This window comes from Hibiscus syriacus, unplaced genomic scaffold (genome assembly GCF_006381635.1).
Source record: "Hibiscus syriacus cultivar Baekdansim isolate YM2019G1 unplaced genomic scaffold, ASM638163v2 tig00010865_pilon, whole genome shotgun sequence".
In the NCBI taxonomy this organism is placed as follows: domain Eukaryota; kingdom Viridiplantae; phylum Streptophyta; class Magnoliopsida; order Malvales; family Malvaceae; genus Hibiscus; species Hibiscus syriacus.
In genome coordinates this window covers 90097-215233 of record NW_024062233.1, presented here as the reverse complement: position 1 = coordinate 215233, position 125137 = coordinate 90097, and the positions used below count along the sequence as shown (strand labels likewise).

The 125137-nt window shown below is 33.8% G+C and overlaps 11 protein-coding genes, 3 non-coding genes and 4 pseudogenes across 16 annotated transcripts; 9 read left to right on the top strand and 9 right to left on the bottom strand.

Annotated features, from left to right (window-relative positions):
• Positions 1 to 21710: 21710 nt before the first annotated feature.
• Positions 21711 to 22816, top strand: LOC120204336 (AT-hook motif nuclear-localized protein 23-like). Its single transcript, XM_039204433.1, has one exon. The coding sequence runs from the start codon at positions 21857 to 21859 to the stop codon at positions 22706 to 22708; it is 852 nt and encodes a 283-aa protein (XP_039060364.1). The 5' UTR covers positions 21711 to 21856; the 3' UTR covers positions 22709 to 22816.
• Positions 22817 to 24588: 1772 nt separating this feature from the next.
• On the bottom strand, positions 24589 to 25186 carry LOC120204351. The gene is made up of 3 exons (XM_039204443.1): positions 25077 to 25186; positions 24845 to 25014; positions 24589 to 24662 (listed from the first exon to the last, which is right to left on the bottom strand). Exons 1-3 carry the CDS (start codon positions 25184 to 25186, stop codon positions 24589 to 24591), a joined length of 354 nt encoding a protein of 117 aa, XP_039060374.1.
• Positions 25187 to 26602: 1416 nt separating this feature from the next.
• LOC120204350 lies at positions 26603 to 29753 on the bottom strand (annotated as a pseudogene).
• Positions 29754 to 31049: 1296 nt separating this feature from the next.
• TRNAC-GCA lies at positions 31050 to 31121 on the bottom strand. Its single transcript has one exon. It is a non-coding gene; the product is annotated as a tRNA-Cys (tRNA).
• Positions 31122 to 31892: 771 nt separating this feature from the next.
• LOC120204367 (NAC domain-containing protein 71-like) lies at positions 31893 to 33378 on the bottom strand. The gene is made up of 4 exons (XM_039204462.1): positions 33221 to 33378; positions 32672 to 32943; positions 32261 to 32581; positions 31893 to 32168 (listed from the first exon to the last, which is right to left on the bottom strand). The coding sequence occupies exons 1-4, from the start codon at positions 33375 to 33377 to the stop codon at positions 31926 to 31928; spliced, it is 993 nt and encodes a 330-aa protein (XP_039060393.1). The 5' UTR covers position 33378; the 3' UTR covers positions 31893 to 31925.
• A 391-nt stretch (positions 33379 to 33769) lies between these two features.
• LOC120204349 (protein ABCI7, chloroplastic-like) lies at positions 33770 to 37250 on the top strand. The gene is made up of 3 exons (XM_039204442.1): positions 33770 to 33775; positions 36615 to 36874; positions 36968 to 37250. Exons 1-3 carry the CDS (start codon positions 33770 to 33772, stop codon positions 37248 to 37250), a joined length of 549 nt encoding a protein of 182 aa, XP_039060373.1.
• Positions 37251 to 37580: 330 nt separating this feature from the next.
• Positions 37581 to 37708, top strand: LOC120204391. The gene has a single exon (XR_005523932.1). It is a non-coding gene; the product is annotated as a U6atac minor spliceosomal RNA (small nuclear RNA).
• Positions 37709 to 38829: 1121 nt separating this feature from the next.
• On the bottom strand, positions 38830 to 42150 carry LOC120204335 (annotated as a pseudogene).
• On the bottom strand, positions 40493 to 40565 carry TRNAQ-CUG. Its single transcript has one exon. It is a non-coding gene; the product is annotated as a tRNA-Gln (tRNA).
• A 645-nt stretch (positions 42151 to 42795) lies between the features above and the next one.
• LOC120204334 (glycine cleavage system H protein, mitochondrial-like) lies at positions 42796 to 43740 on the top strand. Its single transcript, XM_039204432.1, has 4 exons — positions 42796 to 42974; positions 43059 to 43147; positions 43311 to 43481; positions 43571 to 43740. The coding sequence occupies exons 1-4, from the start codon at positions 42866 to 42868 to the stop codon at positions 43697 to 43699; spliced, it is 498 nt and encodes a 165-aa protein (XP_039060363.1). The 5' UTR covers positions 42796 to 42865; the 3' UTR covers positions 43700 to 43740.
• Positions 43741 to 47696: 3956 nt separating this feature from the next.
• On the bottom strand, positions 47697 to 58171 carry LOC120204366 (regulator of nonsense transcripts 1 homolog). The gene is made up of 29 exons (XM_039204461.1): positions 57549 to 58171; positions 56031 to 56282; positions 55788 to 55958; positions 55630 to 55680; positions 55414 to 55506; positions 55193 to 55288; positions 54966 to 55016; positions 54767 to 54885; positions 54152 to 54260; positions 53926 to 54048; positions 53782 to 53853; positions 53007 to 53078; positions 52860 to 52926; positions 52501 to 52643; positions 52348 to 52419; positions 52129 to 52257; positions 51870 to 52025; positions 51585 to 51698; positions 51390 to 51488; positions 51216 to 51293; positions 50795 to 50929; positions 50646 to 50720; positions 50382 to 50499; positions 49449 to 49810; positions 49292 to 49348; positions 49135 to 49206; positions 48616 to 48747; positions 48425 to 48541; positions 47697 to 48212 (listed from the first exon to the last, which is right to left on the bottom strand). The coding sequence occupies exons 1-29, from the start codon at positions 58050 to 58052 to the stop codon at positions 48081 to 48083; spliced, it is 3771 nt and encodes a 1256-aa protein (XP_039060392.1). The 5' UTR covers positions 58053 to 58171; the 3' UTR covers positions 47697 to 48080.
• Positions 58172 to 70876: 12705 nt separating this feature from the next.
• On the top strand, positions 70877 to 71450 carry LOC120204365 (putative invertase inhibitor). The gene has a single exon (XM_039204460.1). The coding sequence runs from the start codon at positions 70906 to 70908 to the stop codon at positions 71440 to 71442; it is 537 nt and encodes a 178-aa protein (XP_039060391.1). The 5' UTR covers positions 70877 to 70905; the 3' UTR covers positions 71443 to 71450.
• A 1977-nt stretch (positions 71451 to 73427) lies between these two features.
• On the top strand, positions 73428 to 75867 carry LOC120204364. The gene is made up of 10 exons (XM_039204459.1): positions 73428 to 73794; positions 74078 to 74205; positions 74331 to 74402; positions 74491 to 74636; positions 74714 to 74828; positions 74911 to 74991; positions 75114 to 75251; positions 75433 to 75520; positions 75684 to 75794; positions 75845 to 75867. Exons 1-10 carry the CDS (start codon positions 73533 to 73535, stop codon positions 75865 to 75867), a joined length of 1164 nt encoding a protein of 387 aa, XP_039060390.1. The 5' UTR covers positions 73428 to 73532.
• A 1400-nt stretch (positions 75868 to 77267) lies between these two features.
• Positions 77268 to 77343, bottom strand: LOC120204392 (annotated as a pseudogene).
• Positions 77344 to 91931: 14588 nt separating this feature from the next.
• On the top strand, positions 91932 to 93176 carry LOC120204348 (E3 ubiquitin-protein ligase BOI-like). The gene is made up of 3 exons (XM_039204441.1): positions 91932 to 92072; positions 92158 to 92542; positions 92634 to 93176. Exons 1-3 carry the CDS (start codon positions 92026 to 92028, stop codon positions 93174 to 93176), a joined length of 975 nt encoding a protein of 324 aa, XP_039060372.1. The 5' UTR covers positions 91932 to 92025.
• A 9251-nt stretch (positions 93177 to 102427) lies between these two features.
• LOC120204363 (FCS-Like Zinc finger 2-like) lies at positions 102428 to 103198 on the top strand. Its single transcript, XM_039204458.1, has 2 exons — positions 102428 to 102729; positions 102829 to 103198. The coding sequence occupies exons 1-2, from the start codon at positions 102461 to 102463 to the stop codon at positions 102995 to 102997; spliced, it is 438 nt and encodes a 145-aa protein (XP_039060389.1). The 5' UTR covers positions 102428 to 102460; the 3' UTR covers positions 102998 to 103198.
• A 2503-nt stretch (positions 103199 to 105701) lies between these two features.
• LOC120204362 (calcineurin B-like protein 1) lies at positions 105702 to 107833 on the bottom strand. 3 transcript variants are annotated; one of them, XM_039204455.1, is made up of 8 exons: positions 107670 to 107830; positions 107482 to 107564; positions 106865 to 106924; positions 106613 to 106721; positions 106480 to 106532; positions 106262 to 106342; positions 105969 to 106081; positions 105702 to 105883 (listed from the first exon to the last, which is right to left on the bottom strand). In XM_039204455.1, exons 1-8 carry the CDS (start codon positions 107746 to 107748, stop codon positions 105820 to 105822), a joined length of 642 nt encoding a protein of 213 aa, XP_039060386.1. In that variant the 5' UTR covers positions 107749 to 107830; the 3' UTR covers positions 105702 to 105819. The 3 variants fall into 3 exon arrangements, with proteins under 3 accessions (XP_039060386.1, XP_039060387.1, XP_039060388.1); XM_039204457.1 differs by lacking the exon at positions 105702 to 105883 and adding an exon at positions 106165 to 106169 and having other exon boundaries at positions 105984 to 106117; positions 107670 to 107833; XM_039204456.1 differs by lacking the exon at positions 106865 to 106924 and having other exon boundaries at positions 107670 to 107832.
• Positions 107834 to 120701: 12868 nt separating this feature from the next.
• LOC120204343 lies at positions 120702 to 123846 on the top strand (annotated as a pseudogene).
• The last annotated feature ends 1291 nt before the right edge of the window (positions 123847 to 125137 follow it).

Below are 125137 nucleotides of genomic sequence, written 5' to 3'. Positions count from 1 at the left end.
GTTCTATTTCAACACCTTGCTGTAAAAGCAGAATTGCCTCTTTACAATCAGATTCCATAATAACATTTGTAATACCTGACTCCCACGCCATCATTAAGCTCTCATAAATTTCCCATGGTTCCGCATCGAGCACCAAGCATCATCCTAGGGACTTTGTGAACTCCGCCACCTAGTTTCCATGTGAATTGCATATAACACTACCATAAGTTGATAGGGTTTACAACTATCATCGTAAACTAAATACTATGTCATTTTGCATCTTGACAGGGTGGGTTCTGATCACTGCCCACTCATGTTCCAATGTCAAAATGAGATTAGAAGACAACAGGGCAGACCTTTCAGATTTATTGTCGTTTGACAGGATCATCCTTATTTTAAAAATTTTGTTGCGGGGAATCGGAGCACTAATCTGGATGTGAAAACTAATGTAAAGTTGTTTCAGGACTGGAACAAGGATTTTTTGGGCATATTGGTCAGAGGAAGAAGAAGCTTTTGGCTCGAGTTCGACTAAGGGGCATAGAGAAAGTTCTCTTCAAGTCTCATTCAAGTCGTCTAGTGGAATTGCAGGGGGGAGATAAAAAAGGAACTAGATGTTGTTCTTCGACAAGAGGAAAGCCTGTGGTTTCAAAAATCGCGAAATCAATGGGTGCAGATAGAAACACAATATTTCCATGCTAATACAATACAAAGGAGACGGGCCAACCGAGTGATCGCGCTTAAATCTACAGAAGGTGATTGGATTTTGGATCAATCAGTTTTACAATCGATGGCGGTGCAGTTTTTCTGTAATTTATTCACTACTTCCGGTGGGGATGGTTATGGTTACTCTGTTCGAGGAAGATTCCCGAGTTCCCCTGATGCTTTGGTTCGGGGGCTCATTCGTCCGGTGACAGATGATAAATCCATGATGTGCTCTATAACATGAATCCTCTGAAAGCTCCCGGTGTTGACGGAATTCATGCTTTCTTCTATCAACGGAACTGGGAAATAGTGGGTTCAAGTGTGTGCCGTTTGGTGAAGGAGGTGTTTTCTAGGGGTATACTAGATGAGGATCTGAATAAAACCTTGTTGGTGCTTATTCCGAAGATTAAGAATCCTGATTCTCTAAGTCAATTTCGTCCAATTAGTTTGTGTTCTGTCCTATACAAACTCATTACGAAGTTGATCGAGAATCGGCTGAAACCTTTGCTTGTTAATTGGATATCCGGAAATCATACGAGTTTTGTTCTGGAGCGGGCGATTACAGAAAACATAATAATTGCGCAAGAGGTGATTCATTCAATGCGACAGAAAAAAGGTCGGGTCGGATGGATGACAATTAAAATAGATTTTGAGAAGGCGTATGATCATCTAGAATGACCTTTCATTGATGATACACTCCGAGATCTTCAGCTACCCAGTAATTTTCGCGATTTTATTATGCGTCGTGTCACCTCAGTCTCGACACAAATTTTATGGAATGGATCAGTATCTCGGGGCTTTAACCCATCTCGAGGGATTTGTCAGGGAGATCCGCTCTCCTCATATTTGTTTGTGTTATGTATGGAGCGGTTGGCCAAAGCAATAAACAGTAAAGTAGGGAGTGGAAACCGATCCGGTTGGATCGTAATGGTCCACCTCTTTCTCTCTCTTTTTTTGCGGATGATATGGTACTGTTTGCGGAAGCCTCTATTGAGCAATGCAATGTTATTGGGGAAGTTCGGGAGGAATTTTGCAGTGTTTCGGGACATAAGGTGAGTTTACAAAAGACCGCTCTCTTCTCTAAGAATGTACCGGGGGATATTCGGAATGCTATTAGTTCGGGGTTTGGTTTCCAGGAAGTTCAGGATCATGGCAAATATTTGGGTGTCCCGATCCTACATTCTCAAGTAACTAAAGCTTCTTACAATTATGTGTTATCGTGGGTTAGAGATAAATTATCTGGATGGAAGGCGAAAGTTCTTTGGCGGGAAGGATCACCCTTGCTAAATCAGTGATTTCGATCAACCCCTTTTATGCCATGCAGTCCACCTTGCTACCTAAAGGGACTTGTGAGGAGATTGAGAAACTAATCCACTATTTTAACTGGGGGCATACGGAGATAAGGCGGGGAGTTTATCTGGCAAATTGGGAGACTACGGGGCAAGGTGGTTTAAGTTTTAAAAAACTTGAACATCAGAGCGCTGCTTTTTTAATGAAAGTAGCTTACAACTTGGTTATGAATAAGGATCAATTGTGGGCGCAAATGCTTCGTGCAAAGTATAGATGGCTAGGTGATCTTCCAACCACAATAGAACGGAGAAATAGCTCCTGCCTTTGGAAGGGTATTTCGATGGTTTGGAAGGAGGTTCGACAAAGTATAGTTTGGAATGTGGGAAATGGCACTAGTGTGGATTTTTGGAAGGATGAATGGCCAAGTGAGGCGGGTCCTTTGATTGATCATGTCCGAGATCCTTTGATAAGCAATTCCATTCCAAGTTGCAATGTCGCATCGATGGTGGATGATACTGGTCAGTGGCGATGATCAGTTCTGTTCAACCTACTGCCCGCAGAAATCTTGCTACGTTTACAGGCTACGATGCCACCCAAGGTTGCCACTCGATCCGATACTCCTGGTTGGAAGTGGCGAGCAGACCGAAAGTTCTCGGTTCGTTCGGCTTACAATTTACGGCTGGGGATCTCGAATGACTCGAATCTTCGCGTATGGAACATGATTGCTAAGTATCGAGTTTTTCAAAGAAATAAAATTTTCCTTTGGCTTCTGGGAAGTTATTTACTAATGTGGAACGTTTTAGGCGGCATATGAGTTCCGATAAGCGTTGCGGGGTATGCGGATATGAAGACGAATCGCTTGATCATTTGTTCAGGGCGTGTCCTTCGGCTTTAACTTTATGGACTGGTCTGATTATAGCGGACAAACTCGCGGATTTCTTGACAAGAGATATTAAGGATTGGATTGGTATTTATCTCTCCAAGCTTGATTTTTATGCTCGGGTTGATAATGATTGGGACCTTCTTTTCGGAGCTGTCGTGTGGTCGTTGTGGACTCACCGTAATAAACGGATTTTTTTATCATGATTGGAGAGAGATGAAATCTTTAATGGAGAGGAGCAGAAGACTACAAAGCGAAGCGCGGATGCTCTTGAATCGGCCATGGTTTTTTCAAGACAATCCGCTTCAGTGAGTCGAGCTTCCACGAGGTGGTCTCCTCCTCCTCAAGGCGGGTGTAAAATTAACACAGATGGTGCTCGGGAGGGTGCGACAGGTTTCGCTTCGTGTGGTGGTGTTCTTCATTCTTGGCGGGGTGATTGGCTTTTTGGTTTTTCGAGATCCATCGGCATTTGGTCGGTGATGGAGGCTGAACTTTGGGGTGTCCATGAGGGCTTGGTGCACGCTTGGAATTCTGGAGAGCGGAGAGTTATCTTGGAAATTGATAGCCTAGAAACATCTGGAGTTCTAGATCGGAAGCGGGGTGCAGGGGTTTCTTTCACGCTTTATGATCGGATTGCTGCTCTATTGGAAAGAGATTGGATCATGGAAATTCGTCATATAGGAAGAGTTGCGAACCAGGCAGCTGATAATCTGGAGAAGATGGTTGACGTTGGTGGTGCTGAAGCATACGAGTTTCATGACCCCCCCTGCATGTATTCTGCCAATTCTTCAGTTGGACTCCTCTGGGGTCGATGTAGCTACTGTTTGATGTTTTTAACCCCTTTGTTCACCAAAAAAAAAAAAATACTTTTAAAGTAATACATGTCTCACATTCTTTTTTTCATTTCGAGAAATATAAATATTTTTTAATTTTAACTATTTTTTTAAATTTTATTACATGTTTACAAATAATGTTTTTTCGCAACTAAATTGATATCACTTGATATATAATGTTAAATTCAATTAGAAAAAAAATGAAATAAGTAGTTAAAATAAGATTGGTCCTGCGCTCAACTAAAGGCCCAAAATATACGTGACATGCCTAAATATACAAATGAGGCCCATCATCTGCAAGACCTATATGTGATGACTTCTTTATGCTTTTCTCAGCATGTTTTGATTTTATTAATAATCCGCTAACAAAGAATGCCTCGCTAATTTTTTTCCATGTCCTTCTATAATTCTTAATTTTCTCGGTAAGTTTTTTTGAATAATTACAAGATAGTAAATGTTTAGTATTTTCTTAACCTATCAACAAGTACATATGCCATATAGATATAGTTGTTCAAACCTAGTACATCTAGAGATAATAACAATCTCTTAACCTATCAACAAGTACATAGGTCTATATTCGATCGATTTTTATTTGTAACATTATATACCTCTTTTGCTTTAAATCTCGATGAACAATTATCTCCTTCGATATTACCGTTAATTGTCATGGATCAATGGTGTAAGTATTCAATGTTAAGATGTTGAGAGTAATCTTTAAACAAATATTGTCTTGTACTTACCCTATATTAATAAAAAAAAATAGAATTCAATATTATTATAGGCTGACCTCTCTTCATCCTAGACATCCTAGTAAGTTTTGTCCTCCAATTTTTGTTGTTGTTAAATAAACTCCTATTCTTTAATTTTTTTTATTCTTGAAATCCCTTAATAATTCTTGAAAATATAATAACAAAATAATTATGTTTTGTTAGTAGAATGACATAATCCAAAATAGAAAATAATCACATGACCAAATATTTTTAATTATTATTATTTTAGGATGGAAAAAGCACTTAATTTAAGCAAAGTTGTCATTTGTCTTCAAGTCTAACCTTAAATTTAGGAAACCAAATCATGTTACTATACACTTCATTTGTACTTGATTAGTCCACCATTATGATTATTTCAACCCTAATCATTGTTAATTATGTTAATTTATTGAGTTTGATTATCCAATTTTCATCTGATTATCTTGCAATCTTTATTCTATATTCATATTTATATTTGGATTAACACATAGTTAGGCGAAGATTTTATTCTAAAGCTGATCTAAAATCAAAGTCAGACTAAAAATATATATTTTAAGATCATGACCAAAAACTAAAAAAAATGAGCTCCTATAGAAGGAAAGAGTATTTTATTACTTTAAAAAATTAATTTAATATTTTAGGAAGAGTCAGTCATGCTCGATGAGTATCGCTGAGTTCCACTAACGATGAGCGACGTTGAACATCATTAATTTAATTTATAAAAAAAATTAAATTTTAAATGACTCAACGCATAATCATAAATTAGTTAAAAATTTAAAGATAAATTATTTAAAATAAAATATTAAATACATAATTTTTCATAATTTTTAACAATAATTAGATCAAATATCAACCACTAAATTAAAAAAACCCTATATATATTTTTTCTTGTTTAAATAATTTACCTTATATTTTAATTAATTTATAATTATACGTTGAGTATTTTAGAATTTTAAATTTTTATAAACTAAATTAATGATGCTCACCTTTAGAAACATAATTAAACTTTATCAAATATATTGTTTTTATTATTTTATTAAAAAAATACCTTAAATACAACTAAATTACAATAAACAATAGTAACTAACTTGCTTTTATTAAGCTAAGATGATTGCAACTATTCTAAATACTTTCAACCATTTGACAATAAACGTGCAATCACTCTACTACAGTCGATGATGATCGAATTTGTGAACTCTAAAATAATTTGCATTCGAGGGAATGCATGCCTTGAATCAAACATTGCTTTGTTTAGTACAGAAAGGCAAAAGCTGCTGCTTCCGTGAAGAGATAAACACTAACAGCATCATCATGTGAAGGCCAATGCACTAATTTTTCTATCCTAACTCTCTTAACTGCAACATCATCTGCTATGTCTCGGATAAATTATGTCCTCTTAACAAGCTGACAGCCCGTTTATATATTTATATATGCGTTAGTATTTTAATTATCTGTATTAAACATGTGTTTTTAAAGTAATGCAAGTTGATAAAAATGATAATAAAACGACAATGAAATCCTAATCATCCACGTGGTTCCCTCATGATCATATTGTTGCAGCCATGGTTTTTTTTCTTATGAATGTTATTTGAACTTTTCCCTTTTCATTTTAAATTGGTAGCATTTTAAACACTACGGAATCTATGCGTTAATGGATTTGTATAGTGTAGGGTAGGGGTGAAAACAATGTAATATATGTTTAAAAACTCTAATTTATTTGGCAATAAATGTTTATAGTTTTACCTACGTAGTGCTCGAATCCAAAACTTTAAGCGATAACAATAATTGATTGAACGTAAGTGCTTGGTTCGTCTTCAAATAGAGGAATATTAAAAGAAGTATCATTGATTGAACCATGTAGGTAAGTGCTGTCTTTACAAGTTGGCTTTTGTGAAGAAATTTTTTTTTTATAAAAAAGGACGTGTCTGCCAAAATGATGGGCTATGAGTTTTCAAGTCATTCAAAAGCAATACATCTAATATGATAATTTGCAATTTAATATAAGGTTAAAGCTATATATATAATGCTAATTACTTTTCCCTTTTAATTGATCTTTGCTGGCTCTGCAATCTTGGAATCATATGGTTTCCCTATCCCAAAACATAATCAGTTTCTGGAAATCCATATTTCTGAATATTAATCTGCTTTCATTGAATATAAAACAGTAATTAATCAAGCAAACGTTTTACATTTTATTTGTATAATGATAGAAAACAGTATCATACACCCTCCATGATGATTAAGGCTTCCATCTTATTGACCCAAAGAGGAGGTTGTTATGAATCAAGTGACCTCCGTGGTAAAGGAATTGTTGTTATTTTTGAGGACCCGAATTCGAGTACTATAGATATCAGGGGTACAAGTGTTTATGTGAAAGGGTTGAGAGTTATATTTGAATAGATATTGTCTTGCACTTACCCCAGATTAATCAAAAAAGAATATTTACTTTAGAATTATCTAATCCATCCTAAATGTCTTTCACTTCCTTGCTGGTCAAGCATTTGGAAAACAGGAAAAAAATCAAAAGGAAAAAGTAGCATCATGGATTGATGAAACAACAAGCTTGATATATGATATAATCAGAAACGAATGAATGATTTTATGTTTGAAGACGAACCTATAGTAATATAAAATTTTTAAAGACGATTACCTTCAATTGGACCGTCGACTCCCTCGGTCTAGGTAACATGTGAAGAAATGGAACACATAAATTGACATTGAAGGATATTCCAATGACAGCTTGTCTTCTTGATGGTGGATTAATGTCCTAAACTCTTAAATTAATATTACTATGAACAATGGATCAGCTGTTCTTTGTATGGTCCTCTCTTTATTCATTTGTTTCATTTTTATAATAATGTTCTTTTTTTCTTACATATGATATTTGATTAAAAAAAAGGTTGTGTGGTCACAAGTTTATTAAATTGATCAAGTTGATTTGACCAACCAATAACTGGTGGGGTCTAAAAACATTGGGGCAAAGATTAGGGGAAATTAATTACCAGTTTTACGTCCGTAGACGCTGTTTAATTGGTCGATATCGATGCTTTCATTGAGGTTATCGAAAAGTCGTCGTTTTTTTAATGCGGGAAGACGACAGATTAACCATGCAATTAAAGCACTTACTCGGAAAATTCATTATGTAGTCCAGTGCTCAACATGGACGAACATAACTATGATTCATCTTTTCCTGGTCAAATTTCACGTCTCTATGATGCGTCTATATATGGATGAGAAATTTTATATTAATAGATAAATTTATAAAATTTTAGTAACGGAAATAAGTTATAAATAAAAAAAATAAGGTAAAGTACACAAATTATTTCCTGAAAATAAGATTTCGTTTTATTAAATCTCTCTACTATTAAAAGTTATAAAATGATCATTCGGCTATAGAGTGTTACTTTGTTGAGTCATTCGACTATTAAAAGTTATAAAATGGTCACCTGAATATTCATTATGTTTCAAACTCGTCATTATCTAGTAAAAAATTGATGATATTCTAAGCTGAACATTAACTTGTTGACCGTGATATAATAAAATTTGATCTAAGAATCTCAAACGACTATCATATCTCAATCATCATGTTAACGTACGGCTTAGACAAATGTAAATTCTTTAATGAAAAAAGATGAGTTTGGAACATAATAAATAGTTGGATGACTTAATAAAGTAACATTCTATAGTCGAATGACTATTTTATAACTTTTAATAATTAATGGACTAAATACATTACTATTCTGTAGTGAAAATCATCTATGTATTTTATCCTAAAAAATATTTAAATTATATGATAATTTAAAGATTTTTAAAGAAAAACCGCTGGCTCCTGAAAAAATAGTAGCAAGGATGATAGGGAACTGCGCATGCAAAGGAATACCCTATATTTTCAATGTGATTAATTATTCACACTTATATAGTTATTTTTATCACGTCTGTCTTAATATAAATCACTTGAAAAAAAGAATATAAAATTATTAGGAGTATTTTGGTAAACTCGCCTTCTCAATTTTAGAAATTTGAATAACTCAATTTAGATTTTATAAACTTCACTTAAAATAATTTTAAATAAAATTGAAGTCATAAAATAAACAAATATTTTTGAAATCAATGCAACACTTAAACTTATAAGATATATCAAATTGTCTCAAATTGGTCTCTATCTATAATATGAAAGTTTCAAACGTTAATATTTATCTAACACCCAATGTATATGTACAATTTTAACCATTTTCAATCTCAATAAATCAATGTATATTAAATAAGAAAAGATCTAAACTTCAATTTTAGTTCCTTTGAGATGTAACAGTAGCAACACTTAATCTTACAGATATTTTTCGATGATCCCCAAGATTATTTTTGTAAAATATCGGGGATCTCTATGATTATTTTTCGGGGATCCCCACGGTTATTTTCACGGGTATGGTTTGATTATCCCCACAATTTGGATATAGCAATCCTTGTCCCCATCCCCATCTTCGTGGGTGAAAATTTCGGTTATTCTTCATTCCCATCGGTTCGGATTCCCATGGTTTTTTACAAAAATATTCCAGTGCAACATAGCATATTTCCAGAGACATTTCAGAGTACGACTTGAGTCGTCTTTAGAGGGTATGTACTGTTATGGACCTTGTTATGTATTCAGTCACAACTCTTTTGAAACTCAGTATTTTGTAATATTTTGCGGATGTATTTTGGGAGCTCCTCGTTATTTGTAAACCCAGTTTATTATTATGTTTTTATATTACATTATGAATGTCTAAATTTCAGAAATTTACAAGCAGTTTTAAAAGAATTTTTTTTGTCATTATTTCGGTAGTCCCGTATAATATTATAATTCATGGATGTTAATAGAATCACCATTACCTACTCTCCAACAGAGACATTGCTGAAGTAAACCTCTAGTACTCCAAATATTGCGCCATAAGTATGAGTGATAAAAACCCAAGTCAATTTCCATGAAAGACTTATTTGGAAAATATCGGCCCTTAAGAACCTTTGTAAGTAAGTTGTTAGGATTCGATAGAATCTTCCAACCTTGTTTTGCTAAAATAGCAATATTGAACTTGGCTAGGTCACGAAAGCCTAAACTCCCATCGATTTAGGGGAACACAATTTCTTCTAACGAGCTCAATGAATGTTTTATTTGGAGCTGTTGTTTCGCCACCAGAATTTACACATAATAGACTCTAGATCACGACACAAAGCTAGAGGAAAAAGAAAGCATTGCTTGGATAAATAGTAATAGCTTGGAGAAATGACTTAACCATCACTTCCTCACCCCCCCCCAAAATAAATAAACCTTGTGCTCCAACCCTCAGCACGACTGTTATTTTTGTCACATAGGTTAGCAAAATCATCCCTTTTGTGTCTATCATGTTAAAAGTTAGTTCAAAGTTTGACAACCAACTTTGAAAAATATTTTTCAAAGTTTGGTAAATGTTTCTTTGAAAAAATATTTTTTCAAAGTTTGGTAAAGTTTGGTAGATGTTTGTTGAAAATATGAATGGGTAAATTCACTTTAGTCATTGCACTTTAGGGTATTTTCAAAGATTAGTCCCTAAGTTTCAACTATAAAATACCCTAGCTCATTTAGCTTCAAAATCATCTCAAATCCCAAATCATTTCTTTCTCCTAATACTAGAGAGTTTCTTGTGAGTAGTGAGTGTTTTGTAAACACCTGTAAATTTTCTCTCTTAGTAAAAGATATGCAGCAGTCCGGAGACGTAAGCACAATTGGCTGAACTCCGTTATCAATTTTCGGGTATTATTTTTCCGCTTTTATTTCACATTCTTACTAATCTGGTTATAGGGAAATTACTTGTACTCGGTTTATTTCCCAACAACTGGTATCAGAGCTTTTGGTTGTGAATTTTGTCAATTTTTTGTGAGGTTACTATTCACATGAATAGTGAATTTCGTGAATAGTAAAATTTTGTCAGCGATACGAATTTGTCGACGGAGATGTTCTAATACACGGTGGTTCGCAAGAATTTTCAGAAACGATCCAAACGAAACCAGATTCGAGTGGGAGCGATGGCTGCAGACGAAGGGAATGTGAAAATTGAAAAGTTCGATGGTGCAGACTTTGGCTTTTGGAATATGCAGATTGAAGATTTTCTGTACCAGAAAAATCTATATCAACCTCTCTCAGGAAAGCAACCAGAGGGCATGAAGAATGAAGATTGGGCTCTTCTCGACAGACAAGCCATCGGAGTTATCCGACTGATGTTATCTCGTAATGTTGCTTTCAACATAGCAAAGGAAAAGACCACGAAGGTTCTTATGGCGGCTCTCTCCAGTATGTATGAGAAAGCATCAGCCTCAAACAAAGTGCACTTGATGAGGCGATTATTCAATTTGCGGATGACGGAAGGGGTATCGATGGTACAACACCTAAATGAACTCAACACAATCATAACTCAGTTGAGTTCAGTGGAAATTGAATTCGATGATGAAGTTCGAGCTTTAATTCTCTTATCATCTCTACCAGACAGTTGGAATGTTACTGTTACAGCAGTTAGCAGCTCGTCGGGAAATAGTAAATTGAAATTCGACGATGTTCGGGATCTGGTACTGAGCGAAGAAATTCGACGGAGAGAATCGGGTGAAGCATCAACCTCCTCAGCCTTGCACACGGAGTCCAGAGGGAGAACTTCAGAAAGAAATTCAAATCATGGCAGATCGAAATCCAGACGGGAAAAATCCAGAACGGGAAAGAAAGATTTTACCTGTTATAATTGTGGCAAGAAATGTCACTTTAAAATAGATTGCCGAGCACTGAAGAAAAATACCGGCGCACAGGAATCTGCCAACGTGACAGAGGAGACAGGTGATGCCATGATTCTAAGCGTCAACAGTCCGATTGAATCATGGATCTTGGATTCAGGGGCATCTTTCCACTCCACCCCATGCCGAGAAATCATGGAAAATTATGTCTGTGGTGATTTTCAGAAGGTTCATCTAGCTGATGATGAAACCTTGAAGATCGTCGGAAAAGGAGACATCCGACTAAAGTTGCCAAACCAGACCACCTGGACGCTGAAAGGAGTGAGACATATTCCTGGCCTCAAAAGAAATTTGATTTCTGTAGGACAGCTTGATGGTAAAGGATTTAGCACAACCTTTTCAAGCTGTGAATGGAAGATTACCAAAGGAGCACTCGTCATTGCTCGTGGTAAGAAAACTGGTACTCTCTATATAACCTCAATTTTAGAGAATATCATTGCAGTAGCAGATGCTAATGGAAAATCAAACCTATGGCACCAAAGGCTTGGCCATATGAGCGAGAAAGGGATGAAGACACTTTTGTCAAAGGGGAATCTGCCGGATCTAAAGAATGTAGATGTCGGACTATGCGAGAATTGCATCTTTGGCAAACAAAAGAAAGTCAGCTTTGCAAAGATTGGTAAGACACCCAAGGCTGAAAAGTTAGAGTTGGTTCATCCTGATGTATGGGGACCATCTCCAGTTCCATCTCTTGTAGGCTCATTATATTATGTCACCTTAATCGATGATTCTACAAGGAATGTGTGGGTTTATTTTCTGAAGAAGAAATCAGAAGTCTTTGATACCTTCAGAAAATGGAAGGCCATGGTGGAAAATGAGACTGGTCTGAAAGTCAAGCGGTTGAGGTCTGACAATGGAGGAGAGTACAAAAATCGTAGATTCAGAGATTTCTGCGCAAATAATGGGATCAAGATGGAGACAATAATTCCCATGACACCGCAGCAGAATGGCGTAGCAGAGCGCATGAACAGAACTCTGAATGAACGCGCCAGAAGAATGAGGATACATGCCGGATTACCCAAATTTCTATGGGCTGAAGCTATCAACACTGCAGCTTACCTGATCAATCGTGGGCCCTCAGTTCCTTTGGATGACAGAATACCAGAGGAAGTTTGGAGCAAGAAAGAAATAAACCTTTCACACTTAAGAGTGTTTGGTTGTATTTCTTATGTACACATAGATTCTGCTAAAAGAAGTAAACTTGATGCCAAGTCCAACAAATACGTCTTTGTTGGTTATGGTGGTGATGAGTTCGGTTACCGGTTTTGGGACTATGAAAATCGGAAGATCATCAGAAGCAGAGATGTCATTTTCAATGAGAATGTGATGTACAAAGACAGGTCAACAATGGAATCAAGTAGCTCCAACACCGAAGCTGAAACAAAGGAATTTGTTTGAGTTTGAGGAGATTTCTGGAAATGATGTTCAGATCACTCCTGAAGCAATTCAAGAAGAACCAGTCACACCAGAACTGAGACGCTCCTCCAGAATTCCTAAACCAACCCAACGATATTCTCTTTCTTTGCACTACTTGTTGCTGACTGAAAATGGTGAACCAGAGTGCTATGATGAAGCAATGCAAGTGGAGGATTCAGTAAAGTTGGAGTCTTCCATGAAAGATGAGATGGACTCGCTTATGTCAAATCAGACGTGGGAATTAGCTGAATTACCACCAGGCAAGAAAACACTCCATAACAAGTGGATTTACAGGATCAAAGAAGAGAATGATGGGAGCAAACGCTACAAAGCAAGATTGGTTGTCAAAGGTTTTTCAGCAAAAAGAAGGTATTGACTACAATGAAATTTTCTCTCCAGTCATGAAGCTATCTACAATTAGATTGGTGTTAAAAATTGTAGCTGCAGAGAATTTATATCTTGAGCAGTTAGATGTGAAAACAACTTTCCTTCATGGTGATTTGTGAAAACAACTTTCCTTCATGGTGATTTGGAGGAAGAAATCTATATGAGGCAGTCAGAAGGCTTCATAGAGACAGGCAAGAAAAACCTGGTATGCAGGTTGAAGAAGAGCTTGTATGGTTTAAAACAAGCTCCTAGGCAGTGGTACAAGAAGTTCGATAGCTTCATGGGTAACAGTGGTTTTACCATATGTCAAGCAGATCATTGTTGCTACATCAAAAGGTTCGACAATAGCTTCATTATTTTATTGTTGTACGTTGATGACATGCTCGTTGCAGGCTCAAACATGCAAGAGATTATACACTTGAAGCAAAAATTGTCGAAGCAGTTTGCTACGAAAGATTTGGGTGCTGCAAAGCAGATTCTTGGGATGAGGATCAAGACAGACACAAAGTTGGAGACTTTGATGTTATCACAGGCTGAGTACATCAACAAAGTACTCTCCAGATTCAACATGCAAGATGTTAAACCAGTAAGTACACCTTTAGGTGTTCATTTTAGATTCTCCAAAGAACAGTCACCAAAGACGGAGAAAGAACGTGCACACATGGTGAAGGTGTCGTATGCCTCAGCAATTGGAAGTCTAATGTATGCTATGGTTTGTACCAGACCAGATATTGCTCAAGCAGTGGGAGCTGTTAGCAGGTACATGAATAATCCGGGCAAGGTACACTGGGAAGCAGTCAAATGGATCCTCAGATATCTGTGGGGTACTACAAACAAAGCACTTTGTTTCAAAGGTGGAGATACGATACTGACAGGCTATGTAGATGCTGACTTAGCTGGAAATATTGACATCAGAAGGAGCACTACAGGGTATGTCTATAATCTAGGAGAAACTGCAATGAGTTGGGTTTCTCAACTACAGAAGATAGTTGCTCTCTCCACAACTGAAGTAGAATATGTCGCTATTATAGAAGCTATCAAGGAGATGGTTTGGCTCCAAAGTTTCTTGGAAGAGTTAGGCAAGAAATAAGAAAACAATGTCTTGTATTGCGACAGTCAAAGTGTTATACATCTAGCAAAGAATCCGTCTTTTCATTCCAGGACGAAGCACATATAATTGAGATATCATTTTATCCGATCTCTTCTGGAAGATGGGATTTTAAAAGTTGAAAAGATTAGTGGAGCTCAAAATCTGGCATACATGTTGACAAAGACGGTGACTACGGACAAACTGAAGTTGTGTTCAGCTTCAGTTGGCATGCTAGAATAACAAGACCATAAATACTGCTGCATTGATCGAGGTGTGATGACAGATTAAAATCAGTCTTCAAGTGAGAGATTGTTAAAAGTTAGTTCAAAGTTTGGCAACCAACTTTGAAAAATGTTTTTCAAAGTTTGGTAAATGTTTATTTGAAAAAATATTTTTCAAAGTTTGGTAAAGTTTGGTAGATGTTTGTTGAAAATAGGAATGGGTAAATTCATTTTAGTCATTGTACTTTAGGGTATTTTCAAAGATTAGTCCCTAAGTTTCAACTATAAATACCCTAGCTCATTTAGCTTCAAAATCATCTCAAATCCCAAATCATTTCTTTCTCTCAATACTAGAGAGTTTCTTGTGAGTAGTGAGTGTTTTGTAAACACCTGTAAATTTTCTCTCTTAGTAAAAGATATGCAGCAGTCCGGAGACGTACGCACAATTGGCTGAACTCCGTTATCAATTTTCAGGTATTATTTTTCCGCTTTTATTTCGCATTCTTATTAATCTGATTATAAGAAAATTACTTATACTCGATTTATTTCCCAACATATCAATCATTGTTGGGAGACCAAGATACTTCTCTGGGCTTATAAAGATTCAAACACCGAGGTGATACCCACAAGTGAATGAGTTTCCCTATCAACATTGGCACTGAAATAGATGAGATGCTTTTCAAAACTTATATGTTGACCCAAAGCTTCCTCATAAATCGAAAGGATTTCTTTAATAGTTGTAACTCTCGAATGAGACGCCTCTCCAAACATGATACTATCATCGGCAAAAAAATAGATGGGAAAGAGAAATTCCGCTTCTACTAAACTTACAGCCCTTTAACCGCCTATTAGCCTTAGCTGCATAAAGAAGAGAGGAAAACCCTTCCGAGCAGAATAAAAAGAGATAGGGACTAGGAGGATCTCCATGGCGTAAACCTCGGGTACGAGAAAAAGCTTCTCCAGGTACTCCATTGAAGACCATCGAATAAGAAACACTGGAGATACATCGCATAATGAGGTTCATCCAATCAAGAGAGAAACCTATTTTCAATATCACAGCAGAGAAGAAGGACTACTCCACCCTATCGTAAGCCTTACTCATGTCCAACTTAAGTGCGAAATAACCCTTACGACCATATTTCTTAAACTTGATGGAATGAAGAACTTCGTAAGCAATGAGGATATTATCTGTTATATGTCTCCCAGTGATAAACGCCCTTTGGGTCTGATTAATGCACTTATCAGGTAACAGAGAAATTATGTTCACCACGGCTTTAACAATTATTTTATAAAGCACACTACACAAACTGATGAGACAAAAATGGCTCATAGAAGAAGGATAATCAACATTCGGAATGAGGACTATATTGGCACGATTGATGCAGGCCAATTCAACGGTGCAATCCAGAAATAACCGTCCAAATGTCAGAAGCTTGGAATGGACATAAAAGGGTTCTGTTATCATGATCAGTTATTTTGGAATCAATATGAGTAACAATATCCTCGGCATTACCAGGGTTGTAAGTAGTAAAAAGATTTTGGAAAAAAAATCAAAGGCAATATTTGCCATAACTGACTCCTCGAAACACCACATTCCCTCATCATCTTGGAGCTGAGAGATTTTATTTTTTCCTCTTTCGATAAGAAGCCCATTTATGAAAGAAATTAGTATTGAGATCACCATGCTTAAGCCAATTGACCTAGGCACGTTGCTCCCAATAGAGTTGATCCTTATCTGCCTCCAAATTAAGTGCCAACTTAATATTGTCAATTTCGGCCAAGGAATCTTCAACCGGAGTGAGAATAGACAACTTCATCCAATTTATGCAAAAGCTTTCTTTTCCTTTTTAACATGTTTGGTTTTGTTTTGAGAGCTCCACTGCTGAAGAGTAATACCAAGCAGATTCAGTTTAATAAGGAGATGATCATAATTATTAGCCCAAAAGCTGGAAATTATCTCTCTACATTCTTCTTCGAGAACCCAGTCTGCATTATACCGAAAACACTTGATTTTTTAGGTTAGTCTCCTAGCATGGATGCTGTTCTTTTTTTTAAAAAATATTAAGTTCAAACAATTATATTTGTAAAGTGTATATATTTATTAATGGTTCAAAAATATAAATATAAATATATATATATATTTTTATTAATTTATAATATGTATATTTTCTAATTTAATTAATTATATATCTTATCAAGTCAAATTATTAGTTTTTGAATTGGCAAAACCCCCACCACTAGTTCACCTACTTTAGAGAAATACCTTTTGAATATAAAGATTTATGGTCAATGTTGGCGTTCTTAATCCCCCATAATTAATATTAATTAAATCCCATTAAGATAACGCGAATCCCATTAAACCGACCGTTATGTTATTAGTATATATTATTCTACAAGATTAGAAAGTTCCCCACCGTTAATATGGGTATATATATACATGCTAGTGTACGTGTATAAAATATGCGTATACTAGTCACCCATATTATGTTTTTTTTAATATGTTAATGTTTTTATATTATATTAAACCTTATGTACCTAATTAATAATATTGGAATAACTCATCAAATGACCTCTATAATTAATGAGGATGTTTTTCTTTTTTGAAGACTTACGTAGTTGCGTTTAGTTGAGAAAGTTATGTAATAATTCTGACTATTCAAAAACGATTTCAATGGTTAAGGGATAATTGTTTTTTTTAGAAGTCTCAAATACAAACACGATATCTACATGAGTATTTAAACATTTGTTGTCAAATAATTAAAATTTTCTGAACATATATTATCTTTTATTCGTCTCTTATAAATAAGAAAAAAAGATAAACTACACATTTAATATCTAAACTATCAATTTTGGTCCGTTTTACTACCTAAACTTTCCATTTTTTTTAAAAAGATATTTAACGTTTAGCTTTTATTTCAATTTAATACCCTGACATTGAAAACATAACGTGTTTAGTACATAAACTATCATTTTTGGTCCATTTTAGTACCTAAAATTTTAACTTTTTTCAAAACTCAACTTAAATTTTGAACATAGTATTGAAATGAAACAAAAACTAAAGTTTTTAAAGGCAACAGCGAGGTACTGAAATGAAACAAAAAATTATAAAGGGTCAACTATGTAGATAGTCCCCTATGTTTTGGGTTTGACCGATTTTGATCACCAATTTAAAAATTAAGGGGAAATGATCCCTAACGTTATCGACTCGTTTGATTTTATCCCTCAATCATTAATTTTTGTTAACCCCTTTTGTTTGAGTCCCTAACAAGACTGGAGGACTAAAATTAAATGGATTGATAATGTTAAGGACTCTAATTGAACGAATCAGTAACGTTAGGACTATTCCCCTTTAATTTTTAGATTGATGACCAAAGTCGGTTAGACCGAAAACATAAGGAACTATTTGCATAGTTTATCAAAAACTAAAATTTAATTATAATTTTAAAAAACAAAAATTGATAGTATAATATTAAATACGTAATTTGTATTAATAAAAATAATACGTCAAAGGCATATAAAACCCTAGACTATATGCTCTGCGTTGAGGTTACGTGGATCAAAGAATTGATTTGACATTAGTGATTCGTGAGCCGAAAATCTTGTTTCTTTTTTTCTCTAGGCCAATTTGAAGTACCAATGGGACAATTGTGACCAGCAAGAAACTCTCGTATCACCCTCACTCTCCATTAATCGCAACGTGCTCTTCACGCGCCTTTATTATAAAGGCACTTCCTAATAACATATATTTTCGTTTCTTTCTCAATTGGGTAAAATATAAAATATAAAAAAGATTTGATTATGTTATGACAAATAAAGAAGCTTATCCACCAGCTTTATGCTACAACCGTCTTAATTATATTATTATTATTATTATTATTTCAATTTCCCATTCTGCATAAAATTTTATAATGCTACTTTATAAATAAAAATAACAATTAGGACATTTTTATTGGAAGTGAGTATATATATATATGTGTGTGTGTGTACTATGAAACTTTTGAAGACTAAGAGATCCACAATGATTGTTTTCATGTATAAATTGCTGCTAACTTAATAAACTATTCACAAAAATGAAGACAGTATATTTATATGCACATTTATATTTTTTTTCTAAAATTATTTTATAATTTTTCATGATGAGCATAGTTAGGGATGATAATTTTACCTGCGTCCAACGGGTTTTGACTCGATTCGACTTGATTGGATCAGTTTTTTTTTAAATATCGGGTTGGGTCAGATTTGTTAAGAGGTGAAGTCAGGTCAAATTGGATTCGAGTAGAATGTGAAAAAACTTTGACTCGACCCGACTCGATGATCATAATGTAATTTTCTTAAAAATTTAATTATTTTTAATTAAATCCTTAATTTATACTGGGTCGGGTCGGAGCCGGATCGAATTTATGCACATTTATATTTTTCTAAAATTATTTTATAATTTTTCATGATGAGCATAGTGTACGGACTTGTGTATATTCACCATTCTCATGCTTCCTCCTTTTTAATATTACAAAAGACACCCATGCTATTATTTCTTTGATCAAACCCTCCAACTTAGGGATGGAACTAGAATCAAACATTGAGGGGAGTCTATTATTAAAAAAAAAAGATCTATTAAATTTTAAATCTAAAAATTAAGAGGTACAAAGATCTTATTTAACTAATAATTAAAGTAAAAGGACCTATATTGTCTTTATACCAAGCAGTTTCGACCTTGCTCCAACCCAAACATTAAAGGTTATCAATAGGATGAAATAGGGATGGATTTAGGCCGGACGTGTCGGGTGAGGATGGTTATTTCCCCCTGAAATTATAAAATTATCATATTTTTAAATTTTTTCTATGTATTTTCTGTTGAAAATATTTTATTTTTCTTTTAAAATTTTATGAGTTCAAATTCATCCCTTAAAATTTTATAAATTCATGTTTACCCAATATAAAATTTTGCTCTGCCCTTGAACAAAAGGTTAATGGAGACTACAATCTCTCTAAGTTTTTTAAAATTTTATATAATTTAAATGTATTGTACTTTTGATTAATAATTTATCTCATTCATTTACTTTATACCTTTGATTGACTTATATATTGGAGTTTGTTTAAGAGTCTTTTAGAATTTTCTTTTTTTTGAAAAATTATATAATATACACATTATTTAAAGTTTAAAGTATAACTTTAAATAAAATCCTTGACGTTATATAACTCTATTTATAAAATGATTTTCACTGTTAATTTATGAAATAATATATATATATATATATATATATTTATAATTTTAAGATTTAAACTTTAACTTTTACACGCTTGTAAATGCCGTCTTCTTTTTTCTTTATAGCTTCAAGGCCAGAAGAAAGATTTAAAATTAAATAAGTAAAATTGTTGTCACTTTACATGCTAATTACACCCGATAAAATTGATACATATTTTTTCTATTTCATGACTTTTCTTTTGTGAAAATAGCATATGGTCCGATTCTTTTGTTACGCCATAGTTTTGTTTTTCTATTTTTTATTTATTTATTAATACATGTAAGTACTAGTGGCGGATCTAGAAATATTTCTTAAGGGGGACATATGTTAACAACATAAAATTTCTAAATTGGATGAGTACAAATAAAATTTCAGGGTGAGCACGCGCCCACCCTGACTAAGATATGACTCCGCCACTAGTAAGTATAAGGTAGTATTTGTTCAAGACAACTCTCAAACCAACAATAAGTATGTCTAGTAAGCTGAAACACTAGGTTCCTTAAGCAAAAATCGAGAGTTTGAATCATGATATTTGTGAATAAAGCAAACTTGATTGGGAGGAATGTTATCCTCGCCTTGTAATATTCAAACCAAATAAATCGATTAATAAATAAGTTTACCATTTATGTATGAATGTATGTCATACATTTATACATAGTAAGAGGCTTCATTGACCAAGGTATAATGATATATTATACCAATTTAATGAAAATGGGACCTGTAATTTCAAATAAAATAAGACGAAATAGTTAGTTTTGCCCATAATAATTGCACCCATGATTTCCTAGAAACAACATAATTAAAATCAATTGGTTAGGCTTTCATTTTCGGTTATTTAACCTACAAACATATTTAATAGAGTAATATATGTAACCTCTTAATCAACTAGGTATATTAAATAAGAGTCAATCTTTAGTTTATTAGTCATATTACATGGCTTCGAACGAAATATTAAATTATTGTTAAAAATTAATTAAATAGGGGCTCTAACTCCTTAACTTTTTTCCTCATACTGAAATTGAAATCAAAACATGTAATGTATAGCATTCAGTTTTTAGAGAATACATGTCTTAAAAGGAACATAACTGATGTTTCCCTTTAAGGAGGAACAAATTAACTATACAATAGATTATATATATATACACTGTAGTACTTCATAAAATATACACTGAAAGGAGGGGGAGAGAAAGGGCCATCCAGGATGCTATCGGAGACGGCAAGAGTGGGACCCCACGCGCCGCTGCTGTTTTGGCCACTTGCTCCTCCGGTTCTCCCATTTGTCGGTCTCTTTGTTTATAAACCAAACTTGGTCAACTTGTGGAGAAGGTAACCATGGTTAAGTCCAAACTACAATGAACGTTAACATCTAATCACCTAACATCTCAATCTAATCCAATCCTTCACCACCGTCTAATTCCGGATACAAGTGAATAAGATTTAGGGTAAACTACACGGTAATCTTAAACTATCAGTTTTAATATATAAATTTTTATTTTTTTTTTAAAATTATACCTAAATTTTAAATTTTTTTTATTTTAGTATCTCACCGTTAAAAGTTTTAGATTTTGTTTCATTCTAGTACTCGGTTCAACATTTAACGTTAAGTTTTGAAAAAATAAAAAATTTAAATACTAAAACAAACCAAAATGATAGTTTAAGTACTAAATGTATTAAGTCCAAGCGGTAAACAATATCTTGAGTTCGAGTCATTATATATGTAGAAAAACTTTATTGAAAGACTCATCTACTAAAACTAAATATACGACACTAATCACCTACTAAAAAATAATATAGCACCACTGTTTATGCTCCACGGTCGACAAAATGAGAGTGGGGTTGGCATACGCCAACTTGACATCTAAAAGAACAGAACTAATAAAAGATTTTCTCAACCAATTCATAGTACATGGAGTATTTATTAGAAATAAGAAAGAAAAAAGGACTGCGTTTTTATAAATAAATTTGCTTTTGTCCCATCTTCTCCTTCCTTTCTTCTTCTTCTTCTGCTGCTTCTACCCTTTCCTTTGCCTGCACTCCTTCCTTTAAAAAAAATGGAAAACCCTTCCTTTTCTTAGCTATCCAAATCATTTTCTTCCATAAGTCCCCTACTTTATAATTTTTTTCCACCTTAGACAAACCCCATCTTAGACAGCTTTTAATCTAAAATCTAAATTAATCCATAAATTATATACTATTAACCCCATATTTTTTAATTACTAATTTTTAATTTCAATCCTTTGTTGTTTCCTTGTTTTGTGTTGTCTTTTTGATGCTGCCATGGCCGGTCTTGATTTAGGAACTGCTTCTCGCTATGTCCATCAGCTCCACAGACCCGACCTGCATCTCCAGCACCAACCCGAACCCCAAGATCATGAAGCTTCCCAAAACCGTGTTGGTGGTGGTGCTCAGTATGGCTCGGTCGATCATCACCAAGACGATGAGTCGACTCACCAGGGCCTGGACTTGGTCAATTCGGGTCCAGGGGGTGACCTTGTTTCTCGTAGGCCGAGGGGTCGTCCTCCGGGTTCCAAGAACAAGCCGAAGCCACCGGTTATCATAACAAGGGAGAGTGCCAACACGCTCCGAGCTCACATTCTTGAGATCGGGAACGGCTGCGATGTGTTCGACTGTATTTCCAACTACGCCAGAAGAAGGCAAAGGGGTATCTGCATATTGAGTGGAACTGGTACGGTGACCAACGTGACCATTAGGCAACCATCGGCAGCTGGAGCTGTACTTACCCTCCACGGCAGATTCGAAATTCTATCACTTTCCGGTTCTTTCCTGCCGCCGCCAGCTCCGCCAAGCGCCACCAGTTTGACAATCTTCTTGGCGGGCGGGCAAGGTCAGGTCGTAGGAGGGAGTGTGGTTGGTGAACTGATGACCGCGGGACCTGTTATCGTCATAGCTTCGTCGTTCACAAATGTGGCCTACGAGAGACTACCTTTGGAAGAGGATGACCACCTGCAGATGCAAAGCGGCGGCAGCGGAAATAACATGTTTTCTGATGCCGGAGCCGCCCCAGGTGGGTTGCCTTTCTTGAATTTGCCCTTCAATATGCTGCCTAATGTCCAGGTACCAGTTGAAGGATGGCCTGGAAACTCAGGTGGTAACAGGCCTCCGTTTTGAGAGCTTTCCAACGGTGGAAACGGGGAGCCTTGGATCATTAAGGTCAGCAAATTTCATGGACTAGTTATCATCATCATCATCATCATCTTCTTCTTCTTCTTACACTCGCTCTTATGTTGAAGTTAATTTTAGGTTTTGTTTTCTTAATCCTTGGGATTTTTGGAATCTATGGTTTCCTTGTTCATGGTTTGATATGATGTATTAAGTATTAACTTGTGTCGGCCACTATGATCAGCCACTGAAGTTTCAGTGTCCATCAATTAGGGTTTCCCCTTCATCTTCTCCAAAACTGCATATCACTTCTTCCATTTCCTATATACAGTAGTACCCAACAGACATAACAAAGTGCTTCAAACTCGCAAACAAAAATCTTGAACATGGGATTGTGTTAATTCATTTGCATTGTTTTCAGGACAGAATATTATAATTAGGATTTCATAACCCATTGTATTCGAAATCTTTCTTAATTATTGATATCACATCCTACGCATACAATACAACTACTGAAATTCGAATTTTCTAACCTATGAGTTGTGGATAATATATATCTTAAAAGCTGCTATCTTTATATTCAAATATTATATGTTGTTGTTGGTTAAGGGATCACTACAGTGGGTGAAAGGCTTAAACAGTACTCTTACTTTGATAAACCTAAGCTTTGTTTATCAACAAGATTTTCGGGTTTAGTAACACAATCGAATCTCCTTTTCGTAATGATAATCAATACCAGATTTAACAAATATTATATTGAACATCTTAGAAGCTTTTTTCTTTTTATATTTGAGAATTTTGTTGAGATAAATGGTTTTGTTTATTCATGTTGATGCGGATACCTTGCTTGCCTACGATGATTAAAGCCTTCGACTCACTTTATTAGTACAATTGAATAATGAGCTTCATTACTTGGTTTTATATCAGTTAGGTACTCCATCAGTAGTGGAATATATATATATTAAAAATTAAATGTTGCGAATGACTGAATTTATTCCATAAAACCTAGCTATATAGATTCTTTTGGAGCACGTATCTAAAATTTTATGTTAAGGGTACGATGGCATATCCACATCTATATGAGGTTGGGCACGTGGTCACCTTCAAATCCGAATTTTATTGTGATATTTAAGAATGATTTTTGACAAGTTAAAAGGTAAAAAATGAATCTAGTCGAGTGGTAAAAAATATTTATGCTATTTCATTTTGACAAGTTAAAGATTAAAAATGAATCCAAATCCACATGTATCTGAGGGTGGACACGTGGTGGATTACCCTTGGTTCGAATTTTACAAAGTGGTTCATTTAACTAATTAAAATCCACTACAGAAGATTTAACCTACAAAATGGACTAAGCTAATGGAGTAACACTTTAATGGGTTTTATGATGAAATCTTTTTTTTCAGCTTAAGGGTGAAAAAAGCCCATCAACCTTTTTTATTTATTTATAGAAAATCCATTCAATATCTAGTTTTTTTTTATTCGATTAAATATTTGTATTAAAAAATTGAAGCAACTAAGATCATTAATTTAAAAAAATATCAATTAAATTGTTTAATCAATTCTAATCACGAAATTTTAATGGTTTTATCGTATAGGGTTATCATTACTACGTCACATATTATGATGTTGTCATGTGGTATTTCTAAGATTTTTAAAAATTATTTAAATTTTTAAAAATTGAAATCATTTTAAAATAATAAAATGATAAAAATTTTGTATAACTAGAACAATAATTTCATCAATCCTATCAACTCAACTCAACACAAAGCCATGTAGTTGGTAAATTGGAATCCAATGAGCAAACTTCAGCCGATTCTAAAAATACAGAGAAATTGAGTAAATATATTTGGTCGTTTAGTCAATCTGTTAATTTTTGTTCTCTTATATTACTTTAACTCGGGTTCTAGACTCACTAGGAACACTCTTGTTTCTTCTCTAAGAGTCTTTTCTTCTCCTCCCTCTAGATAAGATTATGATCAGATTCAGAATTTATAAAAAAATACAGAAAAAATTTACAAGTCGGCAAAATATAATACATCGAAATAAAATATTCGAATATATGTAACAATATCTTATTTTTAAAAAATAATTAGAGTAATTAATATGTGGTTAATTTCCAGCTCTCTTCTCCATTCTAATTACCTTGAGAATAAAAGTCAAGAATCTCCTCCACATTAAGCTGAAACAGTGAGGAACAATCATTATTCATCAACCAAAGCATGTGCTCAAACAAGATAGCATCCACATCAACCAGCATCACCCTCCTTTTACCATCACTTAGCTCACCTCCATTATCTTTCTTCATCAAAACCCTAAACGGTCTCTCCAACAACACAAAAGACTCAACCAAAAACTCCCTCCTCTCTTTGCCTACCTCACCGCCACTCGTCGGTCCAACTCACCGTATGCATCCTCCTTCGTTAGAGGCCGGTATCCCATGCTACGACGTCGCAGTAACGAGGCCGGCAACACCAAGCAACCCATCATCAAGCTATTTATAACTCGAAATTCCGAAGGGAAAGTGTATATAGTAAAATGTGAGATGTTAATGGCTTAGTATGGTGTGTTATGACTAGATAAATGAACCATTTATATAATTGGGAAAGCGAGGTAGAAGTGTTAGGCAAGTTCCGGTTGAATGGGCCAAGCAACGGCTAAAGAGAGGGGAAAAAGAGGGAATATCTATATGCAAAGCAAGGATAAAGTAGATTAGATTACTATGTATTTTATTGGGTTTTTTAGGTATTAAATGTGAATAACATGGGAAATCGGGATATTACCCGTCGTTTTGAGAAAACGTCACATTCAATTATCGGTTCTTGGATATGAAGTTGGATTATAATTTTTGGAATAATAGAATTTATCAAAAAATCTCATTGAGAAAACATATGTTTTTTTAAAGAATATAAATTGCAACTGCATCTGATTGTAAAATAAATTATGAAATTTTTGGATACTAAAATATATGTATACTTATCAAATTTGTAAACTTGGTTAGGTTTTAATTGGTTAGATTGGCGTAGAAGGTTGAAAACTGAAAATCATATCTGAAATGCGCAGTGCGGTAGGACTTGGGAGCCGACCAACTAGACTTGGTGGCTCGAGACCGAACTTGTGTGGTGTGTTTTGGATGTGGCAATGGCTGGTAGCTTCGATAATGATACATGTCAGTTAACTTTCACATTAACTTTGGATTAGGGATGGCAAACGTAGGGAGCAGGTGTGATACCTCTTTCTTTATTCTCATACCCACCTAATATTTTTATATTGATCAAATCATCACTTACCTATAACTATTAACGGGTAAAATTTTTAAATCCACACTCACTCGCGAGGGTACATTATCAAATCCACTCCACACCCACTACTCAACACTAGATAGTCACTATCAATTCCATACTCGCCTAACAACAACCTCATATATTACATAGACAACAAAATATAAAACAAATACATCCATTAAGAAGCACTTGGTTAAATTACAAGTCATGTCCTATAAAATCTTAAGATTTATAGAATAGTCTCTGAAATTATACCTAAATTTTTAATTGTCTAAAATTTTTATTGTGAGTAATTAGTGGGCGGGCGGATGCGGAGCGGGTAAGGTCTTAAACTCATCACCTACCCACGACGGGTATGACTTTTTACATCCACACCCGCTCAATACCCACTAAACTTGTATCTATCACTGCCTCAATTAGAGCAGGTGCAATACTAAATCCACGAAACTATACTCGTCTACTATTCCTACTTCCATCATTTTCACATTCTTTTTTGAATTTCACGTTGATAATATTATTGAAAAGTGAGGTGTTAACATTAAGAGGACAATTGAAGTGAGGTTTTCACTTCAATCATGTAATTAACAAAACTCTTTCGAGGGGGGAAATGCCAAATGAATCAAGAAACTGAAGCAAAAAGGCTGGCTGCATCCTTTAGGTGGAATGGAGGCTTATTCACCTTATCACCTTCAATACATGAAAGAGAGGCCCATGTTTTCTGGCACCTGACCTCGTATGAGCCGGCCTTGGTATCCACTCTTTTCCCATACCTTCAAAACAAAGTATGACTTCAACATAAACGAACCGCACAGACATTCAGAATACGTGAGAACGTTTTACCTTAAGAAACCGGAGGACATAAATATTGGAACCTGAAATTCCATCTGAATCGGTGGCTTCGTCCAACTCTTATTTTCTGTCATGGTGGAAATCATCTCAACTTCTGCACTCAAGGTGGGCTCCGTTTCTCCAGGGAATTTTCTTGTCCTAAAATGTGACATTCAACCATGACCAAATTCAGTGTAAAGATAAAACCGTATATGCACACATGGTAGCAGACGAAAACACTTTCTTCCGAACCAAGCAATCAATACCAGAATTGTACTTTGCTCGACCTGATGTCACTTGGAAACTGGTCTTAGCCGTCTGTTTTGGCATAGGAATTTTGACGATTACTCCGAGAGCAAACATTTTTTTCCGAAGACACTTTTAACCTGAAATATTCAAATAAACACGGGGACAGCAGAATCATGAGCTTCCAATTTCAAAAATCATTGATTAGTATTACAAACCTTAACATTTACTTCCATCCGTGTTCGACCAAGTTCCTTGATGGTCGGCAATACCCGGGAAGGAAGATTAACTCCCTCAGTGATCCGGTATCTACAAAGATGGATGTAAGATTTTATATTAACGGAATGAACTTATAAAATTTTAAGGGATCAAACAGATTTTTCAATCTAAAATTTAAAATTTTATGGGGTCGCCTCCATATCTGGCCTATGCAAAATTTGGTGGCACAAAACTAACAGTCTTTTCAGAGTTGAATTTTGTAAGATTTAGACAATGATGGAAAGTAACATCGTCCAGCTCAATAGTCTTGCCACTAGAACATGTAGCATTTGTAAGAGAGAGAAAAGACCGAACTTAATAGCTAAAATAACCAGATAAATTATTTTAAAAACCATCCTCATTCGTAGTTCCAATACTAAAAATTACCCACCTCATCATGTCATGAATATTTTTTTTAAAAGTAAATATAGAAGTGGGTGGTTACTTGAAAATGGATTAATGACGTGAAAAAGAAAGAAAAAAAGTGAAATTAGGGGTTTTTACTGATTGAGACCATATAAATTGTAATCTAATATGTAATCTTTTAGAAACTTAAATCACTTGAAAGGATAAAAAATGAACAGGAAAAAAGAACCCAGAGGATTATATTGTATATTAACAAAATAAGGAAGCATAGGATGAAAGGTAGAATCCACCTTTTAGTAGGACGGGATTTCATTTGTGATTCTTTTTCAAGATCAATCTTATCATTCAAGCCCAATTTCAGGTCAGGCATTCGAGAGGAAGCACTTCATAAGGATCTTTCCAGTAACATCACAACGCAGAACACAGCCTGGAATCACCAAATGTTTCATTTTCACCAAAACATATATAAACCAACAAACAAAGCCACTTCCAATACCATTACCAACCTTTTGAAGACATAAGTAAGTTTACACTTTCCACAATGTCTAGAAACACCTGAAGCAAATAGATGTTAAACCATAGGAACCAAGAGGAAACTGACAAAATACAGAAGAACGATTACCTCATTCTTTTTATAAACAAGTCCCTCTCTTCTCCAGCCAACAGCACCTGTAACTTGCAATGTTGCCTTTGGAATAGGCTTATCTGCCTATTCATTTTTTATACATAGTCAAAGCACAATAACCCTACAGCTTCAGTATGAGTATTTCTTACAAAATACAACGTACCTTGGATGAGAATGGGGACCGCACATCCTTCTTGAGTAATGTAATGCTTTAAGATTTCGGGAGAGAGATTTTGTGGGTGGCCAAAGTCCATGATTTCTGCAATGAAAAATTGCAGAACTGAAACATTTTAATCATTTAAATAACATTTGAACTCAAATTTAATTATTATTTTTTCATCCTTCCTTTCTGTAGAAGAAACACCTAAAAATGAATGCCATGCATAGAAGTTAAGATGCAACCTAAAAGAAACAAACTGCATCACTTAGTTGCCAGTAAAAGAATTAGTTGATTCTGCAAATAATACTCGTATGTTTCAGTTGCTTATCATGTCAATATAATTAATCCGTGTAACAACAAGAACGTTAACTGAACACATAAGAAAACAAGCCAGAAGATGCATGTGGAAGGAGAAATATTCAGCTGTGGTTGAATATACATACCATCCAACAATTCATAAATCAGAACGAAATTATTACGAATTGGATATTCATCAAAACCACCGCCAAAATAAGATTTAAACATAGCAACAGCCTACAAAAGGACCAAAATACCAGCATCAACTACTAGAGGAAGAAACAAAAAATGGATTGCACCTTATGATAGCGAAATACCAGCATCAACTACTAAATTACGGCCGCAACACAGTGTGACTGTTGCATAACGTTTTTTAAGATCACCTCGACCGCATCCATAATTTAAGGACTAATTGCTTTTAAGAAATAAATCATGTTATAATGTCAACAGTATCCGCAACAATGACACCGCAGTCGCATCTACAACCGAAACCAGTGTTATTAGTTAAAAGAAGACTAGTCTTTGATTGCCTCAACAACAAACTTGAAAGCAAAAGCCACATTAGCATTACTGCTGACAACAATTACGATGTATACATTGCTGATTCTCATGTAAAAGAACGAGCAACATCCAATCTGTCGTGCCGGACACGTACCCAGTTCTTTCGTTTGCATAATGTGCTTTCGGAAAGCGTCCACCATATTTCTCCTAATCGATAAATTATACGAATCAAATCATTAAAGGAAACAAAAGAAGCAGCAGCATTCACGCTAAATTCAAACACAGCTAAATAATTCGAGATACCCGACATCATCACGATAGAGACGATTGATGAGGACATCACCCCGGAGATTCAAGAAGTAGATGGCGGAAGCGGCCACCGGCATCTTGGATCCATTGGATCGGGTCGCATGTTGAATGAAATGGATCGATGGTGGTGGCAGAAGCAGGTGACGGAGACGGCTCTGGATAAATAAAGAACGTCAGCATTCAATAGTATTTTTTGTTTAATATTTCGTAGCATAATGAATCAGAGTTGCGGAGGAAATGGAATTTTAGATAGCGCCAATGGTAATGATGGGCCCCTGAACTTTAGAGTTTGTTCTAATATGGCCACTATATTTTCAAAATATCCATGTGATACCTGAAGATTGAACTCCGTTGCCAATCTGGTCCCTGGCCCTAGCGGTGTTAAAATCTGACATCAATTGAGACGCGCAGTAATAGGATATTACCACACGTCAATTTTGTATTTTGACATGCCAACTAGTCCATCATTTATGTTTATAGGACTAAAACACAATAAACATTAAAACAATTTACTTTTAACGGAAAAATAAAAGGGTCAACCAGACCTTTAGTATCTAAATTGTTTTAGCATCTAAACTTTTAATATTTTTAAAATTATGTCTAATGTTTACTTTTCATTTCATTTTAGTATCTTTCATTAAAAATTTAACACGTTTAGCATCTAAACTATTAGTTTTGGTCCGTTTTAGTACCTAAACTTTCAAATTTTTTAAAACTTGACGTTAAATTTTGAACCATGGTACTAAAATGAGACAAAAACTAAAGCTTTTAATGGCGGGTAATAAATGAAACAAAAACTAAACTTTAGGTATGATTTTGAAAAAAATAAAAGTTTAGGTACTAAAACGGATCAAAAATGATAATTTAGGTACCGAAACGGACAAAAATGATAGTTTAGATACTAAAACGACCAAATCCGATAGTTTAAATACTAAACGCATAATTTTTCCAAATAAAAGTTATAAGATATGAGTAAATTACATAAATGATTCTTGATATATTTGAGTAAATTTTTTTCTCCACTTAAGTTTATGAAACATAAGTCATAATAAATTAAGTACCTATCATCACCATCCATCCACCCTCGTCCTCCAAAAGCACCACCGTATAACCATCGTTCACCCAGCTGGAAACTGGCTTCCTTGAGGTTATAGTCGTACAGGTGAAGAAAGTTTCCTGGGTGTTTGCTTATGAGTGATCTTCATGTAGGTAAGGTTAGCACTATGGACATTCCGTCACTTCCTTCACCCTCCAGTGGGCTAGGTCCGGTGTGGAACAACCTAGATTGCATTGGTAATAAAGGCCAGCACTATGTGAGTTCCATGGTGACTGGGGATTTGGTAATGGAGCAATAGAGTTCCTGGTAAATGAGTTCTTTCTCAATGGCGCAGCTTGCTTTCGACTAAACATACCCTTGTTAATTTCCATGGAGAGTTTTATTATCAAGAAAGCAAAAGGAATTTTTTTTTGAAAACTAGGGCCCAACCGGGTTCGAACCGGTGACCTCTTGATCTGCAGTCAAATGCTCTACCACTGAGCTATAGACCCTGTTGATTGCAGTGTGAAGAATTAAATTTATTTATTTATTTAAAAAGAAAAAGGAAAAAAACTAAAAAAGGGGCAACCTGGTCAGACCCGATGACCCCTTGATCCGTAGTCAAATGATCTACGACTGAGCTCTGGACTCTTCTTCTAAGAAATCCTTAATAAAGTATTTATTTTCAGGTTTTGTATACCATTAAGAAATATCCATAGTCCATGCATGTGTTAGTGTACGATCAAACTCTTAAAAGCAACTTTCAATGTAGGTGACCTGTCCTGGTAATACAACAGGGGAAAGTGACGAATGGTATTGAAAAGAATACATCATTACTTCCAAATTCTGATGTGCTCCAGCATGGCTGGATACATCATTTTGTTTGGAACATAAGAGAGAACAATGCTTGGAATGGGTACACTTGACGATATGAATCGTTCGAAAAATAAACATATTCGTTCTGTAACAGATCTATTACACGACCAATTTAAATTGGCTATCAAGATTCAACCTCCAGGTTCAATCTTCAAAAGTGATTTAGCACCATGGGTTCATTAAAGTAAAACAGTTCTGTTACCATATACCCACAATCTAGTTAAAACAAAGACACACCAATCTTAATGGAACCTAACCAGTGAAGGGGTTGCTGCAACTTTATTATTTATCACTCCAAGAACCAACATTAAAAGGCGCCGTCTCAGAGTCCCCTTCTAAGCTTCAAAATGTCCCAAATTGTCTTCTTCCAAAACCAATTTCCCACCTGCAAATTGGAGCTTGGCTTAAAGTTTCATGCCTTACATCTTTTGCTTCCTTTTTCAAAAATGTTTCATGTAGTTGAATGAACCAGGTTGGTCATAGCCTTCACTGCCATAGAAGTTCATGTCATTTGCATGACCAATGAGACCAAGAACATCAACTTGTTCGGTTTCCCCGAAATTCGAGTACAATGAACTAGGGGAGAAATTGGTATGTTCATATTGCTGCCATGGGGTCAATGAGCTTGGAAGCTCATATTGTGGGAAGTATTGAGTGGCTGCTTCACATATTTGTGGGTAATCCTGCCATAAGCCAACAGAGAATTGTTAGAATAACCTAAAGAAACCGGTTTGAATGACATTGTTTTTTTCTTATTTTAAAATAAGTTTTCTACCTTTGAAGAATCGAGAATTAGATCAGGTGAGAGCCAAACGCTGGCCGGATCGATATCGAGAGAAGCTGGCTGAAATGGTGGGAGGTGTGTGGTTTCATGAGCAGGAGAAGTAATAGGGCTTGAATAATGGCTCTCGCTGTTGGGGTAACTTGTTTGACAAGAAATGTCACCAGAAGTACTCGAGGGCTCATTGCAGACCCTTGTTGATGCATGTTCGATATTAGTTGACCTGGTTCCGACCATAATGGGTTTCGGTTCTCCATGCCCATCACGCTTCTTCGGTTCGTTTCTTTTCACGATACGGCACAAGGCAAAAGCACCCTGAAGAGTACCAAGATGATTGGCTATATGCATAATTGTTGTAATAAATCAAAATGTAAAGACAAAAAATCATATACATTTTGTTTTTACCTGATTAATCGATGCCCGAGGCTCACTGGAGAGCCGGTACTCGTGCATAACCCAATCTGTTCGATCGCCTAAAGGGGCACGTCCCCGGTGGAAAACAAGGGTCTTACGGTAGCCAGCCACCACAGATTGACTCACAACCTTCCTATCTTTCCCCGTTGCTTTCCAATAGCCAGCCTTGGTGGCACGGTTCGTTCTCGAGCCGTTCGGGTACTTCCTATCCCTCGGGCTGAAAAAAAACCACTCCGAGTCTCGTTCAGGAAGGAACGACTTCTCTGCAAAGCAAATTCAGGGCTTCAGAAATTCCAAGCAGTGAAAAAAAAAAAGAAATCTGATTAACTTGCTAAAGGCTTTGGCTTTTACAACATTATAAAGAAATCCGTGTTCACTTTAACATAAACATGAAACTTTCTGAAATCATACCAATTCTATCACCTTGTAGACATTAATTGAACAATTCCCAGAATTTTCGACCCTCAACCTGATCAATCTAAACTCAAACTCAACATGACTGGATCAAACAATAAAGAAGAAAGTGCAGATAAGTAGTACCAGGCAACTCCCAAGGTTCAAACTTGTACAAATCGATAACAGGGATGACTTCAAGCTCGATTTCATGCCCTTGAGTTTTTCTTTCCAGGTAATATCGGATCAGTTCTTCATCTGTGGGATGAAACCGAAAACCCGGAGGAAGTGATGCCCCTCCCATTATCTCAAAATACTTATACTCTTATCTATTAGACACAATAACTTGGATAATTCAAGGAAATGGAACAAGAAAAAAAACAGAGTTAAAAAGGAGATCTCAAAGAAGTCATGGAAGTTGGGCACTAAGTTTGAAGGCTATAACTATTAAAAATCTGGAAAATCCAAAAGTAAAAACTTTTATAACTGTCAACAATGCCTTGTTTGTCAATAAACGAGTACAGTTTCAGCAAAATAGCTAATGGCAGAATCATCGTCTTTGAAATATCAACTTCTTCTTCTTCTAATGACTACTAGTTCACCCCATCAAAAATTCTATTAGTTCAAAAAAGAAATTATGGTTTTATTATAAATGAAGGGAAAACGAGAAGAAGAAGTGGAGTAGAGAGAGTAGAAATGGAGGTCCAAGGGAAGTACAATATATAGGGGTTAAAAGAAGTACTGCTGAGTCGGCGGTCTAAAAAACACACCGAAAGTTGAGGAGCTTGCTTGTGTGAAGCTTGCCACGAAATTCCACAGGCTTTGGATCCACCTACTTGAGTTGAACTCGTTCACACTTAAGTTCCATGGAACAAAAAGTAGAGAAGAAATATATTTACAATTGCAGTTGCATTTTCGATTATACTTGCGACGATTATATTTACGATAATAATGAGTGTTATTTTATTTATTACGATATTATAGTTGTATAATAATAATTTCAGATGATGTTTTTACCATTATAATTAACAAATCAATATTTAAATTCATATATTTTCAATTAACTTTTCATTTGAACCTCGATTAGAAATCAAATCTCATATTTACTCTTTACAAGGTATACGACGAAACTATAATCGACTCTTTGGCAAAGCTTCACATGGTTGAATTTTAGTTTGGGTCAGTTTAAATTTAGATTAATTTTAAATTTTTATATTTTAATCATTCCAACTTTTAAAATTTTGATCAGTTCAAATCCTAGTTATTTCTTTAAATCATTTCAAATTTATATTATTTTAGATTTAAGTCAATTATAAACATGAATCATAAGTGGTGGATATATGTTTCTACTTACCCTAAAATTTGAATTTTTTATGATAATTATATATATATATATATATATATATATATATTAATTATGTCTATTATGAAATTGTATTTATGCCCATCTTACTTATAAAAAAATTGTGTTGTTAATATATGTATGTTCAACTTTAAAAAAAAATTATAAATCCACTTTTATAAATTAAATCGTTCAAATAGGTGAAGTTTTCATTATTTCTATACCGTCATATTTAAGTTCAAATGATTTAATTTAAGTTTGAACTTACGTTTAAAATTCATGTTAATGATTGCAAGAATCAAATTATCTCAGAGAAATGATTATTATTTCTAGAGGTTTCAGATTTAAACACCAACAATTACAACATAAATGATTGGACACAGTAGGACAAGACACTAAATCCCCTAAGCAAAGTTAGAGATTCGAATCTGACCATTACAAATGGAGTAAACTAGGTTGAGAAAACCGTCCTTATCTCTACAATATTTGATCCAGATTAATCGATCAATAGATATAAAAAAATTGTAGTTAAAAACTAGAGAATTCTGATGGAGAGTAATCAAAGGAGAATTGGGTGGGGAATTTTAGTTTTCTTGGTCTAAAAGCTCCTTCCACGTCATCTTGAGTCGGAATAAACACTTTTTTGCTTTCTTTTATGTGCTTGATTATGTCATCTACACATTTTCATGGCCCACTCCTTTTACAGAAAACCAAATAATAAAATAAAAAGAAAATAACTCTCAAAAGTGTTTGCCATCCTTTTCAATTGGGTTAATGAATTATTTCTCTTTTTAAATTATATATTTTATGAAATAAACTTTAAAGTATTTTTAATTTTTAATCTCTAATATTAAATTTTATTATTATTTTGCTTTAAATAGTTAATATTCTTTAAAAATATTAGCCAATTAAAACATATTACATACTAACATTTTTGACTAAAAATAATACACGATTTTAATAAAACTTTTTTAGGACATTCAAGTTTTATTTTTTATTCAATTTATTTCATATAATTTTAAATTAATCTTAATCTATTTTAAAATTTATAATTTAGTTAATTATTTATTATTATTATTATTATTAATCTAGTCACTTGAGATCATACAAAGATCATATAAGGAAAAAGGTGAAAACTTTATCCAAAAAACTCAAACAAAAGATAGATACGAACATATTTGACTACATCGGCAAACAAACCACAATAGAGATCAAATTAATGAAAGATCACTGACAAACGTAAATCAGAGCCAAACATATTGAGATAAAGCACTATTTGGTTTTTTAATTTAACAATTTTTCTAATTTGGTACCTTAACGTTTTTGGATTTATATTAGTCTTCGAATTTGATGATTTTTCTCAACTTGGTCTCATCATGAGCTTTAGACCTTAATGAAATCCACGTCCAAGTATCAAGTTGGAAAAAACTGCAGAGTTCTAGGATTAAAGTGAACAAAAAGTAAATTAGGAATCAAGTTAAAGAAAGTTCCAAGTTTAGGGACTAAATGGTATTTCCTTTTCAATTTTTATATTGGTTTTTCTTTGGCTAAAACAAATTAAAAAGGCTACTTTGTCACTTGCAATCACCATTTATCTCAAGCTATTCAGGGTTTATATGCGCGGCCCAGCGATTGGTATATGCAAAGATTATGCAATCTTTCATTGATATGTAATTGCATCATCATGGATACATCCCACAATATATATTTACGTCTTTGACAATGCACATTCATTGTATAGATGTAGTACTCTCTCTCTCAGGATTTATTATCATTCAATTTAGTTTGTTATCAATTTTTTTAATAGAAAAAAAAGTTTGAAACATAATGAATTGTCAAGTGATCATCTTATATCTTTTAATGATCGAAAGATTCAACAAAGTAATACTATGAAATTGGAGTACGTTATATCAAATACAAATTCATAATATAGTGCGGAGATCGTGATATATGAATGGGGTTTAAGGCTTTAAGCAGCCCAAGATGATATCTTTTACAAAAATGTGAAAGAACTTTTTCTTTATATCTTTCGGGTCAAATAAGGAAATACCTTGAGTTAAAATAATTACCATGTTTTATTAAGTAATAAAGATGAACAATATGACCAACTAATCAAATATACTTATCAGTTCGTAAAACCTCGTTTGCTGTTATGTAAATTGAATTTGAATATATATAAAACATACTAGTTACATGTAGGAATCAACTAGTGCCTATGAGCTTGTCGAGATAAGCACTGGTGGAAAACTGAGCAGGCATAATGTCCATGTTCAACAATTGGGCCCCGATACAGTAACTGAATTAACAACGTTTCATTTGTGTGTTGGTGACCAAACACAAGATCTACACAGTAAAATAGTTTTGGACCATCCACGAGGTTATTGTCAACAGCTTCGCAAATGCATTGTGGCTCATTCGTCAGGGCAAGCGGTTTTTGATGGGAAAGTAATGGTCAACAGGTAACTCCTGTAGATTGCTTATCTTGCTGTCCTCTGGAACCTGGATAGTGCCTAAAATAACAGAGTTGCTGTTTTTGATCTCATCTTTTGCAGATATGCGCGACAGACGGATGCAGGGCAACTAACGAGGAGCCTACTCCTCGAGCCTCGAGCAGCTGTAAATGTGAAACCCAATCTCCAAATAATTGCTGATGATGTGAAGTGCTCTCATGGAGATGCTATAAGTGATCTAGAGGACAGCCAACTCTTCGACTTGGAGACTGCTAGGAAGGCTCTTGTAATTTCATTTGGTGCTGAGGTTGTTGACAGGCTGCCGCATTCTTTTCTCCAGAAACAAGTAAAAGATAATGTTAAAGAGTTGCTTAGCGAAGTGTGAGAATTATCTGTTTTTCGAAAAATCATTCCTTCTTTCGTACAAATTTTGTTCTTGTTCGAAATATATAGGAATAGCTGTTCTTACCGTATAAAACATTGTTGATGGATGCTTGATTGCTTTTTGAGAAAAGTTACATTTTTTTATTATTTTATTCAATCAAATCTTTTGGTTTACATATGCCAATCAAACCTTTTTTCCCAAGAGGATAAGACCAAAGTCTAAGGAGGCTAAACGATGACGTTCTCATGAAAAATAATTTATGTAATCCCACATCGGTCGTTGTATAAGACAAGTAACAATTTATAAAGAACCATGCTGCGATTATGAAGTGTGTTCGTAGAAAGGAGAGATGGTTGGCATCTCCCCTGACAGGAACGGGAACGGCCTTCGGGCTTTCCTGTTAACACATCCGGTTAAGGCTACCCACCTTCTAGGTGGATCTATAACCCATTTTTTTTTCAAATTATTATGAAAATATTCCTTAAAATAATCTCCCTCCCTATATTAAATATAGGCACAGTGAAAATAATCTAAAGTTCAACTAAATTATCATTTCGTCCCTATTCCTTTTTTTCCGAAACGTTTTTTATTTACGTTTTATTTTGGGCAAAAAGATCTCTTAGTAGATGAAAATCGTTAGTTAATTAACGATTAATCTATGAAGCCGAAACGTTTCGAATTACGTTTTATTTTGGGCAAAAAGATCTCTTAGTAGATGAAAATCGTTAGTTAATTAACAGTTAATCTATGAAGCCGAAACGTTTCGACTTACGTTTTATTTTGGGCAAAAAGATCTCTTAGTAGATGAAAATCGTTAGTTAATTAACGATTAATCTAAGAAGCTAACTTAGCATGCACGCCTTGACAAAAATACTTACGTGACTATTCACACCATCATGACATATCATTAAAAACTCATACACATAATATGCGATATTCCCTCCTTAAAAAATAAGAGAGGAAAAGTGTCTAATATTTGACTAGATAGTCACGTTGTCCCTATCTTCTTTTTTTTAAGTATTTTAAACCTCAACATTTTATTTTGAGACATAGACTCATAATGAATAAAAATCATTAGTCAACAAATGGTTAACTCATGAAGTTGTCTCAGCATGTTAAGCATGTATTATTGAATAAATGGTCAACTCATGAAAATCGTCAACAAAAATTTCATCCACTTCTCGGAGGATGAAAATCGCTAGTCAAGAAATGGTCAAAACTCATGAAGTTGACTCATATGTTATATCTCATTTAACGTATTATTACATTTATCATTTGACATAGTATTACTATGATTAATATATTAAATAGAATTAAAAAAAAACAATGGCATGTATTATTGAATAAAATTTTGACACAAACACAAGATTTTGAGCTGACATTGTTTTATTAGGGTATAAGTAGGGTTGATTGTAGGTCAGACTTGACGTTTGAGCTAACAAAGGAATTAAAAAACAATGGATGAAAGATATGAGAGGTAATTTCAAAATAGGGTTTACTATTGACAATCTTGATCATCTCAGAAATAAGAGGTAATGACATTATGCCCTGTGTCACCAAATACCAACCCCAGATAATGTGTTTCATTGCACAAGGTTTATAGTTTGTTCAAGGTACATTGTTCGCCCCACATCAAAGGAAATTTTGCAGGAAAAGAAGCATCCCGACTCAAATCCAACCTATCCTTATGTCTCTGTCTATAGCATCTGCATTGAGGGTCCCTGGAAGCTCTCTAAAAATCTTCATTGAAGATGGAATATGCACTGTAAATATCACAAGGGAAAACATAAGTTACCGTGCGAAAGAAGCATGCAGTTCGTGTTTTAGAAAAGAAATACGTTGAATTCTATGACGGTTTAGAAACTAAACAAAATCGATCACCCATGCTTAAGATACTCTCCACGAAACCCTTTGCAGAAGTGTTCAAAAAGAAGTTTATTTAATTATTCATCCTAAATTGTTGGCAGAGCCAACCACCATGGGTCATGTGACAGTTTATTTGCTAGTAATCTTCTGCTTCACATTATAAACTTGCTACTTAGTTGATAGAATCGAGAGGGTTACCTGACATCACCAGGGTTGCCGCCGTCCTAGATTCAGGAAAATTAGACAAAAGCCGGTACCGAGTATCTGACCAAATGAGAGGTAGAAGAAAATACATGAACATCTTTTGCTTATGTGTGCGTTGATACAAGCATCATAAGTTATGAGCAAATTATAACATCAGAAGTGATTCGAGCATTGCTGGCAAGTTATAACATAAGTGATACGAGCATCATAAGTTATTCTCTAAATCCTTTTAAAAATATTACGAAGATATATCGAAAACAATTACTTTCATTTACTTCCAACACGTTGATACCCATTTCAATACACTGAAAATAATATAATATTCTAATATAAGAATAATAAGATAACCAAATGATAACAACGAAACGCTTTATTTTTGTGCCAGCATTCCTCAACTGTGTAGGAGATAAAAAGAAACCGGATAAGAGAATTTGCACATACAACCCCAATTCCACAAGAAAAGGAGGATACTTTCAACATTCATAAACAGTCGTATCGAAGTGACAAAAGGCAACTTACATATAACGGTCCAAGATCCCATTTATGAACAATAGGTGCCAGTATAAACCACAAAATGACAAGAGCCCACGCCTTAAGACTAAGGGAAAATATTGCCATCAAAATGATATCTATAAAAGGACATATAAGAGAAGGTCAAGAAGTGAAAATGGTAAATATAAAAACAACTCGATTCAAGTTGATTCTCACCAGGAAGCTTCGATCTATTGCGTAAAAATGTGTAAAGCTTCTTCTTCCATCGGCTTGTTGACTGTGGAAGCTGAAATTTCTGTTCAAGCATGGAGGAAAAAAGTAAACTATCAATAAAAATTATTGGTTCATCAACCTGCCATCCAAGCTCAGGTTAAAGACGGTATTAATTCAACCATACCAAATCTTTATCATCGTCATCATTATTGAGTCCAACTGGTGCCTTCGGCTTGACAGCAACAATAAGGGAATCTAGAAAATTAGTACATAGCACCTATATATCAATAGCAGAACACTAACATGGACCATCAAAAAGAAATTTACAGAGCCGTTGGACATTAGGAACAACAATAAAGGTGATCCTATTCCCATATGTAATGGGGTAAGGGGGAGGTAGGGTAGTAAGCTGCCCCCAACACTAGGTAAAGAGCAACTTCCGAGGAAAACCTCCAGCAATTATAAATTGTCCACCGTGGGACTCGATCCCACGACCACAAGATTCAGAACCTTGCGCTCTACCAACTGAGCTGGACAGGCAATCCACATTAGGAACAACAATAAAGAGTTGAAATAGGCATGAAGGGAGTTGCATCATTCACCAACACTGGACAATAAAACTGGTTTTTTAATATAAAAATAAGGGGACTTACGATGAGTCTAATTCCTTCGTTATTTCATCCACACTACTAATGATAAATGTAAGCAGCGAAAGCAAACTACTGCATAATTATTTTTTCAACTAAAGGCAAGATCTATACCACCATCATTGAGTCGAGTGTAAACATCATCTTCATCTTCAAGATCATGCAATACCTTCCCTTGCAAGATAAGCTTCAAATTCTCTACTGGTAAATGATTCTTTCGAGCTACCAATTTTCTCAAATCAATACCTTCGTTATTTCATCCACACTACTAATGATAAATGTAAGCAGCGAAAGCAAACTACTGCATAATTATTTTTTCAACTAAAGGCAAGATCTATACCACCATCATTGAGTCGAGTGTAAACATCATCTTCATCTTCAAGATCATGCAATACCTTCCCTTGCAAGATAAGCTTCAAATTCTCTACTGGTAAATGATTCTTTCGAGCTACCAATTTTCTCAAATCAATAACCTACTTGATAGAAATACAAAATCATAATGATTTATATACATACAAGGATACTTCATATTTAATCAAGTTTATTTTCTTAACACAATGGCACTTAAAAATAATCAAGGAGTGGTACCTAAAAGCCACCAAAGAAGCAAATTGACACTTCATTATAGATTGAAGCAAAGAAATCACATTGGAACATACGATACACAAAGTAACAAATACAACCAAATACTGTTTAGGCTCCATGAACCTTAGAGTAGAGGTCCACTATCGGAATAGGGGCCGTTATATAGTGGCAAAGGTGCCGTCCGAAACAGTTATTACACAACCATACCCACAATGACTGCAAAGCAACCGAAAACATGGCTGCAACCGTAATTTAAATTTAAATCCCCGAGTCTAAGGTGCATCAGAGGCACAGCCACAGTAACCCAAAATACATGGGGAAACTTGAAAAGTTGTTTTCCATTCTATAAGTATACATTGTAGGATTATAATTATATAAACAAACTTCAAGAATTATGAGCAAAGATCAAAGGCTTCAATGGTTCAACCATAGAAATTGCTCAATTTGACTTAAAAGTAAAGATCTGTAAACAAAAGGTCATATTTTTAAGTCATAAGATTGAAACCAAAACAACATGCAAAGAGATAACCGTGAAAACAGAAGGTAGATCATAGATGAAGGTAATTTGATGAAAGAAGGGGCATGAAGGCGAGAAGGACGAGCAGGGCCGATGGTTTTGACTGTAATTTCTACAATATTTTCATGATTTCCATTGGTTTGATCCACAATGTCATCTTCCATTCTCGTATGATTAGCTGATCTGATGGGTATGAATGAGTTTAACAGGTTTCGTTAATTTGTTGGAAGAAAAGGTTAAAGACCCAAGTTTTTGGCTGAGGCGCCAAGCTTTGGCCTTTTTTCCCAATAGCTTTTTTCAAAGAGCTTCCCGATTGGGAATTTTCTCGCCTCTGAGGTGGAAGACGAAAGCTTGAAACTTTCCCAAACACTGGATCAGCCCATGAACTACACCCACCCTACCGCTTCATAATCACGGGTTTGCGGACCCAACTCGTTGAAGTGTGTGGTTGGACAAGAAATTTTATTTTTTTCATCAAGGATTTTAAAAGTTTTAAAATGAAAATTAAACTCATATAACTTTAATATATATTATTTTTTAAAAAATAAATATTTATATAAACAATATAATTATAAATATTAATATTTAAGATTTAATTTTTTTTCAATCACACCTAAAAGGAAGGGGTGAAAAACCTCTAATGTTATATAAATAATTATTATGTCTTTTATTTTTTTGAGTATTATAGTATTTAATGTTTCAATTTTTTAGTATTATTATGTTTTTTAACTGTCGATAATATATATGAATTTTGCAGATATAAATAATTAAATTTAGAACACTAAGAATAATAATATTTCTTTTTAATCATTAGGATCATTTAACGACGGCTTAGATGCAAGGTGAATTGTGCTTAAATAATTGGTCTTCACTTGACATGAAACAGGAAAAACATGCATGTATGGATGATATTATATTTGTAAGAAAAGGGTATTGGGATGAGGCTTTCGTTTCCCACCATTCATTCAAGATTTAAAAAAAAAAAAAAAAACCTGCAGCGTAGCCATAAACCATACAACAAAAACACCCACCACCTTCTCTTTATTTCATAAACAAAGTAACCAAAGATCGATCGATCGAAAGCCATTGAAATGGCGCTCAGAATGTGGGCTTCTTCCACTGCCAATGCACTCAGAATCTCCTGTACCTCCAAACCTCACCTTTCCCTTGTATTTTCCTTCTCCAGATGCTTTTCCACTGGTACAGCATCTGTTTTTTTTTTCGGTCACTATTTTAATGTGATTAATAATGATTTTGATGTGGATAACATGTTGGCATCTGCAGTTTTGGATGGGTTGAAATACTCCAGTTCACATGAATGGGTGAAGCATGATGGTTCTGTGGCTACCATTGGCATCACTGACCATGCTCAGGTACATGTATTAAATACGATGTCTTCATATATGATTCCCTAGAGTGTCCGTCTTAGAAATTAGATTCTTATATTAAGCGGCGGATCCAAGAATTTAAGAATGGGGCCTAAAACTTTAACGCCGAGTATACAAATTTCATTACATTATCGTTTATGCTTTAAAGGACCATCTTGGAGAAGTAGTGTTTGTGGAGCTGCCTGAGCCAGGTGGTTCAGCGAGCCAAGGAAAAGGGTTCGGTGCCGTGGAAAGTGTTAAAGCAACCAGTGATGTCAATTCTCCGATCTCCGGCGAAATCGTCGAGGTTAACTCCAAGCTCACTGAAGCTCCTGGCTTGGTAAGTATGAAACTCCCTCATTCAACCATAGAGTTAAAAAGTGTTTACCTTAATGGCTTAATGCATTCAATTTAATTAACATGGTGAAGATCAATTCGAGCCCCTATGAAGAAGGATGGATGATCAAGGTGAAACCCAGCAGTCCATCGGAATTAGAACCATTGATGGGATCAAAGGAATACACCAAATTCTGCGAGGAAGAAGACGCTTCCCACTAAAAATCCCTTTGTATCATGTTTTCATGCCAACAAATATGATTCTACAAACTTTTATGTTTATCGAACATAACATTTTCCCTTTCTAGTAATAAAATCTTTATTCCACTTTAATAATACAATGTTTTCATCTTTGGGTTTATAGTTCTGCATCCCAGTAATAACTTCTTAGATACAATTTCCTGTGTGGATCATGTAAACAATCATATTTAGCGGGAAAAATTGCTAGCATGGGGCGTTGGAAAATATAATTGGCTGGTATGGGATCTGGTTGAATTTATTTTCTGATCTGATGTGATTGTTACAGTGTTGGAGAAACATCAGGAACAATGTGTCTTTCTCATTCTTTCCCATTTTTCACACAGTTGGAATGTCAAGATTACCATAGAAACAAATACCGTTAAAGCTTAATTAAGTTAAACTAAAGTGTTTGGTTTTCGCTCTCCACGTAATTTTGTAAAATGTACTATAGGCTTACCCAATGATTTGTGTTCAATAATCAATCTTAATTGCTTTTTAGTTTTTACCTTTGGTTAGTCGGCTATCCTAAAGAATCGGCAAAAAAAGTGTATCGTCTCTCTTTCTTTATTTTCTAAATTTTCTTCCTAAATTTGGTGTGCTCCTATTTTGTCGGTTCTTTATCCAATCCATTACTTATTTAGCCTATCAAAATCTATATTATAGGGAATGGGATTGAGAAATAAGTAGCTTAGGGACGGTGGTAATGAATATTTTGGGAGCTTGATGTAAAGAAACGATTTAGCATCATGTCATTTCTTTTACATGCCATGCAATTATCTTATTTCTATTAACAACGAAAGCGCACCCTGCATATACAGCTGCTCGAATCGTGATCCTCTAGGTACTTTTCCGGTTAACCTCTCGCTAGGACCAAGTCAAGCAACACATAGCAAGTTGTTTGCTTGTGCTTTCTTAGGTCCTAATTCCAATTGTAATGATAATGGTGGATGATTCTTCAGCTGTGCTGCAATTTTCTTTTCTGGTGTTGCAGGAGGAAACTGATATCATCATATGGATAGTGAAGCACCTTCCAACGTGATTTCTATGGAGCAAGCTCGCGAGTTACTTATTGCTATATCGTACACCGTACCGGATACGTATCCGCATACTGATCATCATGCATCTCAACAAGTAGATACTTACACCGATGGACCAGAAAAATATAGGTCTGAACTGATTTCCATATCCTTTTACACTCCTCCTGATGCTCAGGTGCCTCCGGTCTAGCTTGGCACCCATGTGGATAAAACTCGCATTGTAATGAGAGTTGCTGTTTTGTGTAACTTACTGATTCTTTCGATGAAAGTGTACATTAAGAAAAACGTATTTTGTTCATGTTGTGTTGTGATTATGGAGTGAAATATATATCTTTCTTTATTTGACAGAGGTTATGTACTTTCACTTGCATGCAACTTCTTCTTCAAATAGCAAGATTGCAGCTTCATCTTCCTTCGCAACTACGATGGTTTTGCTTTTCTCCTTTTTCTTAGGATCAATTTGGTCGAACTTAATGGTAAGCTTACCTTTTGGGGCAGAGTTGCTCTAAGTAACAATGAGAGTGACCCAACCCTCTAGAAAAGAACTTGGTAATAATAAGGCCTGCAACTCATCATCAATCTTCATGTTTATCTTGGTTAGTTTATTCACAATCCATTATTATTAAACAACCTTGCAAGCAGAGTTTTGAACAGATTCGGGTAAGGAACATTGGGATCGAAATAGGCACACCCGAGAGATCAGGATTTGGGTTTAACTTGAAAATCTCAAGTTCCAGAGATGGCATCAGCTCATTAGGATGGTGCTTCAGCAAAGGGACTTCGTTATCATCGGTTGTGGCACGGCCATAAAGGATTCGTAATCGAGGGGATGATAGCCTCGAGCCATGTGGTGCCTGTCTTCATAGAAGAAGCCAAAAGTACATCAGAATCGTTTGCTTGGAAGCTTGATCTTGCAGCCATGGCAGCAGAAAGGTGATCAACTATATACCAGAAGTCTTCCCAGTTGTAAAGATCGTAACCAAACCGTGTTTCTTTAGGGGGAGCAAAGTCTAAAATGAACCCGGAAAAGACTCCATTAGTACCTGAAAGATCTTTTTGAACACCACCGTGCTTGCTTGCTGCGAAATAAGAGCTCAAGCAAATATTAAATATACTTGGAAAACAAAAATGTCTTGTTATCATCTGTAACTATATACTGTATCGACCAGGAGCCAGGAGCTGTGATATTTCACTGAGTGAGGAAACTATGAGCGGTGATCCACTGTATCGACCAGGAGCGGTGATATTTCCCAGTTGTTAAGAAGGTGGTCTTGTCTTAACGTTTCCCTATCCCCCTTGGGGTAACCCATGTTGGTGGTCTTGTCTTAACGTTTCCCACGTGTCCTTAAAAAAGGAAACGAGGAAGCGTTAATTCCCTACGAGTGCCTTTTTTTTTTGTTGATAGAGTTGAAGGTCCGGACTAGGTGGCGACTTGAAACCTCTTAAACGAAGTTCGATTCGATTTAAAAATTCGCGAGTTTAAAATTTTTAAGTTCGAATCGAACTCGAAATCTTGAACCGAAGTTCGTGAGCAGCTCGAAAAGGCTCAAAATAAAAAAAAAAATCTTAAACTTAACTCGATTGAAGCCTCAAACTCGAACCTGAACCTTAAATACATAAAATCTTACCGTATTTAAAAAAAAAATCAATACATAAATGTTAATATTATTAATAATTTATTTAAAAAAATAAAATCTGAATATATTATATTTGTGAACATCTCACGAGATTTTTTAGTAGAATATCAAGTAGCTCGTTTGACTCGTTAAGAACTTGAGTCAAGATTAAACTCGAGATCGAGTCCATTCGATTTGAGTATTTATCAAACTTTGATTGAGTCAATCTCGAGTAATTTACGATCTATCACGTTTTATTTACAGCCCTAATCTTGACCGTGTGCGTATAGGGTGTCAATAGTTATTAGGTCCTCGTCTCTTACATCTCCCCCATCCACTTTTTATTTTGGAATTTTTATCGAACCACTACACCCTCTTGTTATTTTTAAATTTATATAGAATTTGAATATTTTTTTAATATTTCCACTACGTGATTTACTGGATGTATAAGAAAAAGCAACTTAAAATAAAGCTAAGGAAAGATATTATCGGACATGTTAATATTTTTTAATATTTTTGGTAGTGTGTTATTTAAAATATTTTGTTTTACTGAAAATTTTAATATCGAGCTCTACTCAAAATGTTATTTTTTCTACAAGAAATGTTAAGATAAAAAATATTCATTTTAGATAGCGAAATTAACATTTTCGGTAAAAAAAATAATTTAAGTAGCACTCTACCGGAAATGTTTAAAAAAATATTAACATTTTGATAACGTCTTTCCTTAGCATTATATTAGGCTGCCGTACAACAGAACTACCCATAATTTACTAGAATATATCTTTCGCTATCTTTTAAGAAATAAAAATTAAAATTTTAAATATAATATTTATCGTTATTATATAATGAATTTAGAGTAAAATCAAATCATTATAATAAATTATTCAAAACTTATGAGAAATTAAAATTATAATATCAATGTCAAATCAAATATTCAAAACTTACGATAAATTAATGTGCGACAGACGCATCATGCTTTCTTGATACAAAATCATAACCATATACAAACATAATGTTTATAACGGTATTTGATAACACTTTTAAATCTATAAAACCTTAATTTCTCCGACACCTATAACAGAATTGATAATTTAATTTTGTGATAAATTTTGTAATAGCATCACACATGAGTCCAGCCGATTCTAATCCAACAAAAGTCCCTGCCATTTCTTCCAATTATTTTGTTATGTTTAATTTGAGTGATTAACGTTTTATTATCCATATTTTGAGCAATTATTACTCAACCCAACCCAATTTCTCACATCAAAGCGATCAATATTTTTATAAAACACTAGAAAATAATTACACTTCAAGAAGTGCTGAAAGGTCAGGCAATATTCCCCTGCGCGCTTTACAAATTTTCACCTGTGTACCAATAATGGGTTTTATCTCATATGTCAAATAAATGCATCACTTTCCACAAAGCCTTTACCATGTATTTGGGGTTATTCTCCTCTTTCTCATCCCCGGATGCACTGCCACTGTCTGCACATGGTCCCACAACCACCTGACTCTTACTCCGATGTATATTTGTTCCCGTCATAAGGAATGATCGATGTTACGGGTTCTGGACAGAAATTTTAAGTGACCTCAAGCCGGCAACGCTTTTCAACTTCATAGTATGGGTTTGTTAGGGCAAACAAGGACAGCGTAAACCAAGTTGCTGATTCCAAAGACTAACCCATCAAAGTCCATATGCATGATTATTCTTTAACCATTATAGTGAAGTTTCTGGTTTTGGGAAACCCGCTCCTGCAGAAGCTGCTGTTGAGGAGCCTGCAAGTTCAATGGCTGTGCGTTGTAGTGGGAAAAGGGCTTGGAGTAGAGAGAATTCATCATGCCCTGGAAACGGTTAGCCATATACTCCCATTTAATACGGAAAATAAGTTAACATAATGACGTCACTCTAACCAGATAAGCTGAGAATACTTAAAACTACCCCATTGGCAGTTACGTGACAAGCAACTTCCTAATTAGTGAAAAGTTATTATTGCCAACCTGACAATTTAGTCAAAATTAATTCTCTTTCAATAAGCAATGATATAAGAACCTACCTGGGACTGAAGCTGGTTGGGATTAGACATGCCAAAGTGGCTTGAAGCATCATCATGTGAAGCGTCATTATAACCGACCTGAGTAAACAAGCCTTGTGATCCATGATTCATGTAGTCCTGTGAAAAAAAATGAATCTTTTCAGGAAGACAGTGGAAGAGAGCATAAACTAATCATAGCACTTTGTAGGTACCTGAGACATGAAATCATTTCCAGAACCAAAACGAGAATATCCAGCTTGAGAATTCTGGTTTAGGAAGTTCCCTGAGAATGCACCCTGTGCTTCTTGCGTAACATAATCAACAGCATACCCACTCTGAGAAGCCTGCAAGCAAACACAAAATCAACCAACCTGTGTTATCAATCCAGAAGAGAGGAACGCAAAACAGAACTTTCTTGTTCTAGTTGCATGAAATTACAAAAGATAAAAGCCTATGGAAAACAGATTATTCAAAATATATTCAACACTCCCTCTAATGCCTCAAGGCCCTCAGGAGACATCCAGTTACATTGCCATTATACAGCTTTTTTAACTTTACTTTTCCCTAATTTCAATCATAACATTGAAGCTCAGCAAGTTAAAAATGACTCACTGATGCAATCTCCAACAAAACTACAAGCTAATTCTGAACAAACCTCGACTTGATTTATATCTTACAGATTGAGAATACAGTTTTAATAATAAAAAAAAACACTAGTTAAGAGTCTATACCAGTGTTGAAAAATCAGCAATGTTATAAGGGACATGTGAGCCTTGGCTTTTGAAGTCATCACCCAACAAGTCCTGTGTGATTACAAGACATTATCAACAACATAAATTGCAATTCTTGAAGAAGAAAAAAATGCTGATTCCTGCATAGATTTAATACCTGGGACATTCCCCCCATTGAAAATCCATCCGGGAAAGACTGACTCAGCCCTTGGACCTATTATAGATGATAAACACAATTAGAAAGCAATGACATCAAACAAAGGATTAAAGGCGCAAAATTAAAAAACAAAAGATGGAAATGATCAAGTACAAACATTGCTAACAAATCCAGGTTGAGATAATGGACCACCCACAGATGGCTGGCTGTTTGGATTCTCCATTGGGAAGTTAAATGAAGATCCAATAGTTCCAACATTTTGTTGCGTGCCTTGCTGGTGTTGGAGATGAGTACCGATACGAGCACCACCATTACCACGCCCAGCCCCAAAGCCTCGTGTTCCAGGTTGAGGGGCCTGAGGAACAGCTCCAACTGGTCCATGTACAGCTCCACGAACTGGAATAGCATAAGGCTGAGGACCAGGAAAAGGTGGAAGTGGAACCCGAGGCATTGGGAACCCAGAAGGGTGCACCCCAAGCTTGTGAGTGCCGTTGGGTGGACCGGGAGGCAAACAAGCACCTGCAATTGGCAACATGAGAAGGCACCTGCATATCAGTATAAGATGCACCATGCGCAAGTGTCCAAACTCCAAAATGATGAAATGAAAGGTAGGGCGGAGCAAAGAAAATGAGAACAGAAAACCAAACCATAGTGTCTGGATGATTTATGGTTCACAAGTTTAAAAATAGTGGTTATCCAAACCAAACCAAATTCTATTTTTTATTTAGTTATAATTAATTTGTATTTTTATAATATAAAAATAAGTATTTTAGTGAAAATAACTTTAAAATACCATATAAGAATTATTAATTATTTTTATTCACTTGGGAAATTTCAAATAGTGAAAATAACTTTAAAATACATTAAAGACAGAACATTATCAGTTAACATCAAAATACCATAAAAAAGGCATTTTTTCAAAATAAAATCCAAAAAGTAAAACTCCAACTTAATATGGAGAAACAGGCAATCAAATCGAATTATCATGGTCGATTTAAAAATCCAAAAAAAAGAAACAACTGAACCAAACAAATCTCACAACTAGTGAAGGGAGATGTAACTTGCAAACTCAAGATGGTCAAAAACTTACCCCGACCACGGTTGCTTCTTTGATCAGCATTTGGACTAGACAAGGCAGCTGAGCCAAAATTATCACTAGGCACAATACCAGGTCCACCACCAAGGTAAAGTCTCCGATCATTGTAGATCTATGAGTAACAGAAATATCATTTGAATTCACAATATCCTTGACAAACTTCTAATAACCAAAAGTCATTGAGAAATGCAATGAACAAAAGCAAAAGCTAGAAATTTGAACAGATATAGGTACTATCCCTTCATTCCATGCACAAACCTTTTTGGGCTTTTGGAATTGAACCATACTCTGCTTCAAGTTATTAAGGGGTCCTTCAACCAAGCACTCGTGTTCCTGCAAATTTTAGCAGAAAAGAGTCGGAAATCAGAGTACTAAAATTCTTAAGGGTACAATTAACAGTAAGATACCTTGTAATGCGTCAATAAACCATTCCACAGAGCTTGTTTGCTAAGAACTTTAGGGTTTCCAAGAATTACAATACCATACCGAGCACGTGTTAGGGCAACATTGAGCCTGCGAGGATCATTTAGAAATCCAATACCCTTACAAGATTGGATAAAACAGTATATGTTAGTTTTTCTCATAATGAAGCATAAAGAGACATGTAGAGAAGGTTATGGTATTAGTATGAAACTTAGAATAAACACCATAATAAGAGACTGGTCTAAAATTATAAAGCACGAGAAACCCTTTTAACAAACTTATGGGTACTCGAAATCGAAAGATAGATTAACATGAGACTAAAAGACAAAAATTCAGTCAATTTGAAATCCGTTCATAAACCAGAGCTGTATATATTATATCTATATCATGTATAAGTTAACTAACCTGATGCTCGTTACTCCTCACACAAGACAAGATAATGTAATCTTTTTCCCGTCCTTGGAATGAATCAACACTTGCAACCTTATATAAACCCCACAAATTTATAAAGATACGTTAATTACAGTATGAAGGATATCAAAAGAGCATTCATTCTTTAAACTCAAAGCCACAAAATACCTCAATTTCCTTGTAAAGCTGCTGTCTTAAAGCACCATTTCTTGACATATAATTCACAATGTATGCCCTTTGTCCCTCATAAGGTGTTATGACCCCAATCTATAATATTTTAAAACAGTTGTTAAAAGCTTGTAATGCTGACTGATACCAATGTGATAAGAAATTTGTTTAAAAAGAAAAGGTCTACAAAATCACCTGACTAGGAACAACACCACTCCTCAAGAAAGTGGTAACAATCTTTTCAACATTTGCTGCTTCAGTTCGATTTAGATATGATGTTCCACTAGCGCTAATCTCCTCTTGCCCCATCTAAAACAAAAATACATGATTACGTAACAAAACCATGGAATATAAAAGAAACTGCACTGTTGGCAAATTAAATCACATATTATGTCCCTTTCCGTTCTCATCCCTCCCTACCCACATATATAGATAAAGAAGAATATGAATAAGAGAGAATCCTAACAACAGTTACAATACCTGCACATAGAAAAACATGGGACGATTAGGCACAGGCCAAGGGAAATCAATGCCCGATGATCGCCTTTCATCAATTGTCACTCCATTTTGTAATGTGCCCTCATAGAAGCTGTTAGAAGGAAACTCTGACAAACATGGGTGCATTCGGTATTGAACCTAAAATAGAACATAAACATTTACAATTAGATAAAGACGTGTTCTCTATCAGCAATTATATACCAATATAGGTAAAAACCAACAAAATTTATAGAAATGTCACCTGCAATCTAATTGGTTTAACACCAAGAAAAATCAGACGCTCAAACAGAGACTGTGCTAGCCCAGCACGAGCAGCTTTCTTGCACATGATAACAGGTCCAAGTTGGCAATGATCACCAACAAGAATAGCCTAAAATAAAAATACACTTTAGAAGACCAAACAATAAATTATCAAGGGAACAAGAAAAATCATATCTCAACAAGCTTCATCCTCCATTACCTGCTTTGCTCCAAGAACTAAAGGAATGAGACACTCAGGTTCTGTTGCTTGGGTAGATTCATCGATAAGAACCTAGATAAAGCCCAAAAAAAAGTACTAAGAGCTTTTATTTCTTTAGAGATCATTGAAAATTACATATCTGATTTATTCAACCTGGCGGAACCTAAAATTAGACAATCTAGGATCCCCAGCTCCGACACAAGTGCAACAAATAACATCAGCACTTTGGGATATTTCCCTCTCAGTTGCTCGCTTCAGTGCTTTGTACTTTTTCTCATCAATGCTTGACAATTCACCTGTAAATAGTATGCAAAATCCAGCATAAGTAAGATTTTAAATTTCAAATAAGTCATGAACATCCATTGTCAATCTATGAGTTAATTGAAGAGTTCCTTTTCATCGCATTCTAAGCAGGATCATGTCCCAGTACCTCTAACTGGAACATTTTCACAGGAAAAAAATCCATCTAATAAATTGCTTTTCACAATTGACAACTGGAAAATTGTCCCAACCTTGTTCATCTTTCAATTGTTGCAATTTGTGAAGTTCGCTCTTCTCAGATGTGTCAAGATGTTGAACCTGCATGAAGTAATTGCCAATATGAATAATGCTATGAACAACAGAAGAACAGTAAAGAAACAGAATTAGACACAAAAAACCTGATAATGCAGGGTCAAATGTTCAACAGGAGAACTCACAGCTTCTCTTGATTTCGCACAAAGCCTTACAACCTTTGGACAAAAAGATGCAATTATGAACTACTAATTTACAGATAAGTAAAAATTAAAGCTTCAAGATAATTAATCATCTTTGCAAAAAATATAACAAAACTAATGCATCATAAGATGCGCCTTCAAAGAAATAAGAACATAAGTGCAACATTTCTAAAATTACTAGGTTTTAAAGCACCTTAACAGTGACTAGCAGTGTGTTCTAACTTCGTACATACTGTTGCAAATTACTGAATAAACCCCAGCTTAGAATATTTGAAAATATAAAATAACACCAGCCATCCACTAGTGAGATATCATATTAATTTGGTGATAAAGAAACTAGTCAAAGGAAAGGGTAATTTAGCTGGTCAACTTAAGAAACTAGAAAAGCTACAACTAGGAATGCAATGCAAATGAGAGATGTCATTTAATGGGGGGGAAAGAATAAAACAAAACAGTACACCCATCATAGTTCTGTATTAAAAATTATAACATAGAAAAGATGATGGGAAATAAGCTTCCTATAACTTGGCTTCTTTAGTAGTACTCTTTTTCCAAATATTTTCGTTGTCTTGATAATAAGACACATCTACACCTAAAAAATAACTTGTACAAAAACTGGAAAAACAAAGCAAAGGGAAGATGATTAAGAAATTCATAAATAAGGCACAACATTTCCCATGCAATTAGCTTAATCACAAGCAGAGTTCAACTTTTCTACCTTTAACCCAGTGGCACTTATCTTTTCAGCTAACTGATCAACAGCCACATTACTTGGAGCACAAACCAGAACCTGGTAAGAGAATGAGATATCAGAAATATAGACAAAATAAAAGATAACAAAAGAATCGCATTAAGTCCGTACCTGCCCCTGACCCTGTTTAGCCATGTGATATACAATGGCAGCAGAAGTAACAGTTTTTCCTGTGCCAGGGGGACCTTGAATCAAGCTTATAGGTTTCTGAAGAACACTCTTTACCGCAAAAACCTGTCCAACATAGGAAGGTCAACACAACATGATGAACAAAAAAATATTATGTAACAAAAAATATATAACAAGTGAAGGCAAGCATATAACGAAAGTGCCGTACTTGGGATGCATTCAATTCGGGCAGCCCAGGGGCACCAAAACGTCGAGGCAGTGTATTGCGAACCATCTGAACCTCAACCTCATGACCAAGTAGGTGATGGTAGATATATCTGCAGGAAATAAACCCATTAAATGACATAGCATCACTAACAATAAAAGTTCAGCAGAGACATGACCTTTGGTATGAATAACAACAGAGACAGCTAAAACTAAACTCGACAACTTTTCATTGAATAACAAGAGAAAACGAAAAAATTGATCAATGAAGTCTTGCTGGCATCTAAGTGAACAGAACTAGTATTTCATGTTAAAACTTGATGCGATACAAAAAAGGTATCTCAACCCATGCCTAACCTATATCTAACCAAGCTTAAAATATGTATACGAAACTATACCCAGAAAAGCATACTAAACCCTCAAAAAGTTAAACAGAACCATTTTTTATTTCTACAAATAAATCTCTTACTTCTATTGATTTATTAGAAATGCTACCATGGCTCAGGAAGCAAAAGAAAATTCTAACTGGAAAATGGAATATATATATATATATGACAGTAGTTGCCATAACAATCGAAATTACAAGCAAATACAAAGAAAACAAAGTCAGCAAGCCTACCCACTAACACTTGTTTCATCTACCGCAAATGTTTTCATTGCCCCCTGCATCCGGTCAAAGCTTGTACTCTTCCAGACAAAATCAACACTGAACCCATGGTTCACATCAACAGGAACTCCCTGCACCAACTTAAACACCAATGTTTAAATACCTCCCAAAAGACAAAAGCAACCAACAAAAGGATAAATATCAAAACTACCTGACTAGCACGAAGCTCAAGTGCAACCTCCTCTTGTGCCGTTAGCTTGATCTGAAACAACAAAAAGATCATTTCAATGTGCATTTCTCAGAGTAAGCCAGATGCATAAACCTTGGTGAGGAATACCTAAAAATCAGGTTTTATTCAAACAATATATAGAGTCTATGTCACGTGCATAGGCATAAATCAACATGAAATCAAATGGGCAAGTTAACAGTAACACGTACCACATGCCCAACAGCATGCCATGCTGGATGTGCAGCATCTCCTGAATAACGCAGACGCAACTCATCACCAGGAACTAGACGCAGCTCATTGTCTTCCTACAGAAGCAGAAATTCAGGTTTAATATTTATCAACTTTAAAAACTAAAAGGGACCTTGTCATTTAAGGATGGGTAGACACCATTAGGTTATGGAAGAAATTTAGAGAAAATATGATAAAGCACCTTTGGAAAGACAAAATATGCAATACGTTTCTTGTTTAACCCAATATCCCATCGAACTGTGACATTATCCTTGCTTTGAGATTCTTTCATCATCTGCAGAAACAAAATTTTCATTTACACATGAAGATTTTACTAAAGAAATAAAAGGATATTACATGGATAATAAAAATAAAGGCACTTAGACAGGGATAAGAAGTTTGAACACCATATACATACTTTATCGTAATCAGCTTCAAGCTTGATAAGTGGAGCAAAAACATTTTGATACTGCAAAGGAACCAACTTAATTAGTAAACCATATTATAATAGAAAATTTCTGGTCTTTTCACAATAGTAAAGAATAGAAAAATAGTACAATTACTGCAAACAGGAACCTGATAAGCATCTTCATACTTCAAGGACACAGGCTGAGGTTCATCATCTACACCAGGCTTCTCAAGATCTTCAAGGGAGGCATCAGGATTTGTCTTCCAAAGTTCTTCTACCTTGTTTATTTGCTGTGCACTTATTTGCCGTGCCCTTAACTGTTCTTTCTCAGACGGAATCTGTATAACTGAAATGTATTAGAAAGTACTTCAAATAAATAGGTCATTTCATGTGATTGGAGAAATACTAACCTTAACCAGCCACTGTAAAAAGCACCTATCATCAATAAGGGGACACCACTGACTCAAATCCCAGTTCATGTCTTTCAAAGCATTAAGATTTAAACAAGGTTCTCTACAAAGAAGAACAACAACACTCTCTGTCTTGGCAGATATAAAACCAAGAAGGAAAACATTTCTGCATCCACAGTTGTAGCATTCAAGAATCGTTTCTCCCAAAGGACTATCCTTATGAAGGCAAACTTCCCTGTGTTTAGCTCGTACCTATAGAGGAACAAAAATCAAACTCAATAATCAACAGCACCTAGTGAGTATCCCTGACTGAATAATCTATAGCTCTTGTTAATACTCAATCTATCAGTTAATATCATATATATTTACTAAAGCAACTTGGATGCAAATACATTTGCAACAAGCTATGGCAGGTAGACAACTCAAGGGAACTTTTTCAAATACAATAACGCCATGGCTACATGAAAGTGCTTGCCGAGGCAGGCGTGAGTAACAAGGTACATTTTGAAAACTTAGTCCATCAAGCAAGCAGCAACAATAGTCAAGTTTTCATGAATGACAAGTATATCGGACCAGGAAAGAGAATAAATATGGCATACAGAAAAAAAATTAGATCAACAAATGAACAAACTTCCAATATGGAGAAAGAAATGATTACAGCACGGGTGTGCTTAACAGAGGCAATAATCAACAATGGTCCTCAGCATGTGTTAATGTATAGAAAATATTATTCCTAAAGCAAAGCAGAATTCTAAACATGTTGCAATTCCAACAAGAAAAAAAGTCTGTATTGTGGTATAGAACGATGGCTTGGCTTGCGATTACCTTATATTATCCTTTTTTATCAACTATCAAATCAGATCGTCAAGAATCACATAAGAGCGACCCATAATCAAACATAAAGACATGTCTGAATATTTTTAGAGAATGTCTAACCTTTTTTGCCTTAAGTTTACCATTTATTCAAGAGAAGAAAAAATCTCTCTCAAGTGTTAGAATCTGTAGTGTGTAACAGCTTCTCAACAACCTCAAAGTGAAAGATGGAAAATATTTATCTCCAAATAAATCAAATGAAACTCTTTCTTCTTATCCCAGAATAGCTACCAGAGGACAGTAATGCACTATATAATGCCATAATTCCTTGTAACTGAAACATATCTTCCGACCAAGTATCTTGGGTTTTGTTAGTGTCGAAATTTCTATCAGAATTACCTAGTTAAAACTTTCAAAACTGCATCTATTAACTTGCTAGGAAAACTGAACCATCTAGCAAGTACCTTTAACATTGATAAGAATCACCTCCTTCATCAATATAAAAACACATATATGATAAGCTTAACAAAATCCTATAAAAGCACCCTACCCACTTAGCCACTCTCTTCCTAACACATGCTTCCATATTTAAGCCGAAATGCTCAACCTACAAATCTAAATCAAGTGATCTCCATCAAAACTTAATGAACACACTATTTTAAAAAAATATATACGACAAAGAATAAAAAGGGATAAAGGACTCACAAGATGGTTAACAATATGTGATCCTGACGTATTCCCCCTTGAATTACAAAACCACTTCCTACAAGAAGGAACATTACAGCGAACCACACAAGCCGGATTGGAAACCCCGCAATATCGACAAGCGTGCTCAGAGAAATCTCCTTTTCCATAATCATAACCGCCATCCTCATCCCCAACAGTCTCCTCGAAATTCAATCCATTAATTCCCGTCGCCAACGCATCTACCACAGCCCCACTATTGTTATTGTTGTTGTTATTGCTCGTTGTGCTACGCACAGCGCCTTTCGAAGCGATAGAGGGAGAAGAGCATGCAGCAGTATCTGAATGGTGATCGGAGGAGGAGCGATCGACAGCAGCGGCGTCGGAGGATGACGGCCAAGAACGAATCGGATCGCGGAAGTCCGTGTACTCGAAATCGGGCCCGTCTTGGGTGTTGAATTCGAGGAAGGTGTAAGCGTCGGTGGCAGGGTCGGGTTGCGAAGCCGTATCGAATTGAGAATCCATACAAGGAAAGCTTCAGTGCCGAATCGTTATTATAAAAATTTGTCGATTGAGTTTTCGTGAGTTAGGGTTAGGGTTTGATGACAAAAAGGAAAAGAAAAATCGAACTCAGAAAATAAGTAAAAATCCGAGAGGGGGAAAGAAAGAGAACTGAAATGCAATTTGTGTTAATATGGAAATGTGCTGGAGAGAGTGCGTAAGCTCAAATAAGGAGCGCGTGGGGGAAAACACTAAGGTAAGCGAAATATTGTCTGTACTAATAACGCGCGCTTTTATTGGGGAGTGGAGGGAAATTTCAGCTGAAATCATTAAATCAATCGACCATGTTTACGCATCTTACAAAGTTTTATGGGTCAAATTTAAACATTTTGAGTACAAAGTGAGAATCATATACAATTTAGGTGATAAAGTATTTTTCTTTTTTTTAATATAAGGGCCTAAAGTATTATTTAATCATAATATTCAATATGAAAAACAAAACCATTTTTAAAATGCTAATAAATATCATTATAACAATATTTTTCCTATTTTATAGTATTTTTTATTAACTTTTAATTCCTTAATTAAGCGAGTCTTTTATATTAATCATGTATTAATTTAATTGAAAAATAAAATAAAATAATAATAATAAATATTATAATTATTTTAGTTTTAATAATATTTTATTTTTTAATATTAAAACTCGTGACTTGTAGAAATATTTTTTCACTTCCTTCGTGATTAAATATTTCAAAATCACGTATGATATTCATTGAATAGCTCTCAACCATTTGATATTAAACGCTCACATTCTTGTCATTTCTACTGTTCGAATATAAGAGCTCAAGAAATAACAACAATTCATTTACCATTGAGGTCTTCTAAACAATAATATATTCTAATCATTACATGCTACTAAAAAATAAGGGTTTGGTTCAAGTGGTAAGCATCTTGATATCGCTTAAGCAATGTCTCAAGTTCGAGTCCTTGTGTAGGCAGAAAATCTCTGCTGGAAAAGTCACCCATCAAAATCAGATGTGCAACACAGATCGATCCAAATTAGTCAAAACCAAGTCTTGGAATCAGGAGGACAACCGAAAAAAATAAATATGATTGAATCTGAGACTTAAAGAACGAAATGAAAAGGATGCAACTGTGACTTGTATGGGAGCTAGGACAATTGGTGTAATGCCCCGGAACCAAGGTCAGTAGTTTTGGTCAACCCGAAACAATATATTAGAGCCCATTTAGATTAAATAAAGCCATTTTAGATCAATTATAAAGGGTATTGGGCCTAAGGTATGCCCAAGAGTTAAGTTTAGTGATAGTTTTAAATTAAATAAGAAATGAGAGAGATTTAGATAACAATTTACTCTAGCCTATTTTAGGGTTATAAACCTTCTCATTCTCCATAAATTCCACACAAAAATCTCTTCTTTCATTTACTCTTTTATTTTCTTCTCTTGTTTCATTCTCATTAGCAAACCAATGTGAGATTTCAAGCTAGATTGAAGAAACCAAGGTAATTTTCTTATTCTTCATTCCTTTAGCATCAATTAGAGCCATTAATTTCTAGTTTTTGTTAAGTTTTTAGAAATGGTTTTTTAGTTCAAGCCAAGGGAAAAGGAATAGTGGATCTCTAGTTGATTCAAGAAGTGTTCTAGTATCCAAATAATCCATGTAACACAATATTAGTTTTTCCATACCAATTGTAGAATTATTTGAAAGAAGTTTAGCTTGAAAGTTTAGTTTAAGCACGTTTAGTAGATTTTTATGGTAGATTTTATGTTTTATATTTTTATTATGTATTAAAGCCTTATTTATGATTCCTTAATATCAAATAAGACTTTAATAACAATTGGGTACCTCACTAGGGTCTTTGGGTTTGAAAATATATATGTTTTCGTGCTTGTTTTATGGTTTCTGCAGGTAAAGTATCGATACTATAGGGATAGTATCGATACTTGTTCTTCGTTTTGGGGTAAAAAGTGAGTTTTATGGGTAGGAGTATCGAAACTCCCAGAAAGTATCAAAACTACGCATAACATAATGTTTAAAAGTATCGGTAGTTATATAAAGTATCGGTACTTTTGCAGGAGTATCGATAGTCTTGGCTAGTATCGATACTTTCAGTCTGTTTTGGGCAGAAATATTAGTTTTTGAGGGATTTAGACAAGAGGTACCCAACACTTCTTTACATCATCAAATAAGACTACATGTTGAACATTATTAATATTTAATTCAAACATAAAAATCAAATAATTAGGGATAAATAAGACTAGCCTTGTTTGATGCTCGAGAAATGACTAGGACACCCAAGTTTCTTAAGAAAAACTAGTGGAATCGAAAGTATAGATGCAGTCTGGATATATCCTTAGGTAGCGCGCAAGGCCCTTAAAACTGACTAACTAAAGGCGAGGTCTGACACTCGTAAGGGGTGGGTTAGTAAGGGGAATAGTGTTCGATGAAGAATTCGGGGGCATATCTCAGTAGACTAGAGGGGTGCGTGAGCTCCGAGATATAGTAATTCCTCAGCCGCACCATGATATCTACAGTGGCGTAGAGAGTGAGTATCGCAAGGATATTCACTAAGCATATCAGATCAGTAGACTTGATAGCTAGCCTTTCAGTGATATGCAGTTGGTATGTTTTAACTATTAGTGTATCCCTGAGCTATTTAGCTCAGCCTTCAGATTGTTTTCGTGGGCAGGTTAGCAGATTCAGCAGGTGAAGAGTAGTAGATAGGCAAAAACCCAGTTCATACTAGTGCAGATTCAGAGTACATCTCCACATTTTTTTAAATGGCATGTATATTTGTAAACATTATTGTCTAGTTGAGTCGTAGATTTAGTTATATTGGTATGTAATATTTTTGTAAATAGTTATTATTTTAATTTGGAGCTCCTCAGTGTAAAGATTTTATTTATTCTTCAGTTTATTTTACAGTTGTTTTGTATTTAAAATAAGTAAGAAAAAGTTGGTCATCCACTTCGGTGGTTCCATATAGCACATTAAATCGATCGACTGTGTGTCGTACTGGTCTAGGGTGTTACAATTGGCACGTGAAAGAAGTCGAGAATTGGCCGACTAAATCAAAGCATAAGTCCCCATCCTCTTTTCATTTTGGGATTGTTTGGCCTTCAACTTTTCTTGAACCAACACTTTCTCAAACTCTTTCAAAAATCATTGACTGTCCACACTCATTTCGTACATTCTCTAGTCGTGTTCCGAGTAATAGGTTTATCACATATGCAATTATGGATCATAAAAGTTAGTTTCGGAATCAATTGATTATATTGTGAAAATAATTATGATTGAAAAATCAAATTATAAAATTATATATTATTATTGAAGATGTTCAAAATTTATTAGTGAAAATAATTATTTTCATTTAATGTATCGAACCAAATTCAGTTAACATGTTCAAAATAATATTTTCAAAAATTGTTGTACATTTATCAAAATAGAATTTGTGTTTCATTTCTACAACCTTACCTCAAAGCCTCCAAAGAAAAGAACCTCTCCACATGTAGGATCTTAAAAAGAATCTCACCGGATGTGTCTCTCTGTCCAAACTAAAAGGGATGAACCGCATATAGCTATTGTAATTCATTTGTTCCATCAACAAATAATCAAATGAATATGAAATATCCTATAAAGAAAACAATTATACACATCGAAAAATAAAAATAACCAATATAAACTTTTATGTTCCTCCTAAAATCTTTCTTGATGTACTTCGTTATTTATGGTTAGTGCCTCTAAAAAGGAGCAACAAAGCTTATGTGTTAGTCAAATATCCTTCATTAGATAAAGGAGATGATGTGATGTACTTTACTTACTCGTACTACTCTTTTTAAAAATATGAGATCAGACACGTGACACTGATTAGAGTTTTACCTTCACAAAACATATTTGAGCCAATACAATTACAATCGAAAGTAGTGGCCTAAACATATGGACGGAGAAGCTGGTCAACACCTCTATCAAGCATCATCGCCATCATGCACTAAAGAAAATACCATGAAGAAGCACTATATACTACTACCACATATTGTCCCAACTATAACGTCATCACACCTGAGGTAGCTTTGAAAAATAGGTAAATTGTTTAGGTAAATTTAAGTAAAAACTGTTTAACTTACCATTGTAGGTGTCACATCCTCAATAACTCTAAAGAAATATTTAAGTGGAAGGGATCTTTATCTTGGAAAAAAAAACAAAAAAAGGGCTCAATGACCGCTCCTATGACGGATAAACTCGATAAACCATATAAGTAACATTATCCATTATGTGGTGAGTGGAAACATGAGTAACCTCCCCTATTATTTTACGGATTAGAAACTAATTTAGACAAAAATACTAGTTAGATCTTCGTATTTGCCTTAGATTTAGACAATACCTAAATTAAGATTTAGTTGTTTTTAATCAAAGCTAGGAAAAACTTTCTTCTAGCATATTGTGTAACACTCGACACCTCAAGTACACAAAATTAAAAATTTCTTCATCATTTCACTACAGTAAAACAGAGTTTTTAGCGGCGTTTTTTAGTCCTATGGTGGCGTTATTAAGCGCCGCTAAAAGTTCTTGTGGCGATTAGAAAAACGCCGCAAGAAGCGTCGTTAAAACTAGCGTCGCTAAAGATAGCGATGTTTGAGAACCAAAAACGCTGCCAGAGGTCAAGATCTATAGCGGCATTTTTGAAATAAACACCGCAAAAGGTCGATATCTATAGCGGCGTTTTTAGAACAAACGCCGTAAAAAGTTGAGATCTATAGGACGTTTATGGAACAAACGTTGCAAAAGGTCAAGATCTATAGCGACGTTTTTGGAACAAACGTCGCAAAAGGTCTAGATCTATAATGGCGTTTTTGGAAAAAAACACCGCAAAATGTCATATATATATAGCGGCGTTTTTTATACAAACGCCGCTAATTACCTTTCTTTGGCTAAGATTAATTGATTTTACATATTTCATTTATGCTCTACATCACCTAAATTTAATATCATGTAGCTTTATCTAATTAACAACAACCATAAATTTTAATTAAAGCACAAGTTATGCAGAAAAATATTTAAGAACAAAATAACTTAAAATTTATAAACATTAAAATTAAATGTAATGTAGTTTGACATTATTCTCTAAGATTTAGTCTATGTTCTTTCACTTTCAATTAAAAAAATATTGTTCACTAGAATTTAGTCTTCATTGCTCTTTCAATTAAATCCACTAGCTCCGGTTCACTATCTACTTTAACAGAAAGAGAAGCTGTTGTGCCAAAAATGGCCTCATTGTGAGTTGCTTTCAGTTGCTCCTCCATCCTTGCCTACATATAAACACAACACCAATTATACTAGAGCAACCAAACTAATTATCTCCCATAAAACACAAATAACATACATACAACAACATAACAGGTATGCATGAATATCAATTGGAATTTGAAACAAGGACTGATGAAAATGAATGATGTATCACCTCTATGGGAAAAAACCGAAAACTTCGGCTAATATGCTTCAATAATGATGCATCATCTTCAGCAACTGCCAACAATGAGGCACATGAAGTAAGTTCTAGTACACCTTTGTTCATTCTAGGATTACAAATATTTCAAGCTAAAGGTTGCAAAGTGAACTCGAATATATAAATTTATAAGTGAAGTACATATTCAATGATAATCATTGATTATTATAAACCAATAGATTCCCTTAAATAATTGAACATTGTCAGTTTTCATATTATCATACAAAATCAAGACATTACTTGAGAAACGAGGATACTTTAGTTTGGTCCTAAAATAAGCATTCAATTCAATGTAGGTAAAAGATCAATAGTTTGATTTACAAATTTCTTAACTTCCCCTTAAAGCTTTAAATAAAAGCAAGGGAGTTACAAGAATACTCATCATTACTTATGAATTAACTCTCGACAGCAAGTATATATGAATTATGATTTTCTAAGATCAAATTCCTAATACTAATACTCTTCATTACTTATGAGGTTTAACATCTAATACCTGTTAAATTTTATATTAAATAGCTAAATGGGGAAACACATAAAACAAATTGAGAGGAACTATGTTTCCAACGGCTAAAGTATCACGTGACACTGATAGATTCTAATTGCTTTTCAGATACAGTTATGAGATGATATGGATAGATGTTTAACCTTCAACTTCCTCATCATCAAGTGAGGCATCTTTGTCGAGCTCAAACCGTTCCCAGCCAGGGCTTTTTGGGATCCTTTTCAGTTGCATGTAAAATTTAATTCTTACACACAAACCAGAAGGAAACCATTTAGTTTAGGAAGATAATTGAGGACTTACAGCCACTACCTTTCATAATTAATAGTACTGTCAGATAACATTACTGCAAATGAAATTACAATTTTATATACCCGTAAACAAGATGGAAAAGATAATACAATAGAGAACAGTCAACCAGGTAAACCATCAAAGCCAAAGTCTAAAACAACCAGATCCCGAACAGTAAGCATAATAACACTAAAAACACAGTTGGTGCCATCACACTAGCAAACAGCAAGGAAGAAACAAGACCAAGTACAGGTGCATAAAGATCACTTCAGAAAATAAATCTAGTAATAAAGTTGGGTATTTGCACAAATTCATAATTCTAAAATTCACATAGGTTATATATTCATGAAATTAACAAATAAATGGAAGAACAATACACTAATACTCCATCTTTTTAATAGCATAAATATTATTGTTGACAAAAAAAGCAAGCATTCAGTAAATAATCCATGAGGATGCTCTCGGAAACTTTAATTTGAAAAGTACATGGATCAGATCGGGGTATAAAATTAATAGAGATCAACAAAACTTTTTACTTTAGGGGTTACTAAACTTGATTTCTTAAGATCACACCGATTTCCTACAAAGATAAACCAAGATGCACCAACCTCACTAAATAAGCAGACAAAAATCCTGATCAATTCTTTTCTCGAGAAAGAAAACGTATAGCTTACCTCCAGAACTTGTTGTTCAACTGTGCGTCCTTCTACTCCAGATCGCCCACCCAAGAATGCAAGATATCTCATGAGCATTTTTGTGGTCTCGGTTTTACCGGCACCACTTTCTCCACTAACCAGAATATAATTGTTTTTTCCCTTAGTAATCATTGCCCTAATTTTTTATGCAACTGGACATAGTAAGACTTCAAACAAAAATAAAAGAAACAAAAGACTGTTTAACAATGCATTAAAGATATTGACATCTAATCACCTATAGGCAGCATCACCAACCGCAAAAACACGGGGACTTAGTTCTCCAAAAGTAGCTCATTTATATTGTTCCATCATATGAGTGTCATAAACACTTGAGCTTCCAGAAAGACCCCACTTATTTGGAGAAAGTTTAGAAGCTGTATATGAGGGTGGAAAAGTTCATCAGCTCAAGTCAAAATTTTTTGACATCAGATAGAACATATTAGACCACCTTAGGAAATTAATAGAGATATATACCTTCTAGGCAAGTAGAAGACTTCAACATAGAAGGTGTAACATCCCTAGTCCCCTCCATAACTGCAGAATGTGGGAAATTATTTATAGACCATCTTAGTTATTTAGAAATATAATTTAGGTTAATAACAAATAAATATGTTGGGGGTGGGGAATCTCCTCATGAAAGCATCGCTACTCATAGTCACTCAAGAAAATAGTTGGAATAAAATTGCTCTGATATTATCGGTAAGGACATTTCATTAGAGTATTATTGCAAAGAATAATGATAACTGGTGTATTCTTTCCAAAAACTAAGAAACATATGGCATTATTATGAACACATCAAAATCTCAGACAAAAATAACATCATTAAGACTACATGTTTGATTGTCTATCATGCAAATAAGTATTGGCTGGAAAGGCCAACAGACTTGCAGTAAGAAAAAAAGATAAGCCATAAAGTTATAAAATACTAGCGCAGTTGATCAGTAGTATCAATTAATGACAGTTATAAAGTATATAAGCATTTAGAATCCAGGTATAAAGCAGGCTCTTTAGAAACAACGAACCAAGCAAATGAATTGAAAACCAAACCAACAAATATAAGATGGTAAAACTTGCTTTTCACTGTTAATAAACATTGAAACCATCTAATTTGTTTAATTTATTATTCATTCATACACAATGGACCATATATCAATAAGAAAACATGTAACACACAATTATGCATAAAAGAGACAGCAAATTAAAATTATGAAGAGCTCACAGAGACATCAAACTATTTAATAAATCATTATCAAGTGAAATTATATACACTAGTTTACACATTGCATGTAAAGTCAGCTAATGCCAATGACCAAACTAACTGCACCACGTTGTGTTTTTTCCAAAAAGAAATACATCTTTTGATTGTTTAAAGAGTAGCAAATTGAGTAACAAGCCTTCTAATTGTTTGCTCTCTTCTTCTTGGCCAAAACTAACATTAAAATCCTCAAAGGTATAAAATCGTTTTCTTTTAATCATATTATCAAATGGATTAAACAAAATTTAGAAATCAAGATATCAATTCAGGTTCCAGAAGTTACTAAAAATCAAACATAATACTAATAATTTAGCATAAATATAGAAAGTAATTTATTACCCAATGCTACTGAATCTTCCAAAATTGGGTAAAAAACCTTTGACCTTAAGGAACTCATAAGCAGTGCCAACAAGTCTCATGTCGTCAGCATTAAGGCATGTGTCTAAGACCTCCCAATCCCTCACCGACCCATCGAGAAAATCCAAAATGTCGCGTCGTGATCGAGTGGATAAGGAGCCATTTTCCTCAATAGGGTTATCGTTGTTGTCTTTTTCAATGGATATGAGGAACCTTAGAGCAGTAACTAAGTCCTTCTTCATTGTTTCCTCGTATTCTTTCCATTCCCTCAGAGCTCTTGGTGGGTGGTAATGGATTTTTTGAGTGGCGGAGGCGGTGTTTGGAAGGAAAGAAAGGAAATTGGACTAGGGTGTCCTCAAGTTTCTCTCTTCCCCCCTTTTTCCCCTTTTCCATACATGTTAATAACTTCCAAAATAAAATCCCAAATCTTTTCTGGTTATACTTTCTTATCATACACTAAATTATAAACAACTTGCTAAATTTAATAGATAATACTATTTGATAAAGCGAAGAATAATCAGTTTGGGGCATTGATTCTTTAGAGAAAAAAAAAGAAAAACAGCGACAATGGGAAATGTAATGAACCACAAGAAGTAGCTAAGACATTAACAGAAAAGAGATTGTAAAGACTTCATACCATACTATCGTAACCTTGGATCAATCGCGAATAATCAACAACGCCATTTTCCCCCTTTTTGGATTTACCCTCTCTTGCCCCATGCCTCTCAGACCTCTATGACTCCCGCGGCGATGAGCAACACCAGTTTTGCGTGGATGAAAAAGATGAAAAAGGGGAAAGGGATTTGAAAAAATAGATGTAATGGCGAGAAAAAAAGGCTTTCATAAGTGAAAAAGAAACTATGTTCGGCGGAGATGGGCAAGAGGAAAAGGGGATCGTGGGAACAAATGGAAAAGGGGAAAGGGATTTGAACAATTAAAATTATCAAATATTACGGCGTTTGTTAACAAAAACGCCACCATTTATCATTTTATAGCGGCGTTTGCATTTTCTAAAAAACGCCGCAAAAGTACATATTTTTTACGGTGTTTGTGTAAAAACACCGCTACAGTTCTAATCTTTTGCGGCGTTTATTGAAAAAAATGCCATTATAGGTGAACTCTGTTATGGCGTTTTTATAAAAACGCCGCTAAAGTAAAAATTTGTTGTGGCGTTTGTCAAAAAATGCCACTATAGATGGACCTATTGCGGTGTTTATATAAAAACACCGTTAAAGTACTACTCTTTTGTGGTGTTTTCGGAAAAACAAAACGCCACTACATATATACCTATTGCGGTATTTACTTTCCAAACGCCGCTAAAAGCGCTGCTACAGAACAATTTTGTTGTAGTATTTTTTTTCTATTTAAGTACTGAAACTCTATAAACTCTTTTAGTACTAGCATTAGGTGTTTGTATCCTTCATCATGTTATTGTAGTGTTGACATACTCCCATTATGCTGTCAAAAGTGGAGATATATTCTCTTTTGTCAAGTATGCTGATATGACTCCACATTAATTGATCAAATGAGCTAATATGCTTTTTTATCCACTAGTAACAATATGCCTATACACCTAGAAACCCTCGAGATGTCTTAAAAGGGTATAAGAAATACTCATCCTCAAGCTTGCGACTTATGAGAACAACCTAAGGGGTTGAAGAGTTTTTACTGTAACTATAGAAATGATTCTATTGTATCTTAAGGAGCACCGAGATGTTATTTACCCTAACAAGACGTATTCAAACTCTTCATTTGTACCAAGATAAAAATGTTTTAGTTACACCAGTAGAACATTTTGAAAGCGTGAAAATGCCTAATACATGTTGTACGTTGATGCAAATTAAGTTTCCTTATAAAACCGACTGAGGGCATATATATGTCTTCATACCTCTATAAACTACTCCTAATTCATTACCATACCACTAGGTGTCAAGAAGTCTTCACCCAAAAGTATTTAGTTGTTTCTTCATAGATCATAATATTATATCGGGTGAAGTTGTTTCACATTTTTACTATCATGATGCTACATATCCTTCAAAGAATGTTGAGATGTCTTCTTTCGGTAATAGAAATTACTTTTTTTTTATTATAATTGTAGAGATACCTTTGTCTTAGTAATGAGAGATAAACATCTCTGCATTACCTCTACCATAGGGAGTTAAGAAGCCTTCACTTAAAAATGTCAAGATGCCTTTGCTAAACTTATATCAAGAAGAAGTTGCCTCACACTCTAGTCATCACAGCTTTATGGATCCTCTAGTGAGGGTTGGTATGCTTTGCTCAACAACAAGAAGTTTTTGTAGTTATTCTGTGTAAATATGCCTTAGCCACAACAAAGAGAACAAATATCATCATTTGTTTTTCCTACCAACATAAAGAAACCTTCATCCATCGACTAGAATCTTCTGATGGTGTTGAATTGGCTCTTATATTGTCTAAAATATAACGATACCTTATACAAACAATAAAATATAATAATTTCTCCAACCAACTGGGATAAAGATATCATCTTCAAGGTTGATAAAAACTTGTCATTGATCTCCATAATGTGTGGAGATTATTATAACAAAAATTGATTTCCATAACACACCTTAACACCACACTAAACACAAGGTATCATGCTAAAATGACCTTTTGGTGTCATCTCCACAATCGTACCTCAAAGTCTTCAAAGAAAAAATCTCTCCATAGGTAGGATCTTGAAAAAAACATCTCCAATAAAAGAACTTCGATAATTCAAAAGACAATGAGAATATTTTTGAAAGAAGAATTTTAAATATCTAATATCTTTTGGGAAGTCACAATATTTTGATATTACCTTTAACAAGCCTATATGACCTACTAGGGTTAAATATATTGCTAATTGGTCATATTCGCACATCGTACTAGTTTATGGGTAGTCATAATGACTCTACACTTGGCATCGACTCCAAGATTCACACTAACCAACCCATAAATACATCAGGTCTTCACTATCGAAAAAAACACTCTACTTTTTCGTTTTGTTTTCCTTTCATGTTTTTGACAGTGGTGGCTCTGATGCTTGGACGACAGATTCAGATAGCAATGAAGCATGAATTGGTGAGAAAATTAACATATTTCAAGTTTCGAAGCTGAATGACAAAGATCATAGGGTAAAGAAGATGAAAAGTTACGATGTCAATTTGTCAAGTTTAAGACTTTTCCCGATGAAACCAAGGTCAAATTTGTGCTCAGGAGGTTAAAGCGATTTTATTGATGTATTTTGGAGTTCAACGACTGATAGAGGTGATTAATAAATAAATTATGTTAATCTAATCCAAAATGTTATTTAATATATATTAATTTTGTTAAGAATATAATAAGTTTTTAAGTTAGCTTGGTGGTTGGATGTTTAGTATTCTTTTCTAAAGACTTTTGGTTTTAATCCTATTAAAAAGCATTTTTTTTTCAATAACAAAACGACATCGTTTTGGATTTTTTGTGCACTAAAATAGTCGCACAAAAACGATATCGTTTTGGCGAGGCAATCACGTCAGCAACATTACGGCGCACAACTATCACGTCATCGTCTCGTTAAGTCATTAATGGCAGAGTGACATAATTGCACTTAAAAGTAAACGACAATGTTAAAATTGACAAAATTGAAAGTTTGATGGTATAAATGAGTAAACGCTTAAAGTTTGGTAAATTTTGGGTTAAATTGTGGTTAAAACTAGTTGCATATATGTATTAATTTGGGGATGAAATTGGAAGGTCCAAAAGTTTGAGGATTAATTTACAAAGAGTGGTATAGTCTATGGATGAAATTAGAATGTTCAAAAGTTTAAGGATTAATTTAACATGAGAGTAATCATTTGGGGATGAAATTGAAATATTCAGAAATTTAAGGACTAATTTGAAATGAGGACTATAATTTGGGGACATATGAGTGCAATTAACTATTTGTTCTTTAATATTACCATATATCAATATTATTTTGACGGAATATTACCATAACCGTTCACATTACTGAAAATGGCGGCGAACCTTGAACACATCAGATGAAGATGGCCTTTGCCACTCTTTTAAAGGAAAAATCCAAAAAACATAGCAATAATCTGAACAGACTCACTCCATTTTAGGTTTCAGATTTGCTCATAAATGATTTTCCATTGTTAAAATTCTCACCATAAATGCACAACCCCATTTCAGCTCCTTATAATCGTTTGCATTTCCAAGCATTGTCGTATCATCTTCATACAAATTCTCTAAAGAAAAACTTGAAGCAATCAAAGATGAATAATTCCCTAATTTCTTCTATTATCTTCTTTCACCTTTTGATCGTTTCCGTAAGGTCCGACGTCCTCAGTGATTCTTGCAGCCAGGCTGCCAAGGGCGATCCCAATATAAACGTCGACTTCTGCGTTTCGAGCCTCCGAGTGGATCCCAAAGCCAAAAGCGCCACCAGCGTTGCCGATTTGGTCGACGTCGCGATCAACACCGCCGTATCGGATGCGACGAGCATAGGGTCGGTCATATCGAATCTCCTGAGTAACAAAGGCCTCGAACAGTACGTGAGGAGATGCCTGGAAGATTGCTCCGAGCTTTACTCTGATGCAGGGTCGAACTTAAAGAGTGGTGAGCAGGCTTTCGAGGGTAAAGATTATGGAAAGGCTAATTCAGAGATAAGTGCCGCCATGGATGCATCGACCACCTGTGAAGAGCAGTTCAAGGAGAAGAAAGGGGTGGCTTCGCCGTTGACGAAGGAGAACGGCGATTTCAATCAGTTGACCGCAATCTCTCTTGCATTCATTAACATGGTCCAAAAATGATGATAAAACTTAGCGTTACATCAATAATTAAGCACATTTGTGTTATAAAAAGTAATACTAAACAGATTTTTTTTTTGCAGTTTTTGTATCTCATAAGTAATGGGTTTATTTGTTTCTTTTAGTTTCTTCTGTTTCATGATCTGTTCCTTAGCACTTAAATTGAGATGCAGCCTGAAAGGAAGTATAAAAGATGAAAATATTCTTACCTCATATTGATGTTTCATCCTCTTAATGTTAAAAGGCCTGTAACGTACTCCAATAATATACTTCAACATCTTAATTTCTTAACAATAGTAACGAGTTATATTACCATTAATCATATAACAATAAATATTTTTATAAAGGTCGTGTTTGAATTAAAAAAATTTAGAAATGATAATCATTAGTTTAATTAACGAGGTCATTTGATCCATGTCTTCAAAATTTCATTGTAAAGTTTACTTGGATTAAATCTTTTTTATAAATGCAAGTTTTACTTTTTTTCCCTGATTAATTTGGTGTAAATATAAGACGGTTGACATTGAATACCCATGACATTTTTGAATCCGATACTTCAAAGAATAACAACAATTCATTTACCATCAAGATCATTTGATTCATGTTCGGATTTTAACTTCGGTTGCTGTAAATGGGATTCCTTTTTACAAAAACTACTTCCAGTTCCGGCTACGCCTGAGATTTAGAAGATTAATTACAAATAAATAAAAAGATTTTAATATAAATTATAATTAGAGACATATGCGATGAATTTTAATTAAAAATATCTAAAATATATAATAATTTAAATTTTTTAAAAATAACCGTGAAGTTCAATTTTTCTCTAATTATAATAATATATTATAATAAAAAAATAAATTGAAGCCTGGAATGATTATATAAATGATTGTGTTTAATCCGATAAACTCAATTAATAAAGCTATCATTATATCATAGGAAGAGAATCAACAGCTTCAATAAATTTAATAAAAACCACTCGCCATTTCCCCACATCACTTTCACAAGTTTACGCCTACTACAGATTTCTCCAAACTCGAACGATTTTCATAAATTATTTCCTCTTTTCTTAGAATGAATTTGGATATTATGAAAAATTTTTTTAAAAAAAATCAAAAGTGCTTTCATTTTCCATATAATTTTGGACAACTTCGAAAATTTTAAAGAATAATAAATTCTTTCATTTCCAAATAATTTTGGATGACATCGAAAATAAAATTTAAAAATCACAATTCCGTTCACTTTTTCAAATAAATTCAGATAGTTTTCAACTCTTTAATTTTCTGCACAAACCTGCATATACACCCCACAATTTCGAATATAACATGGGTAACAATGCACGAATTAAATGATTTCATTGTTGTTATTTTTTGAGATCTCGAATTTAAACACAAAAAATACTAGAATAACCCTAAAATCCTTATAAGTAGGACATCCAACATAAGTGTATCATTGATGAATGATCATTCTAGTATGTCGTATGTCTTCTTAAGTCCTATCTTAATCGTCGACTCATTCATCCTACATTTTCTTTCTTTTGTCGCATCAAATAAACCACTTCTTAAGCTATTGGCAGTGAAAACAATGTCAAACACCATAAATTTATCGGAAGTGACCCCAAAACAATGGCATCATAAACTAAGAAAAATAATTCCCTTAATTTCCAAGAAAATTTGAGAAGAGGAAAATCAGTGGTCAAAAGTGATCAGAATGAATCGGTGGTAGTCTAAATCTGAATTCATTCAAGGTAAAGAGAGAAAAATGGAAAAAAAATAAGAAATAAAAAAATTATTTAAACCAAAACGATGTCATTTTGATCTAATTTTATTTTGTTATAAGATTTAAAATTATATCATTTTAACATTAGTTGCATTGTTATAATATTATTAATTATTTAATGGATAAATGACTGACACAAAAATAATTCAAAAATCCAATGATTAGATTAAAAAGTTTTAAACTTTAATTTATGAATGAGAATTGAGAAATATCAAACGAAGGAAGGCCAGGCTCTGTTCTTTCTTCTTTCCCTCCCTCTTTCTAGCGGTGAGTAGTTAAACGAAAATAACGTCGTTGATGTCGACGTAGCCTCGAAAATGCCTTCACCAACGCCCAAAAAGCGTTCAAAATCGGAGCACAAATCGTATTCTTCATCATCCGCTTCAAAATCTTCATTAAGCGCTATAATCGAGCCACCCCAGAGCTTATTCCCTTCGCAAGGAGAGTTTTTGCGGCTCATAGCCGTACTCGCCATCGCATCCGCAGTAGCTCTCTCCTGCAACTTCTTCGCCACCTTCTTCACCTCCACCTCTAAACCCTTTTGCGATACTAACGTAGACCCCGCCGATTCTCTCTCTGGTAATTTCCGGGTATCTTCTTCTCCTCCTCTCTCTCTCTCTCTTTTGTGGTGTAAGTTCCTTCGTTTTTGTTCAACTTTGCTTTCTGGGTATATTTTCCTATGAATTTTCATCCACTTTCTGCTGTTAATTCGGTTTTCTTTGTAGCTTTAGTTATGTGCAGTTTATTCCATGTTTCTTATGAGCCATATATACTTGCATGATGCTACGTAATTATAGTTTCAAAATCCCTGCTTCCTAGTGATATAATTCAAAAATCTAATGACAAACGTGTCTCACTACAGATTCTTGTGAGCCTTGTCCAAGTAATGGGGAATGCTATGAAGGCGAGTTGGAATGTATTTATGGCTATAGAAGACATGGAAAGCTGTGTATAGAAGATAAAGATATCAATGAAACAGCTAAGAAACTCGTGTGTCATTAATATCTTGCTCAGTTTGGTATATTGATATTCGAAACACCACAATTGCATCTTTTCTCTTGGAATGCTGCACGAATTTCTCTCTCTATCTTCTGATTATCATTTATGCATTGCAGTCCGAATGGGTAGAAGCCGGCCTTTGTGAAGCTTATGCTCAAGTTATGTGCTATGGGACTGGGACAATTTGGGTATCTCATGATATTCAATTCCCTATGATATTATCCTAGAAACCATACATTACTGATGTCCATTGTTCTAAACATGTGCCGCTTTCAGGTTCGAGAAAATGATATGTGGAATGATTTAGATGAGCACAAGTCTATGCAAAATGTTGTCTCAGACCATACAACATATGTGTACACAAAAAGAAGAGCAATGGAGACAATAGCTAAATTATTAGAGACAAGAACAAATCTCCATGGGTATGCTTGTCATAATCTCTGTTATGCTTCAGCATTTGGAAGATTTTAATTTACATTAATCTTATTTTTTTTAATAGGTTACTGGAATTCAAGTGTCCAGATGCTATGGCAGAGTATTACAAACCCTTGACCTGTCGTATCCGTGAATTCGTCTCCAAGCATGCTCTTATTATTGTGCCTGTTTGTACAGTGGTAATCCCTTCAGAAAGCCATCCTTTGAATACTTAAGTTACACCAACATTTTGAAAGTTGTTAACAATATTTAACTTTATAGCTTAAAGGATGTGCGGTATTGTTTTGGAAAGTCCGTCGGAGAAGGTATCTTTCAGCTAGAGCAGAGGAGCTTTATAATCAGGTAGACTAAATTTTCAATGTACAGTTATTGTAAATTAATGGTTTATTTTGCTTGCATACAGTAATAATGATGATAATGAAAACGATAATAATAAATGGTAACCAATTGCTTTTACCTGTCAGGTCTGCAATATGCTTGAGGAGAATGCGTCGAGGTCGAAGAGTGTCGTTGGAGGAGGTGAACCATGGGTTGTTGCCTCATGGTTGCGAGATCATCTCCTTTTGCCTAGAGAAAGAAAGGATCCTCAGTTGTGGAAAAAGGTACGTTTAACTATGCTCATTGATCTGATAAGTTGTTTCCTGTCATAGCGTGTTAGAAATCAGACCTAATCCATGATTTTATTTTATGTTAATAGATTGAAGTTTGAGTTGCAAAGAAATTGTTAAAAGTAGAAATAAACACATCCTCTAAGTTGATATCAACCGTTCAACTTCTTTCCAGGTTGAGGAATTGGTACAGGACGATTCGCGAGTAGATCGTTACCCCAAGCTTGTTAAGGGTGAATCAAAAGTGGTGTGGGAATGGCAAGGTTCAAGACCTTTATTTGTGTGTTTTACTTGTTCAATAAGGAGCTTGAAATTTAACAAAACTCATCCCCTGTGCTTACGGAGTTTCTTGAAAACCACGATCCTATGGTCTGATGTTCAACTTGATTCTCCAATCTTGATGAGTTCCACTTAATTGTTTTGCAGTTGAAGGTTCTTTGAGCTCTGCAGGGAAGAGAAAAAAAGAGGGAGTCGAAGTGAAATCAGATGAAGGCATCAACACAAACGTAAATCAATCAGGGCAAAGATCGGAGGCTGGTGCGCTTTAGTACATATTATATATGCACATGATCGAATTCTGGATGCAGAACCAAAAACACTGATCTTTTGACATATATATGCAAAATACCAAAATAGTCAAAGATCTAAAGAGCAAGTTTCCACCATTTGGCAGTGGATTCTACAGCCTTTGGAGATTGTTTTGGAGGTTAAACTTACTAGGCAACTCCTTGTGCACATGACAGCGATCATAAACCATACATTATACAGTGTATAGAGCAGAACAGCTTTCTGCTCATCTGTTGCACCAACTGACGAATGGAAAGAACATTTTTTGTTATCAAATATAAAATAATAAATAGTAAATAACTTTAAAATTGTTTAACCAAATAGATCAAATTGACAAGAGACCAAAAATACAACCAGAGATGATGCTTTCACAGAAGATAGAAATGATGATCACTTTTCAGTCAATTTGAGCTATTTTACTATATAATGTAAAACTCTCCTAATCTCAATTCTGAGAATTTCAGGTTCAACTCTCTAACCTATAGTATTCAACGCAGTATATAAACTATAAAGCACGAATTTTTAGTTAGTTAGTTATTTTCATGCCCTCAATGATTCAAAGACATTGTAATCCTTTTCGTTAATGATGTAACCATCATGTTTAGGAGTTACAAGCTCAAATCATTTTGGCATAAGACTAATAATAACTAATTGATAGGACTTTCATTCAAAATTTAGCATGACCTAATAAACTTAGAGCATGCTAAATTTTAAACAAAACACCTATCATCAGCTATTAAAGCCTACAACCAATTATTAAAACATCTGTAAATCAAAACAATAAATTTAAAGCAATGTCGACAGTATACCTCTACCTCATCGGGTTTGCTTTTCTTTCTTAAAAAGGCTACAATATGTTCAACTAAAGAGGATTCACAAAAATTTTCATATAAAATTTTCAATTTTTCTTAATTCAAAAAGCATAAGCACACCCACAATGTGAACTTAAAATTTAATCACTAAACCTTAAACAGAAAATTCAGAAAGTGAACTAAAAAAGACAACCTAATGAGCAATCTGAAAAGGAATTCAGCTAGAAAACACCCAAAGCATATATAATTATCAAATAGAACATCAAGTAACTGCAAAATTATTAAATGCTACGTAACCATTAAGTGTAGACATTAATCAAGAGCCCAAAAACAATGATATCATACAGACGGAAAACAACCTTTAATCAATAACTAATGCAATTCAATTTAACCATACATTATTTTGGAAACGAAATCAAATCCAAATATCAACTACTATGCTATGATAAAGAATCCTATAGGCTAAACTTGAGATCTGATATTTATTGCTAATAATGTTTTCAAACACAATGGAAAAGCAAGCTTCGAGTCTCCTAGGTGATAATCCAAGAAATACTAACAATTCGAGATTCATCATGTATAATGACACAGAAAAAATTACAGTGAAACCAGGAAAAAAGAAGAATAAAAAGCAATCAAAACCTGTCGGAACTTCAATGTACATCAAGTTTTTAGATCAGTCCATTGAATTTCTGTCATCACATCGCTTTTATCCCCCCTTTTCTTAAAAAAGAAACAGAAATCCATTTTTGTTTTTGCTTTTTTTTAAAGAAGAATGGTGAAATCAGAGCTTCTTATAGGGAATGTGTTACCGTCATAGATAATTCCTCCGGTAGAGAAAACGGCGTTCATCACCGCAGTCACCGTACAGAAACAGAGAGAAATAATCATTGATTAGTATAAATAAAATCGAAAGAATAGCTTATGAAGTAGGAAAAGAACTTAAAAGAGTATTTATAGGCACTGAGAGAAGCCCTAGCAGACTTCTTACTAGTATTCTAAATGGTAAACTATACTACTGGTCACCAAACTAAGCTGAAATGATCTATTAGTCTACTGATATTTCTGAAATTATCAATTAATCATTAAATTTTTAATTTTATTATAAAATGATCATCATATAAGACTTTCAAAAACTAAAATTAGTGGAATGCGTTACTTTGTGGACTTACTAAGCGTATAGTTTAGTTGTGAACCGTTTGCATGGCTAGTCAAGTGGAGCAGCAGCGTCAGTTTGTGGTGTTCCCCTTCATGGCACAATGTCATATGACCTCCATGATCGACATAATTAACTAGATTTCTGGCACAGCTTGACATAGATCGCCATATGCAGCTAGATTATTTCGAGCAACCTTCAACCGTGCCAAAGAATCGATGCTCTCGATCCGTATAGTTGCCGAATATGAAGCTTCGACGTGCTGCCTTCCTTTAGCTGAGCCTTGAATTTTTTTCCAAGCAGCCAACACTGTAAAGAAAACAGTCCAAAATTTGTTGCATGCACGAACCCAGTCTCTGTTGTTATCTTACAAACTCACCAACAGTTTCATATCTCCTTTGTATCGTTGTTTTTATGTGCAGAATTTATACAATTGTCTTGATATAAAAAGAAAAAGAAGTCATTTCTTTTTATAACCAATAATTATCGGCCAGCTATTGAAGACGAGAAAAGGGACTGATTCACAAGAAGGAGTCCAACGTTGACCGGGATAGATGATGCGCAATTGGAGAGTCATCCTGTGTTGTAGTGTAGTTGGTTATCACGCCAGTCTAACACACTTCGGTTCAGGTCCGTACGATGCCATATTTCTTTTATTTTTCAGCTTCTTTTCCTAAAAAATAGGGACGGAGGAAAAACAAAGTCATGCGCCATTACCGAGGATTGAATCCAAGTCACCCGATAGACTAAAATACTTACAACCATGCTACAACGACTTTGTTGTTGAAGGTTTTGTTATTTATACACCCGATCCATCTAACAGGGTATAAATACATCTTTAATGATTTTGATTCAATTTGGTTCATATTCATATAATTACGTGTTTTTTTTTATATGTACAATGAGCTTATTATCCCTTTTCTTTTGTTACTCTTTCGGTTTCCAAGGCTTAGCCTTAGATTAATCTCGATCGACCCAAGTCGTACATCTAATTTTGATGAGTGAGTTTCTTAATAGGGATTTTAGATTCATTAATTTTATAATTTGGTCGCAAACCAAATCCGCGGATCTTTGATGAGGTTCCTATAAATGAAAGCGACCAATACAAAGAAAAATAAAAGGGTAGCTGTGCAAAGCAAACCTGAGGGATAAGCCAAAGAAATTAAGCCTTAATAATATTCAAGATTGGTGCCTGCTTCCCCTTGATGGCCCCTATTATAAGCCTAAAAACATATACAAACTGTTTGTCCCATATATCATTAAATAAAGCATATATTCTATTCGATTCGTGGCGTATCTCTTTGCTCAACAACTTGAAATTTTGCTTATGCTTCATTGGCACGACGAAGTTGGTATCGTGAAGAATATGTTGTGGAACAATTTGATTCGAATCACACGTAGGGGTGTGACCAACATATCTAATTAGACGAATCTAATATCCTAAATCCGTTAATGAGTGAAAATAGATGATTGTGATTAACACTATATTTTCCCCCTATTAGTATATTATTATTTTCTATTGTTAATCTCATTCGTATGTTTTTATTCATCCAACTACCATAAATTTGTATAAAACTAAAATATTTTCTCATATATATATATATATATATATATACAATTATATATATATATTGAGTAAATGATAATTTATGTCATAGATTTTGATATGTTTGTTATTATACTCTTTTGGATAATATACACAAATAATTATTAAATTATATTTAAATGATTCATTTCATCATTAAAACTTTAAAATAATAAAATAGTTATTAAATTTTTCAAACATAGTCTACACCTTTATTTAAATTTGCATTGATTAGCCAAGGATTGACCTATAATTACATATAGCAAGGGCAATCTTCCCCTCATGATTGAAAGGAAGAAAACAAGAAGATTCTTCTGGATTGGATAAATGGGTCGTCCTCTTTTTTTTTAGGTTAAGAGTCGCATATTGTGATTTTGTTAAAGAGGTAGAGAATAAATGAGGTCAATAAGATAATGAATAGGTCAAGGTTTAAGAGAAAAACATCATTTACCTAGCCTTGCATCGTGCCTTATGTATAGATTCTTAGTATTGGTGTCATGCTTAGGATGATGACGACTAATTGTAAGTTAACAGGTTAAATAGATATGATTGTCGATTAGTAGGTTTAGCTGATCAAATAGGCCTACAAGTAGTAATTTCAAGGCATCATGTCAAGGGATTGTGATTGTCTAAAGGATATAGAGCTCCAAAGGCTTTAAAGAATTTCGGAGGTTTTAGGAAATTCTAGAGAATATTAATATATGGAAAAATGAAGATAGAGATATTGTAACACCCTAGACCAGTACAACACACAGTCGACTAATGTAGAATGCCACACGAAATCACCAAAGTGGGTGACCAACACCTTACTCTTTTCTTGTACTATAAAACGATCATTTCCACAAATAAAACATCTACGAAATAATATAATTTAAAAATTTATACTAGGGAGTTCCCAAAATAAATATTTACAATCAAAATATTACAGACCGACTCTAAATAAAATTTACGACTAAACTAGTACAACAAGGTTTATAAAATATTCATGTCCTTCAAAAATTGTTGAGACGCACTTTTAATAAGTATTGGGTATGGACCTTGATCTATCTATTGATCATCGAACTCTCGATCTACCAACCTACCCATAGAAAACAATCTAAGGTTAGCTCAGCTCCACACTAACAATAAATACATACTAAAAGTTTGTCACTAAAATGCTCAAGCTATCAAGTCTACTGGTCTATTCTTTTATACTTTAGTGAATATACTCATATACTCACTTTTTATTCTATGGTATACATCATAGTGCGGCTGAGGGTTCTACATATCAGAGCTCACAAACCCCTCTAGTCTATCGAGAATATGGCCCCTGGAATCTCTACATCGGACACCACACTCTCGACTAGGTCGGACCTTTCGCCCAAACTAGTTAGCTTAAAGTGCCTTGTGTACTCCCTAAGGATATTCGAACTGGATATATATTTTCGACTCTACTATCTTTTCTAAAGGAACTCGGGTGTTCTGGTCGTTTTCCCGAGCATTCAAACAAGGCTAGTTTTATTTCATCGTACTTTATTCTCGTTTCTACGTTTGAATTAAACATCATTAATATTCTCACTTGAAGTCTTATGTGAGGAAATACTAAAGTGTTGGGGGTACCTTAAGTCTAATTCCCTTAAAAACGGGCATTTTTGCCCAAAACAGACTGAAAGTATCGATATTAACCCAAGATTATCGATACTCCTGCAAAAGTTTTGATACTTTATATAAGTATCGATACTTTTAAACATTTTGTTTTGCCTAGTTTCGAAACTTTTTTGAAACTTTCTGAGAGTTTCGAAACTATGACCCAAAGTTTTGATACTCTTGAAAGAGTATCAATATTCTTGCCTAGAAACTCATGAATTTGCCCAAAATGAAGAACAAGTATGATATTATCCCTATAATATCGATACTCTACCTGCAGAAGTCATAAAACACATACGAAAATGTTATATTTCAATACCAAGGACCCTAGTGAGGTCCCCAAACATTCTTTAAAGTCTTATATGATTACAAGGAGCATAAATAAGGCTTTATATCATGCTTATAACATAAATCATGTAATCTACCATTAACATATAACATTAAGTTTCATAACTTACTCTCAATCTAGAACTCATTTCTAATGATCATTAGGAGTATGGAAAAGTTGATAGCGTGTTACCTTGCTTCTTGTTTGCTATAAACTCTCTCAAGTTAACAAAGGGGCGATTTCTCTTTCCGTCTTGCTTTAGAGTTTTCTCCCACCTCCCTTATTAAACAAAGACAAGAAAAGGGGTTTACTAAATTAACTAAGCTCTTGGATTAAAGCTTAAGATGCTCTAGGTAACTTGAATACACTATAACCAAGCTTGGATTCATGGATCCCCTTAACTTCCATAATACCAATTTTTGAAAATAATTTCTAAAACTTACAAAATGGAGCTTAAAACAAAGCTTGAAGGATAGAGGAAAACATTCTTACCTTGGGTACAACAAACTAAGCATAGAATACTTGAAACTTGGCTCTTGAAAGGAACAAGAAATGGAAACTAATGGAACGAAGAAGAAGAAGAGTGAGTGAGATATTATGGGGAGTTTGGTTACGTTAAATGATATAAAAAGTGGGGGAAGTTTTCAGCTTTAACAAAAAAGGGTAAAGTACACTTTATGTCATTCTCCTATTTACTTACTTTTAAAAACACCAATTTCCTATAATTATTGGGTCAACCTAAGCCCAACACTATTAATAATTGGTCTAAAATTGACTTGGAAAATCTACGGAGCTCTACTAATAGGTTTCGAGTTGATCGAAACTATTAACATGGAATTCGGGGCATTATGAATATGATTTGCAGAAAAAATTGGAAGAAGTTACAAAAAGGATAATGTTGAACCTATTTTAATATAATAAATTAAAAGCAAAATATTTTTGAATTTCAAAATTAGAATTCAAAATCCACCTAAACCCTAAAAAATTCTAACGGGTAATCTTAGTTTTCAACCCAAACAATACCTTATTGTAAATGTAATCCTGAAATAGCAAACGATAATTTTATTATTTTTCTGACATTATACGAAATATTATCGAATTTAATAGTTTGATGCATAGCCTAAACACATAGGCCAATAACAAAACAACAATTTGATCATCAATTCCTAGATTTGTTTCTTTATCATTTGTCATTGAACCTGTTTTAGAAGTTTATCACCTTCGTAATAATATTCGTAAAGAAATGGATATGAATTTTGAAAACGAATAAATTAATGCCGAGGGGATGAGCAAAGCTGCTCAGATCATTAAGTTTTTTGTGTGAAGGAATCAACTTGGCAGGTGACAACACAATTTTTTGGGCAAACAAACAATCCAAATGAGGCTGGATAGCACATTGAAAATTGAAAAGGATCTTCTATGGACAAACGCTAATAAATACATATCCTGTCGGCATTCACGATATATTTCAAGGTTCATTCAATTAACAGTTAATAGTTTTTTCCAAACTTCGATTTCGGTTAATTCAGTTTAAAATCCATTAGTTAATTGAATTAACCAAATTAACCAAAATTATTAAATACTTAATATATTATATATGTTATTTAGTTTTAGGGGTGTTTAAACTTCTATTTTAACCGACTTAACTAACCGAATAAACCAAAAATATTTAATATATAATATATAATATAAATTATTTATAAATTGTAGTTAATTCGGTTAACCGAACTTACTCGGTTCGGTTAAATTTTAAAAAAATCAATTAATAAAATTTGAATAATTTAATTCGATCGGTTAACCGAATTAGCCGTTTGAACACCTTTCACCAAATATGTCAAAAGGGTATAATTGAATGAAATGTCAAAATGTTCATCTTCCCATTATCTTTAATATTCTATTATTTTCTCTCTTTTCAATTTGTCTCATAGTCAACCTCTACAACTAATAAAATTCACCTTCTAATTTGGGGTTGTTATAATCAAGTTGTACGCAATGGCGGCCTAATCCACAATAATCAAACCGAAATCAATGCTAAAAACTATATAAAAATAGAGATTAAGATATTAAGACATGGGATTAACATAGTAATTATTATCTATTCTTATTATAAAATTCGTGATTGAGTTAGTTTAGCAGATTAACCTAATAACAATTTAGTTAAAAATGATGAAAAATATTCTTTTGAATGATAATTAATGTTATTGTAAACGGTGTTTTTCACTTTTCATAGTTTTACAAATTTATATATAAATCACGAACCGATTGACCTTAATGTTAAAGAAATGGTTGTTCCTTAAGGTCTCAAATTCAAGCACTAGGAATATAAAAAATGTGAGTGTTAAATGTTAAATGGTTGAGAGTTAAATTTGAACATATATTTTCTTGTACTTACCCGAGATTAATAATAAAACCTAAAAAATATTATTTAAAATTTAAACATAAAATTAATAAATTTATTTGCAAATCAACTTGTAACTTATTGAGTAATGATATATGCATATATGTCAATTTTTTTAAAAAAATAATGTGCTGATAAGAAAAATAATGGATAATGATATTAATGTTGTTTATAATAAGTCATAAGTCATGTCATTTGTTGAATAGATTTATTGATAATAGGTTATGTCATTTGGTGAATAGACTTATTTTTTAGTTTAAAGATGTATTCATTTAAACATATTAAGGTGGTGTTTGTTTTTGCAGAGATAAAAGGTTTGCAGTATGCAGACCACATATGCAAGCATCTGCAGCAGAAGAGGTGGACCAAAAGTCTGCAGTCGGCAAGAAGAAGACTATTTGTTTTTTAACGTCTGCAGACTGCTAAAATAAACTGATTTTTTAAACTATACTCAAATAACCATTTTTTCTATTAATTTTTTAAAAATTATAAAATGTCATTAAATTTAATGAATTATTACAAAATAATCACTATAATGTTGTAATAAATTATAAAAGTTTGATAATATTATAATTATTTTATAGTATTTAGATAAATTTATTAATAATTTTATAATCTTTTAATAAATTTAATAAGTATTTTATAATTTTTTAAACTTTATTGACGAAAATGATCATTTGTATATAACTCAACGATATCTAATAGACTTTATTTGAAAAAATATATTAAATAAATATTATGCAAATTTTATTATTATAAATTATTACATATGCAAACTATTAGATTTTGGTTTTAATATTATATATCATTTTAAAAATTATTATTAAATCAATCGATAATGAAATCAATTTGATTTTAGTTCAATCTGTTTGTTTCGGTTTAAGTAATTGTTAAAAAAATTATATTTTAATTCTCAATTAGTATCTATTCACAAATATATCAATACTCGATTTTATAATATCATTTAAATCATCTTAATTTATTCGAGTGGTACAATCCGATTCTAGAAACATCAAAAAATATATATAATATATACTCCATATAATATACATCAATTAGTATTTTTCTATTTAGAAAAAATATATTATTTGTTTTTTATTTATTTATTATGTATAAAGGGACTTTCGTACTTTACCAGAATTAAATGATAATGATCAGATTTTTCAATGGAGTGAATATTTTTTTATTAAAACATTTATTTTATCTTTTAATGCTAATAATTTTATGTCCTCGTGATTTTCTAAGTTTTTATATAAAAAAAAAGTTTACTAAGTTTACTTGTATAATATTTTTTACTAAGTTTAATATATTTTTTCAAATAAAGTATATTAGATATCGTTGAGTTATATACAAATGATCATTTTCGTCAATAAAGTTTAAAAAATTATAAAATACTTATTAAATTTATTAAAAGATTATAAAATTATTAATAAATTTATCTAAATACTATAAAATAATTATTATATTATCAAACTTTTATAATTTATTACAATATTATAGTGACTATTTTGTAATAATTCATTAAATTTAATGACATTTTATAATTTTTAAAAAATTAATAGCAAAAATGGTTCTTTGAAGAGGTTAGAAGAGTTTTGAAGACATAAGTCCACGTCTGCGCCAATAAGAGGACGCGCAGACGTTAGAAGAGCTTCTGTCTTCTAAAAAACAAACGGTCTGCGAAGTCCAATGTCTGCGCGGCACAGACATAAGAGCTTTGAAGACCTTAAACAGTGAAAACAAACACCACCTAACTTTTCAACAATTCTCTTCATGAAAGGTTAAATCTTATACACAACTTACAACTTTATAATAGGAAAACTCTTAGAAAATTTCTTCTAAATTCATTCTTTCCAGTGATAAAGAAAGATAAGATTGTGTTTGACTGATTATTGATGTTGTGCTTATTGTTGTGATTATTTATTGTTATATCCTGAGAGATTGGCGTCTAACGTTACTCAAAACACCGAGAAGATGACAAATTTGTCTTAAGAAAACTGTTCATGTAGGCTTCAACAAAAATTTCTTATTCTATTTATTTGACTCTACTCTGTTGATTCTATGTCTATATACGAATAAATAATTTTTTCCTCTGTTTTAATAAAAAAAACAAAACTATGAGATATAACAATATCTTCACCATTCAATTCATTCTCTTTGAAGCACAAATATATTATTAGTTAAAATTTATGACTATAATGAACTTACTTTATATTAAAAATAGCAGTCGTAATATAAAATTAAAAAAATAACTTAAAATTCATTAAGTGGTCCCAGTGATAAGCTTGTAAATAAACTGATCGTTCAGCGAACCGTTCGACAGGAGGTTTGTTTATGTTCGTTTATTTATTAAAAGAACGAACATAAATAAGATTTGTGTTCCTTTAATTAAATGAACGAACATGAACAGGGGCTCGTTCGTTCATTTACGTTCGTGAACGTTTGGTAATATGTTCGTTCATTTATGTGCGTTCATTTATGTGCGTTCATTTATGTTTTTTTATTTTTTTTATTAATTTGGGCTAGTACAAGCAGTGATGGATCCGGAAATATTTTTTAGAATGAGCTCATATATGTTAAGGATATAAAATTTTTGAACGAGGCAAACATAAATAAAATTTCAAGGTGTACATCATCAATAAAATGTGATAATCAAAGAAATTTTAAATTTTAGGGTTGGCATAATAAATTTTCAAGGTATACACCATCAATAAAATAGATGATTAATCGAAGAAAATTTGAATTTCATTTTGGGCACATGCCGACCCTCGGCCCTTAATGTATCTGTCAATGAATACAATGCAATATTTGTTTAAAGATAACTCTCAACTTTTCAACATTAAATGCTCACACCCCTAACATTCACGATACTTGAACCCGAGTTTTCAAGAATAACAACAATTTATTTAACATGAAGTTCAATTTGTTATTTTTTTTTACTTGTATGTTAGAATTACGGACAACTGATTTTTCATAATCGAAGTTGTAACTTTTTGGGAGAACTTTTAATAATTTATTTTTCATTGCATAAAAAAATGTGATACTTGCTAAAGATATGAATTTGAAATTATATAAAATTATAGATGAATTATAAGAGCTGGGTCTTTGGTGGGGCACATAGCATTAAGAGGAAATTTTCAAATATTTTTAATTAGGTTGATTTATTTGAAATTATAATCTCCTCTTTGTAATATATTACCCATCCCCTCCTTGTAATGGTAAAAAAATATAATTTTCTAATTTTGCATTTTATTTTTTAAAATATTATATGTATTAAAATCAAATTTATCAAGAATTGGCTAATGAAAATATCATGATCAGAGTAAAAAAACAAAATAGCCTGGGCCAGCCACTGAAGCATAATGTGATCGCAATAAATATAGAAAGAGGAAAGGTTGATTTGCAGTGAAAGCTTTGGTTCCTTGCAGAAAATTCAAATCCCCACTCCATCCATTACACCTTTCAATTTTAAATCCTTCGTTTTGTTTCATTTTTATTCTTTTTTTTCCCTCTCTTTCCTTATTTTGTTGTCCCTTGATTTGTGCACTAAAAGAAGAAAGAGGTGCCAAAGTAATTTCATGGTTATTAACCGGTCGATTCAAGTGGTAAGTAGTTTGATTTTTAATTCAAATTTTTATGTATACAGAAAATTACTGTTTAGAGACTCGTCCACCAAAACTAAAGGTACGATCGACCACTTCCTCTTCGATTATGATAAATATTTATTTATTTTTACCTCTCTCGTTGATAGCATCGTATTCTCATATCTTAATTTCAAGTGCATGTTTTCTTAGCATTTTCAATGAAAAAAAAAAGTGTCGTTCTTTTAAGTGACATTGCTTCGAACATAGATTATGAGGGTCAATTTTGATTTGGGGAAAATAATTCGATCAAAGAATGCATTGGCATAATTCATCATTAGCATATCTCACGCCTTTTTTTTTACGATGACAACTGATGAGATGAAGGGTTCAGTAAGACTATCACAACTACCTAAGGAAAAACATATAAGAATTTGATCCTGACATGGTAGGATCTTGTAGCATGGATTGCACATTTTATTTTTACTTTCTATAATTTTGGAAAAAGTTTGGTGACGTTATGTTATATTAAAATATGAAATATTTTAAATTATAATAAAGATTTATAATCACAATCGTAAATTAAGTACATAATTATAAAATTTTCATATAATCATTGAAACAAAATTACTAGTAATTTAAGATCACATAAGAACCAAACAAGAAAAGATTAAAAATCTAACCAAAAAACTCGAACAAAGATAAATACAAACAAATCAACAAAAACAAAATTAGACAAGCGACTGACCAATAAAAGAAAACTAGGATTTTATAAATGAACTTGGAGCAGTTTTAATTGCCATTCAAGAGTCATCTATTATTGTGGACATATATATAAATGAATTATGCAATTATAAAGAATAACACAAAATTAAGTGATCAATTATATAACATGCGTCATAGTTATTAAATAGTCATAAAATATTGTATAGATATCATAAGAAATGACGGATTCATGAATATTTTTTTAGGGTGGAGATAAAATTATAAATACTTAAAAGACTGGTCTAATATTCAATTGATATATAAAGAGGTAATGGTCTCTAATAAATGGGTTAACTTGTATTTTTTATTATCTTGTTAAAAAATTTAAAAGAAACTTATTTTATGGAAAAATCTCAATCTTTTTAATAATCTCCGACATTAAATTCAAATACGCTCCCATGAATTTAATATCTTATTCAATGAATCACATAGAATGTATCTTAATAATACAAATCCAATAAAGGTTACTTCAACTTGCCAGCGTCATATCAGGAAATTCATAGAAATGAGCTCCATGAAAAAAGGTGTACGAGTATTGAGATGAATAAACTCGATTGTACAAGCCATTGCCATGAGAGCGAGGGAAATCTGCTAGGGACAATTACCATGTAAAGTATATTAAATTGATTATTTTATAGTGGTGTTATATATGTCTACAAGAAAGTTTACAGGGTTAAACAACATGATTTCAGATCATTGTTACAACAATTAATAAATAAGATGATTAAATAATAATGCATAATCGTCGTTGAAAATAAAACAAAAGGAATCAAAAAAAGATTTTGGTAAGAACAAAGGAGAGATGGTGATTAATGAAGCTTCCTCTTTGTTCACTGTTTTTTTGGGTATATAATTTGCCGAATTTCGTGCTTGTTTCATGGTGATGGCCTGGCTCCAACCCCATGCAAAAGCTTTATTATTAAACCAATACCCAAAGAGAATTAAAAAAAAAAAAAGCTCCTTACTAAATAAATATATAGATGGGTAAACAATATATTTAGTCACTCAATTATTCATACGGTTTCATTTTGGTTATTCAATTATTATTTTTCAAAATCATCACTACATTTACATTTTTATTTTTTTATCATTCGTCATTAAAATTTCAGGATTACTGACGTGATATTTTTTTAAAATTTTATTAGAGATGATGTGATATTACCTTATGATGACATATCAATGTTATCGTTACTTTTTTAACGGCGGGTGATCAAAATAGAATAAAAAAAATAAATTAAGTGACTTTGAAAAACAAAATAATTGAAGGACTAAAACAAAATCCTGAGAATAATTAGATGACTAAACATGCAGTATATCTTAAATAACTAACTCAATTTCTTATGCCGATTCGATCGATATCCCCAACCGTCTTGACTAGCCTGCCTGTTTCTATCTAAATTAATGTATTTCATCATTGTTTTTAACTAATTAAGAATATTCAATTTTTTACATTATTATCTCAATGATTATAAAAATAATTATTATTTTTAGATATCTTAAATTTAAGTATCAATAACTACAACATAAATGATTGAACGTTTATTATCAAATAATTAAAATTATTTATAATATATATTATTTTATAATATCTTTTAACTTAATCGATTTTTTACATTAATCTAGAATTATCACCATAATTTCAAGCTTTACTTTATGAATATTCTACATTGAGAAAATACTATAAATTAATTGGGAACAGAATGATGACCATCAGTTCTTTGGATTATTCTGCATGATTTTGATCTGGATTTATTTGAAATTTTCTAGATTATTACAAAGTAATTATCCAAGTTGTTGATTGTTTGCTGTCAACAGAAAATACACTTTGGGATTTTTTTTATTAAATTAAATTTCAACCTACTACAAAAATAATAGAGCTAGGTTTAAGGTCAACCGGGTTGGCCTGCTGTTCTAATTCATATGAAAACACTGGTTTCACACAAATACAATCCCGTCGAAAACAAACCGCTCGACTTCGTTGAATCTTCAATAATCTCAAAATACCAATTTCATCTAAATGAATAACACCAGTATCCGATTTATTGATCGATTAATTCAGATCGAATACTGTAGAGGTAAGGATAATCCTTCCAACCCAATTTATTTCATTCGCAATCGCCAAGATTTGAACCATAACCTTACTTAAATAATTTAGTGCTTCATCCCATTAGAGTATCTGATTGTTAATGTAATAGTAATATATATTTACAATTTGATCTAAATATCTTAAATATATTTCACATAATATTTTAAACAAACACTAAACACATATACTAACAGTTAAATTGACGAAATGACTTGCTCGATATAATTAAAATATTTTAAAGTTTTAAAGCTAATTTAATGTAATAGTAATATGGGTACTGCAGAGGCAATGTCAACCCTTCCAATTTAATTTACTCCATTTGTAATCGTTAAGATTCAAACATTTAATCTTAAAATTATAATCGTTAGTGCTCGAACTTATAATATCTAAAAACGATGGCGATTCTTTTAACCACAAACAAAATTAATTCGTACTTATATGCAATAATTATATTAGTAAAAGTAATGGAAATAATCTATGGAAAAGAAGTCAATAAAAATGGTTAACTTGGCAATAAATTGGCATAGCTTTTAAGAATTGGGAGGTAAAGTTATAGAAAATGAAAAGGAGTCGTTAATAATTTTCTATAGATAAACCCTAGGTATATGAAAGGTAAAGAGGGGAGACATTGTAATACACGTAATTCTAAAATCGCACATTTAATCTTATTTTTAAAATATTAATTAATTATGAAAATAATTACGACAAATCAGAAGTTGAAATTTTCCATTATAAAACAAGATTTTCTTTAAAAAGGAAAAAGGTGGGGAAATATGCATGGGGCGTGTAAAACAATCCCAGCGGCAGCGGTAGCGCTCTCTCTTTCGCTGCACGCATTACGACACCAACTTTGAGGAGGTGTTTGATTCAAGGTCATGTTTGGTTGGTCGGAAATCTCATTCCCGGTAATGTTTTATTATCAATAGTAAATTTTTTTAGGTATATTACCGGGAATGTCATTACCTCCCTTCCTTTAGGTATTGTAATATTACCGGCGTTTTGGACTAAAATGCCCTTAAATTTTTATTTTTTTCAAAAATATCATTCTTCTGTCATTAAATAATAAAAATTCTACGAAGGTTCAATTACAAATTTATCTTAAATTATTTTAGATTTACAAAAAAAATCTATAATTAAAATTTTATATGAAATTTAGGGGTTAAAAAAATTTACCCTTTTATTAAACATTTTTTATGTTTTTAATTTTGTAAAAAAAATTATATAAATATTATGAATTTAATTTTTTAAAGAAAATATATAAATATTTTACGATTTGTAATATTATACAATATATAATAAAGATAATTTGGTCAAATATACATTCCAATAATCTTTTATTCCTTTAATCAAACACGGTAATCTTACATTCCTGCTAAACCAACCAAACATAAAATATAACATTCCCAGTAATCATATTCCCTCGTAATCTTTTATTCCCACTAGTAATCTTACATTCCGTAAACTAAACACACTCAACGTATCTCTTTTTACCAACCCCATTTTCACTCTTCTTTTTAGTAAGTATTTTAATTATAGAAATTAGGTGTTTTAATTAAAAAAAATTAATTAATAAGAAAAACGATAGGATTAGGAGAGTTGAATTGGGTGCGGCTTTTAATAACAAACACGAGATTCCTTGCTGGAGACAAGCCAACCCCCACGCCAAGAAGAAGAAGAAATTAAGCATAATAAGGCGTATCTCTCTTGGACTGATTCCTATATCTCAAACAAAGGGGTTACTATAAAGAAGGACGAGTTGTGTTATGATTCTTCTTCACCCTATTATCATCCATTCTTCATTGCTTGATTTCCCTTCAAAGTTTACTGCTTTCTCTCCAGAATTTTGCTTCTTCTTTTTTCATTAATGGCTGTTCAAGCCCAATATCCTTCCAATATCCTCCTCTTGAACAGGTTTCATTCTTTTTCTTCCATCTTTACCGTTTCTTATCATAGTTTTCTCCTCCTCTTTTGTTGATTTATGGGTTTATATTTTCAGATGCGGACAAGAGGAGCACGAGTTTCCACTGCAGCAACAAACAGGAGGAGGAAATTTTATCGATCAACCTCATATGTTTTTCAACAATAATATCAGCAACAACGATAATCCGAGGAAAAGTGGAAGAGAAGTTGCAATAACAATGCCAATCTATTCATTCTCCTTGCAAACACAGCCGTCACAGTTGATAGACCTTTCTCAACTTCACCAACCAAATGTAGTATCCACCGGCCTCCGGTTATCTTCGGGCGACCAACAACAAAACTTACAGCAAACTCAAAACCATTGTTATCCTCAACAACAACAATTAAGTCTTCTTTTCGATGATTTGGGTACTCAAATCCAATGCCAGAGAGAAGAACTAGACCAATTCCTTCAAGCCCAGGTACCAAGTTGTCTATTTTATGAACTGCATGTTTTCTTTTTCTTTTTTGTCGGGGGAAAAAGTTCAACTTTCGGTGTTCGTTTGTTTTAAGGGAGAGGAATTGCGACGTGGCTTGGTGGAGAGAAGGCAAAGGCACTACCGTGCGCTACTGAGGGCAGCGCAGGAATCGGTGGAGAGGAGGTTGAGAGAGAAAGAAGCGGAAGTGGAGAAAGCAAAGCGTCGAAACGCCGAGTTGGAGGCACGCGCGGCGCAAGTCAGAGTGGAGACGCAGGTTTGGCAGGCGAAAGCAAGGGCGCAGGAGGCGAAGGCGGCCTCGTTACAAGCGCAGCTCCAACAGGCTATAATGAGCAGAGGGGCCGCCGTGGTGCACGATAGCAGGAGAGGAGACGAGGGGCTGAACTGCACGAGTGGGGTGGAAGGGCAGGCGGAGGACGCCGAATCGGCTTACGTGGACCCGGACCGGGTTGTTGCGAGGGGACCGGCCTGCAAGGCGTGTAGGACATGTGTAGCGTCGGTGGTGATGCTGCCGTGTCGGCATCTTTGCCTGTGTACAGAGTGTGATAGAGTGGCCCAAGCCTGCCCGGTTTGCCTCACCGTCCGGAATTCTAGCATTGAGGTCTTGTATTTCCCTTGAAAGTTTTCCTTTTTTTCAAAGGTAAAAAAGAAAGATGAAAATAACCTTCGAGTATAATAACAATTTGTTTACCTTTTTAAAAAAAATTAAATCTTTGTTGTCTTAATTAATTAATGTCAAGAATGATAATTGTTTTTCCTAATAATTTAAAATTTATGAGATAATATTTTTCAAAAATAATTTTTAATTATTAACAACATACACTTGCTCGAAACTCAAACTTTGAGCTTATTTTGGCACTTTTGTTAATTTGGCTGCATTGTTTTAGACAACATCTTGTGTCAATTTAGCACTTGTTTTCTTCCTTTTGTATTTCATATGAAACTTCCCAAATAGCTTAATGCCAAACAAATTCTTCAAAAAAGAAAAGAAAAGAAATAACCATATTAACCATATCTATCTAATAGTAATCATAACTCAAAGGCTTAATTAAAGGACTCAAAACTGAGATGTTATATGCAAATCCCACCTTTTTTTTTTATGGGTAAATTATGTGGATAATCTTCTATGTTTAGGGTCTAACCGACTTTAGTTACCAATTTTAAAGTTAAGGAGAATAGTCCCTAACGTTATTTATACATTCGATTTTAATTTCCCAGCCATTAATTTTTGTTAATCCTTTTGTTTAAGTCCCTAACATGGATGAGGGACTAAAATCGAACGAGAGTTAACGACTAAGAGACTAAAATCGAACGGATTGAGAATATTATGGACTAATATCCAACAAATTGATAACATTAGGGACCATTCCCTCTTAATTTTTAAATTGGCGATAAAAGTCGGTCAGATCAAAAACATAAGAGACTATCTAGATAGTTTATCCTTTTTTATTCATATATGAACAGTGAACACACATCTTCAAGTTGAAGCCATCTCATATGCGTTATTGTTGGGGCTTGGTCCATTCCTTGTACTACTCAAGATGCTGATACATACTATATATCAAAGAATGCTAATCGCATACCAACAACATTCACGTTCAATTGGTTACATTCACGTTAAGTTAGTTTATGAGATAAGATACTATATAGTAAATTTATTAAATGAAATCATAAATTCAAATCTTGATGTATTTGGAATAATTGATCAATAAATCGAACACTAATGATTAAATAGAAAAACAATGTTAATGGAATGTCATCTATACATCCATTTCATCAAAACAATATTTCTAGATAAGATCCCACGATTATATACGATATCTCGAGAGAGAACCCTTTTCATCGGATGAATCTGACAAAGCAAAACCTTTGGGGTTATCTTTACTTTATTCATGGATTGAAGTGAGAAAAGAAATAGGAAACTTCTCCCATTTTTTTTTATGCCAAATCAATTATTGAAGGAGAAATCAATAAATGAAAAACGGTAGAGCGTGAGGAGCAGTCACATTGGCTTAGTTTCCATGTTGTTACTTTGAAAAAGTGGGTGGGGATTGATTTGTCCCATACTTTTGTTAAATCTTTAATTGATAATTAGGCCAAATCTGATCTTTTTAACCCTTTAAATCCGGGTATACATTTCCAAGTTCATCGACGGAGTAATTAATCTTGCTTTCTTCTTTGAAATACATGCCATCTTTGATTTCAGCTAAAATATTTCTTGTGATGATGTCGCGACTAATTGAGACGACGTTTATTTGTAATCGTTTTGATCATTTTAATTTTGAGCTCTCATATTAGATTTAGATATGTGATTTGCGTTCATAGATGATTTTCTCACGATGTTTGATTCTGATTTACTTTTGTCGGTGGTCTTTCAGTAGTTTTACCTCTGTTGTGGTTCTTTTGTCAATGCAGTTATGATCAGTTCGTATCTATCTTTTGTCAGAATTTTTTTAAGATGAATTTTCATAATTTCCTTGTGTGGATCTAAAATGACTACTTTATTGTGTCAATCAATATAGTAGAACATCTTAATTATATATTTATTTTATGATTCATCATTATAATTTTAAATATTTTTTTAATAAAATTAGTTGTTCTATTGTTGGAAAAACTTAAACCTAAGACTTTATTCTTTGAATATAATAAGCTTGTTTTTGCGGTATAGATTGGATCACAAGCATCACCAAATTGATTCTACTATTAACTGAGTTTCAAACTTAGCAGATAAGCTGGAATCTGATTGTGATCACATGCTCATCACATTGCATTGTCCAATAAAATTTGCCTTTTATATTTTCCCTTTGCTCACACATTCTCAAACTGGGTCATAGACTGATCCCAAGATTAGAGTTTAAGAGGCTCAATGTTTTCAGTGAGATCAAAACAGGGTTTGTTTTTAGCCTTTTTAATCCCTTGAGAAATATCTAGTGAGTGTGATGAACTCGTCAATGGCTTCAACGTCTAGACCACGAGACCAGAGGGACCATTAGTCAAAATGGTTGTTTTCAGGGCGAAGGAAATTAAACAGACAACATATGAAATCTCAAGGCTGTCAAATGGGACAACATATACATGACAATATTTATATAATTGTGTATATGCTCGCATGTTCTCATCAATTGCTCCGCCCCATGCCTTTGAAAACCAACTCAAATGAAAAACTAGTACGAGGACAATGTAGATGTACCGACAGATGGTCTTATAAATAATTTTCTTTGGGACCAAACGTAAAAAAAAGGGGTCTATGTCGATTGATAAAAACTTGATATAACTAATTAGATCATATACTGCTTAGGCATATCATGGGACAACCCTCTCAATTTATTTATTTTTATTATAATATCAAGATTTAAATACTTGACTTTGTTTAAAGAATTTAACACTTCATCCCGTTAGACCAATTGATTGTCGATTATAGAACTCGTTTTTAACGGTAAAAATGTTTTTGATTGAACTTTGAAAAAATTGCTGAAACGTGAGTGAAAAAATTGAAGTAGGGTGAATGCTACATTGAACGTTGAAAGTCGTCCAGAATACATGACGACTTTCGGAAGACGGTTGAACCACCCAACGTCTTCAATTCTTTATTTCCAGCAACATCCGATGTCTTTTTCTCCGACGTCTTCGAGAGGCCAACCATAATACTACGGTTAGCTATAAATCAAACATAGAGAGAGCTCGGTCATAATATGATTAAAAGTATAAAAAAATCAGGTACTCGATCTCGGTCATAATATGATTAAAAGTATAAAAAATCAGGTACTCGATCGACTTTGATGTCCATTATAGCATTCATCTTATTTGACAAAAATAAAATCTCAACCACTTCAAATGAAAAAAAAAATCTTATTTTTCATTGCCTCATCCAATAAATTTGCCCTTTTTAACCATTTATTTTCAATCAATTTTATTTTAAATATTGTTCTTTTGAAAGTGGAAGACAGACATTGTTGTCCCTTACTTGTACATCGTTATTATTGTTATCACCAAATCATCCTTTTGAAAACTTCTTGTCATAAAACACACATCTTGATAGATAACAATAACAATGTTAGGCTTTGGTCCTCTCCACGAATAAAATAAGAAAAATGTATGGATATTTGATCATATCAATTAGGGACTAAACGTGGGCTAGGTTTTAAAGGAGCAGTATGAGTTGTTTTGGAAAATTAAATCCAATGGCTATTGAGGGACATAGATAATGGCTTGAGGGGGCCTTTGATATGATCGCCAGCTTGACAAACATGGGACATGAAAGAGGATCGTAATGCGTGTTTTTTTGTACTAGTTTACTTTGTCTACCAGTAAATTCAGTTTCGAATTTGTTGTTTTCTCGTAAAAATTTCTGTCATAAGAAGTAATCAGCATGAACACTTAGCAATTTCATTCAAGAGATATCTATATTTGGAGTTTAATGTTTGGTAATAAAGAGATTCACGAGCAAAGTTGCGTAGCAGACTACCCCCATTTCATTAATTAAAAGTCCAAAGTTAGAGTATGATGGGTGACAGATGCTTCACTCAAACCGGTTGGTGGGACGATTGTTATCTTTAGATGTTTTAATCCACACACATTATTTGCGAGGATGTTTGAACGTTAATTTTTAAATGATTGAGAGTTTGTCGAACTTAACTTATATTACTTTGTAACCATCACACACTAATAAAAAAATGAATGAATTTTGAATCTTAAAATAATATATCTTTTTAATTAATCAGGGATAAGTACAAGGTAATATTTGTTCAAATATAATTTTCAATCATTCAATATTGGACGTTTATAACCTTAGCATTCATGGTACTCGAACTTAAAACATGAAAGAATTGACCATAAAAGTCACTTAGTTTATACAAAATAACAAAGTTGAAAAAGCTATAGGAGTAATAACGCATTTCACCCAATATAATGGGGAAAAAGAAGTCAATAAAGAGGAATCGTTATGCTTTTCTAATTTCAATCAATTGTAATTTAAAATTGTAAACTTCAAATTTTAATTTCAAAATATTAAAAACTTTAAACTTATAAATTTTTGAATCAAGACGAGTCGAGTTTAACAATATTTAAATATGATCTGACTTGATGAAAATTTTATATTATTTTTAATTTAAGTAAATTCATGTACATTTTATATATAATATTATTTAAATTTAATTCATCTAAAAATGACTTACCTTTTACTATTGAAAACTCCGATTCTCATTTCTATCTTTTTAATGCCTTGACGATTAATTATTATTTAATAATGGAAAGATTAATTTTGTCATCATCCATATAATTTATTTGTTTAAAGATGGTATTTTCATGGCTTCCCTGCTCAACACGTGGATGGGCATTGCCAAACCCATGTTGTTGGTGTTTCACAATGGGCTCCCTTACCATTTACATTGCTCATGTCTTCTTTCCTATCATTATTATACCCTTTATTATTTAAAAAAAATTTGTTCAAATTAATGAGGATTGGTCTAATTTGATATCTCTTAAGTAAGGTCTTAGGTTCAAGTCTTTGTGTAAGCAAAAATTTTCAGCTGAAAGATTTACCCACCATAATCAAGTGTGTGACCTAAGTCGATCTAGATTATTATCAAGACAAAACCCATTGTGAAACACTTGAGTTCTTACGATTGTGAGTTACTCTAAATTTATCCGAGTCGATTCAAATTATCAATACTCTAATTCTTTAGAGCGTTCTAAGTAACATAACTTAAAACAAGAAAGATTGTGAGTTACTTGAATTTTACTTAGTCAAAACTTAATTAACACTCTAATTGAATGAATTTATCCCAAATTCCTAACCAGCTGAAGCGAATTGAAAAATAAACCGCTTGGCAGAGTTTTAAGTAAACTAAATTACCAAGTATAATTTCAACTGAGCCCTTACGATTCCTCAGACTACTCAAAAGATCAGTTAAAGAGAAGTGGTACCTTTGTTATCATCGGTGTGAGTTATGTAAAAAAAAATATTAATGACAATTTGTTTATTATGATTTAATTTTTAAAGTAAGTTAATGTTTTTAAGGTTAGCCTTGTGGATTTAGAGGCATATTTTTTTACTGAAACAAACATCAAATTTACATTCAAGAGACTAAAAAAAGATTGAATTGAAAATTTTAAAGTTCAACAGTCGTCGATGATGACGGTCAGTAATGAATATCAACGACGGTGATGAGTGATAGCTGACGACAAGAGATGTTACTCGATTATAAGTTAAATTAATAATTGATCTAAAGTTTATAAGTTAAATTAGTATTTTACCTAAAGTTTAGGAGCCAAAATAAAAATTAGTCTCTCTTCCACTAACGTGCTACATCATTAAACGAATCATACTTAACATCCTAGTGATCAAATGAAGTAAGTGACCAAAACGTTAAATTTTCACAATTGATTGCTAAAAGTAAAGAAAAGCAAAACAAAAGAAGCTACTATAATAGTTTGCCCTAAAAATAAGTTGAAAATGTGAAAATATAAATATAAATGAAAAAACTAAAGTGGTTGAAACTTGAACATTGAGGTCCTCCTTACTAAAGCAAGCCCGATTTCGGGAGACAGGCGTGGTACAAAATGATGATTACACGTGGCGGCTGATGCCTTGCAGTTTGGGGTAGAATCAAATCTTTTATTTTCACATAGGTTAATGATATTGTCCACGTGTTAATATTATATTAACCGCTAACCTCTACTGTCCGGTACCATTATATTATTCACGCGCGAACTGCTTCTGTCTTAAATAACCTCTAATGTTAAGAGACATGATATATCGCAATTGTCTTTGATATGATCGCAACCGTCAATTCTTAGAATGAGCAATACTGTATCGCTGCTCTTGACACCGTCAAAATTGAATATTGCGTAAAGTGTTTTGTAGTATTACGAGGAGCTTCGTGTAAGAACGATGGACGTGTTGTTGCGGTGATTAGCACAAAGCCACACGTGTACAGCGTAAAATGACGGACAGGAGACGGTAGCTGTGGTTAGAAAAACGATCAAAACGCCTCGGAACAAGTGTCTTTGTTCAAAGTAAAAGAGTCATATGATTATTACTCAATTATATGTTTATTTTTTTAATAGTTATCATAAATGTTGAATTTCAAGGATGTTTAATTTTTTATTAAATATATGATAAATTATATGTTTAATACTCAATTATCACTTTTATTCTATTTTATTAAATCTAATAATTGATTATTACTATTTTATTAAAAATAGGATAAATCATATCAAAACATTCTACATTAGAGATAAATGCATTCATTTTTTAATCATAGTAGGATTTTAAACTCCTTTGAGGACAACCTATCTTCATGTTATTTTAATTAATTTTTATGTAAATCATAATAATTTTTCATATCATTATATATCAGTATTGTCTAACCAATCATATCAACTAGTTAAAATTTTTGAACTTGTAAACTTCAAGTTTATCGTAACGTATGATTCAATATCATTCAAAATATATAAACATCTAGTTTACTATACCATGTGTATAAATCTCATTTATATAAACTTATGAAATTTTGATTTACCATAAAACATGATTTAATTTTATCCAAAACTTATAAATTTATGATTTGTTATAACATGTGATTCAATCTCAATTAAAACTTATAAACTTACGATTCATCATGACATATGATTAAGTCGCATTCAAAACTTTTGGTTTATTAGAACATGTGTTTCAATCTAATTAAAAAAATTTAAACTTCTAGTTTACCATAACATATGATTAGAATAGATAAACTTTTGTTCTATCATAACAAGTGATTCAATCCAATTCAAAAACTTATTGGCTTATCATAACATGCGATTTAATCTGATTCAAAATTTTTAAACATCCGGTTTACCATAAAATACGGTTCAATCTCTTTCAAATATTGTAAATTTTTAGCTTACCATAACATAGAATTCAATCTCATTCGAAACTTGTAAATTTATGATTTATCATATCATGCAATTAAAGCTCATTCATACAAACCGATAAACTTTTGATTTACCATTACATACGATTTAATCTCATTCAACACATTCAAAACTTATAAACTTTGGATTTACCATAACATGTAATTGAATTAAGATACATATATGAACATCAGCTAGGAAAAAGAGATATAATCCATCGAAAAGTAGTATAGAATATACTTATATGAGATTGTAGTGTATTGACGTGATTAAAAATACGATTTTCGACGCGAATAAGTTATTTTGAGTAAACCTCGTTAATTAGGTAATAATTAAACCAGAATTAATTAAAAAAGAAGAAGAAGGTTTTACCTAAGGGCGTTAGTGGTCCTAGTTTTGATGTTTTGGGAAATGGGGCCGGCGAAGCTGAAGAAGGGATGAAATTGAAAACGACATAACATTTGAGGAAAAAATAGCAAAAGGGAGAAAGTGACGTTATACGTTGAGCAAAGAGTAATCGAAGCCGTTGATTCTCTCTCTTTTCTTTTTTTGGGTTATACTATGTAAAGAAGAAGATTATTGTTTTATAAGTATTTTAAGAAACTAAAATACAGAGTTGGGTAAGTTAAAGTCTTACTTGCATTCATGGCGCGTGCTTATCTTCTTCGTTCTCCCCGGCTCCATCAATGGTGCCCACTAGTTCCCTAGCCTCCTACTCCAACAACGGCCCCAGTAAGTTCACCCTCGACCAGCTCAAGAACACTAACAATGTCATCACCATTTTGCGTAGGAGGTTAAATGGACGTCGTGTCTTTCATACATTTTTATAAAGATACCATGCATCTTCTCAATTAACTGTAAATATTATCATATTTATAAACGAATAAATTTGATATTTGGGAATTATTTTTAATAGTTATCATAAATGTCGAATTTCAAAAGCAAATATGCATCTACCGGGCGGTAAGTGGTTTTAGTTGATGAAAACAAAGGAAAGTGGTAACAGAAATATAGTTGGTAAAGAGACATCAAAATTGTATCAAGAGAGACCCACCAAGGTCTATAACAGGAAAATCAACTCTTCATAACTGTAGGAGTAGTGGTCGTTACATAACGCGCGAGTGGGCCCTTCCTCAGACATAGACGTTGTAATATGGTTGTGTGGGCCTTTGTTACTTTGGAAAAGCTCCAAATATTATCGTTCGTTACTATGTTATGCGTCGTATTTTATTTTTAATTTTATATTAAATTATAATTCAAATTTATTTAAACATTACAATTTATATAAAATATTATCTTAATTCAAATAATTATTGTCTTTGAAAAGTCTCTCTAGTAAGTTTTTTAAATAAAATTTAAAATTTAATTTTTGTATTGTTTTAAAATAAAGTTACGATTATCAAATAATTCCCTTTTTATTAATTTATTGCCAGAAAATAATAAAATATGTTGATGAGGAATTATCAATAATAGTAAAAAAATAAATTTCAAATTGAATATAATAAATATATGAAAATCATATTATAATTGACCCTTTGAGAATCTTGTTCCCCGTGTACGAGATTGGGTTCCCGTTTTTGCCCTCTCATCTTTCTCAAATGACAAAATTGCCATTTCATTTCATTTTCACCGATTATTATTATTATTATTTTCAGAATTTGACAAAACGCATTTCAGGCTTGCATGATAGTAAAATAGATTTTCTTTATGCAAAATGTATATATTTTATGAAAAGTAAGTGAAATTGGTTTTCACTAGAAAAATGACATGGCTCTTAGGTAGTTTTGAGTAAAAGTCAGTGGCAGATCCGTCAAAGCGACCACAAGCATTAACCGGGAATGATTTCGAGCTTATTATATTAAGCAAATGTATCCGTTTGGACGGATATCCCTGAAGCCTGCCGTTGCTTGCAATCTTGTTCTCAACAAAGAACAAAACTTCAACTCATAAAATCTCTCTCTCTCTCTCTTCCTTCAAAGATTGCACCTTTTCTATAAACAGAACCAAATGGAATTCTCTGGACCTTCAAGGAAGCCTTGTTTCATTGAAGAAGACGATGGCTTGGCTTCCCTTGCAGCTTTGGAGCCAAATGGGTTTTTTTCAACACCCTTTTGTTTCTCCAGGAGGAGCAGTTTAAGGAACCTCTCTTCTTCTTGTTTAGTTTCTTCTCCAAGGTTTTTTGATGACAGATTTGAAGATCGTCAGCCCCATTTCTTGGATGCTTGTTTCCTTTGTAAGAAATCTCTCAGGGGTAACAATGACCTCTTCATGTACAGGTCAGTCCTTTTATTCCATCTTCATATTTTTTTTAAGTCACAATGTTTCTTAGATTGAAAGATCAGAACTTTAGAGAGATCCAATGAATTGTGTTGCAGAGGGGACACGCCTTTCTGTAGTGAAGAGTGCAGACAAGAACAAATCGACATGGATGAAGCCATAGAAAATAATAGGAACCTATGTTCATCAATGAGAGCTTTGAGAAAGAAAGATCAAAGGAAGTCTGAAGATTACCCCTTCCGAACAGGCACTGTTGCAGCTGCCTGAAGGAAATAAAACAACATATATACCTGAATAAATGGTGATCCATGAAGAACAGAAGGCTATCTTGAGGGGTTCTTCTGGGTTCTTTTTTATCCCCCTTTTCTCCTTCAAGAAAACAATATATACTAAGACTTTAACTTTGAATGTTGTCCTAACTTGCGGGTCTGTATGAGAAACATGTTTTTTTTTTCTTGACAAATACTGATGCATAAATGAAAAGAATGGTGTGAAGAGAAACGGTGAGAAGAGTGGTTTTTTTAGGCTCTTCTTGGGTATATTTCTGTACTAATTTGTATGGTAATGTAAATGGAACATAGTAAAGATGTTACCCTTGTGTTGCTTAACATGCTCATTAAAAGAGTGAAAGGAAGACAAAGTGCTTTTGTTTGTATTTTTCTGGTGCAATGCTTTTGCTTCTGAGTTGAGCAACCTTTTGACTATTTTGTTTAAAGAAGGAAATTGCATTAGAAATGTAAGCCCAACTTTTTGACTATTTTGTTCAAAGAAGGAAATTAGTTCGGATGGTACCGGAAAGAAATCGAAGTCCGCTCTTACGTTTCGGGCTTGGGCTCCAATTTTTGAGGTCATGTCCAAAGCCTGTAGCTCATTTAACATGAAGTCAAATGACCATAATAACACCCAAACATGCAAGGGAAGGATTTAGACATGTCACGTCAAACAAAAGTTATTTAGGAAGCTTAAAGAGTAGCTCATTTAACATGAAGTCAGATTACACATCAAATACCAACTATATCATTACTGCATAATATGTGTTCTTGATGAATTGCCCTATTTCCATGTATAAGAGACTTGTATACATTTTTAGTTTTGTGTTGACGATTCAAAAATCACAAGATTTTATATCTGGAGCGGACCCGTTCAATTAGGAGCCAAGGAATTATAAGTACCACTCAAGAAGAGAGAAGTTAAAGTAAACTTGTAATTCCCGACCTAAAAAGTGAACAACATACATCTTAAGTTGACATCATGTAAATTAATATTGTCCAATACCAATGGGCATGCAATGCACCAGGTTGATTAATACTCATATCCCAGTGTGTTGGGTTTGTCAAATACATATAAATTGGCACTCTTTTGTTTTGGTGTGTTCCAAGTTGAAATGTTTGCTCAACTAATAAATGCGATGGAGGATTTACCTTTGACTGTTACTCTACCAAGAAAGAGTCCCGGCGCAGAAATTCAAAATTAAGAATTGAAATTTATCGTAGTTTGTTTAAAAACATAGAAAAGAACCTGAAAGGCTGCCCAACTATACCCATCATTTGGAAGCATTATCTTGTCTTGGGTAGAAGTAATCAAAATGGAGAGAGTAGAAAACCTTTGTAAAAAGGTCAGGTCATGGATCGAATATGATTAAAATGCCAAAACGAAGTCGTTTTGTTTTAGTCTTCCACAACTGTTCTCAAGACGACGTAGTTTTAGAACATATAAAAATATAGATTTTCCCTTTTTCCTTGGTTTCTTTATCTTTTTCATCTCTTTCTTTAGTTGTCTTTTGCAGGAGTCGTTCACAATCCATCGTCGACTACTACCACAGGCGTCGTATACTGTTGGAGTTTCTTGCTGGCCTACTACCACAGGCATCATATACTGTTGGAGTTTCTTGCTGGCAAGGACAGGACAAAGCTACGACAGTTGTGTGTGGTGTTCACTTTGGGAGTCAATGAGCAAGAACTCAGGTACATGTCCTCTTGCGCACTAATATGGTTAACAAAAAAAGAAAAAAGAATTTGGATCTTTATAAACCTACTGTCCAATTCGTGGCACTTGGCATGTTAATACAGGGCCAACCTTACCTACCAAGGTAGTTGCATCTCTCCATCCTTCCTCGTCCCCACACTGCATATTCCTTCTTTATCTAACTTGTATCTAGTTTAATAATAAAGTTGATGGACCCAATGACTTCAATAATAAAATGTTAAAATAAAAAATTATTCTTCCTAAAGTTTCTGAATTTAAACAATTGTGTTTACAAATTGTATGTGTTGTCAATAAGTTAATAAAATTGTGAACATATATTATCTTGCAATCATCTCATATTATTAAAAAACTAATAATAAGGTTGATCAGAGATGGATATAAGGGAGTGGGTGGGGACAGTTGTGTCACCTAAAATTATTCGTTCATCCCTGAGGTTGATATATAGATCTTGTTTTTTTTAATAGTATAAGATGATTATAAGATAATATCTATTCAAAAAAAATTGTAACCATTGATAGCGTGCACACACTACAAACGTAATTACTTAAAATTGAGATATTTAGAGAGAACAACCCTCCATTTTACCATTTATATCACTTAATAAATACTATAAATCTGTTGTTTTTTAATACAATCTCATATATGTATAGATTTTCAATTTAGATTTTAGTATGCTTTAAATGTTATAAGTGTAAATTTATCTTTATTTGTGATTACAAGAGATAGTATTTATTCTAAAGATCTTTAACCATTTCTCAAGTATTCTGTAGCTGTTGGTACTCGAACCCTTTAGAGATAACAACCATTTGATTAGTAATTGAAGTTATATTTTATTTAAATTTATTTCGATTTAATTTCAATTATATTATAATAATCTTGATTTATAATAGTTTTTTAACATATTTATAATAGCTAATTCTAATAACAGTTATTCGATGTACAATAAACTACTTAGCTACTATCCTGTACACACCCGGATTTAGGGATACAACAAAAACTAGGCTACTTTCTCCACATAAGGACTCAATTTCAACAAATCATACCCAAAGGGAAAAAGAAACATTCTTTCAAGTACAACACATACTCCCCCCAAAAAATAAAAATCATGTGGCAACCTCGTCTACTTCAGAATTGAAAACAAAGCTCGGAAACGTTGTTGTTATGTCCCTGCATTGATTCAAGCTCCGTCATGGATGAGCTTCTCGGCGACGAAAATTTAAGTAAAGATGAATTACGACATGGTAACACATACCTCAGGTATGGGAGGGTCATGATTTTCAACAATGATGGATTACGAGAGACGAAGTTTTGCCATTCTGATATATCTATCTTCCCGTCCTGATTAATGTCGGCATCCAAGAATGTCTGTTTGTAAATCCCACCAAAGAGTTAAAGATTCAACCATTAACAGAGTGCTGAAATATTCCAGTTCACCGAAAAGAGGAGTGATGTTCTCATTTCACATATATATTGTCGGGTCGATAACATGATAATTTGATGCAACCGGGAATATATCGTAATAACCATACTGCAAGAGGCTCTCACCTTATCGAGTATTGCCTCAATGGTGTCATCAGCCAACTTCATTTCGGATTCACACAAAAGTGCAATCAGCATTTGCTTGACCTGCGAAAATCACGTAAGGCATGCTTGTATAAAAGATGCAACTGAACCTAAACATAGATATTGATGATCTGCGTGAATCTTCGAAATCGGTTCCACTCAAAGTAAAGCGACTGAATTGAAAAGTAAACCCAACATACCTCATGACGCTCGATAAAACCAGTTCCATCCATGTCATAAAGTTTAAATGTAACTGCAATGTAAAACCATGAGTTAAAAGTGCGATGGAAGATTAAACAAATTGTGCAATTCAAGATTAGTATATCAACTTACAATTTATTTTATCCTCTTGTGAGGCATTTGGATGGAAGACATTCAGTGCTCGAACAAAGTCACCAAAATCAATGATTCCCTTCTTCTTGGCATCGAATAAATCGAAAATCTGCATTTTATAAGAAGGTTGGATAAATATAGAAGAGCATGCACATCAAATAAAATTTAGATAACGAAAATGAACCTGGAAAATTTATGTGCTATCTAATATTTCATAACAATATAAAGGAAGAAGAAGAGAAAATACTTTACCAGACTTGCAAAAATGTTTTCCTTCTTCCTATTCTTAAACAGCGCTAACTGAAATTCTTCCTGCGTAATGCGCATACAACAGATAAGCTGGAAGAGCATTAACTCGCGCACACAAATTTCCAAATTTGTAGAAACGGAATAATGGAACTGAAAAGGAGATGTAAAAGGCAAAGTCCAGAAAACCATGCAAAACAACTCAAAACCACACATAGTGTCATAGTCTATAGTATACCAACTTGCAAGGTATTTTCCTATGTCTATAACAACATACATTTTGTTCGCTTTGGTCTATCGGACCTCATGATTTTGTCCACAAAAAGCGCCTCACAGGCAAAGTCCAGAGAATCATGCAAAACAACTCAAAACCACACATATTGTCAGTCTATACCAACTTGCAAGGCATTGTCCTATGTCTATGCCAACATACATTTTGTTCGATTCGGTCTATCAGACCTCAAGATTTTGTCCACAAAAAGTGCCGCACAAGTTTAAAGCGGTGCGTACACTAATCTTCCTAAGATCAACTCACCTGGCATCACATGTAACAATCCTTATTCAAAACCACATAAAGAAAAAAGTAAAAGATGCATGGTATTACAGAGAATGAAGAACTGTACCTTGCTAATCAATCCATCATCAACCACGGAGCTGCTGATGCTCTTGAATAGCTCAAAGAGTGCTTCAACTTCACTAACACTAACTGCAGATACAAAGGGAAAAGAACCAAGTAGTCAAGTTCGAACAATTTTTCAATACCCCATAGAACCAAGCAAAGAAATAAAGTTGTAATAATTTGCAAACTTACAAGCAGTTTGTGAAGCAAGAGTAACAGGGTCTTCATGCCCAGGGTGTTGCCTAGTTACCTTAGAGTGAAAGCAACCCATTTACTAGGAAAAATCCTTTTTTTTTTCCCTTTAAAAAGAAGAAACAAATTGAAAAAGAGAGAGAAAAGGAAGTTGCTAGGCTTCACTATGTTCTCTCTGCAACCAACATTTTAAACCTGCATATTCATTCACAACATTTATTAGAAATAGAATAATTAGCTTTAAAATAAAAAGAAAGATTAGAAAGAAATAAGGAAAAAGAATTCCATCATGCAAATGCTTATAATTGAAAAGGAAATAAATTCAAAAAAAAAAAAAGAATTCGATTCAATCGATCAAAATTAAAAACCTTATCCACTTCTCTAAATTTTCTTTTTAATAAATCTCTGCAGACTGTCCTGTCCACCACACATATATCATTAAAAATAATTTATTAGCAAAAAAAAAAAAAACTCAAGCTTTGAATTTTTTCTTTAAAAAAATTAACGACAACAAATATAAAAAGAACCCAAGCTGTAGAAAAGGAAAAATCTTTGAAAAAGAAAAAAAGGCAGTAAATTGAGAAACTTACCGGCCGGAAAATCAAAACCCTTCGATTAAAAGAACCAACAGGAAAATAGACAGGTGGAAGTTCCAATTTGTAACGCTTACAAGAGAATGGGATTATATAGGAACCAATAAGGGTTTGTGAAGAAACGAATTATTGAGGGCATAATCCGAGGGTTGAGATCAGATCAGGAGAGGGAAAAGCCTAATTTTACGTTGCTTTTACTGTTGGTTTTTTTTCCTGTTAACATAATAAAAATAATGAAGTTTCAGTTTCTGGTATTGGTTTTGATTTTGTCGGAAACAAAAAGAAAAGCTCTGGTGTGTTTGGACATTGGAGTTGGAGACACAGTAGCAGAGGGCAACAACAAATGGGATCCGGACGCGCATTTGATGCGAGTGGTTGAACTCATTCATTTCGAATATTCCATATACTCTGAATTAAGGGTAGTGTTCGTACGTCAGATTAATTTAAGGTTTGAATATTCCAAAGTTTATAATTTATTCATCACTCTAAATTAACTTAATTCCTTTATAATTCTAATGGATCGAGTTAAACCTCAAATATTAATTTAATAATTTGAAAAAATTAACACCAAAACAATATTTTTCAATCATCGAAAATAAAAAGAAAAATGCTAAACCATGACACCTACTTCTCTACCAACGCCAGGACACATTGCCCGAGCTTCCCCGAAATTGGTCGCACTAACTCCGCTCTAACCAAGAGAGTCGAGACATGATTAACAGCAGAAACTTACCTATTGTCAACACTTCCGGTATCTAGGCTTACCTAGGTCATGGCCCACCCTATGTCCAAAAAGGGTAAATTAATTATTTAATCACCTACTTATTATATAATTCTATTTTAGTTATCTAACTATTATTTATTTCAAATAACACCTAATGTTATGTTTTGGTCACTTGTCTTTAAAAATTTAATGATGATATTAACGTGTCATCATATGATAACGTCATGCCAAAATTGAAAAATAATTTTTTTAAAAAATAATTTAAAAAATTAATGGTGACATTGGTGTCCCATTATGTATTATTTTGAAAAAAATATTAGTTGATCCAATTAATATTTTTTTAGATTTAATCCAATTAATATTTAAAAAAAATATTATGTTAAAAGATTATATTGATCCAATTAATATTTTTTTAGATTTAATCCATATATATATATATATATTTAAATTAAAAATTTACAAAAATTATGTTAAATAATTTGTTATTATATTGATAATGGTTCAACCTATAAATTTTTTCTGAATTCGTCATTGTCCAACACTTAGCGTTGAAAGGGAGACACCTTCTAAGACCATTATTTTCCGCTAAAATATAAGTGTTGAGTCAAACTCTCCCAAAAATGGAAAGTGAGTAACCTCCACCCAAAAACGACGCAAACCATTTGTTCCCAATTAGAAAACATCAAATTAAATCAAGAAAGAATTATTATATCTCAATCATAAATCTCAGATCAAATTACTTTAATGATTTTCTTTCAAACAAGAGAGACAATTATTATGTCTCATAAAAGACTCCGAAAACCTCCGAACCTCTGACTTGCCTACATTCACTGACCTAAACTTTATGCATAGACAAGACCTTTGACAGATAAATCCACTAATAGACTCACATGATGCGCCAAAACAAAATCAAGTCTGAGTACCAAATCCACCTAGCCTGTCAACCTACAAATAACTATGATGATCTTATGAACGCCACACACTAAAAGTCAATGTAAAGGCCCCAATTAAGACTCGAAAATGTGATGGACTGGCTCTCTTTCCTCCCTTTTATGACAATTTTTTCTCCTTTCTTTTAGTACCAATCAACGATTTTTCTCTCACCAATCACGTCTCTATGTTTAAATTAGAAGGATGAACCGATCACAACCATCAACAATTTTTAAGAAAATATATCTCAATTTAATTTGTTTCATTCATTTACAAGTACGTCATTTTCGTAATAATCTCCAACAAATCATATGATGCTGCGCGTTACTTTGTTAGCATGATCCTTAAATTTTCCCATGTTGTCTTCTAGGTTTTAACTTTTCGTGAAATGTAACATAGAAGGAATCGAAGTCCCATAGGAAAAATAAAAGTTTTGTTCCAAACTGATGCCTTTTCCCTACTAAGAAAGAAACCGACAACAACAATAACTACATATATTTATATATTATTTTGACATATTTCTTTGTTAACTTTATTAACTAATACGTCGAAAAAGGAAAACTTCATTAATTAGTACGAGCTTTTAAGACAACTTATGAATTTTGTCCCTTCATGTTTATGTTATCGCACTGAAGGGGCCGAAGAAAAAGCAATTACTTTGCTTGCTCGAGAAAATGTCAACTTGAGAGAAAATGTCTACTTCATGTCCCAAATATATATTTAAACCTTTTAAAATGTGCACGGATCAAACAATTTTATTGATAAAGAATCGTTGTTCTTTCTTGAAGTCCCGAGTTCGAACATCATGAACATTAAGAATGTAATGTTCAATGTCAAATGGTCGAATAGATATTGCCTTCAAACACTTTGAATTCTTTCTTCAAGTGAACTTTTCCTTGAAACATCCTTCCAACACACTTAATAAGTTTTAACTTTGTTTTTAAATTTTGCATTATTAAGCAAAGCAAACCATTATCAAGCAAGAGTTAAGAAACGGTTACCAATAACATATGAATGTTTAAGAATTTTTTAGTTATTATGAGCAGTTATTTTCTATTATTTGTATATAAATTGAAGAGTTAATTGAATCAATATCCCTTAACTATGATTCTCATTTTGAATTCATCCCTAAACTTTTAAACATTTTAATTTCATCCTTAAACTATTAATACTTGTCAATTACTTAACGGACTTGTCAATCACATACATCCGTTAACAAGACCATTAAAAAACCGTTAAATTCCATGTAAACATTATGTGTATTACATAATTAAATGACATGATATTAATTATAATTAATATAGAAAATAAAAATAATAATGAGCATTTTTTTGCAAAATAATAATTAACTTTAAAACCTAGAAAAGTTTACGAAAAAATTGAATCACGACTTTATGATAGTCTCGGAAACCCCAATCTCGATTAAAAAACCTATGAATATGTATAATGATTTGCTCTAAGTGGTTAAAGTATATCCAAACAAGTTCATAGACCTCAAGATCAATTGCATGGTCATTCAATAACATGTTTTTGCACGTTTATATACATTTTCTACATTATCTTTTAGAGAAAATAATTTCAGTGACCGAAAATGCCTTATAATATACGATTTTAACCAAATTTTTTTGGATTTACAAAAATAACCAACAAATTCGCAACGTAAACTCCAATTTCGCAACACAGTTTCCAAATTCACAACTTAGTTTCGGAAATCGCAACGCGAATTTCTTTTACACAACGCGATTTTCCAAATTCGCAACGCGATTTTCAGATTTGCAACACAGAAGTCAAATTCGCAAAGCGCGTCTATTTTCGCAACATGAATTTTATTTTTGAATTCAAAACACGAATATTAATTTCACAACACAAATGTAAACAATATATCCCGTAAATCGCAACTTATAACCTAAAACCCTAAATCGTAACTCATAATCTAAAACCCTAAATCACAACTCAGTCTCGTCTCATCTCTCACTCTCTATGGCGACATCCGTCCTCATCTCCGGTGACATCCGTCCCCATATCCGGCGACCCCCCTCCATCTCCATCTCTCAGAGCCACCCTCTCGCAACCATTCACTGCCACAAATGGAAAATCAACCACCGAGGGTTAGTAGTTTTTTTAATTATTTTTATTTTGAAATTTTGGTATTATTATTAGATTTTTCATATTTAAATTGATGATAAATTTACTCGTAATTTCAATATATAGATTAACCATTTCACTTAGATTGCTTAGTAAATTCATTCGGTTGCTGCCAATACTGCTAAACTGTCTAGTCCTTAACCCTGTGAAATTAATATTTGTCTTTTGGTTGAAGTAATGCAATTCATTCAAGTTTCAATTTGCAGAAGAAGAGTAGTTTTTGAAACTTAAATTCGCAACACGAAAATCGCAACAAGAAAATCACAACACGAAAATCGCAACGCGATTTTAGTTTTCACGTTGCGAATTTCATTTTCGCGTTGCGATTTTCGTGTTGCAAATTTCATTTTCGTGTTGTGAATTTAAGTTTCAAAAACTACTATTCTTCTGCAAATTGAAACTTGAATGAATTGCATTACTTCAACCAAAAGATAAAGACAAATATTAACTTCACAGTGTTGCAAATTTAAGTTTCAAGAATAAACTACTACTCTTCTAGAATGTTGTCCTTGAACTTGCACTAAACCTATATGTTGTCCTTTTAAATGTTTATACTTACTTCTGGAATGTTATCTGATGCATTTTGTGAACTATGATAGAATAATGACTTGGGTGAATACATGGCTAGTTTGAAACATATTTGGCTATATTTTCCCTGTTTAATATCATGTATGTTTATTGTGTATAATTTGTAGTTTTTTTGGTATATTATTAGTATATCTAACTTGGTATGTTTATTGTTTTTGTTAGGATTTTTTTTCAGCTTCATCGACTTTAAGGAATAAATTAAGCCTAGTCACTACAATTGCGTCGACACTTACACCTGTCCAAAGAAATTTGTTTGAGAATACTTGTTTCGGGCCATGGCTGAAAGTACAACATCCAGGTGGAAATGCTATCTTGACTCATTTGTTTCTTAAGACCATGACTAATGATCTACCCGATGGGATACAACGTGGTAATGAGGAGATATGGTTTCATTTTCCACCGACGTGTACTCGTTTTGGGGGGAGGTGTTTTGCTTAGTGACTGATCTACGTTTCGGACGACACGATGAATTAGGTCGTACACTAGTCATATCGCCCGCCCATCATGGTAATTTCGGGTTTTTCCTGAGCTGGCAAATGTGAATGCCACTTTACACGTAGACGATTTGACAAGATTACTTCTTAAAGATGGTTTTACTCGGATGAATGACCTTGATGTTGTCCGAGTATGCCTTTTGTTACTTTTGAATGCCGACTTTTTAGCCAAAGAGGGCAGACAACCTATTTCTCAGGATTTAATATTATTGGTAGATGACCTAGATACATGGAACGTGTTTCCGTGGGGTTCATATCTATGGAAAGCTACTTGGGAAAAATTGTCGTCTGCCTTTGAGGACCGTCGTAGTTTGCGTGGGCATGGTTCCAAATACACTTTGGTAGGCTTTATTTGGGCCTTTAAGGTAATAATTTCTATATAATGTTTCCAAAATTAATTATTTAACAATTACTAAAATTAATGTTTGTGTATTATATTGTTTATAGATTAGGATATTTGAGGCATTTCCCAGTATGCGTACTTATGCCATCAAAAATTCAAATGATATTCCTCGGGCTATTACTTGGAGGAGGATCCGACTGTTGGATTGGGAAGATTTACTACCATATACGACGATGAATGATATAAGTTAACACAAATACTACCATATATAAACAAGTTATTACTAGTAAATGTTTGACTTTGTTTGAGCTTTTATATTTTTAGGAGACAAACTATCCATTACAGACATTGACACCCACAGAGGTTGAGCTTGCCACTGATTGGTGGCAAGCTAGTAGGCGTTTTTTTATGGGACGGATAATGAGCACCCCCACTTCGACACCGAGATCCATCACCTGATCGAGCCTCTTCTCCACCTCGACACCAAGAGCCATCACCTGATCGAGCCGATTTTACACCTCGACACTGAGAGCCATCACCTATTCCATCACATCATCGAGCCTCTTCTCCACCATCACCTCATGATATGCGACCGGTAAAGATGGCATGATATTTATCTCCCTGTTCTCCACCTCCATGGGATGAGTTAGGTGCATTATGTAATGAGGTCAGTGCTTTACGTGATGAGGTCGGTACTTTACATGACGATAATGGTGCATGGCATGATGAGGTAGGGTCTTTACGTGGTGAAGTAGTTGTTTTACGTGATGACAATGGTGCTTTACGTGGTGAGGTATCTGTTTTACGTGATGAGGTAGTTGTTCTACGTGAGATTGTTTCATCGTTGCAGAATGAGGTTCATACTCTACGCAATGAGGTAAGTTTGTTTAATTTTATAGGAAATACTATACTAAAAATGCAAATAATCTTTTTTTGGTATTATTTATTTATTTATTTACTAATTTATGTATTAATTTATTTTTAGTGGCACGATAAGGTAGGTGCTTTACGTCGGGTTTTTCTTGCATGACGAGGTTCATACATCAGACGTCGTGGACGTGCCATTACGTCTCCTTTCACCCCAATAGTTCCAATACTGCGTAAGAAGAAGCCTGATCCACCTACCATTGCTCAGGATCCACCTCCCATTGTTCAGGATTCACCTGTCATCGTTCAAGAGGCTTCTCCCATCGTTCAAGAGGTCCCTCCCATCGTTCAGGATCCACCTCCCACCGTTCAGGATCCACATGGCATACTATGTCGACATATTGGTAAACCTTCTCTTGTGCCCGATATGATGGATCAGAGTTGGATTTCGTATCAGTTATCAGCCAGTACCATTCCTCAGCACGAGATATGCACACTACCGGACACAATTACAGATAATACCATTTGGGCTAAGACCTCAATTGATTTTTATCTACATGAGTGGAGCCAGGGGTGCTATATTGACATATGCAAAATCGACAATACACATTTGTTTCTTGAGCGGTCTTGGTGGGGTGTTTTATTAGGGGTTGAAGAGAATGACTATTTCGAATGAGGGTAAGTATTATATTCTTTTTATATTGATTTTGATTATTTTTTTAAATATATTAAATTCACTAATATATGTATTTTTTTATAAAACAACATATTGATGCATGGGTGTCACGTCTTCTGATTCTAAGGAAATTGAAGAAAATCAAAAAGACGCGATGGTCTTTTCACGCAACTCACTTGCAGGATCAGAGAGACGCTTCATATGCGTTGGGTAATGGAAAAACTATCCTTTATATTGCGTGGTGGGAGGTCGATAAGGTTAGTATTTATTTTTGCATATTTAAAGGTTTTCATAAAATTTATTTGATGTGCGCATTTGAATTATTATTTAATCATTGCAGGTGTTTATCCCTGTTATGGAACGTTGTCATTGGATTCTCGTCGAGCTTCAGCTCCCATCCATGAAGACGATAGTATATGACAACATGATGAATTACATACCATTATCTAATTTGAAAGATATTATTTATAGGGGATAGAGAGATCTTTTGGCTAAATACTTGGATGCGATTGCTTATTGGACTAATTCAGGAAACAAAAAGCCAAATAAGTTAAAAGTTACAATGATGATAGACGAGACAGCGCCACAACAAATGTCGAGAGCCAGAGGGGATTGTGGTCCTCTTATGTGCATATGCTTGGAACGTATGACGAGAGGAGGTAAACAGTTTCTACCTCCGACAGATAGAGATAGAGGTGCAGTGGGGTTGTAGTTTCGGTATTTTATGGCTAGAGAGATATATGCGAGACGTTGCCTACCTGCATCCGGGTGCTGAAAGTGTGCATAAACAATGATTTGTTATTGGTAAGTTTGAGCAAGGGTTGTTAACCTATTACCCTTTGTTTTAGATGAAATATTAATCAAAAGTAGTTTGAAAATGTTTGGTTAAGTACCTAGAATTCAATAATTTCAGCTCATATTTGTTGGTTTTAGATGTGTAGAAAATCTCATAGCCATAACGTTTCTACAGGTTAATCCTTCCAGATGGTATAATTTCTGACCAATGTTTGTAAATTCCCTATTGTTAGGAGCATTTGGATGTACTGTATGGGGCAAATTGATGTATCAATGTGCTGTCAAGTGTAAATAAAAATTGTTTTTTGTTTAATTTCAATCTGCATTATGTTGAAGGCAAAAAAGACCTGTTGAAGGTACACTACCTTTAAGAAAATCAAATTCGCAACGCGAAAGTCAAATTTACAATGCGAAAGTTAAATTCGCGTTACGATTTTCGCGTTGTGAATTTGACTTTCGCGTTGCAAATTTGACTTCCGCAATAATCGCAACGCAAATTTAACTTTCGTGTTGCGAATTTGACTTTCAATTCAATTCAAGGCAAACACCTTCAAAAAGATAACAAACAACAATTTGATAAGTGATAACAATTGAACATATCATAGCAATGTTCAAACTCAAGTTACTAATGCATGCCTAACTGAAAATGTATGCATTCACACATAAAATACACATAATACAACGTTTCCATTTAAAAATCACCTAAGTTAATAGTCCCAAAAGGTGAAGCCAGTTGTGATTAAGATTTTGATTTTGATTTTGATTTCCATTTGCTTGGCACCATATGGGCTTTGGATTTTGATGAGGATCTATATTTTGGTAGAGGAAAAGATGATTGTGATGGCACTGGTAATCCACAAGTCAACCTTGTATGACCACTTTCCTTACACCGACTACATGTCGATATCTTCTTCTCTTCACCCTTAGACGGTATACGATCGTGATTTTTTGGTCGGCCAGGTAGCCTTCTGTCAATGACTGGTGGCAAAACTGTTTGTAAGTCGTCTGGTATGTCCCACTCAGAAGGATGTGGAATAGGGTAGACAATCTCGGCATAAGTCTGTCGATATACTTCTGTAGTGTAGCAATCCATAGCGTATGCGCTTGAATCATCTTGGTTTAGATGAAAAGTAACTTTTATAACATGGCCACACGGATAACCAAATGTTTGCCATTTCATACAACTACACGTCTCTGCATTTAGATTGATAAGCCCATTTAAGTTATTATCCAAGACTTCAAACAAAGTGTTTGAACATGGTTCAACTCTCCATGACGTTAACTTCACAACACGTTTCGTTATCTTTTTTTCAGTCCATGGTGTAACACGACGGTCCAATGTTCCTGTAAATTTAAATAAATAATACTTAGTAAACTCTATTAAATATGATAAGTTACGAATTTAAAGAAATAATGCATGCATGGTTTCTTTTATTGTAATACCACTGTTGAATAGAGGCACGAAAAAACTCCATTAACATAGTAATGGGTAATTTTAGGGAATGACGACTTAGAGCGTTGATTGATTCTGTACTATTAGACGTCATGAAACCATATCTAGCTCCAAGTTGATGTACTCTTGACCATCTTTCAAACTCGACATCTTCTAATGTTTGATCACATTGAGGCAAAACACGTCTTAAACAATTTATATGCTTATTAAAATCCACTTCCCGATAAGCTTTTACAGCCTTCCAGTATGCCCATTTGTGATTTTTTATACCAGCATACCTTGATTTTAGATTTATGTACAAATGAACACCACAAAGTCCATGAAAAGCATCTGGGAAACACCTTCTAACAACGTTGTCAATTGAGTGTGCCCTATCAGATATGATTGTCAGATTGCTAATAGGACCTATGTAATCCCTAAGATGCCCCATAAACCATGTCCATGAATCAGAGGTTTCAGATTTGCCAACCCCGTAAGCTATTGGCAGTATCCCATTGTTAGCATCCATGGCTACTGCTAATAAGTTTACTCCAAGGTATCGACCTTTCAAATGTGCTCCGTCAACTATAATAACTGGGCACATACAAGTAATAAATGAACGAATCTACAAAATAATATACACAAGAAATATAATCATTTAAATGTGAAATACATGTAACTAACAAAAATGAGTCAACAAAATTATATTGATTTACTAACCACAGCACCAATGGCGATAAACAGCAACTCAAAACGTCCATCTCTATCTGTTTTGATATGAGTTACTGACCAAGGATTTTTCAGCTTTAAATTGTGACAATAAGCCGGTAGTTGGGCAAATGATGCTTCTGGCGACCCCCTCAACAATTCAAAGGCATAACATTTGGCTCTCAAAGCTTGAGAATATGAGATACTAATCTTGAATCGAGCATTCATGTCAGTCATAATTTCATGTCCCCGATATACCCTGTCATTCAAAAACATTAACTCAGCCAGAAAACCACCCAACACCTTTTTGTTTGCCTGTCTATGGTGAGGAAAAACTTGGGTTCTTGAACATGTATGTTTATAAATAAAAGTCCTAACTTGAAACATTTCACAATCTTTTATCCTCTTTATAATCATACGTCGCGTACAGTTTTTGCCAATCATACACTTTGTTTCGAAACAATCTTTGCTTGATTTGTTAACTTTTAGTTGATAGCCATCTTCCACACATTTCATATACAAAGCTATCTTCAAGTCTTCCTTTGTATCAAAACAATCATCTTTCTTGATACGAATAATTTTTGTGTAACAATCAACTACTATCTTTACTAACTCTTCTTCCGGTATCTGAAGTAATTCTGGCATATTCCAGTTATACTCCCTTGACATTTTCTTCTTTTTCTTTTCTTCGGGGACTTCTTCTTCTTCTTTTTCTTCTTCAGGGTTATATGAATTACAGAATGGATGTTCAACATGTTCATTCACAGCCGTAACTTCCTCATCATTATCATCAACAACATCTTCCTCGGCAGCGACTGTTTCATCATCAAAATTTGAGTATTGACCAATATCGAGTTACGAATTAGAAAATCTTGTTGCGAAAAGGAAACTTGTGTTGCGAAAAAGAAATTCGCGTTGTGAATTCGGAAATCAAGTTGCGAATTTGGAAATCGCGTTGCGAATTTGGAAAATTGCGTTGCGAAAAAGAAATTCGCGTTGCGATTTCAAAAACTGAGTTACGAATTTGGAAATAGCATTGCGAATTTGGAAATTCGAGTTGCGATTTCAAAAACTGAGTTGCGAATTTGGAAACTGTGTTGCGAAATTGGAGTTCGCGTTACGAATTTGTTGGTTATTTTCGTAAATCCAAAAAAAGTTGGTTAAAATCGTATATTATAAGACATTTTCGGTCACTAAAGTTATTTTCTCTTTCTTTTAAAAGGATTGATCCCTTGCAAAAGGGGATATATCTCTTTTAAATTTTGGTTACTATTTTACAAAGGATCAATCTCCCATTAAAAAAAATCAACCTCTTGAGGTTTAAAATGTAAAAAATTGGTAAAATTATATTCATTAAAGACCTAAAATGTTCCTTAAACTTTTAAATGAATTTAAATTGATCCAGAACATGATTTCTTAACTAAACATTGACTTTAAGTCGGATTTGCTTGAGATTTTGTGTGCCACTCTTTAATAACACTAATTACATAATGAAACCTTCAATTTCATGTTTGCTGGTGTATTCAATGTTTTAAAATACTTACGTTTTAAGTTTGCGTGTTCAATTGAATGTGTAAATGAAGTTCGTTTTTACTGAAAATTTAACCATGACTAATTCATATGGTAATGTCTAATGATCGGATTTAATGTCAAAATTCATGTCAATTTCTAGTATGCATTATAAAATGACCATTTTACCCTCTTATGTCTAATTTGATAATTCGATTACTTTAAAAACATGTTTCAACTGTAATTAGGTATGATGTATGTTCCATTGTGTGAATAAGTATGATTGTTTATTTTTTTCCCGTTTTTCGTTTAGTATGTATGATCAGAATTCGTATCTGATTCGCCTCAAAATCTAAAGTGACATTCAGATAACACGGATAGATCTTTATGATCGGGTATAAGGTTATAATAGTCTAATCAGAGATTCGGGTGGTTGGAGGTATGTCTAAGACCTTGATTCGTAGGGACATAATAGTTTTAACAGGTCTGATCTGGTGGGGTTTTGGTGGTTTCCAGAAATCTATCTCCGGAGGTATAATAGAGATAAACAAAGTAGAATGAAAGGAAAAGATATACAATTTGAAGAATGAAAGAAAACACGTGGGCAAAAACAATGGCAGAGACAAAGGCAGAGCCACATCTTCAGAACCAATTGGTAGGCAGCAGTTGAAAGGCTAACGTCAGAGCTTGAAACTTGACTCAAAGTTTGATTAGAATTACAGTTTAATTGGTTAGCAAATGCTTTTCCTTAGCCATTGTAAATTTACCGAATTTCTAACAAAAGCTATAAATTATCTGATATAGATAGATATATAATGTTATCACTATATAAAAAAAATACCCATATTTGCTCTTTTTTGGGGTCATGGTTGTCAATTTATGGAGTCAAAAGTAGTAGTTAGGAATGAATTCATATGATCACAAAAGTAAAAAAGAAGAATGATTTATAGGTGACTATTCTGTTGATGAATTTGGATTGCATTCAGCAACTTCACTTTCATAGAAGGCAATGGTTTCAATTCAATGGGGTTCATGATTCCTAGATGCAGTTTCGACTTGGTGCCAGAGGGAACGTCTACATGCATGATCAAAGGTAGTTTGAAAATGAAGAATACATGTATTGTAATGATCCTTCTTAAAATAGTTTATAATTCTTGCTGAAACAACAATTTATAATTCTTCATTCAGTCTGAAAAATAATTTACAACTGTTGCAGAAAATATAATGGCCTCCTTCTCTACATTTCTGATATGTTTTACTGTTATTAACCTTGCATTTGCAGAGGCTAAGGTCTACACGGTTTTAATGGAGGATGAGCCTACTTTCTCTCTCTCAAACAAACAAAAATACCACAGGTGTCACTGCAAACTTCTTTATGTATGTATATATATATATATATTAACTTCCCTATTTTTACCAGAGATATTAGAGATTAATTTTCAATGTGTAGGGTTGATGATGATTACATTGTATACAAAGAGAAAATCAGTAATTACCACACCATTTTCTTGGAATCTCACTTACCAGAAGGATCCTATACCAAACTCTACAGCTATACTCATTTGCTCAATGGCTTTGCAGTCCATGTTACTTCAAAAGAGGTACATTCAAGTGGATGATATGGCTTTAGTCTGCTATTATGACAATGATAAGATCTTTGACTATTTCAGGATCTCAGCACCCTTCGGAATGCAACTGGGGTTCGGTTGATCCACGAAGATGTCAAAATCGAGAAGCTTACTGCGCATACACCTGATTTTCTTGGAATCTCGGCTCATGTGTGGCCAAGATTAGGTGGTGCAGAGAGTTCCGGAGAGGGTTTCGTAATAGGTTTCGTCGACACCGGGATAAATCCTGAGCATCCCAGTTTTATGACAAGTTCTTCTTCGAGGTTTTTAAATAGCACAAAGTTTAAAGGAAAATGCACTTCTGGGGAGAAATTCCCTTCAACAGCATGCAATGGGAAGATACTAGGTGCTCAATATTTTGTACATGGAGCAATGGCTAATGATGAGTTTAACGCCACTCGCGACGTCCCGTCCCCGTATGATGCAGATGATCATGGAAGGCAGGTTATGTCCATACACTGATAAATTTAGAAGCTAACGGTTTTGGCTGATTTTCTTTAATTCATATTTGTCTGTTTACCAACTTATAACTTAACTGTTGTAGTTCTAGCTGACAAATCATTATCTTTATGTGAAAAAAAAATTATATTTCCAGCCACACAGCATCCATAGCTGCAGGGAGCTCCAATGTCTCAGTGATTGTCAATGGCTTCGATTATGGTACTGCAAGTGGAATGGCTCCAGGAGCTAGGTAAGTGATAGAAAGGAATTTGTGTATTATAGATATACTTTAGTGGTCTGCTTCTTAACAACATATCCAATATATAGGATTGCTGTGTATAAAGCTATTTACGCTTTTGGAGTGTACATGTCAGATGTTGTGGCTGCAGTTGATCAGGTTCAAGAATATACGGCGAACTCTGGCTTTAAAATTTGATTTACGAGATGATTTCCACGCCATCTCTAAAAAACCATTAACATATATTCTTATGAATTTAGGCAGTTGAAGATGGAGTTGATATACTTAGCCTCTCTGCTGGTCCATCTAGTGTTCCTTCTGGGGATTCTGCTTTCCTCATTGTGGTAGAACTGCAGCTCCTGTTCACTGTCAAAGCCGGTGTTTTAGTTGTTCAAGTGGCCCGTTTTCGAGTTCAGTCATTTCTTTTAGCCCTTGGATCACTAGTGTTGCTGCATCCATCACTGATTGCAAATGTAACAATACCATCTTACTGGGAAATGGGCAAAACTTCAGTGGATCCGGCATTTCTCGTAATTTATATCCGAAATACTTCAACTATTCTTATAAAAGTCTCCTTTTACAATTGTTTTCAAAGTTTCTATAAGTTGAGCTTCAACTTTGCAGCTCCCGCAGAAGGAGAAATAAATTACCAAGTCGCTGCAGCAGCTGATGTATGTGTGAGGAATGCTACCGCCATCACAATCGATAACTGTCAAAATCCAGAACTTTTCATCCAAACTTTGGTATACGGAAAACTTATTATCTGCACATATACATTCGAATATGAATATGAGCCTGCGAGTATTGCAGCTGCTGCAGACACCATGAAACAAATAGGAGCAGCAGGTTTTATTATCACATTGGATCTGAATTTTGGTTCTGCGGTAATCAATAGAATTGTTTTGTTCAAGATTAATTGTTGATACATATTCATTCTTTGTACACATCATTCATTCAGCATCGCCTGTTTTTCTCTTAGGCTTTATGGGAGTATTACAATTCCAATACTGTCAGGGACATGAGGGGACAGGCAATAATATTTGCTGCAAAAGCAATAATATTAGATGGAAGGCAAGTGATTTATATGGGGAAGGCTCCGGTTGTGGCATCCTACTCTTCTTGAGGTCCCGATGTGCAAAATGCACTTATGCAAGCAGCTGATGTCCTTAAACCAAATGTCATGGCCCCTGGCTCCTCTATTTGGGCTTCATGGAGCCTGACAGTGAAGGAGATAAATAGTAAATACATCAGAGGTATGTCCACCTTTCAATTTATTTTTTGTGATCATTCCATTGAACTTGTGATGAAGATTAGTTCATTCTTTGATGCAGGGCAAAATTTTGCACTTATATCTGGTACAAGCATGGCTACTCCTCATATTGCTGGCATAGCTGCTATGATCAAACAAAAACATCCTAAATGGGGTCCGGATGCTATCACATCTGCAATGATGACAACCGCAGATAGAACTGATCATTCCGGTGCCCCCATTCTAGCTGAATCGTTAAGCGAACTTACTGAAGCTACTCCATTTGATTTCGGGGCAGGTTCTATCAATGCATCTCAAGCCATCAAACCAGGGCTCATATTCAATGCCACTTTCAAACACTATGTCGAATTTCTTTGTGCTGTTCCAGGTCTTGATCGTCAGGCTGTGAAACGAGCAGTAGGGGTTAGTTTCTCAAGTAAAAGGAAGTTCAAGTGCTCGGATTTGAAGCAAGTGTAACAATCTCAAATTTAGTCGGAAAAAGGAAGGTGATTCGATATGTAAAATACGTTAGTGACAAGGATAAATATACAGTACATATAAAGGAGCCATTAGGTGTAAACGTTACTGTAGTCCCAGAGACATTCAAAATCAAAAGAAGAGGTTCAAAGCGCCTAAGGCTCTTATTTCGAGCAACCGAGACGACAAATGCTTACACATTTGGGGAAATGGTGTTAAAGGGTAAGCAGCACACTGTAAGAGTGCCTTTAGCTGTTTATGTGGCTTCTGCCTCAAGTTCTTGATATTTTCTTCTCCCCCTCATCCAAACAAATGAAGAAATGTTTGACGTGCTTTTCAAACAATCAACCCTTTATTTGTAAGAGAATGTTCATCACTTTCTTGTTCAACAAAGAGTAAACACCATTTCTACAAGCTGCAAATGAATGAGGATTTGTTGGGAAATAAACCGAGTAACTTCCCTATAACCAGATTAGTGAGAATGCAAAATAAAAGCGGAAAAATAATACCCGAAATTGATCACAGAGTTCAGCCAATTTTGCTTATGTCTCTGGACTGCTGCAGATCTTTTACTAAGAGAGAAAATTTACAGGTGTTTACAAAACACTCACTACTCACAAGAAACTCTCTAGTATTGGGAGAAAGAAATGATTTGGGATTTTGTGATGATTTTGAAGTTAAATGAGCTAGGGTATTTATAGTTGAAACTTAGGGACTAATCTTTGAAAATACCCTAAAGTCTAATGACTAAAAATAATTAACCCTTGCTTAAATTCAAAAATATGGGCTGCCTAACTTTGAAATTTAAGGCAGCCCCTCCCACCTTTGAAATTCAAGCAGCCACCGGCTGCTATTATTTGACCAACAATCTCCCACTTGAAGACTGATTTTAATCTGTCTTCACACCTTGATCAATGTAGCAACATTTCTAGTCTTGTTATTCTAGCATGCCAACTGAAGTTGAACACAACTTCAGTTTTTCCATAGTCATCGTCTTTGTCAACATGTCTGCCGGATTTTGAGCTCCACTGATCTTTTCAAGTTTCAAAATCTTATCTTCCAGAAGAGACAGGATAAAATGATATCTTAATTGTATGTGCTTCGTCCTGGAATGAAAAGATGGATTCTTCGCTAGATGGATAGCACTTTGACTGTCGCAATACAAGACATTATTTTCTTGTTTCTTGCCTAACTCTTCCAAGAAACTTTGAAGCCAGACCATCTCCTTGATGGCTTCCGTAACAGCGACATATTTTGCTTCAGTTGTGGGGAGAGCAACTATCTTCTGTAGTTGAGAAACCCAACTCACTGCAGTACCTCCTAGAGTATAGACATACCCTGTAGTGCTCTTTCTGATGTTAACATTTCCGGCTATGTTAGCATCTACATAGCCTGTCAGTATCGTATCTCCACCTTTGAAACAAAGTGCTTTGTTTATAGTACCGCGCAGATATATGAGGATCCATTTGACTGCTTCCCAGTGTATCTTGCCCGGATTATTCATGTACCTGCTAACAGCTCCCACTGCTTGAGCAATATTTGGTCTGGTACAAACCATGGCATACATCAGACTTCCAATTGCTGAGGCATACGGCACCTTCACCATGTGTGCACGTTCTTCCTCTGTCTTT

Excerpts from the sequence above, each read along its gene's own strand:
- LOC120204366 (XM_039204461.1), bottom strand. The coding sequence starts at position 58,052 with ATGGATTCTCAATTCGATACGGCTTCGCAACCCGACCCTGCCACCGAC. Across the intron at positions 52,420-52,500 it reads CTAATTTTAGGTTCCGCCAG|GTTCTTATCGATGAATCTAC; the intron begins GTTGAATAAATC and ends GGCTTTATCTAG. Across the intron at positions 49,349-49,448 it reads AACCTGGATTTGTTAGCAAT|GTCCAAGGGCTGAGTCAGTC; the intron begins GTTTGTACTTGA and ends CATCTATAATAG.
- LOC120204363 (XM_039204458.1), top strand. The coding sequence starts at position 102,461 with ATGGAATTCTCTGGACCTTCAAGGAAGCCTTGTTTCATTGAAGAAGAC. Across the intron at positions 102,730-102,828 it reads AATGACCTCTTCATGTACAG|AGGGGACACGCCTTTCTGTA; the intron begins GTCAGTCCTTTT and ends ATTGTGTTGCAG.
- LOC120204336 (XM_039204433.1), top strand. The coding sequence starts at position 21,857 with ATGGCCGGTCTTGATTTAGGAACTGCTTCTCGCTATGTCCATCAGCTC.
- LOC120204348 (XM_039204441.1), top strand. The coding sequence starts at position 92,026 with ATGGCTGTTCAAGCCCAATATCCTTCCAATATCCTCCTCTTGAACAG. Across the intron at positions 92,073-92,157 it reads AATATCCTCCTCTTGAACAG|ATGCGGACAAGAGGAGCACG; the intron begins GTTTCATTCTTT and ends TTATATTTTCAG. Across the intron at positions 92,543-92,633 it reads ACCAATTCCTTCAAGCCCAG|GGAGAGGAATTGCGACGTGG; the intron begins GTACCAAGTTGT and ends GTTTGTTTTAAG.
- LOC120204365 (XM_039204460.1), top strand. The coding sequence starts at position 70,906 with ATGAATAATTCCCTAATTTCTTCTATTATCTTCTTTCACCTTTTGATC.
- LOC120204362 (XM_039204455.1), bottom strand. The coding sequence starts at position 107,748 with ATGGGTTGCTTTCACTCTAAGGTAACTAGGCAACACCCTGGGCATGAA. Across the intron at positions 106,722-106,864 it reads AAAACATTTTTGCAAGTCTG|ATTTTCGATTTATTCGATGC; the intron begins GTAAAGTATTTT and ends TATAAAATGCAG. Across the intron at positions 105,884-105,968 it reads ATGACCCTCCCATACCTGAG|GGACATAACAACAACGTTTC; the intron begins GTATGTGTTACC and ends GAATCAATGCAG.
- LOC120204334 (XM_039204432.1), top strand. The coding sequence starts at position 42,866 with ATGGCGCTCAGAATGTGGGCTTCTTCCACTGCCAATGCACTCAGAATC. Across the intron at positions 42,975-43,058 it reads CTCCAGATGCTTTTCCACTG|TTTTGGATGGGTTGAAATAC; the intron begins GTACAGCATCTG and ends TGGCATCTGCAG. Across the intron at positions 43,148-43,310 it reads GCATCACTGACCATGCTCAG|GACCATCTTGGAGAAGTAGT; the intron begins GTACATGTATTA and ends TATGCTTTAAAG.
- LOC120204364 (XM_039204459.1), top strand. The coding sequence starts at position 73,533 with ATGCCTTCACCAACGCCCAAAAAGCGTTCAAAATCGGAGCACAAATCG. Across the intron at positions 74,829-74,910 it reads TTGTGCCTGTTTGTACAGTG|CTTAAAGGATGTGCGGTATT; the intron begins GTAATCCCTTCA and ends TTAACTTTATAG. Across the intron at positions 75,252-75,432 it reads ATCCTCAGTTGTGGAAAAAG|GTTGAGGAATTGGTACAGGA; the intron begins GTACGTTTAACT and ends ACTTCTTTCCAG.
- LOC120204349 (XM_039204442.1), top strand. Across the intron at positions 36,875-36,967 it reads GGGAAAGTAATGGTCAACAG|ATATGCGCGACAGACGGATG; the intron begins GTAACTCCTGTA and ends CATCTTTTGCAG.
- LOC120204367 (XM_039204462.1), bottom strand. The coding sequence starts at position 33,377 with ATGGGAGGGGCATCACTTCCTCCGGGTTTTCGGTTTCATCCCACAGAT. Across the intron at positions 32,944-33,220 it reads TGAACCTTGGGAGTTGCCTG|AGAAGTCGTTCCTTCCTGAA; the intron begins GTACTACTTATC and ends TTTGCTTTGCAG. Across the intron at positions 32,582-32,671 it reads CTCGGGCATCGATTAATCAG|GGTGCTTTTGCCTTGTGCCG; the intron begins GTAAAAACAAAA and ends GGTACTCTTCAG.
- LOC120204351 (XM_039204443.1), bottom strand. The coding sequence starts at position 25,186 with ATGGGTTGCTTGGTGTTGCCGGCCTCGTTACTGCGACGTCGTAGCATG. Across the intron at positions 25,015-25,076 it reads GACCGACGAGTGGCGGTGAG|GGTTTTGATGAAGAAAGATA; the intron begins GTAGGCAAAGAG and ends GAGACCGTTTAG. Across the intron at positions 24,663-24,844 it reads TCTTGACTTTTATTCTCAAG|AGGGAGGAGAAGAAAAGACT; the intron begins GTAATTAGAATG and ends AATCTTATCTAG.